General features: G+C 45.7%; 1 protein-coding gene across 3 annotated transcripts; it reads left to right on the top strand.

Annotated features, from left to right (window-relative positions):
- The first annotated feature begins 35,019 nt into the window (after positions 1-35,019).
- On the top strand, positions 35,020-133,221 carry LOC123054570 (ubiquitin). 3 transcript variants are annotated; one of them, XM_044478364.1, is made up of 3 exons: positions 35,020-35,210; positions 35,484-35,697; positions 132,868-133,180. In XM_044478364.1, the coding sequence occupies exons 1-3, from the start codon at positions 35,108-35,110 to the stop codon at positions 132,965-132,967; spliced, it is 417 nt and encodes a 138-aa protein (XP_044334299.1). In that variant the 5' UTR covers positions 35,020-35,107; the 3' UTR covers positions 132,968-133,180. The 3 variants fall into 3 exon arrangements, with proteins under 3 accessions (XP_044334299.1, XP_044334298.1, XP_044334300.1); XM_044478363.1 differs by lacking the exon at positions 132,868-133,180 and adding an exon at positions 37,130-37,477; XM_044478365.1 differs by lacking the exons at positions 35,020-35,210; positions 35,484-35,697 and adding exons at positions 130,534-130,731; positions 131,104-131,317 and having other exon boundaries at positions 132,868-133,221.
- The last annotated feature ends 10,958 nt before the right edge of the window (positions 133,222-144,179 follow it).

Here is a 144,179-nt window from a genome sequence, read left to right as displayed (position 1 = left end):
ACTTAGATGACTAGAGGGATGCCTATCTAAGTGGGACTTCATTAAATAATCAGATGAACTTAATTATCATGAACATAGTCAACAGGTCTTTGCAAATAATGTCGTAGCTTACGCTTTAGTTCTACTAAGATATATTCCTAGAGAAAATTTAGTTGAAAGTTGATAGTAGCAATTATGCGGACTGGGTCCGTAAACTGAGGATTGTCCTCATTGCTGCACAGAAGGCTTATGTCCTTAATGCACCGCTCGGTGTGCTGAACCTCGAGCGTCATCTGTAGATGTTACGAAACATCTGACATACACGTTTTGATGACTACGTGATAGTTCAGTGTGTGATGTTAACGGTTTAAAATTGTGGCACCAAAGACGGTTTTCAAACGTCGCAGAACATATGAGATGTTCCAAAGACTGAAGTTGGGATTTCAGACTAATGCCCACGTCAAGAGGTATGAGACCTCTGACAAGTTTCTTAAGCCTGCAAACTAAGGGAGAAAGCTCAATCGTTGAGCATGTGCTCAGATTGTCTGAGTACTACAATCACTTGAATCGAGTGGGAGTTAATCTTCCAGATGTGATAGTGATGGTTCTCCATAGTCACTGCCACCAAGCTATTAGAGCTTCGTGATGAACTATAACATATCAGGGATAGACATGATGATCCTTGAGCAACTCGCGATGTTTGACACCGCGAAAGTAGAAATCAAGAAGGAGCATCAATTGTTGATGGTTAGTAAAACCACTAGTTTCTAGAAGGGCAAGGGCAAGAAGGGATACTTCATGAAACGGCAAATCAGTTGCTGCTCTAGTGAAGAAACCCAAGGTTGAACCCAAACCCGAGACTAAGTGCTTCTGAAATGAGGGGAACTGTCACTGAAGCAGAACTACCCTAGATACTTCATAGATGAGAAGGCTAGCAAGGTCGACAGAAGTATATTGGATATACATTATATTAATGTGTACTTTACTAGTACTCCTAGTAGCACCAGGGTATTAGATACCGGTTCGGTTGCTAAGTGTTAGTAACTCGAAATAAAAGTTGCGGAATAAATGGAGACTAGCTAAAGGTGAGATGACGATATGTGTTGGAAGTGTTTCCAAGGTTGATGTGATCAAGCATCGCATACTCCCTCTACCATCGAGATTGGGGTTAAACCTGAATAATTATTATTTGGTGTTTGCATTGAGCATAGACATGATTGGATTATGTTTATCGCAATACGGTTATTCATTAAATAAGAATAATGGTTACTCTGTCTATTTGAATAATACCTTCAATGGTCTTGCACCTAAAATGAATGGTTCATTGAATCTCGATCGTAGTGATACACATGTTCATGCCAAAAGATATAAGATAGTAATGATAGTACCACATACTTGTGGCACTGCCACTTGAGTCATATTGGTATAAAACGCATGAAGAAGCTACATGTTGATGGATCTTTGGACTCACTCGTTTTTGAAAAGATTGAGACATGCGAACCATGTCTATTAGTATATATGCATGAAGAAAGTCCATACAGATGGATCATTTGGACTCACTTGATTTTGAATCACTTGAGACATGCAAATCATACCACATGGGCAAGATGACTGAAAGGCCTCGTTTTCAGTAAGATGGAACAAGAGAGCAACTTGTTGGAAGTAATACATTTGATGTGTGCAGTCCAATGAGTGCTGAGGCACGCAGTGGATATCGTTATGTTCTTACTTCACAGATGATTTGAGTAGATGCTGAGAATATTTACTTGATGAAACACAAGTCTGAATTATTGAAAGGTTCAAGTAATTTCAGAGTGAAGTTGAAGATCGTCGTGACAAGAGGATAAAATGTCTGTGATATGATCATAGAGATGAATATCTGAGTTATGAGTTTGGCACACAATTAAGAAATTGTGGAAATTGTTTCACGACTAATACCGCCTGGAACACCATATTGTGATGGTGTGTCCGAACATCATAATTGCACCCTATTGGATATGGTGCATACCATGATGTCTCTTATCGAATTACAACTATCGTTTATGGGTTAGGCATTAGAGACAACCGCATTCACTTTAAATAGGGCACCACGCAATTCCGTTGAGACGACACCGTATGAACTATGGTTTAGAGAAACCTAAGCTGTCGTTTCTTAAAAGTTTGGGGCTGCGACGCTTATGTGAAAAAGTTTTAGGCTGATAAGCTCGAACCCAAAGCGGATAAATGCATCTTCATAGAATACCCAAAACAGTTGGGTATACCTCCTATTTCAGATCTGTAAGCAAAAGTGGTTGTTTCGAGAAACGGGTCCTTTCTCGAGGAAAAGTTTCTCTCAAAAAAATTGAGTGGGAGGATGGTGGAGACTTGATGAGATCATTGAACCGTCACTTCAACTAATGTGTAGCAGGGCACAGGAAGTTGTTCCTGTGGCACCTACACCAATTGAAGTGGAAGCTTATGATAGTGATCATGAAACTTCAGATCAAGTCACTACCAAACCTCATAGGACGACAAGGATGCGTACTACTTTAGAGTGGTACGTAATCTTGTCTTGGAAGTCATGTTGCTAGACAACAATGAACCTACGAGCTATGGAGAATCGATGGTGGGCCCGGATTCCGACGAATGGCTCGAGGCCATAAAATCCGAGAGGATCCATGTATGAAAACAAAGTATAGACTTTGAAAGAACTACTTGATGGTCGTAAGGCTGTTGGGTACAGATGGATTTTAAAGGGAAGACAGACAATGATGGTAAGTGTCACCATTAAGAAAGCTCGACTTGTCGTTAAGATGTTTTCAGCAAGTTCAAGGAGTTGACTGCGATGAGACTTTCTCACTCGTAGCGATGCTAAGAGTCTGTTAGAATTATATTAGCAGTTACTGCATTATTTATGAAATCTTGCAGATAGGATGTCAAAACATTGTTTCCTCGACGATTTTCTTGAGGAAAGGTTGTATGTGATACAACCAGAAGGTTTTGTCAATCCTGAAAGATGCTAACAAGTATGCAAAGCTCCAGCAATCCTTCTAAGGATTGGAGTAAGCATCTCGGAGTTGGAATGAATGCTTTGATGAGATGATCAAAGATTTTGGGTTTATACAAAGTTCATGAGAAACTTGTATTTCCAAAGAAGTGAGTGGGAGCACTATAATTTTTGATGAGTATATGTTGTTAACATATTGTTGATCAGAAATGATGTAGAATTTCTGGAAAGCATCCAGGGTTATTTGAAAAGTGTTTTTAATGGAAAACCTGGATTAAGCTACTTGAACATTGAGCATCAAGATCTATAAGGATAGATCAAAAACGCTTAATAGTACTTTCAAATGAATACATACCGTGACAAGATTTTGAAGGAGTTCAAAATAGATCAGCAAAGAAGGAGTTCTTGGCTGTGTTACAAGGTGTGAGTATTGAGTAAGACTCAAGACCTGACCACGGGAGAAAAAAGAGAAAGGACGAAGGTCGTCCCCTATGCTTTAGACGTAGGCTCTACAATATGCTATGCTATGTACCGCACCTGAAGTGTGCCTTGCCATGAGTTAGTCAAGGGGTACAATAGTGATCCAGGAAGGGATCACATGATAGCGGTCGAACTTATCCTTAGTATTTAGTGGACTAAGGAATTTTCTCGATTATGGAGGTGGAAAGGGGGTTCGTTGTAAAGGGTTACGTCGATGCAAACTTTGACACTAATCCGGATGACTCTGAGTAGTGAACCGAATTCATATAGTAGAGCAGTAATTTGGAATAGCTCCAAGTAGCGCGTGGTAGCTGCATCTACAAGATGACATAGAGATTTGTAAAGCACACACGGATCTGAATGCAGACCCATTGACTAAAACCTCTCTCGTAAGCATAACATGATCAAACCCTAGAACTCATTGAGTGTTAATCACATGGTGATGTGAACTAGATTATTGACTCTAGCAAACTCTTGGGTATTTGTCACATGGCGATGTGAACTTTGAGTGTTAATCACATGGTGATGTGAACTAGATTATTGACTCTAGTGCAAGTGGGAGACTGCTGGAAATATGCCCTAGAGGCAATAATAAAATGGTTATTATTGTATTTCCTTGTTCATGATAATTGTCTGTTGTTCATGCTATAATTGTATTAACTGGAAACCGTAATACATGTGTGAATACATAGACCACAACATGTCCCTAGTAAGCCTCTAGTTGACTAGCTCATTAATCAATAGATGGTTATGGTTTCCTGACCATGGACATTGGATGTCATTGATAACGGGATCACATCATTAGGAGAATGATTTGATGGACAAGACCCAATCCTAAGCATAGCACAAGATCGTGTAGTTCGTTTGCTAGAGCTTTTCTAATGTCAAGTATCATTTCCTTAGACCATGAGATTGTGCAACTCCCGGATACCGTATGAATGCTTTGGGTGTACCAAACGTCACAACGTAACTGGGTGGCTATAAAGGTGCACTACAGGTATCTCCGAAAGTGTCTGTTGGGTTGGCACTAATCGAGACTAGGATTTGTCACTCCGTATGACGGAGAGGTATCTCTGGGCCCACTCGGTAATGCATCATCATAATGAGCTCAATGTGACTAAGGAGTTAGCCACGGGATCATGCGTTATGGTACGAGTAAAGTGACTTGCCGGTAACGAGATTGAACAAGGTATTGGGATACCGATGATTGAATCTCGGGCAAGTAACGTACCGATTGACAAAGGGAATTGTATACGGGATTGATTGAATCCTCGACATCGTGGTTCATCCAATGAGATCATCATGGAACATGTGGGAGCCAACATGGGTATCCATATCCCGCTGTTGGTTATTGACCGGAGATTCGTCTCGCTCATGTCTGCATGTCTCCCGAACCCGTAGGGTCTACACACTTAAGGTTCGGTGACGCTAGAGTTGTAGAGATATTAGTATGCGGTTAACCGAAAGTTGTTCGGAGTCCCAGATGAGATCCTGGACATCATGAGGAGTTCCGAAATGGTCCGGAGGTAAAGATTTATATATGGGAAGTCCTATTTTGGCCACCGGAAAATGTTCGGGATTTTTCGGTATTGTACCGGGAAGGTTCTAGAAGGTTCCGAAGTGGGGCCCACCTTCATGGGGGACCCACATGAATGTGGGTAGTGGGGGCAAGGCCCCACACCCCTGGTCAAGGCGCACCAAGATCCCAGCTTAGAAGGAATAAGATCATATCCCGAAGGGATAAGATCAAGATCCCTAAAAAAGGGGGAAAACAATCGGTGGGGAAGGGAAATGATGGGATTTCTTTCCCCCACCTTTGCCAACGACCCAATGGACTTGGAGGGCAAGAAACCAGCCCCCTCCACCCCTATATATAGTGGGGAGGCGCATGGGAGCAGCACCCCAAGCCCTGGTGCCTCCCTCCCTCCCGTGACACCTCTTCCTCCCCGCTTGCGCTTGGCGAAGCCATGCCGGGATCCCGCTACTTCCACCACCACGCCGTCGTGCTGCTGGATCTCCATCAACTTCTCCTCCCCCCTTGCTGGATCAAGAAGGAGGAGACGTCCCCGCTCCGTACGTGTGTTGAACGCGGAGGTGCCGTCCGTTCGGCGTTAGGATCATCGGTGATTTGGATCACGACGAGTACGACTCCATCAACCCCGTTCTCTTGAACGCTTCCGCGCGCGATCTACAAGGGTATGTAGATGCACTCCCCTCTCTCTCGTTGCTAGATGACTCCATAGATTGATCTTGGTGATACGTAGAAAATTTTAAATTTCTGCTACGTTCCCCAACAGCAATATCAATACTAGGTGGTATTCCTCATGTAAACACATTTATGGGACCGTGAGGTGCACAAAGCACACCACTCCCTCAAAATGGGATGTTCCATTAATCTCTCACAAGATCCAACTAACATACAAACAAGATGCGCAAAGGCTCAATGCACTACACACACGTACATGATGTGCAAACCAACACACACATACTTGATTACTCAAGATAAGCAAATTGGAGGCACAACCTATACAACCACATGCAAGGAACAAAACCAAAACATGCAAAGGGGCAAGTAACTTTCCATGTAAACAATTTAAGTACAAGTTACCGGAAGGAGGCACATTGGATCTAGAATAGAAACTTGATAACCCAATTGACTTGGCTTGAGACAATAAGAATGATGAAGTCCCCTTAAATCTTCATAATGTAGCCAAGTCTCCAATGCCCTCCAACAACACCTATTGATCAAGTTTGAGCTAGTTGGTCCCCAACCAAGTTGGGTCCTAAGAGTTTAGTCATAATAGGCTTGGCTACCTAAATGGTTCTTTTCTTGACACCACTTTGAGCACCAACAAATTTGGCAAACACATGGCCAACATTATCCTTCCCAAGAGAATAGATATCATCAATAATAATTGGGTTGGATAAGTTACCACTAGTGCATGAAGAGGCGAGGTGACCTTTCTCACGACATAAGTAGCAACGTCTACTCTTCACTTTCTTCTCACTTGATTTCTCAACTTGAGAAGCATTAGCTTGAGGATTCTTGGGAAGAGGACTTTCTTCAACTTGTGGTTGAGCATGAGATCGAACTTGTGGCCGCTTCCCTTGTTGCTTGTCACTAATGGCCTTCTTCTTCAATGGGCAAGATCTAACATGATGCCCTTCTACTTTGCAGTTGAAGCAAACAATCTTGGCCGAATTCTTGACTTGTTCTTGGCCCTTCTTTTTGTTCATCTTGGACTTCTTCTTCTTGTTGGAGTTGAATCCAAGTCCACCTTTGTCATTGGGGGATTTTTGCACTCTCAAGATGTTGTTGAGTGTAAATTTCCCTTCATGACTCTTTTCCAAGTCTTTCTTAAAAGAAGTGACTTGGGCCTTGAGCTCTTTGATTTCCTCTACATGGTTAGTCTCAACACAAGCACTAGAGGAAGTATAAGCTTCATCATTAGAGCAACAAGGCAAGGAAAGCAATTCATCACAAGATGTACCAACGTTATGCATGGATGAACAGACTAGCACAAGGCAATATTGCATTTTGACTAAAAGTAGTGCTAGTGTCCACATGAGGCTCACTAGATGTTACCTTAGCAATCATGGCCTCATGAGCTATCTTTCGCACATTATGGGATACTAGAAGATCATCATGAGAGCTTGAGAGCTTTTCATGGCTTTCTTCCAATTTCCCATAATTGCTAGATAGCAACTCAAGTTGAGCCCGTAGCTCAACGTTCTCCTTTAAAATGGATGCTTCACAAGAAATAGAGTTAGTAGCACAAGCATCATCATTAACAACAAGAGGAGAAGGCAACTTGGCAAGCTCTTTTAAATAAGAAGCTTCAAGTTGAGCATGAGACTCGGTGAGTTTGATGAGCTCACCCTTGATGACCCTTGAGCCATTTTCGAGGTGCTCAAAATCCTCAAGGAGTCTAGCATGAGCAACTTCAAGCTTAGCATTTTTAGTTTCAAAAACATTGGCCACCTCAAGAGCTCTCTCATGAGATTCCTTCACTCTAGATAACTCTAGAGCAAAAGTCTCCTCAAGAGATTCCTTGGTGGTTTGTTCAAGTTCAAGAGCTTGAGAGAGGTCCGCAATCTCATTAGCGTAATCACGCTCATGACCTTCCATTTTATCAATGGTGACCTCATGCTCCTCAAGACGAGATTCCAACTCATCAATATATTTCTTGCCCTCAATAGCAATAGACATGATTTCCATGAAGTTGGAACGAGCAATTTTATTCTTAAGAAGAGCTTTAAAAATTATTTCTCCCTTAACTTTTAAGGAGGCAACATCATCATTCTCTTCATCATAATCGACATCATCATCACTCTTGCCATCATCAATATTATCACAAGATATATTGGGATTCAAAGTGGGAGATACCTTTGAAGCCTTGGCCATAAGGCAAAAATCAATAGATGATGATGTGGGATCCCTTGAAGCACCATTCAAGACCACATCTTGTTCCATGGAGTGTTGGGTTTCCTCTACATTGTTAGCACAACAACTCGAGGAAATACATGCATTTTTATCATGCCAACAAGACATAGCAAGCATATCATCATGAGATTTAGTCAAGCAATTTGTACATGATATGCAAGGACTATCAACACAAGCATGTGAAACATTTGGAGTGCTCGAAGTGCTAGAGTCCAAAGATGAAGCATCGCAACAAGAAAGTGATGAAGGATTATCAAAACTAAGCCCACTATCATAATTGCAATGAACACCACTACTCACCATGTCATTACCTTGTGGCAAACCACATGTAGGTGAAGTAGAAGAAGTTGAGAACACAACACGACCGGAGGTGGAGGGAGAATAATCATCCCCACAAAACTTGGACACGCCATATTTATCTTGAAGCTTTGTCCACAACTCATGAGCATCCCGGAAAGGCATGAGTTGAAATATAACTACATTGCTCAAAGCATCGAAAAACATATTAGAAGCTTGAGCATTGAGATAAGAGTTTTTCTCATCCTCTAAAGATAATCTTTGGGGATCTTTTGGAGGAGAAAAACCCATATCTACAATTCGCTCTAAATTTGGGTCCATGACCCTAAAGAGATTAAGCATGCGAATTACCCAAACATCAAAATTTGTGCCATCGAAACTAACTGTGTCACAGAATCCTAATCCCCTAGTCGACATCTTTACTCTCTAGGCGGTTAAGCCTAACAAAGATAGACGAGGCTCTGGTACCAATTGAAAGATCGTGGATGTCGCCTAGAGGGGGGAGGGGTGAATAGGCGCTTTAAAATAATTACGGTTTAGGCTTGAACAAATGCGGAACAAACCTAGCGGTTAATTGTCAAGCACAAAACCTACAACAACTAGGCTCACCTATGTGCACCAACAACTTATGCTAAGCAAGATAAACTACTAGGTGATAGCAAGATATATGACAAGAAACAATATGGCTATCACAAAGTAAAGTGCATAAGTAAAGAGCTCAGGTAAGAGATAACCGAGGCACGCGGAGACGACGATGTATCCCGAAGTTCACACCCTTGCGGATGCTAATCTCCGTTTGGAGCGGTGTGGAGGCACAATGCTCCCCAAGAAGCCACTAGGGCCACCGTAATCTCCTCACGCCCCCGCATAATGCAAGACGCCGTGATTCCACTAAGGGACCCTTGAGGGCAGTCACCGAACCTGTACAAATGGCAACCCTTGGGGGCGGTCACCGAACCCGTAGATGTTGGCGACCCTTGGGGGCGGTCACCGAACCCGTAGATGTTGGCGACCCTTGGGGGCGGTCATTGGAACACGTCAAATTGCTCGAGGCGATCTCCACAACCTAATTGGAGACCCCGACGCTTTCCCGGAGCTTTACACCACAATGATTAAGCTCCGAACACCACCAACCGTCTAGGGCGCCAAGGCACCCAAGAGGAACAAGCTCTAGGGTGCCCAAACACCCAAGAGTAATAAGCTTCTCAAACTTCACTTCCACGTATCACCGTGGAGAACTCAAACCGATGCACCAAATGCAATGGCAAGGGCACACAGAGTGCCCAAGTCCGTCTCTCCCAAATCCCACCAAAGCAACTAATGCTAGGGAGGAAAATGAGAGGAAGAACGAAAGAAGAACACGAAGAACTCCAAGATCTAGATCCAAGGGGTTCCCCTCACTTAGAGGAGAAAGTGATTGGTGGAAACGTGGATCTAGATCTCCTCTCTCTTTTCCCTCAAGAACTAGCAAGAATCATTGGAGGGATTGAGAATTAGCAAGCTCGAAGAAGGTCAACAATGGGGGAAGAACACGAGCTCAAAGGATAAGGTTCATTGGGGAAGAAGACCCCCTTTTATAGGTGGGAAAAAATCCAACCGTTATGGTCACAGTCCGCACCGAGCGGTACTACCGCTCCAAGGAGCGGTAGTACCGCTAGGGCGGTAGTTGCCCTTTGAAACACAATAGCGAGGAGGCAAAAAAGCCAGAAGAACTGTCGGAGCGGTAGTACCGCTTGACCTCATGGTACTACCGCTAGGGGTAGCGGTACTACTGCTAAGGGTAGCGGTACTACTGCTTGCGAGCGGTACTAAAAAATTACATCCGTGCCTACCACCGCTGGACTTGTGACGAGTTTTTGGTCCCGGGCGGAAGTAGCCATGGAAGTAGCCGCGGTAGTACTGCTCCAAGCGGTAGTACCGCTCCCAAGAGCGGTAGTAAAAAATTACATCCGCTCCTGTCCGTGGTAGTGCCGTTGCAGCCTTTTCAGAACACCAAAACTGACACAACTTCTGCAAACGGACTCCGAATTCGACGAAACCAAGTTTGTTGGAAAGCTAGCAACAAGGGCTAACACAATCTTGATAGAAATACCAATAAGAAGCAAATGAGAAAAGTCCCAAAATAAAATGGTGAGAACCCTTCCTCGGATAAGACCGGTAAAACCTCCAACATCGAAAACATCATAGAAGACGCATGCAAACTCCGTTTTCGATGAACTCAAGCTTGTCATCAAGATGACCATAAGCTCTAAGACTCACAAAGAGAACCAAACAAGAACCAAGAAACATGATGCAAGGATGCAATGGTTTGAGCTCTCGACGAATTATACGATCAAGCTACTCACTTGAGAGCCCCCCTTGATAGTACGGCTATCGATCCTATAACCCGGTCTCCCAACTACCACCATGAGACCGGTAAAATAGAAAACCTATGAAGGGAAAACCTTTGCCTTGCACATGGTCCACTTGAGCTAGATGATGACGATCTTGACTCCCTCAAGTTGGACCACCTTTCTTGATTGCGTTGGCTCGATGAAGACTAGATGATTACTCCCCCATAGTCCACTATGGGTGAGCCACTCTTCGGCACATCTTCACAACTCCATTGTCACCACAATGGACGGCAAGCTTCAAGCACTTGATCTCTTCGTGATGCTCCACTTGAACTTGCACACGGCAATCTTGATGACGATCACCACTTGATGTCATCCTCTCCATGGGTTGAGTGATATCTTCCTCTTGACGCAAGCGCATGAACACGTACCTAACCCCACATAGAACTCTCACATAGACCATGGGTTAGTACACAAAGCACAATGGACAATGCTTACCATACCATGGGATCACTTGATCCCTCTCGGTACATCTTCTACGCTTTGTGAGTTGATCAACTTGATTCACTCTTGACTTAGTCTTGATCAACCTAGAATCTTTCCAACTCTCTTCATTTGGATGATGTCTTGAAGGTAAACATGAATGATCACACAATCTTCTTCTTCAAGACATGCTTGCAATAAGCTCAACTCTCACATGACCAATCTTTGGATAATTCCTTAATAGCACCTTGGTCAACACAAACTCTCCTTGAAACCAACACATGTACTCCAAGAAAAGCCTATGGACAAAACCTTCAAATATAACTCAAGGCAACCATTAGTCCATAGAGATTGTCGTCAATTACCAAAACCAAACATGGGGGCACCACATGTTCTTTCAACTATCTTGCACCCGTTGTATGCGAACGTAGAGCCTATCACACCCGATCATCACGTGGTGTCTCAGCACGAAGAACTTTCGCAATGGTGCATACTCAGGGAGAACACTTATACCATGAAATTTTAGTAGGGGATTGTTGGGAATCGTAGCATAATTTAAAATTTTCCTACGCTCACCAAGATGCATCTATGGAGTCTACTAGCAACGAGGGGAAAGGAGTGCATCTACATACCCTTGTAGATCGTGAGCGGAAGCGTTCCAATGAACGTGGATGACGGAGTCGTACTCACCGTGATCCAAATCACCGATGACCGAGTGCCGAACGGACGGCACCTCCGCGTTCAACACACGTACGGTGCAGCGACGTCTCCTCCTTCTTGATCCAGAAAGGGGAGAGGAGAGGTTGATGGAGATCCAACAGCACGACGGCGTGGTGGTGGATGTAGCGGGTCTCCGGCAGGGCTTCGCCGAGCTTCTGCGAGAGAGAGAGAGGTGTTGCAGGGGAGGAGGGAGGCGCCCAAAGCTGTAGGTTGCTGCCCTCCCTCCCCCCCACTATTTATAGGACCCCTGGGGGGGCGCCAGCCCTTGGGAGATCAGATCTCCAAGGGGGGCGGCGGCCAAGTGGGGGGGAAGGGGTGCCTTGCCCCCCAAGGCAAGGGGGAAGCTCCCCCCCTAGGGTTACCAACCCTAGGCGCATGGGGGGAGGCCCAAGGGGGCGCCCCAGCCCACTAAGGGCTGGTTCCCTTCCACTTTCAGCCCACGGGGCCCTCCGGGATAGGTGGCCCCACCCGGTGGACCCCCGGGACCCTTCCGGTGGTCCCGGTACAATACCGGTAACCCCCGAAACTTTCCCGGTGGCCGAAACTTGACTTCCTATATATAATTCTTCACCTCCGGACCATTCCGGAACCTCTCGTGATGTCCGGGATCTCATCCGGGACTCCGAACAACTTTCGGGTTTCCGCATACATATATCTCTACAACCCTAGCGTCACCGGACCTTAAGTGTGTAGACCCTACGGGTTCGGGAGACATGCAGACATGACCGAGACGCCTCTCCGGTCAATAACCAACAGCGGGATCTGGATACCCATGTTGGCTCCCACATGTTCCACGATGATCTCATCGGATGAACCACGGTGTCGAGGATTCAATCAATCCGTATGCAATTCCCTTTGTCAAACGGTATGTTACTTGCCCGAGATTCGATCGTCGGTATCCCAATACCTTGTTCAATCTCGTTACCGGCAAGTCTCTTTACTCGTACCGCAATGCATGATCCCGTGACTAACGCCTTAGTCACATTGAGCTCATTATGATGATGCATTACCGAGTGGGCCCAGAGATACCTCTCCGTCACACGGAGTGACAAATCCCAGTCTCGATCCGTGCCAACCCAACAGACACTTTCGGAGATACCCGTAGTGCACCTTTATAGTCACCCAGTTACGTTGTGACGTTTGGCACACCCAAAGCACTCCTACGGTATCTGGGAGTTGCACGATCTCATGGTCTAAGGAAAAGATACTTGACATTGGAAAAGCTCTAGCAAACGAAACTACACGATCTTTTATGCTATGCTTAGGATTGGGTCTTGTCCATCACATCATTCTCCTAATGATGTGATCCCGTTATCAATGACATCCAATGTCCATAGTCAGGAAACCATGACTATCTGTTGATCAACGAGCTAGTCAACTAGAGGCTTACTAGGGACAGGTTGTGGTCTATGTATTCACACATGTATTACGATTTCCGGACAATACAATTATAGCATGAATAATAGACAATTACCATGAACAAAGAAATATAATAATAACCATTTATTATTGCCTCTAGGGCATATTTCCAACAGTCTCCCACTTGCACTAGAGTCAATAATCTAGTTCACATCACCATGTGATTAACACTCACTGGTCACATCACCATGTGACCAACATCTAAAGAGTTTACTAGAGTCAACAATCTAGTTCACATCACTATGTGATTATCACTCAATGTGTTCTGGTTTGGTCATGTTATGCTTGTGAGAGAGGTTATTAGTCAACGGGTCTGAACCTTTCAGACCGTGTGCTTTACGAATATCTATGTCATCTTGTGGATGCTACCACGCGCTATTTGGAGCCATTTCAAATAATTGCTCTACTATACGAATCCGGTTTACTACTCAGAGTCATCCGGATTAGTGTCAAAGTTCGCATCGACGTAACCCTTTACGATGAACTCCTTTCCACCTCCATAATCGAGAAAATTCCTTAATCCACTAGGTACTAAGGATAAGTTCGACCGCTGTCATGAGATCCTTTCCCGGATCACCATTGTACCCTCTTGACCAACTCATGGCAAGGCACACTACAGGTGCGGTACACAGCATAGCATACTATAGAGCCTATGTCTAAAGCATAGGGGACGACCTTCGTCCTTTCTCTATCTTCTGTTGTGGTCAGGTCTTGAGTCTCACTCAATACTCACACCTTGTAACACAGCCAAGAACTCCTTCTTTGCTGATCTATTTTGAACTCTTTCAAAATCATGTCAAGGTGTGCTGTCTTTTGAAAGTATCATCAGGCGTCTTGATCTATCTCTATGGATCTTGATGCCCAATATGTAAGTAGCTTTATCCAGGTCTTCCTTTGAAAAACTCCTTTCAAACAACCCTTTATGCTTTCCAGAAATTTTACATCATTTCGGATCAACAATATGTCATTCACATATACTTATCAGAAATGTTGTAGCGCTCCCACTCACTTTATTGTAAATACAAGTTTCTAACAAACTTTGTATAAACCCAAAAAACTTTGATCACTCCATCAAAGCGTATATTCTGACTCCGAGATGCTTGCTCTAATCCATGGAAGGATCGCTGGAGCTAGCATACCTTTTAGCATCCTTAGGATCGACAAAACCTTTCTGATTGTATCACATACAACCTTTCCTTACGAAAACTGGTAAGGAAACTTGTTTTGACATCCATCTGCCAGATTTCATAAATGTAGCTAATGCTAACATGATTCCGACGGACCTAAGCATCGCTACGGATGAGAAAAACTCATCGTAGTCAACTCCTTGAACTTGTGAAAATACTCTTTGCCACAAGTCGAGCTTCATAGACGGTAACATTACCGTCCATGTCCGTCTTCTTCTTAAAGATCCATTTATCTCAATGGCTTGCCGATCATCGGGCAAGTTCACCAAAGTCCATGCTTTGTTCTGATACATGGATTCTATCTCGGATTTCATGGCCTCGAGCCATTCGTCAGAATATGGGCCCACCATCGCTTCTCCATAGCTCGTAGGTTCATAGTTGTCTAGCAACATGACTTCCAAGGCAGGATCACGCATTACTCTGAAGTAGTGTGCATCCTCGTCGTCCTACGAGGTTTGGTAATGACTTGATCCGAAGTTTCATGATCACCATCATAAGCTTCCACTTCAATTGGTGTAGGTGCCACAGGAACAACTTCCTGTGCCCTGCTACATACTAGTTGAAGCGACGGTTCAATAACCTTATCAAGTCTCCACCATCCTCCCACTCAATTCTTTCGAGTGAAACTTTTCCTCGAGAAAGGACTCGTTTCTAGAAGCAATTACTTTTGCTTCCAGATCTGAAATAGGAGGTATACCCAACTGTTTTTGGGTATGAAGATGCATTTATCCACTTTGGGTTCGAGCTTATCAGCCTGAAACTTTTTCACATAAGCATCGCAGCCCCAAACTTTTAAGAAACGACAACTTAGGTTTCTATAAATGGTGTCGTCTCAACGGAATTGCGTGGTGCCCCTTTTAAAGTGAATGCGGTTGTCTCTAATGCCTAACCCATAAATGATAGTGGTAATTTGATAAGAAACATCATGGTATGCACCATATCCAATAGGGTGCAGTTATGATGTTCGGACACACCATCACACTATGGTGTTCCAGGCGGTATTAATTGTGGAACACTTTCCACAATGTCTCAATTGTGTGCCAAACTCGTATCTCAGATACTCATCTCTATGATCATATCACAGACATTTTATCCTCTTGTCACGACGATCTTCAACTTCACTCTAAAATTACTTGAACCTTTCAATAATTCAGACTGGTGTTTCATCAAGTAAATACACTCAGCATCTACTCAAATCATCTGTGAAGTAAGAACATAACGATATCCACTTCATGCCTCAGCACTCATTGGACTGCGTACATCAAAATGTATTACTTCCAACAAGTTGCTCTCTTGTTCCATCTCAATGAAAATGAGGACTTTCAGTCATTTTGCCCATGTGGTATGATTTGCATGTCTCAAGTGATTCATAATCAAGTGAGTCCAAACGATCCATCTGAATGGAGTTTCTTCATGCATATATACCAATAGACATGGTTCGCATGTCTCAATCTTTTCAAAAACGAGTGAGTCCAAAGATCCACCTACATGGAGCTTCTTCATGCGTTCTACACCAATATGACTCAAGTGGCAGTGCCACAAGTATGTGGTACTATCATTACTATCTTATATCTTTTGGCATGAACATGTGTATCACTACGATCGAGATTCATTTTAGGTGCAAGACCATTGAAGGTATTATTCAAATAAACAGAGTAACCATTATTCTCCTTAAATGAATAACCGTTTTGCGGTAAACATAATCCAATCATGTTCAACGCAAACACCAAATCTTGATGGTAGAGGGAGCATGCGATGCTTGATCACATCAACCTTGGAAACACTTCCAACACATATCGTCATCTCACCTTTAGCTAGTCTCCGTTTATTCCGCATCTTTTATTTCGAGTTACTAACACTTAGCAACCGAACCGGTATCTAATACCCTGGTGCTGCTAGGAGTACTAGTAAAGTACACATTCATATAACGTATATCCAATATACTTCTGTCGACCTTGCCTGCCTTCTCATCTACCAAGTATCTAGGGTAGTACTGCTTCAGTGACCGTTCCTCTCATTACAGAAGCACTTAGTCTCGGGTTTGGGTTCAACCTTGGGATTCTTCACTAGAGCGGCAAATGATTTGCTGTTTCATGAAGTACCCCTTTTGCCCTTGCCCTTCTTAAACTAGTGGTTTTACCAACCATCAACAATTGATGCTCCTTCTTGATTTCTACTCTCGCGGTGTCAAACATCGCGAATAGCTCAAGGATCATCATAACTATCCTTGATATGTTATAGTTCATCACGAAGCTTTACTAGCTTGGTGGCAGTGACTATGGAGAACTATCACTATCTCATCTGGGAGATTAACTCCCACTCGATTCAAGCGATTGTGGCACTCAGACAATATGACGATTGAGCTTTTCTCCCTTAGTTTGCAGGCTTAAGAAACTTGTCAGAGGTCTCATACCTCTTGACGTGGGCACTAGTCTGAAATCCCAATTTCAGTCTTCGGAACATCTCACATGTTCTGCAATGTTTCAAAAACGTCTTTGGTGCCACAATTCTAAACCGCACTGAACTATCACGTACTCATCAAAACGTGTATGTCAGATGTTTCGTAACATCTACAAACGACGCTGAGGTTCAGCACACCGAGCGGTGCATTAAGGACATAAGCCTTCTGTGCAGCAATGAGGACAATCCTCAGTTTACGGACCCAGTCCGCATAATTGCTACTACAAACTTTCAACTAAATTTTCTCTAGGAACATATCTTAACCAGTAGAACTAAAGCGCAAGCTATGACATAATTTGCAAATACCTATTTGACTATGTTCATGATAATTAAGTTCATCTGATTATGAACTCCCACTGAGATAGACATCCCTCTAGTCATCTAAGTGAAACATGATCCGAGTTTAACTAGGCCGTGTCCGATCATCACGTGAGATGGACTAGTCAAGATCGGTGAACATCTCCATGTTGATCGTATCTTCTATACGACTCATGCTCGACCTTTCGGTCCTCCGTGTTCCGAGGCCATGTCTGTACATGCTAGGCTCGTCAAGTCAACCTAAGTGTATTGCGTGTGTTCCGAGGCCATGTCTGTACATGCTAGGCTCGTCAACACCCGTTGTATTCGAACGTTAGAATCTATCACACCCGATCATCACGTGGTGCTTCGAAACAACGAACCTTCGCAACGGTGCATAGTTAGGGTGAACACTTTCTTGAAATTATTATAAGGGATCATCTTACTTACTATCGTCGTTCTAAGCAAATAAGATGCAAAAACATGATAAACATCACATGCAATCAAATAGTGACATGATATGGCCAATATCATCATGCTCCTTTGATCTCCATCTTCGGGGCACCATGATCATCTTTGTCACCGGCATGACACCATGATCTCCATCATCATGATCTCCATCATTGTGTCTTCATGAAGTCGTCACGCCAACGATTACTTCTACTTCTATGGCTAACGCGTTTAGCAACAAAGTAAAGTAATTTACATGGCGTTATTCAATGACACGCAGGTCATGCAAAATAATAAAGACAACTCCTATGGCTCCTGCCGGTTGTCATACTCATCGACATGCAAGTCGTGATTCCTATTACAAGAATATGATCAATCTCATACATCACATATATCATTCATCACATCTTCTGGCCATATCACATCACATAGCACTTGCTGCAAAAACAAGTTAGACGTCCTCTAATTGTTGTTGCAAGTTTTTACGTGGTTTGTAGGTTTATAGCAAGAACGTTTCTTACCTACGTATGACCACAACGCGATTTGTCAATTTCTATTTACCCTTCATAAGGACCCTTTTCATCGAATCCGTTCCGACTAAAGTAGGAGAGACAGACACCCGCTAGCCACCTTATGCAACTAGTGCATGTCAGTCGGTGGAACCTGTCTCACGTAAGAGTACGTGTAAGGTCGGTCCGGGCCGCTTCATCCTACAATGCCGCCGAAACAAGAAAAGACTAGTAGCGGCAAGAAGAATTGGAAAACTCAACGCCCACAACTGCTTTGTGTTCTACTCGTGCATAGAAACTACGCATAGACCTGGCTCATGATGCCACTGTTGGGAATCGTAGCATAATTTAAAATTTTCCTACGCTCACCAAGATGCATCTATGGAGTCTACTAGCAACGAGGGGAAAGGAGTGCATCTACATACCCTTGTAGATCGCGAGCGGAAGCGTTCCAATGAACGTGGATGACGGAGTCGTACTCGCCGTGATCCAAATCACCGATGACCGAGTGCCGAACGGACGGCACCTCCGCGTTCAACACACGTACGGTGCAGCGACGTCTCCTCCTTCTTGATCCAGCAAGGGGAGAGGAGAGGTTGATGGAGATCCAACAGCACGACGGCGTGGTGGTGGATGTAGCGGGTCTCCGGCAGGGCTTCGCCGAGCTTCTGCGAGAGAGAGAGAGAGGTGTTGCAGGGGAGGAGGGAGGCGCCCAAAGCTGTAGGTTGCTGCCCTCCCTCCCCCCACTATTTATAGGACCCCTGGGGGGGCGCGCCAGCCCTTGGGAGATCAGATCTCCAAGGGGGGCGGCGGCCAAGTGGGGGGGAAGGGGTGCCTTGCCCCCCAAGGCAAGGGGGAAGCTCCCCCCCTAGGGTTCCCAACCCTAGGCGCATGGGGGGAGGCCCAAGGGGGGCGCCCCAGCCCACTAAGGGCTGGTTCCCTACCACTTTCAGCCCACGGGGCCCTCCGGGATAGGTGGCCCCACCCGGTGGACCCCCGGGACCCTTCCGGTGGTCCCGGTACAATACCGGTAACCCCCGAAACTTTCCCGGTGGCCGAAACTTGACTTCCTATATATAATTCTTCACCTCCGGACCATTCCGGAACCTCTCGTGACGTCCGGGATCTCATCCGGGACTCCGAACAACTTTCGGGTTTCTGCATACATATATCTCTACAACCCTAGCGTCACCGGACCTTAAGTGTGTAGACCCTACGGGTTCGGGAGACATGCAGACATGACCGAGACGCCTCTCCGGTCAATAACCAACAGCGGGATCTGGATACCCATGTTGGCTCCCACATGTTCCACGATGATCTCATCGGATGAACCACGGTGTCGAGGATTCAATCAATCCGTATACAATTCCCTTTGTCAAACGGTATGTTACTTGCCCGAGATTCGATCGTCGGTATCCCAATACCTTGTTCAATCTCGTTACCGGCAAGTCTCTTTACTCGTACCGCAATGCATGATCCCGTGACTAACGCCTTAGTCACATTGAGCTCATTATGATGATGCATTACCGAGTGGGCCCAGAGATACCTCTCCGTTACACGGAGTGACAAATCCCAGTCTCGATCCGTGCCAACCCAACAGACACTTTTGGAGATACCCGTAGTGCACCTTTATAGTCACCCAGTTACGTTGTGACGTTTGGCACACCCAAAGCACTCCTACGGTATCCGGGAGTTGCACGATCTCATGGTCTAAGGAAAAGATACTTGACATTGGAAAAGCTCTAGCAAACGAAACTACACGATCTTTTATGCTATGCTTAGGATTGGGCCTTGTCCATCACATCATTCTCGTAATGATGTGATCCCGTTATCAATGACATCCAATGTCCATAGTCAGGAAACCATTACTATCTGTTGATCAACGAGCTAGTCAACTAGAGGCTTACTAGGGACAGGTTGTGGTCTATGTATTCACACATGTATTACGATTTCCGGACAATACAATTATAGCATGAATAATAGACAATTACCATGAACAAAGAAATATAATAATAACCATTTATTATTGCCTCTAGGGCATATTTTCAACAGGGATCATCTTATAATACCGCCATACTAAGCAAAATAAGATGCATAAAAGATAAACATAACATGCAATTAAAATATGTGACATGATATGGCCATCATCATCTTGTGCCTTTGATCTTCATCTCCAAAGCACCGTCATGATCTCCATCGTCACCGACTTGACACCTTGATCTCCATCGTAGCGTCGTGGTCGTCTCGCCAACTATTGCTTCTATCACTATCGCTAACGCATAGTGATAAAGTAAAGCTATTACATGGCATTTGCATTTCATACAATAAAGCGACAACCATAAGGCTCCTGCCAGTTGCTGATAACTTTTACAAAATTTGATCATCTCATACAATAATGTATATCACATCATGTCTTGACCATATCACATCAGAACATGCCCTGCAAAAACAAGTTAGACATCCTCTACTTTGTTGTTGCAAGTTTTACGTGGCTGCTACGGGCTTCTAGCAAGAACCGTTCTTACCTACGCATCAAAACCACAACGGTGATTTATCAAGTTTGCTGTTTTAACCTTTAACAAGGACCAGCCATAGTCAAATTCGATTCAACTAAAGTTGGAGAAACAGACACCCGCCAGCCACCTTTATGCAAAACTAGTTGCATGTCTGTCGGGGGAACCAGTCTCATCAACGTGGTCATGTAAGGTTGGTCCGGGCCGCTTCATCCAACAATACCGCCGAATCAAAATAAGACGTTGGTGGTAAGCAGTATGAGTATCACCGCCCACAACTCTTTGTGTTCTACTCGTGCATATCATCTACGCATAGACCTAGCTCGGATGCCACTGTTGGGAAACGTAGCATGCAATTTCAAAAAATTTCCTATGCTCACGCAAGATCTATCTAGGAGATGCATAGCAACGAGAGGGGGAGAGTGTGTCCACGTACCCTCGTAGACCGAAAGCGGAAGCATTTGTTAACGCGGTTGATGTAGTCGAACTTCTTCTCGTTCCGACCGATCAAGCACCGAACGTACGGCACCTCCGAGTTCTGCACACGTTCATCTCGAGGACGTCCCTCAAAATTTTGATCCAGTAGAGGGTTGAGGGAGAGTTCCGTCAGCACGACGGCGTGGTGACGGTGATGGTGAAGTGATCCGCGCAGGGCTTCGCCTAAGCACTACGTGAATATGACCGGAGGGGTGAACTGTGGAGGGGGGCGCCACACACGGCTAACAATGTTTGTTCTGTGTTCTAGCGGTGCCCCCCTCATATATATAGGTTGGAGGGGAGGAGAGGCAGCCAAGGGGGTGCCCCAAGTAGGAGGAATCCTACTTGGGCACCTCCCAATTCAGCCTCCCCCTTTCCTATTCCTATTCGGAGTAGGAAGGGAAGAGGGGGAAGGGGGAATCCTATTTTGCCAGCCCATATGGGGGGAGGGGGGCGCACCAGCCCCTTTGTGGCTGGTGTGTTCCCCCTCTTGGCCCATAAGGCCCATATCTTTTGCCGGGGGGGGGGGTGCCCAGAACCCCTTCCGGTGACCCGATAAGTACCCGGTGCTTCCTGGAACACTTCCGGTGTCCGAATACTATCGTCCTATATATCAATATTTACCTCTCGACCATTCTGAGACTCCTTGTCATGTTCATGATCTCATCTGAGACTCCGAACAACATTCGGTCATCAAATCACATAACTCATATAATAACAAATCGACACAGAATGTTAAGCGTGCGGACCCTACGGGTTTGAGAACTATGTAGACATGACCGAGAGACCTCTCCGGTCAATAACCAACAGCGGAACCTGGATGCTCATATTGGTTCCCACATATTCTACGAAGATCTTTATCGGTCGTACCGCAATGACAACATACGTTATTCCCTTTGTCATCGGTATGTTACTTGCCCGAGATTCGGTCGTCGGTATCTTCATACCTAGTCCAATCTCGTTACCGGCAAGTCTCTTTACTCGTTCCGTAATATATCATCCCACAACTAACTCATTAGTCACATTGCTTGCAAGGCTTATTATGATGTGCATTATCGAAAGGGCCCAGAGATACCTCTCCGATACTCGGAGTGAAAAATCCTAATATTGATCTATGCCAACCCAACAAACACCTTCGGAGATACCTGTAGAGCATGTTTATAATCACCCAGTTACGTTGTGACGTTTGATAGCACACAAGGCATTCCTACGGTATCCGGGAGTTGCATAATCTCATAGTCGAAGGAATATGTATTTGACATGAAGAAAGCAATAGCAATAAAACTAAATGATCAATATGCTATGCTAACGGATGGGTCTTGTCCATCACATCATTCTCCTAATGATGTGATCCTGTTCATCAAATGAAAGCACATGTCTATGGTTAGGAAACTTAACCATCTTTGATTAACGAGCTAGTCTAGTAGAGGCTTACTACGGACACAGTGTTTTGTCTATGTATCCACACATGTATCAAAGTTTCCGGTTAATACAATTCTAGCATGAATAATAAACATTTATCATGATATAAGTTTATACAAATAACAACTTTATTATTGCCTCTAGGGCATATTTCCTTGACGAAACACCTTTTGTTCAATAATCAATAGTCGAACCGTGGACATCCATATTGACGCCTATATCCATATTGAGTGAATATCTACCGTATGCTATTCCTTTTTCTTTGCAATACTTTACAAAACCCAAGGTGAGATATATAGGCATCCTCGGCCCGTGAGTCAAACACATGATCACTACGTAAGTCTCCTCGTTACCTATTTCTTCTCTTTTCTCAGCCTCATGTTCCAGCATCCCCATGACCAAGTCACATTTTGTCTGACCAAATGATGATGGATGCCATCACACCGAGAGGGCCCTCAGAATATAGAATATAGAAATTAATCATAAACTTGGAAATAAATAATACGTTTATTATTGCCTCTAGTGCATATTCCAACAATCAGTTATCTTATTCTGATGAACTTGTCCATCCTTCCCTTTACGTTACATTGAGCATAATGACGCCCTACATAAGGAATGTCCGCCCATGACCCATCCCCAAACTTAATTTCCAAAAGATCCATGATATTGGGAGGGTGCCATCACATATCTCTTAATTAAACTCTATTGGGAGGGACTAGAGCGGAAGCATATATATGTGAGGCAGAGAGGTGTCATGGCTCGATTCTCAGTTTCGTTTACGCTCAAGGCCGTAAGCTCGACTGTGGAGACGATGGCGACTGCTGCGACATGAACGCGGGAGGCGGCTGGAAGCCTCAGGGGAGGGTTGGAGGCTTTGGAGGTGGCAGTGTCCAGTGCCACGACGTCATCCATGATCCCTGGCTTGTGGAGGTGACAACAGTAGGATGAGGCTCAGAAGGCGGTGATAGGGGCTGTGTGGGGTGGGGGAGTGGGGGCGGTTGCAGTGATATGTGGTTCTAGAGGTGGAGATAGGTACCATAGTAATATATATATTTGTAATATTCAAGCCACCAAGATGAATGACAAACCAAAATTTTCTTTTTGCGAGAGAAATTTGCAATCTATTCATCAATCATGGTGGTACAGAGAACACTAGAGGTAATAAAAATTACAACCAGGTGCATGTACCACCTAGCAACGACTACAAAGCAGTGGAGCGATCCGAAGGCGCGCCGCCGTCATCGCCCCACCCTCACTGGAGTTGAGCAAAACGTATTGTAGTAGAGATTCAGGAAGTCACCGTGTTATGGCTCCAAAGAACCAATGCACCAGAGCAGCAACCATCGCAGATGAAAAGAATTGTACATTCGAAAGATCAGACCCGTAACCAAACGAAAAAAGGCAAACAAAAACTGGATCTAAATAGATCCACCAAAGACCAGCACCGACTAAATCCCACGAGATCTGACGGAGATACAACTCCACACATCCTTCGATGACGCTATTGGCACCATGGGGACGGGGCTAGGACGTGGGAGACATTATTTTTACTTAGGGACATTGCCACCGCCACACAGCGCCAACCAAGACGTTGAACCTAACAAAACGAAAACAGGATACCTCCCGCCGGTGGGGGTCCGAGATCCTCTGCACCTCGGCGGCCCAAAGGCCATTGGTGGTGGTGTAGATCGGCGGCAGCGCCGGCGAAATGACGAACCAATTGACGTTCAAATTGTCAAAAATATAATTGGAACTCAACTATATTATGTTCAACTTTGTGAATATAAAGAGTTAATGCTATTTACCATCATAAAATGTTTCTTTTTACACGACTTACCAGATTTACGAAATTTTGCGGCAAGTTACCCTATTTTGACAAAACTATGGCACCAATGGTCAGTTTTTCATTTTTTTGTGCCACTAGTTATCATTTTTAATTCTTGTGTGATTCTAATTAGCATTTTTTTCGACAATAAATAGGATGACTGCTGCGAATGTAGGAGCCCTGTTTGGAATGCATAAATGTGAAATAATTTCCGCAAGAGTTAGACGACCTTGTTTTTAAGACTTCATTAGTTGCTCAGGTTTGGAAAAAGTAAATGAAAGCGGCCTTGGGCCTTCAATGGGCTACGTCTGCAGAGAGTGACCGCGCTGCTCCTCCGACCGAGCCCCGGCCTTCGCGGACCTCACTCGCTAGGGCTTCGGTCGGCGGTTCCTTGGTGACTCCGTTTCCTCCTCCCACCTACTCGGCCGCTCCCTATATAACCGCACCCACGTCCGCGGCGCTTCCATTCTCACCAGTCCACCATCATCCGGCGAGAGAGCAGAGGAAAGGCGAGAGCGAGCAGCCTGCAACCGGCGGCAAGGATGCGGATCTTCATGAAGACGCTGACGAGGAAGACCATCACGGTGGAGGTGGAGGTGGAGTGCCGCCGGACCATTCACTTTGAACGATTTTGTTCATCGCAAACGATTCTTCTGCTTTACGCGCATGGGATGAGCTTGATAATTCAAATTTTGGTGGAAATTTCCCCGGGTACGTCATTGCATAATTTAACATCGCTTGCTAATTTGGGCACACAAAAGAGCATACAGCAGACAGACCACACTTACTAAATCGAGAAATTTTAGTAATTAAACAGAGCCAGTTGACCTAAACATTGCTCTAACAAAAGACCAGCATTAAAAAAAAGCCTAAGTACGCATAATTTTAACAAATCCGCCGCTGCGCCGGCCTATGCATCACCGGTGTGAGATGAGACGTCGATGACTTGTCCCGGCGACATGCTACCGTTGGTGGACTCCGTGTCCCCCCTGCTGAAGTCGACCGTGTCCTCATCCTCGTCCTCGTCCTCGGTGCCGCCCTCAAGGTTGTAGTACTCGTAGTAGTGGCTGCGCCAGAGCTCGCGTTGGTACTCCACCGCCGATTCCTCGACGGACAGACTTTTCTCTACCTCGACCTCGACCACGCGCAACTCCTCCTCCCGACGCTCCTCGATCTCCGCCGCCTCCTGCATATCCAGCTCCCGCTCGGCGACCTCATGAGGAAGCAGGTGCTCCATGGCCACCGCCCCCTTTTCAGACGTGGGTTGCATGCTAGAGTCCGAGGTGGCCTGGAATATCTTGGCGTGTGCATCCTCGATCTTTGCGTGGATGGCCTCGACCCGAGCCAGGGCGATATCGGCGGCACAGATGGCAGCTCGAGCGCTCTCGGCGTTTGCAGCCGCCGTCGCAGCAGCAGCTGGAGCCGTCTCGGCTGCTACAGCCGCCCTGTCGGATGCCGCAGACGCCCTCTCGGCGGAAGCGACCGCGCTCAATGCGGATGCGGCGGCACTCTCGGCGTAGGCGGCCGCGCTCTCGGCGCAGGCGGCAGAGCTCGGGGGGGGGGGGGGACGCGGCCATCGTACGGGCCTTCACGAAGCGTTTCCACGACGTCATCTTTGCAAGAAGGGGTGCGAGAATGGGGATCGGGATTCGTGGATTCGGGGGTTGCCGGCACTAGAGCAGACGAGCCGGTGAAGCTTAAGGAGGGAGACTTAAATAGACCCAGATATTTTCATTGCAAACGGTTACTAGAAAACAACTGTGTGTGATGTTGTAGATATTTTTATTAGCTGTGAAAGACGAATTTAGAGTAAAGTGGCAATGGATGGTGTTTTAAATGAAAGATAAATTTTGTAGTACTAATACAATTGTCACGTCAAATTTTGGAAAAATTCAAGGAGCATTTGACCTTTTAAGACATTTAAGTGATTTTCTAGCCATTTAATGACCGTAATTGAAATTTGAACTACATGTACATGTAACAGCTAACCATAACGGTTTGAAAACTCATATTTCGTGTACTTGTGTGCGATTTAATTCCATGTGTAGTAAATTGGAAGGAATTTTCAAACATATTGGTCTAACGGCTATGACACAATTAAGCATGGAGGGACATGGCATTTTAGAAACACATGAAACCTTGGTTGATATAATGTCATGCCACCAAGATGATGTGGTAAAAAAATTGGCACGTTTGACGAAAGTTTGGACACACACCCCTCACAAACCGGAGCAACTCACTAGAAGGCTCGTGGTTCCGAGAGGGAACAATGCATGTTTGATGACGAACGGGAGATAGCTTCCTCTTACGGCCTTCAATATTTTTTCTACATCTAACGTGCACTACTACAATTGTAATGTGAAATTTTTAAAAATTCTAGGGATCATTTGACATTTTAAAGACATTTAATTGATTTTCTAGCCATTTAATGACCGTAGTTCAAATTTGAACTACATCTACATGCAACGCCTAACCAAAACAGTTTGAAAAATCATATTTGCGTACTTGTGTGCGAGTTAATTCCATGTGCAGTAAATTAGAAGGAATTTTCAAACATATTGGTCTCACGACATGGACACATGCATACGTATGCATGGAGTGACATGACAATTTAATTCCCAAAAAATCAAAAAAAAAATCAGAAACACATGAAACCTTGGTTGATGTAATGTCATGCCACCAAGAGATATGGTAAAGAAATTGGCATGTTTGACGAAAGTTTGGACACACACACCCCTCACAAACCGGAGCAATTCACTAGAAGGCTCGTGGTTCCGAGAGGGAACAATGCATGTTTGATAACGAACGGGAGATAGCTTCCTCTTACGGCCTTCAATTTTTTTCTACGTCTAACGTGCACTACTACAACTGTAATGTGAAATTTTGGAAAAAATTTGGGGTCATTCGACCTTTTAAAGACATTTAAGTGATTTTCTAACCATTTAATGACCAAAAAGTAAAAAAAATGATAAGAAAAACATGAAACATTGGTTGATGTAATGTCATGCCACCAAGATGATGTGGTAAAGAAATTGGAATGTTTGATGAAAGTTTGGACACACACCCGTCACAAACCAGAGCAACTCACTAGAAGGTTCGTGGTTCCGAGAGGGAACAATGCATGTTTGATGACGAACGGGAGATAGCTTCCTCTTACGGCCTTCAATTTTTTTTCTGTGTTTGACGTGCACTAATACAACTGTCATGTGAAAATTTGGAAAATTCCAGGGGTCATTTGACCTTTTAAAGACAATTAAGTGATTTTCTAACCATTTAATGACCGTAATTCAAATTTGAACTACATCTACATGCAACGCCTAATCAAAACGGTTTAAAAAATCATATTTTTGTGTACTTGTGTGCGAGTTAATTCCATGTGCAGTAAATTAGAAGGAATTTTCAAACATATTGGTCTCATGGCATGGGCACATGCATGGAGTGCCATGGCATTTTAATTCCAAAAAAAATTAAAAATGATCAGAAAAACATGAAACCTTGCTTGATTTAATGTCATGCCACCAAGATGATATGGTAAAAAATTGGCCTGTTTGACAAAAGTTTGGACACACACCCCTCACAAACCGGAGCAACTCACTAGAAGGTTCGTGGTTCCGAGAGGGAACAATGCATGTTTGATGATGAACGGAGATAGCTTCCTCTTACGGCCTTCAATTTTTTTTCTATGTTTAACGTGCACTAATACAACTGTCATGTCAAAATTTGGAAAATTTTAGGGGTCATTTGACCTTTTAAAGACATTTAAGTGTTTTAACCATTTAATGACCATAATTTAAATTTGAACTACATCTATATGCAATGCCTAACCATAATGGTTTGAAAAATCATATTTTTGTGTACTTGTGTGCGAGTTAAAAAATCATCAGACAATGTAAATATCTGGTGTTCAAAAAAATGTAAAGATCTGGCAAGACAACCGGCCCCCACACGATTGGCACTCTATCTCGCGGCTCGAGGTTTGGTAGGTGAGTGGCGGGGATCATTAATCAAACATGGTTCTGTATTGGAAAACGTCAGCTATTATGTTCACACACGGATTTTGCTGCGGGAATCGTGTGTAATTCAAACTACAGTACTCGTAAATTCCGGCGACCGGCGTGTGTACTGTCTCCATCGATCTAGATTCCGTCCGCCAATAAATACTACCTTGCTCATGTCGTCCCACCTGCATTCTCATCTACATCCTCCCCTCGCTCGCCCTCTCTTTCTCTCTCTCTCTCTCTCTCTCTCTCTCTCTCTCTCAAATCTCTGCCATGGCGCCGCCGGTCTGCCTACGCACCGACGAGGAGTCGCCCCCGAGGACGCTCACTCGATTAGCAGCGATGAGGACCCCTACGCGCCGCCTGACGAGGTTGCGCCGGACCCCCCAACTTTGGATTGGTTTTGGGGCCAGTACAATCTTTGTCTGTGGAAGTCGCTGCCGCCGGCTGAGAAAGCCAGGCAAGTGGCGTTCAAGAAGGAGATGGCGGAGGAGGAAGCCAGGTACCCGGCGGCATGTGAAGCCCGTGATGCCGCCTGGAAAAAGGAGGCGGCGGAGCTTTGGGGGCGGGCGCGTCGTCGTGCCGAGGAGGTGTACGAAGACAGGTACTTCGCAAGGAAGGTCATAGGCGCTGGGCGCCTCGTCGCTGCGTAGAGGTGGGCCGATAAGCTCCAGCGTGCCACCGACGAGGAGCTTCGGTGGGTTCCCAACGAAATGGCAAGATCGGCCGCGCGCGTCCGCCAGCAAGAGGCAGATCGGTACGTCAAGCGCTGCGAGGCGGAGGAGGCGGAGTACTGCCTCCTCACTGGGAAGACGCCACGCACCAGGGAGCTGCTGGCGAGGGGCTGCCGGAATACTGGCCCCAGGAGGGATTATTAGTTTTAGTATTCTTCGTTTTCAATTTTATGCATTGTACCTAGTAGTTAAGTATCATCAAGTATATGTGATGATTATATATATATATATATATATATATTCTATGATGAACTAATGAACAATTAATATATATATATATATTATGAATTCCATTTTCTATCTGTTTTTTGTATACTAATTTGAATCTAGTTGTTATCATCCACATATACAAAGTGGAAAGCGTATATACACACATTAAAACAGAACATATAAGAATGAAAAAAAAGAGTACACACATTGAAACAGAGTAATAAACAGAGCAATACTATGATTGATGTGAATACATAGCTATCCACGTCGAAACGACTTTTCAAAATAAAACGTGTCCATGAGACCATGACCAGCAGCCCTTGCCTACGGTAGCTCTTGGCTCTGCTGAACTCGTCCAGGCGTTCGTCTAAGCGGTGGACACGCTCGCGGTACATCTGGAGTGCGATCTCGAGTTCCAAGTTGGCTATTTCATCGGAGATCACCAGCTCGAGGATGTGACGGCTATGTTCCTCTACTGCGCCTAGGTGGACACCTGGGCCAAGGAGGAGGTCGAGCCTACGGACCAGCGCGTTGGCATCCAGCGGGCCGCGGACAAGGCGAACAGCGGCACCCATGCGAATGGCACGGCGGGCGTCCAGTGCAAGTACGACACGGCTGGCCTCTGGTGCAAGTACGGCGCTGAGGGCCTCTGCCCACTCCTGGCGAGGAATGGGGGTACTGACGGGACATGTACCCAGTTGTGACGCTGTGTCGACAGCAGGAAAGCGTCGATGGATCCGCTCTTGCTGTGCGGCGCGCCGCGCCTCTCGCTCTGTGGCGAGCCGCAGCCTATCGGCGCGGACGCGCCTAGCTTGCTCTGCGGCGCGCCATCGATCATGTTGTGCGGCGAGCTGCAGCCTGTCGACGCTAACATGCCTATCTTGATCCGCGGCGCTCAAGCGCCATGCGCCTAAGGTCTGCTCAACCCTGGCGATGACGCGCATCACGGCGTCGTCCATCGCGTTGCCGGGGAGCGCCTCGGCCTCGACGGGCCGTGGCGCCTGCTCGTTTTCCTCGTAGACGAGGTTGATGGCAGAGGGGACACTTTGGTGGGTTGGCATGCTTGGAAAAGGTGGATGTTCTACAGGCTGCGCTTGTCGCCTCCGTGCGTCGTGCGCCGCCTATGCGCAATATCACTGGGTGGCGGGAAACAAGTGAGGAAATGGCGGGAAACGATGGCGTGTTCAATAAACGCCATCAATTAATGGAAACTTAGCATGGAAGGAACATCGAGCTAGCACAAGAAGTAGATGATGATTAGATGAACACGAACCACACTAGGGAAACCGTCGGTGATGAATTCATCAATCTCAAATGGTTGAATACTAGCAAGCGTTTACCCACAACACACACGGCCTATTCCATCACAAACAGGTCGGATGGATCTACTGTATGCCACGTATCGCACATTGTCAAAAAGTAATGCGGTAGACCTTCTTTAACATGTGTTAAAAATTAAAAAAATTAAAAAAACAAGGACCTCGAGGTTAAATTAAATCATGGGATGGGTCATATCAGTCATTTAATTTGACAGATATGACCCATCCTATCAGTTAATTTAACATCAACATAACTTCACATCCAGTCACCCATCTGATGGCTGCTCCGGCTTGAGCACACTTAACTTGAAAGTTTTCTTACATGAGCTACTGGTGGAACAACTAGTCCTTGCTGATAGGATGCCTCTTCGCATCCTTATGGCGTATCCGGATGACCGCCCGTCCCCCAATGGCCAATAGATATTGTGTAGACAGAGCATATCACATACATCTTATTACAAGCAATCGTGTTTATTATCGATCTTCGCGCACATTTCTGATTACATACCTGTTTGCCGCGTATCACACACATCTTGTTATATTGAACCGTTTATGTTCTCTTGTCTCAATGCAAACAGTTCATCCGAGTGAACCGCATGCTGTATATCGCACACACCTTCATCTGGCTGCCCGTTTCTTTTGTGTTGCCTAATCACAAATAGTTCATCCGAGTGAACCGGCTGTATATCGCGCACACCTTCATCTGGCTGCCCGTTTCTTTTGTTCCTCCTCATCGCAAACAGTTAATTGAGCTGAACCGTATGTCCTGCATCGCACACGGAACTAAAATCTGAACCGTGTTTGATGCATCCTCCATCGCAAACATTTTGCACCTTTTGACGATTATTTTACACCACCATTTGCGATTATGCATCGCACACAGTTTGGTCGAAGGGTCTCTGATTGTAGTGTCGCGTTAGCAGCAACCTGCAGTAGTGACCCTTCGTCATATTCTTCGGAGTTTTTCCTTCACGTGTAATAAGATCGACGATCACACTTGTCATGCTTGTCGCCTCGGCAAACATGTTCATCTTCCTTTTAGTACTTCATCGCATGTTGCATCATACCCGTTTGAGTTAATTCATAGTGATGTTTGGACCTCTTCTGTTGCAAGTAACACGGGCTATCTCTATTATCTTGTTATACTTGATGATTTTTTGCACTTTGTGTGGACCTTCCCGATGCGGCGAAAGTCGGATGCTGTTGCCACTCTCACCGCTTTACTCTTATGTCTCCACGCAGTTTGGGCGTCCCATCCATGCGTTGCAAACAGAAAACAGGAAGGAGTTTGATAATCTTGCAATCCGCAACCTTCTCGCCACACACGGCACGATTTTTCGTCTCACTTGCCCGTACACTTCGCACTCTTGATGACTACGTCCACACGCTTCTCTTTCACGCCAACGTGCCACCACGTTTTTTGCCCGATGCGCTTGCCACCGCATCACTACTTATCAACATTCGTCCCTGTCGCACTCGCGGGAATTTTGCACCTCATCATCTTTTGTTCGGCACACTACCCTCCTACGTTGAACTCCGCATATTCGGTTGCTTGTGCTACCCTAGCATCGCCTCCACTACTCTGCATAAGCTCGCACCTAGGTCCTTGGCCTGCATCTTTCTCGACTATCCCCCAACACCAAAGGCTACCGCTGCTATGATCCTATCTCACATTGGGTGATCACTTCCCGACAAGTTTACTTTGATGAGATGGTTTTCCCATTTCATCAGGTACCTTCGGATGTTGCGGCCTTACCCGCTCCCGGTGACGGCCGCCCGCGTGCTTCTCTTGGGCCGCCTCCCGGATTTGAGGGTGCCTCCCGCCCCACGGGTCGAGTTTCTCCCTGTTCGGCTGCCTCAGGGGCCGCACCCCTCCCGGCACCCGCCCCGCCCTCGGCATAGCCGGTGCCCGCGACGCCCTCGGCATCCCCGACGCCCGCCATGCCATCGGCGTCTCTGGTGCCCGCGACGCCTCAGGCGTTCCCGACGCCCCTCTCGGCGTCCCCCGTGGCGTCCCCCGCGGCCTCGCCCGCGACCTCGGAGGCGGCGGGTTTTTCTTCATCATCACCCGCCGCCGCCCCGGACCCGCTGCCCCGCCCGATGACTCGCTCTCGGGCTGGCACTCTTCGCCTGTGTACGCGGTATACCAGCGATGAGTACCTACTCGCTGCTTCCGTCTCTGAGCCGTCCCCTCTCCCATCGTCAGCTCGAGCCACCCTCCGGGATCCTCATTGGCTCGCTGCGATGCAGGAAGAGTTCGACGCTCTCTAGCGGAACCACACCTCACAGCTCGTCCCTCGGTCGCCTCGTGCCAACATCATCACGGGCAAGTGGGTCTTTCGGCACAAGACTCATCCGGATGGCACTCTCGAGCCCTACACAGCTCGCTGGGTGGTTCGGGGCTTTCGGCAACGTGCGAGCGTGGACTTCACCGACACTTTTGCCCCGGTTGTTAAACCGGGCACGATCCGCACCGTGCTTCAGTTAGCCGTCTCCCGAGCTTGGCCTGTGCATCAATTGGACATTTCCAACGCCTTCTTGCACGGCCACCTCGCTGAGTAGGTGTTCTGTGAGCAGCCCACCGGCTTCGTCGACGCCACGCATCCAGACCATGTGTGCTTGATCTCCTATTCCCTTTACGGGTTGAAGCAGGCGCCTCGGGCCTGGTACCAGCGCATCGCTGCGTTCCTGCAGACGCTCGGATTTACATCCACTCGCTCCGATGCGTCCCTCTTCGTGTACCATCACGGAGTTGACACGGCCTACTTTCTGCTCTATGTCGACGACATCATCCTGACAGCATCCACTTCCGAGCTCCTTCAGCGGCTCACTGCTCGTCTTCGCAATGAGTTTGCCCTCAAGGACTTGGGGCCCTTGCACTACTTCCTTGGCATCGAGGTGGTCCGACGGCCAGATGGGTTCTTCCTGCATCAGCAGCGGTATGCTCATGAGCTTCTTGATCGCGCTGGCATGCTTAACTGCAAGCCCGCTCCCACGCCCATCGACACCAAGGCCAAGGTTTCCGCTCTGGAGGGTTCTCCCGCATCCAATGCGGCCTTCTATCGCTCCATCGTGGGCGCGCTACAGTACCTGACTCTAACGCGCCCCGATTTGCAGTATGCTGTTCAGCAGGTCTGTCTTCACATGCATGCTCCGCGCAACTCTCATTGGACCCTGGTGAAGCGTATCCTCCGTTACATACGCGGCACCCCGTCCATGGGACTCACGCTGACGGCCTCCGCCTCCACCGACCTCGTCGCCTACTTTGATGCGGACTGGGCTGGCTGCCCGGACACACGACGCTCCACCTCGGGGTACCGTGTCTACCTTGGGCCGTCGCTGATCTCGTGCTCATCCAAGCGACAGCCCACCGTCTCCCGCTCGAGTGCCGAGGCAGAGTATCGGGCAGTGGCTAACGCCGTTGCCGAATGCTCGTGGCTTCGTCAGCTGCTCCAGGAGTTGCATTGTGATGTTCACAAGGCCACGCTCGTCTACTGCGACAACGTCTCCGCCGTGTACCTCTCCGCCAACCCGATCCACCATCGTCGAACGAAGCACATTGAGCTCGACATACACTTTGTTCGTGAGCAGGTGGCTCTTGGGCGCATCCAGGTCCTCCACGTCCCGACGGCGCAACAGTTCACCGATGTCATGACGAAAGGACTGCCTACTTCTGTTTTTGAGGAGTCCAGGTCCAGTCTTTGCGTCTCCGGCGACACTTCGACTGCGGGGGGTGTTGAACATATGGTTTGTGCATGTATATTGTATACCTCGGCCACCTCCTAGTCATTGTATAGTTGAGGTTGTGGCCCACTTTGTACTTCATATATACGTGCGCTATGCACCGATCAATACATCGTATAGCATTGCCAAAACTCTCGTTTCCAACAGAGCAGATCGGCGGAATGACAAACCAATTGACATTCAAATTGTCAAAAAATATTTGGAACTCAACTATATTATCTTCAATTTTGTGCATACAAAGAGTTAATGGGATTACCATCATAAAATGTTTCTTTGACACAACTTACCAGATTTACGAAAATTTGTCGCAAGTTACCCTATTTTGACAGAACTATGGCGCCATTTGTCAGTTTTCATTTTTTGTTGTGCCACTAGTTATCATTTTTATTTTTTCTGTGATTCTAATTAGCAGGTTTTCGACAATAAAAAGGATGCTGCGAATGTAGGAGCCCTGTTTGGAATGCATAAATGTGAAATAATGTCCACAAGAGTTAGACGACCTTGCTTTTAAGACTTCATCAATTGCTCAGGTTCGGAAAAAAATAAATGAAAGCGGCCTTAGACCTTGGGCCTTCAATGGGCTACGTCTGCACAGAGTGATCGCGCTGCTCCTCCGACCGAGCCCCGGCCTTCGCGGCCCTCACTCGCTAGGGCTTCGGTCGGCGGTTCCTTGGCGGCTCCGTTTCCTCCTCCCACCCACTCGGCCGCTCCCTATATAAACACACCCACGTCCGCGGCGCTTCCATCCTCACCAGTCCACCACCATCCGGCGAGAGAGGAGAGCAAAGGCGAGAGCGAGCAGCCTCCAACCGGCGGCAAGGATGCAGATCTTCGTGAAGACGCCGACGGGGAAGACCATCACGGTGGAGGTGGAGAGCGGCGGCGCCGTCGACAGCCTCAAGGCCAAGATCCACGAGAAGGAAGGTACGCGCCTCCGCCTCCGGCCGCCTTCACCGGCGTCGGTCGCGCCTTTACTCGCATCCGCGCGCTGCGCCGTTGCTCGAAATGCCCGCCTTGCTGCGCCTTCTTGCTTGATTTTACCACACGCGCTTCCTTGATCTACAATTCTACATACGGTTTGATTCGCTCTAGGCAACGGCGGTGCGAAAAAGTGCCCAATTTTATCCTGAATCTGTGGGCGCCTTGTGGTGCGAGGCTAACCGTGGACGCTGTGTTTGTTGGCTTCGATAATCGCAGGTATCCAGCCGGACCAGCAGCGCCTCATCTTCGCGGGGAAGCAGCTCGGCGACGGCCGCACCCTGGCCGACTACAACGTCAAGAAGGAGTCCACGCTTCACCTCGTGCTGGGCCTCGCCGGCGGGGACAAGGGCTCCTGCTACCCGCCCAAGATGGAGCCTAACCTGCTCGCGCTCGCGCTCAAGTACAGGCAGCACAGGCTTGTGTGCCGCAAGTATGTGCTATTCCTTAGGCTATTTCTTTCACTGTACATCGATTTGCCATGGTCTGGATGCCTGTGAATGATTGAAGCTTGTGAATTGCGATGTTTCTATTGTGGTCTGGATGCTGCCTATGAATGATAGAGGCTTGTGATGCAATGTTTCTATTGTTGTCTGTTCAATGGAGATCGATGCATATGTGGATCACGTCTCTGTGGTTTGGAACTAGCTAGGCTAGCTTATTGGCAGGAAAAGCATGCTTTTTATCAATTACTACTAGGTTAGGTGTAGAGTAGATAGACTTTCTTTCACGATTCGTTGATATATGCTGCTGTTACATGCATGACATAAGTTTGTGAAATGCAATGTTTTTGTTGTGGTCTGTTTGATGGGGATTGATGCACATGTAGGCCATATCTCTGTGTGTTTGGACCGAGGGAACTACATTAGCTTACTTTTCATCAAGTACTAGTTGAGGTGTAGAAGGACTGTTTCTTTCACGATTTTGTCGATATGCAGTTGTTTACATGTTTTTATCTGGATGTCCTATACATGACAGAAGTTTGTGAATTGAAATGTTTCTTTTGTGGTCTGTCTGATGGGGATCGATGCATATGTAGATCATATCCCTGTGTGGTTTGTATCCAAGAACTAGCTTATTAGCATACCTTCTATCAAGTACGACTAGTTGAGGTGTAGATGGACTATTTCTTTCATGATTCATTGATATATGCAGATATTCTGCTGTTACATGCATGCTTGCATATGGATGTCTATGCCTGTATGTATACACATTAGATGAACTATTTCTTTCAAGATTCATCAATATGCAGTTGTTTACATGTTTGTATCTGGATTTCTATGCATGGCAGAAGTTTGTGAAATGCAATGTTTCTTTTGTGATCTGTTCGATCAGTATCGATGCATATGCATGTAGTTCATATCTCTGTGTGGTTTGGATCCAGGAACTAGCTTATTCACACACTTTTGATCTACTATTTCCGTCACGATTCTTCCATTTATGGTGCTTTCACATGCATGCATGTTTATATATGGATGTCTACGCATGATAGAAGCTTGGGAATTGTGATGCTTTCTGTTGTGGTCTATTTGATGGGGATCGATGCATATGTAGATCATGTCTCTGTGTTGTTTAATTTGGATCCAGGGAATTAGCTTATTAGCATACTTTTCATAAAGTACTAGTTGATGTGTAGATGGACTATTTCTTTCATGATTCATCAATATGCAGTTGTTTACATGTTTGTATCTAGATGTCTATGCATGACACAAGCTTGTGAAATGCAATGTTTCTTTTGTGGTCTGTTCGATGGGTACCTATGCAGATGTAGATCATATCTCTTTTTGGTTTGGATCCACAGGAAACTAGGTAGTTTTTATCAAGTAGAAGAGTATATCCTAACTTGTCCATGATTTGTGTTGCAGGTGCTATGCACGCCTGCCCCTCAGGTCTGCCAACTGCCGCAAGAAGAAGTGCGGCCACAGCAATGAGATCAGGCCCAAGGAGAAGCTGCGCTACCACTGAAGCATTGGAAACTTGACCCTGGGAGACATGCCATAGCTGGATTAACTGGGAGTTCAAAGTTTGGTTGGAGTCTTATTAGTTTCTTGGATATGAAGTTTCATCCTAGTTAAATGTTGCTTCTGTAATCTAGAACCCTGAAAGATGCTGCTAGTACGTTGCTCTTGTATTAGTTTCTGCCCTGGCACTGTGCAATCTGCTCTTGCATGAATTAATGGTGAAATAAAGTATTCGAGGTCTACTTGCATGAATGATCAAGTCAAGTAGTGCTCTTGCTTTCCTATATTTCTGTCATGCATGTACTATGGTTGAATCTAATTACTGTACTTGTAAACACAGGCTTTCGTCGTGCAAATCAAAATGTGAGGCTCTGTATTTGTTGCCACATCTGGAACATCATAGACGAAATTTTGTTGGGAAACCGAATGCCATCTGCATGCAAAACAGAGTTGCAGCACTGAAATCGCTGAATCCATGCTTGTTGTCACATATATACTGCCAGCCCTTGTCGATCAGATCACACGGTGTAGATGGAATTCCAGGGACCGTATATACTAAGAGAGCTGTTCATAGTTGCAGCCCCCTTGTGTCACGGCCTGAGAGAAGTTGAGAATTACTGTAGGAAACACCGAAACAGTAGAGTTACAAGACATACAAAGCATGGACAGCTGAGCCTGAATGTAAATTGGGCAAGGCCTGAACCTGAAACAAAGCATGGACACCTGAACCTGAACCTGATTCAGAGGTCCATGCATCGTTGCAGTAGGGAGACGGATTTCTCTACTGCAGCTTCAGTCATGTTCAGCACTTTTGATATGTGCACTTTGGATCCTTGGGCTTTGATTGAGAATCCGAAGGATGCCACACAGGCACTTTCTTCAGATAAAGGCCTCGTTGCAATTGCGACCCGGATCTTCAATGGAAAACCAACAAACTTACCTACCCCCCCCCCCCAAAAAAAAAAACTTACCAAACTTGGTGGGACGAGACTTGGAGCAAGGACTGGGACGCCAGGGTGAGGGCGTCCTTCAGGCTCAGTCTGGTGGACGTGACGGGATCCTCGCCGCCGCATACCTTGACGAAGACACACGACTTCTGCGCCGGCGGCGGCGGCGGCAAGAGCCGCTCCGGCAGCAACGACCGCCGTACCTCCGCCACGACCGCCTCACCATTGAGTGCGTCATCGCCATCGTCGAGGATGCGAAGCCGTTCGTGGAGGTGCCGCCGTCCGACATCACGGAGCATCTCGGGAAGCTCTTGCAGGGGAAAGAGGGCGCCGACGTGGTCCAAGGAGAGGATTTCCCTGCCCACAAGGCGGTGCTCGCGATGCGGTCGCCCGTGTTCAAGGCGGAGCTGTATGGCGCCATGAGAGAACAAGGAGATCGACAGCATGGGCCGTATCAGCATCGGTGACATGCAGCCGGCTGTCTTTGACGCCCTGCTCCATTTCATCTACACCGATTCGCTGCCCACCATGGTTGATCTTGGGCGTGATGACTACACGGAGATTGTCAGGCATTTGCTTGTCGCGGCGGATCGGTATGCCATGGAGAGGTTGAAGATCATATGTGAAGGCATCCTCTGTAGTCTGTACCAACATTGATGCAAAGACCGTGGTGACTACGCTGGCTTTGGCTGATCAGCATCGTTGCGATAAGTCGAATGATGCTTGCATTCAATTCATTGCCTCTTTGAGTACAACGGAAATGGATGATGTGATCGCAAGTCAAGAGTATGTTGAGCTCAAATCAACATCTCCGCTGGTTTTAGTTGAGCTGTTGGAGAAGACAAATAGGCTCGGCAAATCAAAGTCTTCAGTTCATATTGCTAGTTTTTAGTGCATAAACAGTAACTTGGTGTACTTCTCTAATTAGTGTCTTGCTCAGAAAAATATATTGGGATGTAAATTAGTTTTACTTAGTACATTGGCTCGGCAGTCAAGGTCTTCATTTCATACTGGTAATTTAGTCGCATAAACAGCAACTTGGTATACTTCTATAATGAGTGTCCTGCTCAGGAAAAAAAGTTTGTTAGTTTTGTTTTGCCAACGATTTCATTTTCTCAAGGACGTTGCTTAGCATTTTGGCACGGGCATATAAATGCTAGTATCTTATTGAACAATCAGCTTGCCTTTGCTATATATCACGATGAACAACACCAACCAAGCCATGGAATAGGTGAGCGTCAAAAGAACCATGCAAGTAGCGATTGTAGACAAAAGTGCTATGCAACAAAACAAAAATATATCCACGCACGATCACACCCAGAAACACTATGTAGGTGCAAGTAACGATCATTTCACCCACGATCCACGCAGCGAAAGTATAGGTGATTCCCGCAGTTGGGTTATAGTACATCCTAGTGCCGAGAATGTTTTGGAACGATCGGCCAACCATTTAAGGAATTTGAAGTACTTGTACCTATAAATTAAAGCAGATGATTGCAGCAAACCCCAGATTATATCCTACAGATTGCTCTTAGCTGGGCACATGCCTGTTGGTGAAGATTGCATGATGATTGAACCTAACAAACCATGTTATTACATCTCCAATACAGTCAGCGACCATGCATCATATGCCGTTAACAGTTACAGAAAAAGAGACGTACGAAAGATGAGAAAGGAAAGAGACGCGGTCACCTATACTTGAGCTCCAGACGGGTCGTCTCTCTCCGTCACCGTGGACGAGGACAACGGCGGCGACACCACAGACTGCTCGGCCTCCTGGTCCGTCTCTCTAGCGCCGCGTGGCTTGGGTGTTGATCGGGCCATCAGGGGTGAGAGGATTACGCGTAGGAGACGAGCTTGGACTGGGCGTCGGCCTGGCCGGGCCTCTCGACTTGGATGACGCCCTTGAGGGTCATGCCGTTGTCGCTGACGCCGAGGAGGACAGGGTCCTCAGTGGCGAGGGGTTCGGAGGGGCCCGCAGCCGCGTGGGACGGAGGGGAGGCGCGGTGGAGCGCGTCCCGCAAGACGGTGGCTTCCCAAATCTGGTGATGCTGAGAAATGAGCAGAGGAGGCGGCGACTGGGTTGGCGTGCAGAACGAGAGGAGGTCGCGTGCGTGGGGGAAAATTGCGAGAGACCAGCATGGCCGGCATGGCGAGGGGACGAGACGGCGCGGGAGCTCCGGGCGTGAGATGGAGAGGGCGCAAGCGCGGGGCTGTGTTTTGATTTTCGGTTTGCCTTTTTTTTCGCCCCTGAACGAGATGGCCGAATTTCGGTCATTTCAAAAATTTCGGCAAAATCTCAGACGAAATTACAAAAACAAAATTTGAATTTTTGAATAAAATTTGACCGAAATTTGGCCGAAATTCGGCCGAAATTGGACAGAACTTCGAATCAAGCAGTGGAGAAGTGCAATCCAATGACCCTCAGGAGTAAGATCTTGAATAAGCAACGAAGAAGCAAAAAAACAACAGAGAAGGAAGTGCCATGTGCATCAGTCGAACATAACCCTCACTGCCACAGCGATCAAGCACTATGTCGTGGCCTTGAAGAAGCAAGGAAGAAGGACCTGGATGGGGTAGTGGAGGCGCGAGGCGGCCCACGACGCTGGCTGCGTGTCCACGCGCTCGGACGGAATCAAGCAGACGGGAGGTGCGGCGGCTTGATGCGGCAGCGACGGCGTGCGGATTCCTCGCCGGAGGGGCTCGGGACGGGCGTGGGAAGGCGCCAGGTGAGCGCCATAGCCGCCGGAGGAGCTCGTCTCCCTGTGTTGCGCACCGGCGGCGCCGCACGCAGAAACATCGGGAGGAATTGATAAGTTTAGGGTTAGGGCGTACAGGTCGTGGTTTTGTCTTCAGCCCATTGATAGTGAAACCTTCCCGTTGTTGGGCCAGGCTAGAAATTCAAATTGGGCCGAATTTTTTGACCGATAGCTACATATTCCGGGCCCAGCCGAGATGGCCGAAATTCGGCCGAAATTTGTTTTTTCCGGCCGAAAATCAAAACACAGGCGCGGGGAGGGCGGCGGCTATAATCATAGTTGTGGGAGTGGGAGGAGAGGGGCACTGAGCTCGAGGGGGGACGACTCTTTGCCGTTTTGTTTCTCGCTTCGTTCGTATGGTAAAACCTGGCACAGTAAAAGTGAACAAGTGGACAGCGCGAGGAGTCGCCCTTTCTACCGAGGCTTATTGTGTTTGATTGTTCTACACTTTTGCAATAACTGTCAAGCAGCCAAACAACTCTATGCACTACCATGTCAATCCTGTAGGCATGCGCAGGGAAAAAAATATGCTCTACCATGTTACCTGTTCCTCAGTGTTTGTAGCTGATCTTGCACGATCTGCTCACATACCCAGATGAAGCAAGAACATGTCTCTGTGTTTTGCCTGTCTGGCCATTTCAATTCGAAATATTAAGTAATGGGATGAACATGCCTCTGTTTTTGCACGAAATATTAGTAGAGAGAGAGAGAGAGAGCGCACATGGCAGGGGCCTCCTTGGGCTTTGGTGTGTACTCTTGGGGCACCTCTGGCTACCTATATATAGGAGGACCGGGAGTTCGTACGACTCCAAATGGATCCCTTCACTAGTAGAAAAAGGGCTATTTGTCCCGGTTCGGGAACCGGGACTAAAGGGTCGGTATTAAAGCCCTACACCTTTAGTCCCGGTTCTTATACCAATCGGGACAGATGGGGCTCCACGTGGCCGTTGCGGCTTGCCCTGGCAGGGGGGCCTTTTGTCCTGGTTGGTAGCACCAACCGGGACTAACAGGCATCCACGCGTCAGCTGTTCAGGCGCTGGGGTTTTTTTTTGAAAGGGGAGGGGGGTGGGGGTTTGGGGGTTTTGGGGGTTTTGTAGGGTTAATCTAGGGGTTTCATATATTGTGTTAGCTAGCTAATAGAGAGAAGTGTCATGTCTTATCTCCGTGCTTAGTCGACGCTACGTGCTATACGTATAGAGAGGACACGACACGCTAGCTAGTAAGCAAATGAAGGGAACCATTAAGTACAGAAGATCGTCATGAACATATACAGAGAGAAGTGATCGACCTCTCCTCCGAGAGATTGGTCGAACAACAAGTTTTCGTATATCTATTCGACGCTACGGCTACATATGTATACAATATAAGATCTCTTACAATATAATCCCCTAACATATGACTCAAGTTCCACATGGTATTCTCCGTCTTTATTGATGACGTGGTCAAGAAAGAATCCCGCTAATTCCTCTTGAATTGCTCATATGCGATCTTGTGCTAGGAGTTCATCCCGCATCTGAAACATCTAATTTGAAGAAGGGGGTTAATACATATATATGAATGAATCTCAACACAAATGATGGTAATAAAATAAAATTGTGAATATTATTGCTTACGCACTTCATATTGTTTTTTAGAGTAGCCCCGCTCACAGGTCGTGTGGCGGATGGACTCGCAAACGTAGTATCCACAGTAATTATTCCCGGCTTCCTGCCACAACCACTTTACAAGAAATAGAGGCCAATCAAACTGATAAGCAAGCATGCTAAATGGTATTGATGAAACTAGCGCTAGAATCACTCGGAGATGCGCGGAACTAGCTAGTAGTAATTACTTTCGGGTGTATAAATCACAGCTCCCCCGGCAGTCCCGGAGCTTGTGCGGTGAACTTTTTCCAAACCCCGCCAGACAAAGAAAACAATTACTTGATATCAGGAAATGAACAAAGTTGCCGATATGGTGCGATATCGATTGAACTTACTTCTCGAGCATTTCAGTCATGGCCGCATACTCCTTGGGATCTTTTCGTCTTGAGTCTAAGACGGTTACTAGTCCCTGCTCAAGCTTAATCTCTAGGAGAATATAGTGGAAGCTGCGCAGGCGGAGAAGGAGGCGGAGTGCCGCCACGCGCCTGAGAAGCCGGAGAAGGAGGCAGAGTACCCTGATCACTCGCCGGAGGAGGAGGCGGAGGAGGAGGCGGAGTGCCCTGACTCGCCGGAGGATGAGGAGGAGGCGGAGGCGTCCAATTAGGAAGGTTGGTGAACTCCTTCTGCCATAGGCATGGAGTGTTCAGAGCAGAACCCAGCCGAGTCTCCCCTTCACCGATAGGGTGGTCAAGCTCGAGCTCCTAAAATCCCTCCCTTATTTCATCCACCATCACCCTAGCATATCCTTCTGGAATCGGCCGGCAGTGAAAAGTTGCGCCGGGTTCAGGAGGTGCAACAGGGCCGACAGCCGCCTTGACTTTGAATTGCTGCCATTGCGTCATAAGGTGGCAATGTTGAGACTTCATGATAGCATCCATGGGGTAGCTAGCAGGAGCCGTGAAGACAGGCTCCTAAAGCAGCTCGGTGGAAGCCACGCTGGTTCTCCGCTGAGATGGCGGGGTAGCTTCGAGGGTAGCTTCGGCAGGTCGCTTGCTGTGAACTGTGTCTCGTTCCTCTAGCGCTTGTACCCTTGCGTGCAGCGCCTGCAGTTCGGTCAGCTCCGCTTTCCTCTTCCTCTCCCGGCCTTTGTAACCGCCTGCGTCGGGAAACCCGGCCTTCCACGAAACGGAGCCTGGCATGCCTCGTGTCCGTCCAGGGTGCTCAGGATTCCCGAGGGCCCGTGTGAGCTTGTCGTTCTCTCTGTCGGGAACGAACGTCCGTTCCTGCGCTGCGGCGATATACTCCTGAAGCCCCGTGACGGGTATTCTCAGTTGCTCGTTCGTCCAAATGCACTTCCCTGTTTCAGGGTCCAACGATCCCCCAACCTCAAAAAACCAAACGGTCTGACCAGTGCAATGTCTCTGGTTCGACCCCTTTATCAAGCAGGTCATTCTCAGCCTTGTCCCTCAACGGCCAGGCTCTAAGGTAGCCACCTGACACCGTGCGATGGTGATGCTCTTTCTTCGAAGCATTTTTCTTGTTTGTCGCTGACATCTTCTTACTCTTGTCCGATGTCTTGTGGGCCATAAATGCGTCCCAGTGATCTCTGATCTTCTCAAACCGGCCGGTGAATTCTGGAGTCTTTTCTTTGTCGACAAACGTTGTTTTCAGCTCATTCTTCCACCTCCTGAATAGATCTGCCATCTTCTTAAGAGCATGAGCCTTGACCAATGGCTCTATAATAGTTGGCTTCTCCGGATCCTCCTCTGGCGGTAGGGTGAAATTTGCCTTCAGTGCGTCCCAAAGATCATCTTTTTGCCTATCGTTGACATAAGGCACCTCAGGGTCTTCCTTCTTAGGCTTATACCATTGGTGGATGCTGATCGGGATCATGTCCCTAACAAGAACCCCGCACTGATCAGAAAATGCTTCCTTGGTCTGGATGGGTGCAATCGGTTGGCCATCGCGCGCGATTTCTGTGATAGTGAACTTTTCATCCGAGCGCAACTTTTTCTTTGGGCCTCGTCTCGTTACCAAAGTTCGGCTCGATCCGGAGGGCTAGAAAAGAAGAAAGAAGAGAGTTAATACGTGTACATACCAAAACAATTAATGCATCAATTAGCTATAGTCAGCACATGCTTAATTAATATATATACCTGGCCGGACTCCGTTCGGTCACCGGAGCCGTCATCACGGTGTCCTTCTTCCACCGGCATTCGGTCACCGGAGCCATCATAATCATGTCCTTCCTCCTCCATTGTTCGATCACTGTAGCTTGCTTCTTCACCCTGTCCTTCCAGACCATCGGTGTCATTGAGATACGACATGACATCAGCTCCGGCTGCGTTTATGTCCCCCAACACCTGTTCTGCTTCCTCGTCTCGGCCGTGCTCCATAGTTTCTGCAAATATTACAACATGGCAATTATTATACAAAACATGACAGATGGATATATTAGTGGCAAACGTAGACCTAGCTAGCTAATCACAACAAGGAATCATATTAGTGGCCTCGACGCTTCTCTAGGGTTTGGGGTGGCCTCGGAAACGCTTCTAGGGTTCGGGGTGGCCTCGACGACAATGCTCTTTTAACTTGGTAAATTTGGGTGGCCTCGGCAGCGCTTCTAGCGTTTGGGCCGGACCGCCTCTCTCTCATGATTGTCCGACGTCCGGACCGACAAGGGATTTAACAAAATGGCGTCATTCTGGATGTGCAGAAAATGGTCCATGTTTTTCCTGATCGCATCTACCCTTCTATATGTCACATTGTCTAGTGTCAAAGAATTCAAGAAAACCATGACTTCATCATTAGCCAGAAATGACAGGCGCATAATGGTACGAAGCTCTTCAAAGTTGTTTTGGAACGGAGTTCCCGATAGAATAATTCACTTTTTTTGTAAAGTTCAGCAAGAGCCAAAAGGCGAATTATTCTATCAGGAACTCCGTTCCAAAACAACTTTGAAGAGCTTCGTAGCATCATACGCCTGTTACTTCTAGTTAATGATGAAGCTATGGATTTTTTCAATACTTTGACAGACAACGTCACATATAGAAGAATATGGATGAGACCAGAAAAAAATTGGATCAGCTTGTGCACATCCCTAATGGGGGCATTCTTGATAAATCTGGACCCTCGACCCCTGGACGACCCTCGACCCTCGACCCCTCGGCGACCCTCGACCCCTCGACAACCCTCGACCCTCGACCCTCGACCCCTCGGTGACCCTTGACCCTCTACACTAGTTCACGACCCTTGACCGCTCGGAAATCCACGACCCTCTACCCTAGTTCCCGACCCTCGACCCCCTCATGTCATGTTTGTCTAGTGTCAAAGGATTCAACAAAACCATGTCTTCATCATTAGGCGAAAGTAACAGGCGCATGATGGTACGAAGTTCTGCAAAGTTGTTCTGGAACGGAGTCACAGATAGGATAATTCGCTTTTTGGTACAAAGTTCAGCAAGAGCCTTCCGAATATCGCTATTTGGAAGGCCTTTTCTGAAATTCGTACCAAAAGGCGAATTATCCTATCCGGGACTCCGTTCCAGAATAACTTTGCAAAACTTTGTACCATCATGCTGTTGGAAATATGCCCTAGAGGCAATAATAAATGGTTATTATTATATTTCTTTGTTCATGGTAATTGTCTATTGTTCATGCTATAATTGTATTATCCAGAAATCGTAATACATGTGTGAATACATAGACCGCAACATGTCCCTAGTAAGCCTCTAGTTGACTAGCTCGTTGATCAACAGATAGTCACGGTTTCCTGACTATGGACATTGGATGTCATTGATAACGGGATCACATCATTAGGAGAATGATGTGATGGACAAGACCCAATCCTAAGCATAGCATAAAAGATCGTGTAGTTTCGTTTGCTAGAGCTTTTCCAATGTCAAGTATCTTTTCCTTAGACCATGAGATCGTGCAACTCCCGGATACCGTAGGAGTGCTTTGGGTGTGCCAAACGTCACAACGTAACTGGGTGACTATAAAGGTGCACTACGGGTATCTCCGAAAGTGTCTGTTGGGTTGGCACGGATCGAGACTGGGATTTGTCACTCCGTGTGACGGAGAGGTATCTCTGGGCCCACTCGGTAATGCATCATCATAATGAGCTCAATGTGACTAAGGCGTTAGTCATGGGATCATGCATTGCGGTACGAGTAAAGAGACTTGCCGGTTAACGAGATTGAACAAGGTATTGGGATACCGACGATCGAATCTCGGGCAAGTAACATACCGATTGACAAAGGGAATTGTATACGGGATTGATTGAATCCTCGACATCGTGGTTCATCCGAGGAGATCATCGTGGAACATGTGGGAGCCAACATGGGTATCCAGATCTCGCTGTTGGTTATTGACCGGAGAGGCGTCTCGGTCATGTCTGCATGTCTCCCGAACCCGTAGGGTCTACACACTTAAGGTTCGGTGACGCTAGGGTTGTAGAGATATGAGTATGCGGAAACCCGAAAGTTCTGCGGAGTCCCGGATGAGATCCCGGATGTCACGAGGAGTTCCGAAATGGTCCGGAGGTGAAGAATTATATATAGGAAGTCAAGTTTTGGCCACCGGGAAAGTTTCGGGGGTCACCGGTATTGTACCGGGACCACCGGAAGGGTCCCGGGGGTCCACCGGGTGGGGCCACCTATCCCGGAGGGCCCCATGGGCTGAAGTGGGAGGGCAACCAGCCCTTAGTGGGCTGGGGCGCCCCCCATGGGCCTCCCCCTGCGCCTAGGGTTAGAAACCCTAGGGTGGGGGGGGCGCCCCACTTGCCTTGGGGGGCAAGTATCCCCCCTGGCCGCCGCCCCCCCATCCAGATGGGCTCCTGGCCGGTGCCCCCCTCCCAGGGGGCCTATATAAAGGGGGGAGGGAGGGCAGTAGTACAACAGCCTTGGGCGCCTCCCTCCTCCCCTGCTACACCTCTCCCTCTCGCAGAAGCTCGGCGAAGCCCTGCCGAGACCCGCTACATCCACCACCACACCGTCGTGCTGCTGGATCTCCATCAACCTCTCCTTCCCCCTTGCTGGATCAAGAAGGAGGAGACGTCGCGGCACCGTACGTGTGTTGAACGCGGAGGTGCCGTCCGTTCAGCACTCGGTCATCGGTGAATTGAATCACGGCGAGTATGACTCCGTCATCCACGTTCATTGGAACGCTTCCGCTCGCGATCTACAAGGGTATGTAGATGCACTCCTTTCCCCTCGTTGCTAGTATACTCCATAGATGGATCTTGGTGAGCGTAGGAAAATTTTAAAATTATGCTACGATTCCCAACAGTGGCATCATGAGCCATGCCTATGTGTAGTTACTATGCACGAGTAGAACACAAAGCAGTTGTGGGCGTTGATGTTGCCAATTCTTCTTGCCGCTACTAGTCGTATCTTGTTTCGGCGGTATTGTAGGATGAAGCGGCCCGGACCGACCTTACACGTACGCTTACGTGAGACAGGTTCCACCGACTGACATGCACTAGTTGCATAAGGTGGCTAGCGGGTGTCTGTCTCTCCTACTTTAGTCGGAACGGATTCGATGAAAAGGGTCCTTATGAAGGGTAAATAGAAATTGGCAAATCACGTTGTGGTTTTACGTAGGTAAGAAACGTTCTTGCTAGAAACCTATCAAGCCACGTAAAAACTTGCAACAACAATTAGAGGACGTCTAACTTGTTTTTGCAGCAAGTGCTATGTGATGTGATATGGCCAGAAGATGTGATGAATGATATATGTGATGTATGAGATTGATCATATTCTTGTAATAGGAATCACGACTTGCATGTCGATGAGTATGACAACCGGCAGGAGCCATAGGAGTTGTCTTTATTATTTTGTATGACCTGCGTGTCATTGAATAACGCCATGTAAATTACTTTACTTTGTTGCTAAACGTGTTAGCCATAGAAGTAGAAGTAATCGTTGGCGTGACGACTTCATGAAGACACAATGATGGAGATCATGGATGGATCATGGTCATGCCGGTGACGAAGATGATCATGGTGCCCCGAAGATGGAGATCAAAGGAGCATAATGATATTGGCCATATCATGTCACTATTTGATTGCATGTGATGTTTATCATGTTTTGCATCTTATTTGCTTAGAACGACGGTAGTAAGTAAGATGATCCCTTATGATAATTTCAAGAAAAGTGTTCCCCCTAACTGTGCACCGTTGCGAAGGTTCGTTGTTTCGAAGCACCACGTGATGATCGGGTGTGATAGATTCTAACGTTCGAATACAACGGGTGTTGACGAGCCTAGCATGTACAGACATGGCCTCGGAACACACGCAATACACTTAGGTTGACTTGACGAGCCTAGCATGTACAGACATGGCCTCGGAACACGGAGGACCGAAAGGTCGAGCATGAGTCGTATAGAAGATACGATCAACATGGAGATGTTCACCGATCTTGACTAGTCCGTCTCACGTGATGATCGGACACGGCCTAGTTAACTCGGATCATGTTTCACTTAGATGACTAGAGGGATGTCTATCTGAGTGGGAGTTCATTGAGTAATTTGATTAGATGAACTTAATTATCATGAACTTAGTCTAAAATCTTTACACTATGTCTTGTAGATCAAATGGCCCACGTTGTCCTCAATTTCAACGCGTTCCTAGAGAAAACCAAGCTGAAAGATGATGGCAGCAACTATACGGACTGGGTCCGGAACCTGAGGATCATCCTCATAGCAGCCAAGAAAGATTATGTCCTAGAAGCACCGCTAGGTGAAGCACCAATCCCAGAGAACCAAGATGTTATGAACGCTTGGCAGCAGCGTGCTGATGATTACTCCCTCGTTCAGTGCGGCTTGCTTTACAGCTTAGAACCGGGTCTCCAAAAGCGTTTTGAGAAACATGGAGCATATGAGATGTTCGAGGAGGTTAAAATGGTTTTCCAAGCTCATGCCCAGGTCGAGAGATATGAAGTCTCCGACAAGTTCTTCAGCTGTAAAATGGAGGAGAATAGTTCTGTTAGTGAACACATACTCAAAATGTCTGGGTTGCACAACCGCTTATCCCAGCTGGGAGTTAATCTCCCGGATGACGCGGTCATTGACAGAATCCTCCAGTCGCTTCCACCAAGCTACAAGAGCTTTGTGATGAACTTCAATATGCAGGGAATGGAAAAGACCATTCCTGAGGTATATTCAATGCTGAAATCAGCGGAGGTGGAGATCAGAAAAGAACATCAAGTGTTGATGGTGAATAAAACCACTAAGTTCAAGAAGGGCAAGGGTAAGAATAACTTCAAGAAGGACGGCAAGGGAGTTGCCGCGCCCGGTAAGCCAGTTACTGGGAAGAAGTCGAAGAATGGACCCAAGCTTGAGACTGAGTGCTTTTATTGTAAGGGAAGTGGTCACTGGAAGCGGAACTGCCCCAAATACTTAGCGGACAAGAAGGCCGGCAACACCAAAGGTATATGTGATATACATGTAATTGATGTGTACCTTACCAGTACTCATAGTAGCTCCTGGGTATTTGATACCGGTGCGGTTGCTCACATTTGTAACTCAAAACAGGAACTACGGAATAAACGGAGACCGGCGAAGGATGAGGTGACGATGCGCGTCGGGAATGGTTCCAAGGTCGATGTGATCGCCGTCGGCACGCTACCTCTGCATCTACCTACGGGATTAGTTTTAAACCTCAATAATTGTTATTTAGTGCCATCTTTGAGCATGAACATTGTATCTGGCTCTCGTTTAATTCGAGATGGCTACTCATTTAAATCCGAGAATAATGGTTGTTCTATTTATATGAGAGATATGTTTTATGGTCATGCCCCGCTGGTTAATGGTTTATTCTTGATGAATCTCGAACGTGATGTTACACATATTCATAGTGTGAATACCAAAAGATGTAAAGTTGATAACGATAGTCCCACATACTTGTGGCACTGCCGCCTTGGTCACATTGGTGTCAAGCGCATGAAGAAGCTCCATGCAGATGGAATTTTGGAGTCTCTTGATTACGAATCATTTGACACGTGCGAACCATGCCTCATGGGTAAGATGACCAAGACTCCGTTCTCCGGAACAATGGAGCGAGCAACCAACTTATTGGAAATCATACATACCGATGTGTGCGGTCCAATGAGTGTTGAGGCTCGCGGAGGATATCGTTATGTTCTCACTCTCACTGATGACTTAAGTAGATATGGGTATGTCTACCTAATGAAACACAAGTCTGAAACCTTTGAAAAGTTCAGGAATTTCAGAGTGAGGTTGAGAATCAACGTGACAGGAAAATAAAATTCTTACGATCAGATCGTGGTGGAGAATATTTAAGTCACGAGTTTGGTACACACTTAAGGAAATGTCGAATAGTTTCACAACTCACGCCACCTGGAACACCTCAGAGAAACGGTGTGTCCGAACGTCGTAATTGCACGCTATTGGATATGGTGCGATCTATGATGTCTCTTACCGATTTACCGCTCTCATTTTGGGGCTATGCTTTAGAGACGGCCGCATTCACTTTAAATAGGGCTCCGTCGAAATCCGTTGAGACGACACCGTATGAATTATGGTTTGGGAAGAAACCTAAGCTGTCGTTTCTAAAAGTTTGGGGATGCGATGCTTATGTCAAGAAACTTCAACCTGAAAAGCTCGAAACCAAGTCGGAGAAATGCGTCTTCATAGGATACCCTAAGGAAACTATTGGGTATACCTTCTACCTAAGATCCGAAGGCAAGATCTTCGTTGCCAAGAACGGGTCCTTTCTAGAGAAGGAGTTTCTCTCGAAAGAATTGAGTGGGAGGAAAGTGGAACTTGATGAGGTGATAGTCACCCTTTCCGTACCGGAAAGTAGCACAGCGCGGGAAAATGTTCCTGTGGTGCCTACACCGACTGGGGAGGAAGTTAATGATGATGATCATGAAGCTTCGGATCAAGTTACTACTGAACTTCGTAGGTCCACAAGGACACGTTCCGCACCAGAGTGGTACGGCAACCCTGTCCTGGAAATCATGTTGTTAAACAACGGTGAACCTTCGAACTATGAAGAAGCGATGGCGGGCCCGGATTCCGACAAATGGCTAGAAGCCATGAAATCCGAGATAGGATCCATGTATGAAAACGAAGTATGGACTTTGACTGACTTGCCCGATGATCGGCGAGCCATAGAAAATAAATGGATCTTTAAGAAGAAGACAGACGCGGATGGTACTGTGACCATCTACAAAGCTCGACTTGTCGCTAAGGGTTATCGACAAGTTCAAGGGGTTGACTATGATGAGACTTTCTCACCCGTAGCGAAGCTGAAGTCCGTCCGAATCATGTTAGCAATTGCCGCATACTATGATTATGAGATGTGGCAGATGGACGTCAAAACGGCATTCCTTAACGGCTTCCTTAAGGAAGAGTTGTATATGATGCAGCCGGAAGGTTTTGTCGATCCTGAGAATGCTAACAAAGTATGCAAGCTCCAGCGCTCAATCTATGGGCTGGTGCAAGCATCTCGGAGTTGGAACATTCGCTTTGATGAGATGATCAAAGCGTTTGGGTTTACACAGACTTATGGAGAAGCCTGTGTTTACAAGAAAGTGAGTGGGAGCTCTGTAGCATTTCTCATATTATATGTGGATGACATACTATTGATGGGAAATGATATAGAATTCTTGGAAAGTATAAAGGCCTATTTGAATAAGTGTTTTTCAATGAAGGACCTTGGAGAAGCTGCTTATATATTAGGCATCAAGATCTATAGAGATAGATCAAGACGCCTCATTGGTCTTTCACAGAGTACATACCTTGACAAGATATTGAAGAAGTTCAATATGGATCAGTCCAAGAAGGGGTTCTTGCCTGTATTGCAAGGTGTGCAATTGAGCACGGCTCAATGCCCGACCACGGCAGAAGATAGAGAAAAGATGAGTGTCATCCCCTATGCCTCGGACATAGGGTCTATTATGTATGCCATGCTGTGTACCAGACCTGATGTAAACCTTGCCGTAAGTTTGGTAGGAAGGTACCAAAGTAATCCCGGCATGGAACACTGGACAGCGGTCAAGAATACCCTGAAGTACCTGAAGAGGACTAAGGATATGTTTCTCGTTTATGGAGGTGACGAAGAGCTCGTCGTAAAGGGTTACGTCGACGCTAGCTTCGACATAGATCTGGATGACTCGAAGTCACAAACCGGATACGTGTATATTTTGAATGGAGGAGCAGTAAGCTGGTGCAGTTGCAAGCAAAGCGTCGTGGCGGGATCTACATGTGAAGTGGAGTACATGGCGGCCTCGGAGGCAGCACAGGAAGCAGTCTGGATGAAGGAGTTCATTACCGACCTAGGGGTGATTCCCAATGTGTCGGGCCCGATGACTCTCTTTTGTGACAACACTGGAGCTATTGCCCTTGCGAAGGAGCCCAGGTTTCACAGGAAGACCAGGCATATCAAGCGTCGCTTCAACTCCATTCGTGAAAGTGTTCAAAATGGAGACATAGATATTTGTAAAGTACATACGGACCTGAATGTAGCAGATCCATTGACTAAACCTCTCCCTAGGGCAAAACATGATCAACACCAGGACGCAATGGGTGTTCGATTCATCACAATGTAACTAGATTATTGACTCTAGTGCAAGTGGGAGACTGTTGGAAATATGCCCTAGAGGCAATAATAAATGGTTATTATTATATTTCTTTGTTCATGGTAATTGTCTATTGTTCATGCTATAATTGTATTATCCGGAAATCGTAATACATGTGTGAATACATAGACCGCAACATGTCCCTAGTAAGCCTCTAGTTGACTAGCTCGTTGATCAACAGATAGTCACGGTTTCCTGACTATGGACATTGGATGTCATTGATAACGGGATCACATCATTAGGAGAATGATGTGATGGACAAGACCCAATCCTAAGCATAGCATAAAAGATCGTGTAGTTTCGTTTGCTAGAGCTTTTCCAATGTCAAGTATCTTTTCCTTAGACCATGAGATCGTGCAACTCCCGGATACCGTATGAGTGCTTTGGGTGTGCCAAACGTCACAACGTAACTGGGTGACTATAAAGGTGCACTACGGGTATCTCCGAAAGTGTCTGTTGGGTTGGCACGGATCGAGACTGGGATTTATCACTCCGTGTGACGGAGAGGTATCTCTGGGCCCACTCGGTAATGCATCATCATAATGAGCTCAATGTGACTAAGGCGTTAGTCACGGGATCATGCATTGCGGTACGAGTAAAGAGACTTGCCGGTAACGAGATTGAACAAGGTATTGGGATACCGACGATCGAATCTCGGGCAAGTAACATACCGATTGACAAAGGGAATTGTATACGGGATTGATTGAATCCTCGACATCGTGGTTCATCCGATGAGATCATCGTGGAACATGTGGGAGCCAACATGGGTATCCAGATCCTGCTGTTGGTTATTGACTGGAGAGGCGTCTCGGCCATGTCTGCATGTCTCCCGAACCCGTAGGGTCTACACACTTAAGGTTCGGTGACGCTAGGGTTGTAGAGTGTAGCGACCCGACCCGAATGGATCAAGTCTCTGTGCTTAAGTGTCATCCCTGGATCGGTATGCTGACACACACACTACTCGAGGATTTATAACAGAGGTAAATCACATGCATAAAGTAACGTAAATACCATTACCTCAATCCAAAATAGCGGAAGTAACAAGGTTGTGGATTCCCATCAACACCAACGGCAAAGTTGAGTGTAGAAATCGTAACCCTAACGTATCACTTACTCGTCGTAAGATATCCTGCAACATGAAACGTTGCAGCCCGAAAACGGGTCAGCACATGGAATGTACTGGCAAATTCACACCATAGAGAAATGATGAACAAAGACTATCACTACATGCATATATGGCTGGTGGAAAAGCTCTATGGTTATAATGTTTTTGCGAAAAGCCAATTTTTCCTTACTGCAAAGGAATAAATTTTATTTAACTATCATGGTGGTTGTGAAACATTGAGAAGGTACCTCGAACTCAATCCCAATTAAGTATCATCATTAACCCAACAAATTTAATTAAAGTAACATGGTGATGAGATCAACGGGATAATCCAAGAACTAGATACATAAGATGTCCATAACCGGGGACACGACTAATCATGATTAGTTTGTACACTCTGCAGAGGTTTGCACACTTTTCCCCACAAGACTCGATCGCCTCCGCTTTTTTCTCGCACTGCATGATGTTTGAGAAACGGATGACCGAGACACAGTCTTTCAGAAACAATCACTCTTTACTCCGGGTGGACCGGTACACCTACTTTCCCCTACATCTGCTAGCCCACCTCTTCAAGAGATCATGTAACCTACTCAACTATGCTAGAGCCCATAATAGCTTGTGGCTGCACACGGAAGTTTCTAGCATGAATAATCTTATGATCCCTTTGAGCCTGGGTGGCGGTCCTTATACAAACAGACAACACTGGGTTCTCCAGGTGCCTCAATCCACCCAGATGTGAGTTTTAGTTGCCACCTTAAGTTGAACCATTAATTAACAATCTCACATTTGTCATGGAAAATTCACTCAAACCCAATCCACGTCTACGAACATAGCATAGCAATATAAGAAAACGTAGAAGTAACTCCCAAGGGTTTGATAGTAAACAGGGCAATAGGTACTACCTCATCTACTACTTCCCAATACCCACATGTTATCAATCCTACTCATGCAATGTTTGAGGGTTGAATCTAATGCATAAAAACTGGGTATGAAAGGGGTATGATCAAAGTGTGAACTTGCCTGCAATGTTGATGAAGATGATTCGCACTCAAAACTCTTGATAGATCTACTCGTCACACTCCGGTCAATCTATCGTAAGCAAGCAATAGTAACCACACATAAGCAATCACTCAAAAGATCGAGAAGAACGAAGAAGACGATTCGGGAAACATCAAAACCAAGCAAATAACTCTTGCAACATAAAACAATTTCTAACAGTACCAAAATTATATGAATTTGGCCTTATCAGAAAGTTTAGTTCAAGAGCTTCGATTTGCAAAAAGAATCAACTAAATCGGAGCTACGAAACTTAAGTTATGAACAAAAGAAGTTTGAATATGAATTTGAACAAATTTCGAAATTTGAAAATTTCAAAAAGTTGACGTGACAGGTTAACTGGATAGGTAAAACAAGACAAAACTATAGGCTCTGGTTTCATCTAATTTGGATGAACGAGTAAAAAGTTATGGCTATTTGAAAAATCAAGGCCAAGCTGTTTTGCAGAAGAAAAATAGCCACGACTAAAAAAAATAGGTCTAACGCATAATTACAGAGAACGAATAAATATACCTAAAAAACAACTTCGGAGTGAGGAGACAACTTCCAAAGTCCCGCCAGAGAGAAGAAATATATTTTTAGCTAGTCAAACCAAAATATTGATTTAACTTACAATGGATAATTTCTGGAGGCTCTATGGGTCTATATTTATAGGTGGAAAAGAGGTTTAGGGGTTAAAGGCTAGGCAATGTGGGACTAAACATAGACGAACAAATAAAATAAACGGGGAACGCATGGGCTAAAAGCACCACGGGCCGGCCGCACGAGTACACTGCAGTTTTTTTTTAACAAAATCGGCCGAAGTAAAAAAATAAAAAGGATGGCTGGGCCTGGCCCATTTAGGAGAGGGAAAAACAAATGAGGCGCCCGCTGCCACTATGATACGCGTGTGGGCAGTAAATAACTATGGGCCGCATGTACAGTTTCTTTTTTAAAATTGAAACAGAAGGAAAACCGGATAAAGAAAATAAATTAAAATTTTATATAGGCATATTATATATCAAAATTTTCAGAAAAAGATTTTCTACAATATGAACATTTTTGTAAAGTCAAATAAAGACCACAAAAATTCAAATAAATCAAACAGTGCTACTGCCTTAACAAAATCCAATAAAAATCATTTTAAAATACCAAAATGATTTCAAATTTATTTCTCTCCAATTTTCTGTTGTAGGGAATCATGTTACCCTAATTTCTTTATATTTTATTTTTGGAGAAAAATAATTTGAATAAAACCCAAATAACTCCAAATTAAAATAATTTCCAAAAGGACTTGAATTTGATCCTTTGAAACTCCCAACTCATATTTCATATGTTTTGAAGAAGTCATTTTATCTTCGCTCGTGAAAATCATTGAGTTGCATAAAGTTTCAGGATTGGAAATATTCTCAGATGAAATTCAATTATTTTCAACACCCCTTGTCATTTAAATAAATGGAAGAAGTCATGTCATCTTCTCTCCAGGGTTTTGTGGTGAAAAGAATTTGAATTCATGGAGATCATAACAGCAAAAATGAAAGTTTGGGAAACTCCTTTTATTCCCTCTCATTTAACTTTCAAAAAGTTTCGAATTCCACTCAATTTCACTCAATCAATCAAACAATCAATCCAATCTATCTGTTTATCATAACATTCCAAAATTTAGAATTTTGGGATGTTACATAGAGATATGAGTATGCGGAAACCCAAAAGTTGTTCGGAGTCCCGGATGAGATCCCGGATGTCACGAGGAGTTCCGGAATGGTCCGGAGGTGAAGAATTATATATAGGAAGTCAAGTTTCGGCCACCGGGAAAGTTTCGGGGGTCACCGGTATTGTACCGGGACCACCGGAAGGGTCCCGGGGGTCCACCGGGTGGGGCCACCTATCCCGGAGGGCCCCATGGGCTGAAGTGGGAGGGCAACCAGCCCTTAGTGGGCTGGGGCGCCCCCCATGGGCCTCCCCCTGCGCCTAGGGTTAGAAACCCTAGGGTGGGGGGGGCGCCCCACTTGCCTTGGGGGGCAAGTATCCCCCCTGGCCGCCGCCCCCCCATCCAGATGGGCTCCTGGCCGGCGGCCCCCTCCCAGCGGGCCTATATAAAGGGGGGGAGGGAGGGCAGTAGTACAACAGCCTTGGGCGCCTCCCTCCTCCCCTGCTACACCTCTCCCTCTCGCAGAAGCTCGGCGAAGCCCTGCCGAGACCCGCTACATCCACCACCACGCCGTCGTGCTGCTGGATCTCCATCAACCTCTCCTTCCCCCTTGCTGGATCAAGAAGGAGGAGACGTCGCTGCACCGTACGTGTGTTGAACGCGGAGGTGCCGTCCGTTCGGCACTCGGTCATCGGTGATTTGAATCATGGCGAGTACGACTCCGTCATCCACATTCATTGGAACGCTTCCGCTCGCGATCTACAAGGGTATGTAGATGCACTCCTTTCTCCTCGTTGCTAGTATACTCCATAGATGGATCTTGGTGAGCGTAGGAAAATTTTAAAATTATGCTACGATTCCCAACACATGCCCCGATTACTTCCGGCTAATGATGAAGCCATGGATTTCTTCAATACTTTGACACAAGGCAACCTGTCGACCCCTCGGCGATCCTCGACCCCTCGGCGACCCTCGACCCTCGACCGCTCGGGGATCCACGACCCTCTACCCTAGTTCCCGTCCCTCGACCCCCTCATGTCACGTTTGTCTAGTGTCAAAGGATTTAACAAAACCATGTCTTCATCATTAGGCGAAAGTAACAGGGGCATGTTGGTACGAAGCTCTCCAAAGTTGTCTTGGAACGGAGTCCCAGATAGGAAAATTCGCTTTTTGGTACAAAGTTCAGAAAGAGCCTTCTGAATATCGCTATTTGGAAGGCCTTTGCTGAAATTCGTACCAAAAGGCGAATTATCCTATCCAGGACTCCGTTCCAGAACAACTTTGCAGAACTTCGTACCATCATGCCCCGGTTACTTTCGACTAATGATGAAGCCATGGATTTCTTCAATACTTTGACACTAGGCTACCTCTCGGCCCCTCGACGACCCTCGAACCCTCGACCCTCGACCCTAGACCCTCGACCCTAGACCCTCGACCCTAGACCCTCGACCCTAGACCGCTCGACGATCCTCGACCTTCGACCCTTCGACGACCCTCGAACCCTCGGCCCCTCGACGACCCTCGAACCCTCGACCCCTCGCCCCTCGAACCCTCGGTGACCTCTACCCTAGTTCCCGACCCTCTCCCCTCGAACCCTCGGCGACCCTCGACCCCCGTCATGTCGAATTTATCGGGGAGGGGGTATATCGCCCCCCCTCATGTCGAAGTTATCGGGGAGGGGGTATGTCGACAACGACATACCCGATAAAAAATAAGAAGAGGAAGAAGAAGAAAAAAAAGAGGAGAAGAAGAAAGGAATAGAGGAGGAGATCGAAGAAAAAAAAGAGGAGAAGAATTTTTTCTTCTTCTCCTCTATTCCTTTCTTCTTCTCCTCTTTTTTCTTCTTCTTTTTTCCTCTTCTTATTTATTTCTCCTCTTCTTCTCCTTCTTCTTCTCCTTCTTCCTCTTCTTATTTTCCTTTTTCCTCTCCTTCTTCTTCTTCTTCTTCTTCTTCTTCTTCCTTCTTCTTTCTTCCTCTTTTCTTCCTTTTCCTTGTTTTACTTATTCCTCTACACTGACCTAAAATGCACTAAACTAAAATCGATATCTACTAATAACCTAAATAAAAAATTAATACATATATGAAAAAAAACTTCATATAAAAAACATCATATGCACAAACAAACATCATATGATCATATCAACAAAAAAACATCATATGAACATCATATATGAAAAAAACAACAAAGAAAGCTGCCGGACTGTAGCGCGGGGCGGCGCGGGGCGGTGACAGCGACGGTGTCGGGGGACGGCGCGCGGCGATGGCGTCGGGCTGCGCGGCGACGACGTCGGGGCAGGGGCGGCGCACGGCGGACGGCGTCGATCGGGGCAGCCTGGCGGCGTGGATGAGGTCGGCGTCGTCAGGCAGGGGGGCAACTGGCGATGAAAACTGAAAAGTTTCACAAGTGTTTCTTATAGAGTCGAAGCATTGTCCCGGTTCGTGGCACCAACCGGGACCAATGCCACCCTTTAGTCCCGGTTGGTGGCACCAACCAGGACCAAAGGTCTCTTTTCAGCAGCCCAAAGGGCGGGAAGCAGAGGCCTTTGGTCCCGGTTGGGGGCACCAACCGGGACTAAAGGTGGGAATTGGTCCCGGTTGGTGCCACGAACCGGGACCAAAGGGTGGCATTGGTCCCGGTTCGTGCCACCAACCGGGACCAATGTCGTTCGCTTGCCAAAGCCGCGGTGCGGTGGGATGTTTAGTCCCACCTCGCTAGCCGAGGAGCGACCACACATGTTTATAAGCCCTGCCCCGCCATCTCCATTGAACTCCTCTGAACTGCAGGCCTATGGGGCTAATCTCACACTGCTATGCATGTGGGCAAGCTGGGCCTTCTGCGGGCCTGAATACTGGCCCATGGATGGGTTTCTAGCCATATTCAGGCCGTGGTGGCCCAGTAGGTGGCATTTTTTTTTATTTTTTCCCAGTTTTTTTTATTTATTTTTTGCTTTATTTATTTTATTTTGTTTCTACTTACAACAAAATACTTACTGTTGCTATTTTATTTATTTCATGAAAATTATTTTTGCTTATAATGATTTGAACAGAAAATACTTTGATAATTTTAGGTCGATAAATTCTATTTATGTTATTAAAGTTTATTTTATTTTATTTTGTTTTTACTTATATATTTTATTAAAGTTTATTTTATTTTATTTTGTTTCTACTTATTTATTAAAGTTTATTTTGTTTCTACTTATTTATCTTATTTTGTTTCTACTTATTTATTTTATTTTATGATAATTCTTTTTGCTATTAAAGTTTCTAACAAAAAAAGTTCTTTATGAATATTCTTTTTGCTTTTAATGTTTTGAACAGAAAATACTTTGATAAATTATTTTATGATAATGAACTCTGAAAAGGTTGAAAGTTGGCATGGTATCATCATTTCACCCACATAGCATGTGCAAAAAAGTAGATAGGGTTACGACAAAAACTGGATGCACTTCGTCTACGAAACGGACAACCTCTTTCAAAGTATCAGGGTTTCATACGGAAACTCATCTGTTACAAAGGGATTTCATTTTTTTGAACTTATTTGAACTCCAGACTTTTTCTGTGTTCAAAATGCACCATTCAAAGCCACATCATCAATTTTCAACCCTTTCTAACTTCATTTGTTATTTTTCATGCATTTACTGATTTTTTGAGCTATAAGACCCTGAAATTGAAAAGCATTTCAAATGAACTCTGAAAAGGTTGATAGTTGGCATGGTATCATCATTTCACCCACATAGCATGTGCTAAAAATTTGAGAGGGTTACGACAAAAACTGGATGCACTTCGTGTACAAAACGGACAATCTGTTTCGAGGTATCAGGGTTTCATACGGAAACTCGTCTGTTACAACAGGCATTTCATTTCTTCACATGTAACTGCAGTGATATTCTAGATCAAAGGCATCATCATAATAGTTGTGGAGAGAAAGTCTTCACTTTTTCTTCGCTTGTGTCCTTTGCTTATTGCGCTGTAACCATGGATATTCTTCATCACTTAACGGGTGCTTGGGTCAGCCTTGACTTTGAAGGGAGGAATTTCATGAAACTTTTCATAATCTTCAGACATGTCTGTCTTGCCCTCCACTCCCACGATGTCTCTTTTTCCTGAAAGAACTATGTGGCGCTTTGGCTCATCGTATGATGTGTTCGCTTCCTTATCTTTTCTTTTTCTCGGTTTGGTAGACATGTACTTCACATAGAAAACCTGCGCCATATCATTGGCTAGGACGAACGGTTCGTCTGTGTACCCAAGATTGTTCAGATCCACTGTTGTCATTCCGTACTGTGGGTCTACTTACCCCGTCTCCTGACAGATTGACCCATTTTCACTTAAACAAAGGGACCTTAAAATCATGCCCGTAGTCAAGTTCCCATATGTCCACTATGTAACCATAATATGTGTCCTTTCCCCTCTTGGTTGCTGCATGAAAGTGGACACCGCTGTTTTGGTTGATGTCGTGGTTCTATGTCTGACAGTAGAATGGGGGGTAGGGATGTAAAGGCAAGGTCCTAGCTATGGAGAAGCTGTACGCACGAGTTTTACGAGTTCAGGCCCTTCTCGGAGGAAGTAACAGCCCTACGTCTCGGAGCCCGGAGGCGGTCGACTGGATTATATGCGTGTGTGTTACAGGGGGTGCGAACCCTTGTGCCAGTGGAGGGGGGTGGCTTATATAGAGTGCGCCAGGACCCCAGCCAGCCCACGTTACAAGGAGTTCAATGTTCATAAAGAAGGAGTGTTACAGGTAACGTCTGTAGTAAAGTAATATAAATGACTATTAAGTCTAAGAGTAAATGCCCGACCGTTGCTGCGCGGAGTGGCTTTAGGCCTTCTGCACGTCGAGTGGTTTAGTGGTCGAGTGACATAAACATGGGGGGTCGTCGAGTGAATGGTAGGTCGAGTGGATTGCATTCGACACCTTTGTTGGGTCCCCTCTGTTTACTCCTGAACCTCTTTGCTTCTAGGACAAGGACCTTAGGTAGGAGGTATAGGTCAGGCCTATTACCCTATCCCAGGTCTATGTCCTCATCAGTTGGTGCTCTTTTCATCTTGGGCGATCGTGTAAAATGTATTCCCATTTATCTCGTATCCTTTGTAAGTCAATACAGTCGAAGATGGTCCCCTAGACAACGAGTACAGCTCATCACAAACAGTGTTGTCACCTCTGAGACGTGTTTCCCACCAACTGCTGAAAGTCCTGATGTGTTCACATGTAATCCAGTCTTCACACTGCTCCGGGTGTTTGGAGCGTAGACTGTTCTTGTGTTCATCGACATACGGGGTCACCAAGGTAGAGTTCATTAGAATTGTGTAGTGTGCTTGAGACCAAGAATGCCCGTCCCTGCATATTATTGAGTCCCCTCCAAGCGTGCCTTTTCCAGTCAGTCTCCCCTCATACCGTGATTTAGGGAGACCAATCTTCTTAAGGCCAGGAATGAAGTCAACACAAAACCCAATGACATCCTCTGTTTGATGGCCCATGGAGATGCTTCCTTCTGGCCTAGCGCGGTTACGGACATATTTCTTTAGGACTCCCATGAACCTCTCAAAGGGGAACATATTGTGTAGAAATACGGGGCCCAGAATGACAACTCATCGACTAGATGAACTAGGATGTGCGTCATGATATTGAAGAAGGATGGTGGGAACACCAGCTCGAAACTGACAAGACATTGCACCACATCACTCATTAGCCTTGGTATGATTTCTGGATCGATCACCTTCTGAGAGATTGCATTGAGAAATGCACATAGCTTCACAATGGCTAATCGGACGTTTTCCGGTAGAAGCCCCCTCAATGCAACCGGAAGCAGTTGTGTCATAATCACGTGGCAGTCATGAGACTTTAGGTTCTGGAACTTTTTCTCTGGCATATTTATTATTCCCTTTATATTCGATGAGAAGCCAGACAGGACCTTCATACTGAGCAGGCATGCAAAGAAGATTTCCTGCACTTCTTTGGTAAGAGCGTAGCTGGCAGGACATTCATACTGCTTTGGAGGCATGCCATCTTTTTCGTGCAAACGTTGCAGGTCCTCCCGTGCCTCCGGTGTATCTTTTGTCTTCCCATACACGCCCAAGAAGCCTAGCAGGTTCACGCAAAGGTTCTTCATCACGTGCATCATGTCGATTGAAGAGCGGACCTCTAGGTCTTTCCAATAGGGTAGGTCCCAAAATATAGATTTCTTCTTCCACATGGGTGCGCGTCCCTAAGCGTCATTCGGAACAGATAGTCTGCCGGGACCCTTTTCAAAGATTACGTGTAAATCATTGACCATAGCAAGTACGTGATCACCGGTATGCATGTCGGGCTTCTTCCGGTGATCTGCCTCGCCTTTGAAATGCTTGCCTTTCTTTCGACATTGATGGTTGGTCGGAAGAAATCGACGATGCCCCAGGTACACATTCTTCCTGCATTTGTCCAGGTATATACTTTCGGTGTCAGCTAAACAGTGCGTGCATGCGTGGTATCCCTTGTTTGTCTATCCTGAAAGGTTACTGAGAGCAGGCCAATCATTGATGGTTACAAACAACAACGCATGCAGGTTAAATTCCTCCTGTTTGTGCTCATCCCACACACGTACACCGTTTCCATTCCACAGCTGTAAAAGTTCTTCATCTAATGGCCTTAGGTACACATCAATGTCGTTGCCGGGTTGCTTAGGGCCTTGGATGAGAACTGGCATCATAATGAACTTCCGCTTCATGCACATCCAAGGAGGAAGGTTATACATACAATGAGTCATGGGCCAGGTGCTGTGATTGCTGCTCTGCTCCCCGAAAGGATTAATGCCATCCGCGCTTAAACCAAACATATGTTCCTTGGGTCACCTGCACACTCAGCCCCGTACTTTCTCTCGATTTTTCTCCACCGCGACCCGTCAGCGGGTGCTCTCAACTTCCCGTCTTGCTTACAGTCCTCTCTGTGCCATCGCATCAACTTGTCATGCTCTTCGTTTCTGAACAGACGTTTCAACCGTGGTATTATAGGAGCATACCACATCACCTTGGCAGGAACCCTCTTCCTGGGGGGGGGGGGGGGCTCGCCGTCAACATCACCTGGGTCATCTCGTCTAATCTTATACCGCAATGCACCGCATATCGAGCATGCGTTCAAATCCTCGTACGCACCGCTATAGAGGATGCAGTCATTAGGGCATGCATGTATCTTCTGCACCTCCAATCCTAGAGGGCATATGACCTTCTTTGTTGCGTACGTACTATCGAACAATTCGTTATCCTTTGGAAGCTTCTTCTTCAATATTTTTAGTAGCTTCTCAAATCCTTTGTCAGGCACAACATTCTCTGCCTTCCACTGTAGCAATTCCAGTATGATACCGAGCTTTGTGTTGCCATCTTCGCAATTGGGGTACAACCCTTTTTTGTGATCCTCTAACATGCGATCGAACTTCAGCTTCTCCTTTTGACTTCCGCACTGTCTCCTTGCATCAACAATGACCCGACGAAGATCATCATCGGGCACAATATCGTCTGGTTCCTCTTGATCTTCAACAACTTCCCCCGTTGCAGCATCACCGTATTCCGGGGGCACATAGTTTTCATCGTCCTCTTCTTCTTCGCTGTCTTCCATCATAACCCCTATTCTCTGTGCCTGGTCCAAACATTATAGTGTGGCATGAAACCCTTATAAAGCAGGTGGGTGTGAAGGATTTTCCGATCAGAGTAAGACTTCGTATTCCCACATATAGGGCATGGACAACACATAAAACCATTCTGCTTGTTTGCCTCAGCCACTTCGATAAAATTATGCACGCCCTTAATGTACTCGGAGGTGTGTCTGTCACCGTACATCCATTGCCGGTTCATCTGCGTGCATTATATATAATTAAGTGTGTCAAAAACCATTACAAAACAGCATGTATGGATAAGTGACCAAATTAATAGAAGTTCATCATCACATATTAAAACCAAAGTACATACATAGTTCTCATTGAACCAAATAGTTATAGAAGATAATATATACCACATCCGAATCATAGACAGGACGAGGGCCGAAGGGGGCGGATACCAAAACCATCGCACTATATAATAACAAGCAATAATAAAAGTAAGAAAATTAGACAAGTATCTATCTAAAGTAAGATTTTTTTCCAGAAAGAAGATAAGAACAAGAGGCTCACCACGGTGGTGCCGACTACGAGATCGGCGCGGGCGATCGATGGCGGTGAAGACGGGGACGGGACGTGACGGACCGCTAAACCTAGACAAATCTCGGGGAAAATGGAGCTTGGAGGTTGAGCTTCGAGAGGAGAAAGCTTAACTAGTGTGGCTCGGGCATTTCATCGAGCACCTCATGTGCATAGGAGGTGAGCTAGAGCACCACAAAGCTCTCCCCTCGCCGACCAGAAAAAACAGAGCACTGTGGAGTGCTCTACTGCGGTGATGGGGTATATATAGGCAACTCATTGGTCCCGGTTCATGGCTGGAACCGGGACTAAAGGCCCCCCTTCTCTCCCGGTTCTAGGCACGAACCGCGAGCAATGGCTGTGGGCCAGGAGCGAGGACCATTGGTCCCGGTTCGTGCCTAGAACCGGGACAAATGGGTCCACACGAACCGGGACAAATGCCTCGCGAGGCCCGGCAGGTCCCGTGGGCGCACAAACCGGGACGTATGCCCCCTTGGGTCCCGGTTCGTGACAGAACCGGGACTAATGGGATGGCCAGGCCCCAACCAAAGGCCTGTTTTCTACTAGTGCCTTCCCCGTGCACAAGGGAGTCATCCTAGCCAGTAGGACTAGAACTCCTCCCTGTGGACCCCTTTTTCTCCTTTGAACTCTATGTCCAGCTGACTTGGAGCATTGGTGGCACCCGCGGGAGGGGGGGGGCTTCAAGAATATTATGGAACCTTCTAGACCCTTCTATAGGTTTCGGTCACCTTTGAGGACATTCCGTGTACTTTCAGGACACTTGTGGGCATCACTGGGGCACTCGCGGAACTACCCATAACACTTCCAGGACCATCCAGAACACTTCTGGAAACCCTTCTCTCATTCTTCATTGTCTCTAGTTCTCCTACATACCGCTAGTTGTTAAGCATGTGACCCTATAGGCTGAGTAATATGCAAACATGACCGAAACACCTTCCAGTCAATAATTATTAGCAGGGTATGGACACCCATGATAATTCTTGCATACCAACGAATAATATTGAGTGAACCATTATATTATCGTATACAAATCCCTTTACTTCACAATACTTTACAAAACTAGAGGTGATTTTATAGTATACCTTTGGTCAACACTTTGATCAAAATACCTAGTCATTCTCGTTACACATTTATACTCTTTTCTCGTTATTGTAATCTGATATCCCCGTGACTAACATCTTAGTCACTATGCTTGGTCAAGCGACAAGCGATGATGGACATCATAATACTAAGTGTTCCCAGAGTGTATCTCTCCATCGGCAGAGGAGCAAATCCAAGTCTTGACATATTGAACAACACATCATACTTTTCTGGTAACTCGAAAGTCACCTTTATAATCACCTAGTTATGGAGGCACATTTGGTAACCCCAAACTATTCATCCGGCATATTGGTTTATGATATTCTCATGGTCTAAGAACATAAGTAAACACTAGGAAATATGCCCGTGCGTTGCAACGGGAGCAAAAGTCACACGCTCATATGGCAATAAGCATGCATCAACCCCTCTCCCCACCCCCGAATAGGTCCACGATGTCTATTTCAACACGAAGCTCTCAAGGGCTTGAATCTTCTCTCCTTTGCTTAGATTCTCCTGTGTACCTCCTCCCCTTGGAGCGAATAAAACCGAAGCACAAATCAATCTTCCATCTTAACTGAGACTTCTCAAGGCATCAACCCACTGGCAACGTAGGTTAATAGCTCATATTTCTACAACCCAGGAAAAGACTACAATGTGCGCTTGTGGTTCCTTACAGAACAAACATCATTTACCAAGAAAAAGAATTAGTCGGGTGAAAAAATAGGGTCATCATTTCTATTTGACGAGATCAACACCACCTGGTTAGAACTTCTAATAAAGAGTTTTTCGATCTGATCCGCCATCTTCGCTCGATTTGATTCCGATTCTGACTCACCATGCAGAAGACGCACACCCACCATGGCCACATCTGTGTAGCATCTGGAAGACTTTGGCTGGCGTAGATTATCACCTCACCAGACCTAACCAAAATTGCATGAGAGAAAATAAAACTACAGCAGACCAATTCACCAAAGGTTTTGATCTACGGTTGATGTTAGCCAACGATATGAACCCACGTGCTTTCAATTATTAACGAGAAAAAGGTGTCGTAGCTCCCAGGTAACCCTACACCCCCATGAACAGTAATGAAATATAGAAAACAAATAAGAAAACTGAAATTTTGTGACATCAAATATGCTCAAATGTTTTTGGTGCTTGCAATTTTTTGTCGAGAAATCATCCGATGAGCTCTATACATGACAAATAAAACAGTGCTTAAAACTTTGGGCATATTTGATGTCATGAATTCCTTTTTTTAATTTGTTTTGTATTTTTTATAAGTTATTACTGTTCATGAGGTTGTAGGGACACCCAGAGATTAAAAATCAATCTCTTTCCAGTCGTATGCAGCTGTAGACAAAAATCAGTATAACTTCTTTTTAAAAAGAAGATATAAAGCGTACTCAGAGTGATAATTGAACATTAATTTTTTAGGATGGGTGTAGATCAAACCTGCATGATTCATGCCACTGCATGCACCAAGAGATACGTACCGTACATGTACAGAGACCAAATCAAACATAAGCAGACGATGAAGCTGCTGCCTGCCGGTGCTCGCCGTCAACTCATTGCATTGCATACATGTGTAGAGAACAAACCAATGTAGGATGGAAGATTAATATTAGCAGATGATGAGTAGTTGTCCACTCTTTGCTTGCACCAGAACATACTCGATCAGGATTTGCAAGTACCTGATGCCTTCTCCCCCGTTCGGCCCCGTGACCAATGCTAATGACCTCCTGCTCGTCATGCCATCGTCATCATCATCATGCTAGACGTCAATGATCCTGGGCTTAGTGTTCCTTCTCCACGTCCAGCCCTACCAACATACTTTTGTTTCGCCCCTTATTATTCCTTTCCTTATTTCCAGCCCCACCAGCATAGGATGCGATGAATCCACGAAGGCTCCTTTCCTTATTTCTGAATCCATGAAGCGCTCCTTTCCTTACTTATTTCTTCCTTATTATTCCTTTCCTTAGTTCCAGCCCCACCAGCATGGGATGTGATGAATCCACGAAGGCTCCTTACGAAAAAGGCTTTCGCCCCGCTATATTGATATAGCAACTGCCCGATACAACAAAGAGTCCAATGCTGGGGCAAACAGCACACGCATGTCCAAAAGAAACAAAAGAGAAAGAAGAGAGAAAATAATGTCCACAGCGTCGGATCGACGAAAACGATGATAACCCAAAACCGTTGCGCCCACCGGAGATGTACCACCTCGCTCCAGGCACCTCGAACCTCCGCATACCAAGCAGCACCTTCAGGAAGGAACACGACGACGACGACGCTGCTGCCCGGACGGGTCCTAGGGTTTCCCCCAGTACGCGGAGGGGCGTGGGGAAGGGGAAGACCCGACGCCCTTCAGGAAGGATGTTAGAGTTGTGTCGAATGTTGTGTACACGATAGGTTACAGTTGGACTCTGAGTAGTATTGTGTTTATATAGGATATGGAGTCGTGTCCTAATAGGACACTTGTATCCTAGGCCTCTCATATATAGTGGGGGTAGACACACAATGTAACCTATGCCAACATAATAGCACCGGAACGCAGGGGAAGCCGGCGGCATGTGCCGGTGTCCAGGGCGACCGGTGCGGTATTGTAGCGGTGTCATGGGGAGGAGCGCCCATAGTCAGGCCTCGGGGATGTAGCCATATCGGTGAACCTCGTTAACAAATCTCGGCGTCGTGCTTGTGTGATTGCTTGGTCCTCGGTTCTCGGTTGATCGACGGAGTGCCTCGGTTTATTTTAACAAGTGATATCAAAGCTAGGTTGATCGGAGGTTGCTGGATTGTTGATCTAGAGGAGGAGCGAAAGAATTCGTGAAAGCAGTCGAGTTGGTCACGTGTAGCGACGGAAAGTTTCGACTTGCGGCGAAGATAGTTTTGCTTGTGCTAGCGATTGGAAGCGGCGACGGCTTAACAGGCAGACAGCAGGTCGGTCGGATAGATCGATGGGCGCTGGCTGCGGAAGCCCAAGGGAAATCAAGACGCGTACGGCAAGAGCAATCCGGACCGGAGATTTGTTTGGTAAAAAGAAAAAAGAAGGACGTCGTTCGTTGCGGTCAAGGGCGTTGCTCGGTGTTGTCTTGTCACTGGGGCATTGACTTGATGGCTATCACATTGGATCGATCAAGTATGTTTGCTCAAGAAGAAGAGAAAAGGCTTGGAAAGTCACGTGTGGTGTAGCTGCTGTTGTACGCACACAAGAAGGCTTATGTGCTTTTTCCTTTTGAGTTCTTGGCTTTGTACGTAGATCGTGTATGAAGATGGTCAGCGACGGCGTTAGTTCGGCATGATGGTCGAAGGGAAATCAAGACAGATGATGTGCGTACGAGGCTCGTGGAGTCTGGAGCATGTCATGTGACCGGACAAGTTCGGCTGAGTCGGGCTAGTTAGTCTGACGGATCGACGTGAGTCGGTTGGTACAGAAGACGATGGTGGGATCGGCGATGACGACGTAGGAGCGTGATGCTGATGGTGACCGACTTCTGGGACGTGGAAACACGTGGCACAGGCCCCGAGGGCTTGTTTGGCTTCAACAAGACTATGGCGCGGGGTTGATTCAAGGTGATGTACACACGGAGCTTGAAGTCGATGAGGCGCGAGGGTGGACTGATCATCTACCTGTTGGGAATCGTAGCATAATTTAAAATTTTCCTACGCTCACCAAGATGCATCTATGGAGTCTACTAGCAACGAGGGGAAAGGAGTGGATCTACATACCCTTGTAGATCGCGAGCGGAAGCGTTCCAATGAACGTGGATGACGGAGTCGTACTCGCCGTGATCCAAATCACCGATGACCGAGTGCCGAACGGACGGCACCTCCGCGTTCAACACACGTACGGTGCAGCGACGTCTCCTCCTTTCTTGATCCAGCAAGGGGGGAGGAGAGGTTGATGGAGATCCAACAGCACGACGGCGTGGTGGTGGATGTAGCGGCTCTCCGGCAGGCCTTCGCCGAGCTTCTGCGCGCGAGAGAGAGGTGTTGCAGGGGAGGAGGGAGGCGCCAAAGGCTGTAGTATGCTGCCCTCCCTCCCCCCTTTATATAGGCCCCCAAGGGGGGTGCGCAGCCCTTGGAGATGGGATCTCCAAGGGGGGGGGCGGCGGCCAAGGGGGAAGGGGTTGCCTTGCCCCCCAAGGCAAGGGGAAACTCCCCCCCTAGGGTTCCCAACCCTAGGCGCATGGGGGGAGGCCCAAAGTGGCGCCCCAGCCCATTAGGGCTGGTTCCCCTCCACTTTCAGCCCACGGGGCCCTCCGGGACAGGTGGCCCCACCCGGTGGACCCCCGGGACCCTTCCGGTGGTCCCGGTACAATACCGATTAACCCCCGAAACTTTCCCGGTGGCCAAAACTGGACTTCCTATATATAATTCTTCACCTCCGGACCATTCCGGAACCTCTCGTGACGTCCGGGATCTCATCCGGGACTCCGAACAACTTTCGGGTTTCCGCATACATATATCTCTACAACCCTAGCGTCACCGGACCTTAAGTGTGTAGACCCTACGGGTTCGGGAGACATGCAGACATGACCGAGACGCCTCTCCGGTCAATAACCAACAGCGGGATCTGGATACCCATGTTGGCTCCCACATGTTCCACGATGATATCATCGGGTGAACCACGGTGTCGAGGATTCAATCAATCCGTATGCAATTCCCTTTGTCAATCGGTATGTTACTTGCCCGAGATTCGATCGTCGGTATCCCAATACCTAGTTCAATCTCGTTACCGGCAAGTCTCTTTACTCGTACCGCAATGCATGATCCCGTGACTAACGCCTTAGTCACATTGAGCTCATTATGATGATGCATTACCGAGTGGGCCCAGAGATACCTCTCCGTTTACACGGAGTGACAAATCCCAGTCTCGATCCGTGCCAACCCAACAGACACTTTCGGAGATACCCGTAATGCACCTTTATAGTCACCCAGTTACGTTGTGACGTTTGGCACACCCAAAGCACTCCTACGGTATCCGGGAGTTGCACGATCTCATGGTCTAAGGAAAAGATACTTGACATTGGAAAAGCTCTAGCAAACGAAACTACACGATCTTTTATGCTATGCTTAAGTTGGGTCTTGTCCATCACATCATTCTCCTAATGATGTGATCCCGTTATCAATGACATCCAATGTCCATAGTCAGGAAACCATGACTATCTGTTGATCAACGAGCTAGTCAACTAGAGGCTTACTAGGGACAGGTTGTGGTCTATGTATTCACACATGTATTATGATTTCCGGACAATACAATTATAGCACGAATAATAGACTATTATCATGAACACAGAAATATAATAATAACCATTTATTATTGCCTCTAGGGCATATTTCCAACAGTCTCCCACTTGCACTAGAGTCAATAATCTAGTTACATTGTGATGAATCGAACACCCATTGCGTCCTGGTGTTGATCATGTTTTGCCCTAGGGAGAGGTTTAGTCAACGGATCTGCTACATTCAGGTCCGTGTGCACTTTACAAATATCTATGTCTCCATTTTGAACACTTTCACGAATGGAGTTGAAGCGACGCTTGATATGTCTGGTCTTCCTGTGAAACCTGGGCTCCTTCGCAAGGGCAATAGCTCCTGTGTTGTCACAAAAGAGAGTCATTGGGCCCGACGCATTGGGAATCACCCCTAGGTCGGTAATGAACTCCTTCATCCAGACTGCTTCCTGTGCTGCCTCCGAGGCTGCCATGTACTCCGCTTCACATGTAGATCCCGCCACGACGCTTTGCTTGCAACTGCACCAGCTTACTGCTCCTCTATTCAATATATACACATATCCGGTCTGTGACTTCGAGTCATCCAGATCTGTGTCGAAGCTAGCGTCGACGTAACCCTTTACGACGAGCTCTTCGTCAACTCCATAAACGAGAAACATATCCTTAGTCCTTTTCAGGTACTTCAGGATATTCTTGACCGCTGTCCAGTGTTCCTTGCCGGGATTACTTTGGTACCTTCCTACCAAACTTACGGCAAGGTTTACATCAGGTCTGGTACACAGCATGGCATACATAATAGACCCTATGGCCGAGGCATAGGGGATGACACTCATCTCTTCTATATCTTCTGCCGTGGTCGGGCATTGAGCCGTGCTCAATTGCACACCTTGCAATACAGGCAAGAACCCCTTCTTGGACTGATCCATACTGAACTTCTTCAATATCTTGTCAAGGTATGTACTCTGTGAAAGACCAATGAGGCGTCTTGATCTATCTCTATAGATCTTGATGCCTAATATATAAGCAGCTTCTCCAAGGTCCTTCATTGAAAAACATTTATTCAAATAGGCTTTTATACTTTCCAAGAATTCTATATCATTTCCCATCAATAATATGTCATCCACATATAATATGAGAAATGCTACAGAGCTCCCACTCACTTTCTTGTAAACACAGGCTTCTCCATAAGTCTGTGTAAACCCAAACGCTTTGATCATCTCATCAAAGCGAATGTTCCAACTCCGAGATGCTTGCACCAGCCCATAGATTGAGCGCTGGAGCTTGCATACTTTGTTAGCATTCTTAGGATCGACAAAACCTTCCGGCTGCATCATATACAACTCTTCCTTAAGGAAGCCGTTAAGGAATGCCGTTTTGACGTCCATCTGCCATATCTCATAATCATAGTATGCGGCAATTGCTAACATGATTCGGACGGACTTCAGCTTCGCTACGGGTGAGAAAGTCTCATCGTAGTCAACCCCTTGAACTTGTCGATAACCCTTAGCGACAAGTCGAGCTTTGTAGATGGTCACATTACCATCTGCGTCCGTCTTCTTCTTAAAGATCCATTTGTTTTCTATGGCTCGCCGCTCATCGGGCAAGTCAGTCAAAGTCCATACTTTGTTTTCATACATGGATTCTATCTCGGATTTCATGGCTTCTAGCCATTTGTCGGAATCCGGGCCCGCCATCGCTTCTTCATAGTTCGAAGGTTCACCGTTGTCTAACAACATGATTTCCAGGACAGGGTTGCCGTACCACTCTGGTGCGGAACGTGTCCTTGTGGACCTACGAAGTTCAGTGGCAACTTGATCCGAAGCTTCATGATCATCATCATTAACTTCCTCCCCCGTCGGTGTAGGCACCACAGGAACATTTTCCCGCGCTGCGCTATTTTCCGACTCGGAAGGGGTGACTATCACCTCATCAAGTTCCACTTTCCTCCCACTCAATTCTTTCGAGAGAAACTCCTTCTCTAGAAAGGACCCGTTCTTGGCAACGAAGATCTTGCCTTCGGATCTGAGGTAGAAGGTGTACCCAATAGTTTCCTTAGGGTATCCTATGAAGACGCATTTTTCCGATTTGGGTTCGAGCTTTTCAGGTTGAAGTTTCTTGACATAAGCATCGCATCCCCAAACTTTTAGAAACGACAGCTTAGGTTTCTTCCCAAACCATAATTCATACGGTGTCGTCTCAACGGATTTAGATGGTGCCCTATTTAAAGTGAATGCGGCAGTCTCTAAAGCATAACCCCAAAATGAGAGCGGTAAATCGGTAAGAGACATCATAGATCGCACCATATCCAATAGAGTGCGATTACGACGTTCGGACACACCATTTCTCTGAGGTGTTCCAGGCGGCGTGAGTTGTGAAACTATTCCACATTTCCTTAAGTGTGTACCAAATTCGTGACTTAAATATTCTCCACCACGATCTGATCGTAAGAATTTTATTTTCCTGTCACGTTGATTCTCAACCTCACTCTGAAATTCCTTGAACTTTTCAAAGGTTTCAGACTTGTGTTTCATTAGGTAGACGTACCCATATCTACTTAAATCATCAGTGAGAGTGAGAACATAACGATATCCTCCGCGAGCCTCAACACTCATTGGACCGCACACATCGGTATGTATGATTTCCAATAAGTTGGTTGCTCGCTCCATTGTTCCGGAGAACGGAGTCTTGGTCATCTTACCCATGAGGCATGGTTCGCACGTGTCAAATGATTCGTAATCAAGAGACTCCAAAAGTCCATCTGCATGGAGCTTCTTCATGCGCTTGACACCAATGTGACCAAGGCGGCAGTGCCACAAGTATGTGGGACTATCGTTATCAACTTTACATCTTTTGGTATTCACACTATGAACATGTGTAGCATCACGTTTGAGATTCATCAAGAATAAACCATTGACCAGCGGGGCATGACCATAAAACATATCTCTCAAATAAATAGAACAACCATTATTCTCAGATTTAAATGAGTAGCCATCTCGAATTAAACGAGACCCAGATACAATGTTCATGCTCAAAGCTGGCACTAAATAACAATTATTGAGGTTTATAACTAATCCCGTGGGTAGAGCAGAGGTAGCGTGCCGACGGCGATCACATCGACCTTGGAACCATTCCCGACGCGCATCGTCACCTCGTCTTTTGCCAGTCTCCGTTTATTCCGTAGTTCCTGATTTGAGTTACAAATATGAGCAACCGCACCGGTATCAAATACCCAGGAGCTACTACGAGTACTGGTAAGGTACACATCAATTACTTGTATATCACATATACCTTGGGTGTTGCCGGCCTTCTTCTTGTCCGCTAAATATTTGGGGCAGTTCCGCTTCCAGTGACCACTTCCCTTGCAATAAAAGCACTCAGTCTCGGGCTTGGGTCCATTCTTTGACTTCTTCCCGGTAACCGGCTTACCGGGCGCGGCAATTCCCTTGCCGTCCTTCTTGAAGTTCTTCTTACCCTTGCCCTTCTTGAACTTAGTGGTTTTATTCACCATCAACACTTGATGTTCCTTTTTGATCTCCCCTTCCGCTAATTTTAGCATTGAATATACCTCGGGAATGGTCTTTTCCATCCCCTGCATATTGTAGTTCATCACAAAGCTCTTGTAGCTTGGTGGAAGCGACTGGAGGATTCTGTCAATGACCGCGTCATCTGGGAGATTAACTCCCAGCTGAGACAAGCGGTTGTGCAACCCAGACATTCTGAGTATGTGCTCACTAACAGAACTGTTCTCCTCCATTTTACAGCTGAAGAACTTGTCGAAGACATCATATCTCTCGACCCGGGCATGAGCTTGAAAAACCAGTTTCAGCTCCTCGAACATCTCGTATGCTCCATGTTTCTCAAAACGCTTTTGGAGACCCGGTTCTAAGCTGTAAAGCATGCCGCACTGAACGAGGGAGTAATCATCAGCACGCTGCTGCCAAGCGTTCATAACGTCTTGGTTCTCAGGGATTGGTGCTTCACCTAGCGGTGCTTCTAAGACATAATCTTTCTTGGCAACTATGAGGATGAGCCTCAGGTTCCGGACCCAGTCCGTATAGTTGCTGCCATCATCTTTCAGCTTGGTTTTCTCTAGGAACGCGTTGAAATTGAGGACAACGTGGGCCATTTGATCTACAATACATAGTGTAAAGATTTTTAGACTAAGTTCATGATAATTAAGTTCATATAATCAAATTATTTAATGAACTCCCACTCAGATAGACATCCCTCTAGTTATCTAAGTGAAACATGATCCGAACTCAACTAGGCCGTGTCCGATCATCACGTGAGACGGACTAGTCAAGATCGGTGAACATCTCCATGTTGATCGCATCTTCTATACGACTCATGCTCGACCTTTCGGTCCTCCGTGTTCCGAGGCCATGTCTGTACATGCTAGGCTCGTCAAGTCAACCTAAGTGTATTGCGTGTGTTCCGAGGCCATGTCTGTACATGCTAGGCTCGTCAACACCCGTTGTATGCGAACGTAAGAATCTATCACACCCGATCATCACGTGGTGCTTCGAAACGACGAACCTTCGCAACGGTGCACAGTTAGGGTGAACACTTTCTTGAAATTATTATAAGGGATCATCCTACTTGCTACCGTCGTACTAAGCAAATAAGATGCAAAAACATGATAAACATCACATGCAATCAAATAGTGACATGATATGGCCAATATCATCATGCTCCTTTGATCTCCATCTTCGGGGCACCATGATCATCTTCGTCACCGGCATGACACCATGATCTCCATCATCATGATCTCCATCATTGTGTCTTCATGAAGTTGTCACGCCAACGATTACTTCTACTTCTATGGCTAACCGTTTAGCAACAAAGTAAAGTAAATTACATGGCGTTATTCAATGACACGCAGGTCATGCAAAATAATAAAGACAACTCCTATGGCTCCTGCCGGTTGTCATACTCATCGACATGCAAGTCGTGATTCCTATTACAAGAATATGATCAATCTCATACATCACATATATCATTCATCACATCTTCTGGCCATATCATATCACATATATCACTTGCTGCAAAAACAAGTTAGACGTCCTCTAATTGTTGTTGCAAGTTTTTACGTGGTTTGTAGGTTTCTAGCAAGAACGATTTCTTACCTACGTATGACCACAACGTGATTTGCCAATTTCTATTTACCCTTCATAAGGACCCTTTTCATCGAATCCGTTCCGACTAAAGTAGGAGAGACAGACACCCGCTAGCCACCTTATGCAACTAGTGCATGTCAGTCGGTGGAACCTGTCTCACGTAAGCGTACGTGTAAGGTCGGTCCGGGCCGCTTCATCCTACAATGCCGCCGAAACAAGAAACGACTAGTAGCGGCAAGAAGAATTGGCAACATCAACGCCCACAACTTCTTTGTGTTCTACTCGTGCATAGTAACTACGCATAGGCCTGGCTCATGATGCCACTGTTGGGAATCGTAGCATAATTTAAAATTTTCCTACGCTCACCAAGATGCATCTATGGAGTCTACTAGCAACGAGGGGAAAGGAGTGGATCTACATACCCTTGTAGATCGCGAGCGGAAGCGTTCCAATGAACGTGGATGACGGAGTCGTACTCGCCGTGATCCAAATCACCGATGACCGAGTGCCGAACGGACGGCACCTCCGCGTTCAACACACGTACGGTGCAGCGACGTCTCCTCCTTTCTTGATCCAGCAAGGGGGGAGGAGAGGTTGATGGAGATCCAACAGCACGACGGCGTGGTGGTGGATGTAACGGCTCTCCGGCAGGCCTTCGCCGAGCTTCTGCGCGCGAGAGAGAGGTGTTGCAGGGGAGGAGGGAGGCGCCAAAGGCTGTAGTATGCTGCCCTCCCTCCCCCCCTTTATATAGGCCCCCAAGGGGGGTGCGCAGCCCTTGGAGATGGGATCTCCAAGGGGGGGGCGGCGGCCAAGGGGGAAGGGGTTGCCTTGCCCCCCAAGGCAAGGGGAAACTCCCCCCCTAGGGTTCCCAACCCTAGGCGCATGGGGGGGAGGCCCAAAGTGGCGCCCCAGCCCATTAGGGCTGGTTCCCCTCCACTTTCAGCCCACGGGGCCCTCCGGGACAGGTGGCCCCACCCGGTGGACCCCCGGGACCCTTCCGGTGGTCCCGGTACAATACCGATTAACCCCCGAAACTTTCCCGGTGGCCAAAACTGGACTTCCTATATATAATTCTTCACCTCCGGACCATTCCGGAACCTCTCGTGACGTCCGGGATCTCATCCGGGACTCCGAACAACTTTCGGGTTTCCGCATACATATATCTCTACAACCCTAGCGTCACCGGACCTTAAGTGTGTAGACCCTACGGGTTCGGGAGACATGCAGACATGACCGAGACGCCTCTCCGGTCAATAACCAACAGCGGGATCTGGATACCCATGTTGGCTCCCACATGTTCCACGATGATATCATCGGGTGAACCACGGTGTCGAGGATTCAATCAATCCGTATGCAATTCCCTTTGTCAATCGGTATGTTACTTGCCCGAGATTCGATCGTCGGTATCCCAATACCTAGTTCAATCTCGTTACCGGCAAGTCTCTTTACTCGTACCGCAATGCATGATCCCGTGACTAACGCCTTAGTCACATTGAGCTCATTATGATGATGCATTACCGAGTGGGCCCAGAGATACCTCTCCGTTTACACGGAGTGACAAATCCCAGTCTCGATCCGTGCCAACCCAACAGACACTTTCGGAGATACCCGTAATGCACCTTTATAGTCACCCAGTTACGTTGTGACGTTTGGCACACCCAAAGCACTCCTACGGTATCCGGGAGTTGCACGATCTCATGGTCTAAGGAAAAGATACTTGACATTGGAAAAGCTCTAGCAAACGAAACTACACGATCTTTTATGCTATGCTTAAGTTGGGTCTTGTCCATCACATCATTCTCCTAATGATGTGATCCCGTTATCAATGACATCCAATGTCCATAGTCAGGAAACCATGACTATCTGTTGATCAACGAGCTAGTCAACTAGAGGCTTACTAGGGACAGGTTGTGGTCTATGTATTCACACATGTATTATGATTTCCGGACAATACAATTATAGCACGAATAATAGACTATTATCATGAACACAGAAATATAATAATAACCATTTATTATTGCCTCTAGGGCATATTTCCAACACTACCACGGAGTCATGTTGAAGGTGGAGCTGGATTGAGGGGCTACGGTGTAAGGATACAGAGAATTGAAGCCTATTCAGCAAGGAAAAAAAGCGAGTGACACGTAATTTGGATTGGAGCCCAGTGGTCTGATGGAAGCGTGAAACTCGTCATCGGTCGGTGATGATCGGTGGTACTCTGCAGTGGGGGCTGAGTGGTGTGGTTTCGCGACCCTTGAGACTCGACCGGGACAACAAAGGCTCGACGCGGTAATAGCGGCAAGGCGTGCGGTTCGCACGGGACATGGAGACGGGCCAGGGCTCTGGTGGTCATACATGTGGTGAGACAACTGCGAATTTGACTCGGGATGACTACAAGCAACGGTGAAATTCCTTCATGTTTCAGACAGGCGGTCAAGAAAGGAGCGGTGATGTTGAGTTCAGGTAACTCTTATTTTTGACACCCAATATGTGAGTTGTTCACTTTCACGTAGGTCAGTGATCAGTGTGTGATGGCATTGGTCGGATACTCTGAAAGTTGGGAGCACAAGCTAGAGTAACAAGCAACTTAATTGTGCTCAAGTGTTGACCCTGGTCAAGAAAAGAAGGGACTACAAGTTGCAGGTGGAGTCATATGGAGTCTTTGGAGTAGCAGCGGTGCGGGAAAAGCTCAAGTCCAATGTACATGGAAGTTTGACGCACGGACAAATTCAAGGTGCCGGAGAATATTCGCCAAGGTGGAGTTTGTTAGAGTTGTGTCGAATATTGTGTACACGATAGGTTACAGTTGGACTCTGAGTAGTATTGTGTTTATATAGGATATGGAGTCGTGTCCTAATAGGACACTTGTATCCTAGGCCTCTCATATATAGTGGGGGTAGACACACAATGTAACCTATGCCAACATAATAGCACCGGAACGCAGGGGAAGCCGGCGGCATGTGCTGGTGTCCAGGGCGACCGGTGCGGTATTGTAGCGGTGTCATGGGGAGGAGCGCCCATAGTCAGGCCCCGGGGATGTAGCCATATCGGTGAACCTCGTTAACAAATCTCGGTGTCGTGCTTGTGTGATTGCTTGGTCCTCGGTTGATCGACGGAGTGCCTCGGTTTATTCTAACAAAGGAACGATGGCGCCGGATTTCTCCCATCCGCCAAACACCCACAACCCCGAACGGTCCGACGCGCACCACCAGACAAGCCACCCACGAACGTGCGCCACCATGGACTTGCCATCATCACCGCCGCCTCACCGTGGTCATCGAAGCGAGACCGACGAGGACGAGAGGGAGCAGCCAGGAACGAGGAACGGCAGCGACGGCAGCCACGCCGGAGGAGACAACCTCCACCGCCATCGGCGGTCACCGACCGGACGCGGCAAGGGGAGCGTACCAGGCCCTTGAGGCCCGGCCGAGCCCAAAAGGGGCTCATGAAGCAACCGTCGCCGAGCTGCAGTAGACGTGTCGCCGTCTCCACCCCCCCCCCGCACGAGCCGCACCACCACCGCCCCCGCCGGAGCCGCCGCAGGCGAGACCGAGTCAGGACCGCCCAGACCCAGATGGGGCCCAAAAGGGCCCTGATCTGGGCCGGGAGGGCGCCGCCACCATCCACCACGCCAGCGCGCCGCCGCCTCTAGGCCACCCGGAGCTGCGCCGCCAGGAGCAGCCGCCGCTGCCGGAATCACCGTTAACCGAGGAGCACCGCCGCGGGACGCCACCACCCGAGCCGTGGCACCGCGCGCGGGGAAGGGACGGCCGCCGCCGCCGCCAACACCACGCGGGCAGGGCCCGGTGACGCAGGCCGGCAGCGGCGGGAGGAGGGGAACGGGAGGAGGAGGTGCTGGAGGGCGGGGAGATGGGCCCCCGGTCGCCTCGCTCGGGGAGGCGACGCGGGGGCCGGGCCGGGAGGGAGGAGGGAGGCGGGGCGCGGCGCGGCGCGCGCGGCCGGAGGCGCGGGAGGGTGGGAGGAGGGGGCCGGCGGCGGCGGCGGAGCGGGGGGAACCCTAGGAGCGGAGGGTGGACACCTGGTTCTCGACTCCGGATTATCCAATGCTTCCCCTCCCTAGGAGCGAAGGCTCCTTTCCTTACTTATTTCTTTCCTTCCTTATTCCCGAATCCACGAAGCGCTCCTTTCCTTCCTTATTCCTTTCCTTATTTCTGGCAAGTCTTCCTTATTTCTTTGTCTGAATCCTTTCCTTCCTTCCTTTGCTTATTAATACCTACGATGACTCCTTCATACCAGGGAGGTTAAAAACATATACAAATTAAAAGGATTCTATTTAAGGAGGCGAGGTGAGATTTTGTATAACGTCGGAGCCGTGCAATGCTGATGGACCGGCCCATAGTCTCCATCCATCCAGTAGGTACACATAGATTTTATCTCTGTAGAAGAATAACAGTGCTATCTTGTTAGATGGTTATTATATGTGTTATCAATAGGGTTGTCCTAAGTTCGAATCACAAACCTGCTAGTTAATTTTTTTTACGAAAACAGATGTAAAGTTTGTCTTTAAGGGGTGACGGAAGTAGAAAAAAGACCTACCTCCTTTTAAATCTTAGCCGTCAATATTTATGGTTAACACAAAATCAACGGATATAAAAGGATGACTTATGAAGAACTATGAAAGTTTCCGTCCTTTATTATTAGGTATATAGATTAACACTGTATGCAAAAGTACCAACAACATAGACGACGTGATCTCGCAGTGTTTCATAAGTTACTCTAACAATGTCTCTCATTATTCTTGTCAGTATCCTTTTTACATAAACAATGCTCATGCTTAGGAAAATAGAACCATAAACAGTGCATGAACTAGTGTACATGCCCGACTAAGGATCTTATTGGTGTTTATCTTTCCACAAATGAAAATAGGTTTTCCTCAAAATCTCATACTCAGGAACCATATCTACTATAGCATAACACAATATAAACTTAATTATGAACATGTAAATAGAATAATAAGAACTTTATTATTGCCTCTAGGGCATATTTCCAACAGACTCCCACTTGCACTGGAGTCAGTGACCTAGTCAATACATAAGCACCTAACACCTATTGCATTCCAGTATTGCTCATGCTCTACTTGTGGTACATGCTTCTTCAACGAATCTGACGCATTCAAACATATACGTATCTTGCATATCTTTAAGTCTCCATGTTTCACCAATTCTCGAAGTAGGTGATATCTGCATAGTATATGTTTTGATTTTTGGTGGGACCGTGGGGACGGTGTCCTAGATTGGGGGGGGGGTGCACACCACATCGGCCGACCATTCAAGGGTTGTGCCGAGGACCCACCGACAACTGAAGAATGGGCCACACATAATCTGGCCCTCGGCGTACTCAAGATGAAATCCTCCAAAGATTTGGCATACACAAGGCATTTTCAAATGTTATCCCTAGTTGTAGTCAGACATACTTGTAACCGTAAATACCCCAAGTGCCTAGATAAGCCGAGGGGTTTAGTCTATAGAGGCAAGGGTTTTAGAGGTTAGAACTGCTCATACAATCTCGGGGTAGATAATCATGTACTTTGTACCCCATCTACAATGCATGACATGACAGGGATTATATGCAATAATATAATGCATTCTAGCAACTATTAAGTGAAGTGGAATGCCAACTAAGTTGCATTCCAGAAATACATGACATTTAACTTAGATGTTAACTTGCATTAGTGAAACAATTTTAAATGTAGTTAGTGGCAATGTGAAGATGTTGCACCAGTGGAAAAGTGCTAGCCACAACTTTCGTTGGTGGCGTGCCATTCTTAACAAACGCGAGCACTATTTTTTTAAATAGTGCTGGCATCGGACAATTTGTTACGACATTGCTACTACCATACCGCTGGCGTACATTGTTTCTTGCACGACACAGATATTTTCTGAGTTTTTTATGCGTGCTACCTTTTCTATGGCATGGCCCATTAGGCCTACGCCAGCACTACCCATTGGGCCAACGCCAGCAAAAAGTGCCCTGTCCAGTAAAAAACCAGTAAGTCAGATTCACTACGAACTCACATCGAACACCCTTTTCTTCTTCGTCCCCCCTTCTTGACCAGCACTGCCGCCGCCGCCGCCCGACCACGCCACTCTTCGCCGCCGGAAATGCGCGGCCGCCGCCAAGTTTGGCAAAGGAGGTGAGATCTCCCCTCTTCCCCAGGCGAATCTTCTTCCCCTCCCCAAGCGCGTCTCCCTCTAGTGGCGAATCTGATCTAAAAAATTTCTTTTGATAGATGGAGTAGATGATTGGTTTATATATGAATGGATATGGTAACTGCGCGTCTCCCTCCGATGGCGGATCTGAGCTAGTTTTAGTAGAAGTTGATATATTTAGTAGAAATGGATAGAATGTGTTATGTGTAGAATGGGAGTTTTGGTACGTAGTTTCCTTAGAAATGTGCACTGAAGAAATCAGGGCAAGTCCTCATGTACAATTTTTTTAGGCTGATAATTTGTTATAACTATCATCCGATTCGAGAAGAAAGAGAAAATAGTATTGGAAGTTAAAAGTCTGGCACTTGTCGAGCTTTTCTATCAATTGATCCTCTATAACTAACATATCTTGTTTGCTATGCACTTTGCTGTTGTAGGTCACCACATGCTATCTAGTTTAATTAGTTCTTTACATTGCAATATTTGAACTACTTTACATTGGTGTCAATATTAAGTTATATGAAATTGCATATTATCTTGATCGTATACGCGATGTGTTTGTAGGTCATGGCCAATTCTGGAGGCAACAACGAGTCGGTGTGCGGTGTGAACATGGCCAACAATGAATTCTTAGGCACTTATGAGTATGTCATCAAGAGCGTGCAAGGGGCAAATGACGAGCTAAAGATGGAGATTAAAGAGCTATGCAAGGAGACTATTCGGCTCGTTAAGGAGACTAATCGGCTTATGGATGACAGGGATAAACTGGTCGAGGATCGGGATAAACTGAAGGAGGAGAGGAGACTCCACAGGGCTGAGAGGATTGACCTAAAGATGGACATAGATCATTTCAGAAGAGAAGGAGATGGGGATAGAAAGAAGCTTCGCCAGCTGGGCATACTCCTTGATGAAGATTAGGTTTTTAAGTAGCTAGCTAGTTCATCTTATTAGTTGATGATGATCAAGTAACTAGAGTACTGAAGGAAATATGCCCTAGAGGCAATAGTAAAGTTGTTATTTTATATTTCCTTATTCATGATAAATGTTTATTATTCATGCTACAATTGTATTGATCGGAAACCATAATACATGTGTGAATACATAAACAAACTCGGTGTCCCTAGTAAGCCTCTACTAGACTAGCTCGTTGATCAAAGATGGTTAAGGTTTCCTGACCATGGACATGAGTTGTCATTTGATAACGGGATCACATCATTAGGAGAATGATGTGATGGAAAAGACCCACCCGTTAGCTTAGCATAAAGATCGTTCAGTTTTATTGCTATTGTTTTCTCCATGCCAAATACATATTCTTTTGACTATGAGATTATGCAACTCCCGGATACCAGAGGAATGCCTTGCGTGCTATCAAACGTCACAGCGTAATTGGTGTTGGGGAACGCAGTAATTTCAAAAAAATTCCTACGAACACGCAAGATCTATCTACGTACACTCATAGACCGAAAGCGGAAGCGTTAAGTAACGCGGTTGATGGAGTCGAACGTCTTCGTGATCCAACCGATCAAGTACCGAACGCACGGCACCTCCGCGATCTGCACACGTTCAGCTCGGTGACGTCCCTCGAACTCTAGATCCAGCTGAGGCCGAGGGAGAGTTCTGTCAGCACGACGGTGTGCTGACGGTGATGATGAAGTTACCGGCGCAGGGCTTCGCCTAAGCACTACAATGATATGACCGAGGTGTAAAACTGTGGAGGGGGCACCGCACACGCCTAAAGATCAACTTGTGTGTCTTTGGGGTGCCCCCTCCCACGTATATAAAGGAGGGGGAAGAGGAGTACTGCCCAAGGGGGGGGGGGCGCCAAAGGGGGGAGTCCTACTTGGACTCCCGGGCCACGTAGGATTCGCCCCCCCCCCTTTCCTATTCCAACTAGGAGAAGGAAGGGAAGGAGGAAGATGGGAGAAGGAAGGAGGGGGGCGCCACCCTCTCCTAGTCCAATTCGGACCAGCCCATGGGGGGCGCACGACCACCCCTTGAGGCCCTTCTCTCCTTTCCCGTATGGCCCATTAAGGCCCACTACTTCCCCCGGCGAATTCCCGTAACTCTCCGGTACTCCGAAAAATACCTGAATCACTCGGAACCTTTTCGATGTCCGAATATAGCCTTCCAATGTATCGATCTTTACGTCTCGACCATTTTGAGACTCCTCGTCATATCCGTGATCTCATTCGGGACACCGAACAACCTTCGGTACATCAAATCACATAAACTCATAATACCAATCGTCATTGAACGTTAAGCGTGCAGACCCTACGGGTTCGAGAACTATGTAGACATGACCGAGACACCTCTCCGGTCAAAAACCAATAGCGGAACCTGGATGCACATATTGGCTCCTACATATTCTATGAAGATCTTTATCGGTCAAACCGCATAACAACATAAGTTGTTCCCTTTGTCATCGGTATGTTACTTTCCCGAGATTCGATCATCAATATCACCATACCTAGTTCAATCTCGTTACCAGAAAGTCTCTTTACTCGTTCCGTAATGCATGATCCCGCAACTAACTCATTAGTCACATTGCTTGCAAGGCTTATTGTGATGTGCATTACCGAGAGGGCCTAGAGATACCTCTCCGAGAATCAGAGTGACAAATCCTAATCTCGATCTATGCCAACTCAAGAAACAGCATCGGAGACACCCGTAGAGCATCTTTATAATCACCCAGTTACATTGTGACGTTTGATAGCACACTAAGTGTTCCTCCGGTATTCTGGAGTTGCATAATCTCATAGTCAGAGGAACATGTATAAATCATGAAGAAAGCAATAGCAATAAACTAAACGATCATATTGCTAAGATAACGGATGGGTCTTGTCCATCACATCATTCTCTAATGATGTGATCCCGTTCATCAAATGACAACACATGTCTATGGCTAGGAAACATAACCATCTTTGATAAACAAGCTAGTCAAGTAGAGGCATACTAGGGACACTCCGTTTGTCTATGTATTCACACATGTACTAAGTTTCCAGTTAATACAATTCTAGCATGAATAATAAACATTTATCATGATATAAGGAAATATAAATAACAACTTTATTATTGCCTCTAGGGCACATTTCCTTCAGTCTCCCACTTGCACTAGAGTCAATAATCTAGTTCACATTGCCATGTGATTTAACACCAATAGTTCACATCGTCATGTGATTTAACACTCTATAGTTCACATCGCCATGTGACCAATACCCAAAGGGTTTACTAGAGTCAATAATCTAGTTCACATCGCCATGTGATTAACACCCAAAGAGTACTAAGGTGTGATCATGTTTTGCTTTTGAGAGAAGCTTAGTCAATGGGTCTGTCACATTCAAATCCGTATGTATTTTGCAAATTTCTATATCTACAACACTCTGCAGGAGCTACTCTAGCTAATTGCTCCCACTTTCAATATGTATCTAGATCGAGACTTAGAGTCATCCAGATCGGTGTGAAAGCTTGCATCGACGTAACTCTTTACGACGAACTCTTTGTCACCTCCATAACCGAGAAACATTTCCTTATTCCACTAAGGATAATTTTAACCGCTGTCCAGTGATCCACTCATGGATCACTATTGTACCTTCTTGCCAAACTCATGGTGAGGTACACAATAGGTCTGGTACACGACATAGCATACTTTATAGAACCTATGACTGAGACATGGGAATGACTTTCATTCTCTTTCTATTTTCTGTCGTGGCCGGGTTTTGAGTCTTACTCAACTTCACACCTTGCAACATAGGCAAGAACTCCTTCTTTGACTGTTCTATTTCTATTTTGAACTACTTCAAAATCTTGTCAAGGTATGTACTTATTGAAAAATCCTATGAAGCGTCTTGATCTATCTCTATAGATGTTGATGCTCAATATGTAAGCAGCTTCACCAAGGTCTTTCTTTGAAAAACTCCTTTCAAACACTCCTTTATGCTTTCCAGAAAATTCTACATCATTTCCAATCAACAATATATCATTCACATATACTTATCAGAAAGGCTATAGTGCTCCCACTCACTTTCTTGTAAATACAGACTTCACCGCAAGTCTGTATAAAACTATATGCTTTGATCAACTCATCAAAGCGTATATTCCAACTCCGAGATGCTTGCACCAATCCATAGATGGATCGCTGGAGCTTGCACACTTTGTTAGCACCTTCGTATCATATACAACTCTTCTTTAGGAAATCCATTAAGGAATGTAGTTTTGACATCCATTTGCCAGATTTCATAAAATGTGGTAATTGCTAACATGATTCAGACAGACTTAAAGCATCGCTACGAGTGAGAAAATCTCATCGTAGTCAACACCTTGAACTAGTCAAAAACTTTTGCGACAATTCAAGCTTTGTAGATAGTAACACTACTATCAGCGTCCATCTTCCTCTTGAAGATCCATTTATTCTCAATGGCTCACCGATCATCGGGCAAGTCAATCAAAGTCCATACTTTGTTCTCATACATGGATCCCATCTCAGATTTCATGGCCTCAAGCCATTTCGCGAAATCTGGGCTCATCATCGCTTCCTCATAGTTCGTAGGTTCATCATGGTCTAGTAACATGACTTCCAGAACAGGATTACCGTACCACTCTGGTGCAGACCGTACTCTAGTTGACCTACGAGGTTCGGTAGTAACTTGATCGGAAGTTTCATGATCATCATCATTAGCTTCCTCACTAATTGGTGTAGGAATCACTGGAACTGATTTCTGTGATGAACTACTTTCCAATTCGGGAGAAGGTACAATTACCTCATCAAGTTATACTTTCCTTCCACTCACTTCTTTCGAGAGAAACTCCTTCTCTAGAAAGGATCCATTCTTAGCAAAAAAATATCTTGCCTTCGGATCTGTGATAGAAGGTGTATGATAACCCACAAGTATAGGGCAACAATTGTAGCCTCTTTCGATAAGTAAGAGTGTCGAACCCAACGAGGAGCTAAAGGTAGAACAAATATTCCCTCAAGTTCTATCGACCACCGATAGAACTCTACGCACACTCGACGTTCGCTTTACCGGAAACAAGTATGAAACAAGAAGTACTTTGTAGGTGTTTTTGGATAGGCTTGCAAGAATAGTAAAGAGCGAGTAAATAAAAGCTAGGGGCTGTTTAGATAAAGACACAACTAAATTAGTAAAGAGCTTTTTGTTACGAGAAAGTTATTTGTCCCTAGGCAATCGATAACTAGACCGGTAATCACTATTGTAATTTTATTTGAGGGAGAGGCATAAGCTAACATACTTTCTCTACTTGGATCATATGCACTTATGATTGGAACTCTAGCAAGCATCCGCAACTACTAAAGATCATTAAGGTAAAACCCAACCATAGCATTAAAGTATCAAGTCCTCTTTATCCCATACGCAAACAACCTACTTACTCGGGTCTGTGCTTCTGTCACTCACGCCACCCACCATAAGCAAATCATGAACATATTGCAAACCCTACAGCGGGGATCCCTCACGCTTGCGCGACACGGAGAGCACCATAGGACAGCACCAATAATAAAACATGCAACTCAAACCAATCTTGATCATCAAATAACCCATAGGACAAAACGGATCTACTCAAACATCATAGGATAGCCATACATCATTGGGAAATAATATATAGCGTTGAGCACCATGTTTAAGTAGAGATTACAGCGGGTAAGAGAGAGGTTACACCGCTGCATAGAGGGGGGAAGAGTTGGTGACGATGGCGGTGAAGTTGTTGGTGAAGATTGCGGTGATGATGATGGCCACGACAGCGTTCCGGCGCCACCGGAAGAGAAGGGGAGAGGGGGACCCTTCGTATTCTTCTTCCTTGACCTCCTCCCTAGATGGGAGAAGGGTTTCCCCTCTGGTCCTTGGCCTCCATGGCGTGGGAGGGGCGAGAGCCCCTCTGAGATTGGATCTATCTCCTTGTCTCTCTCTATTTCTGCGTTCTCTTCTGCTGCCTTTCACCGTTTCATATATATGGAGATCCGTAACTCCGATTGGAATGAAACCTTCGCCGTGATTTTTTACCAAAAATTAGCTTTCTTGCGGCCGAAGAAGGGCATCAACCGCCTTACGGGTGGCCCATGAGGGTCAGGGGCGCGCCCAGGAGGCAGGGGCGCCCCCCTGCCTCGTGGCCACCTCGGGCACCGTCTCGCGTGGAGTTTTCTTCCGGAATTTTCCAAATATTCCAAAAATAAGCTTCATCCGTTTTTATCACATTTGGATTCCGTTTGATATGTATATTCTGCGAAACATAAAACATGCAACAAACAGGAACTGGCACTGGGCACTGGATCAATATGTTAGTCCCAAAAATAGTATAAAAAGTTGCCAAAAAGTATATGAAAGTTGAATAATATTGGCATGGAACAATAATAAATTATAGATACGACGGAGACGTTTCAGCATCCCCAAGCTTAATTCCTACTCGTCCTCGAGTAGGTAGATGATAAAAAAGATAATTTTTGATGTGGAATGCTACCTAGCATAATCTTGATCATATGTCTAATCATGGCATGAATATTAAGACACAAGTGATTCAAAGCAATAGTCTATCATTTGACATAAAAACAATAATACTTCAAGCCTACTAATAAAGCAATCATGTCTTTTCAAAATAACATGGCCAAAGAAAGTTATCCCTACAAAATCATATAGTCTGGCTATGCTCCATCTTCACCACACAAAATATTCGCATCATGCACAACCCCGATGACAAGCCAAACAATTGTTTCATACTTTGATGTTCTCAAACCTTTTCAACTTTCACGCAATACATGAGCGTGAGCCATGGACATAGCACTATAGGTGGAATAGATATGATGGTGGGGGTTATGTGGAGAAGACAAAAAAAAGAGAAAGTCTCACATCAACTAGGCGTATCAACGGGCTATTGAGATGCCCATTAATAGATATCAATGTGAGTGAGTAGGGATTGCCATGCAACGGATGCACTAGGAGCTATAAGTGTATGAAAGCTCAAACTGGAAACTAAGTAGGTGTGCATCCAACTTGCTTGCTCATGAAGACCTCGGGCGTTTGAGGAAGCCCATCATCGGAATATACAAGCCAAGTTCTATAATGAAAATTCCCACTAGCATATGAAAGTGAAAGCATAGGATACTCTCTCTATGAAGAACATGGTGCTACTCTGAAGCACAAGTGTGGTAAAAGGATAGTAACATTGCCCCTTCTCTCTTTTTCTCTATTTTTTTATTTTTTGGTGGGCTTCTTTGGCCTTTTTTTTATTTGGGCTTCTTTGGCCTCTTTTATTTATTTTTAAAGTCCGGAGTCTCATCCCGACTTGTGGGGGAATCATAGTCTCCATCATCCTTTCCTCACTGGGGCAATGCTCTAATAATGATGATCATCACACTTTTATTTACTTACAACTCAATATTACAACTCGATATCTAGAACAAAGATATGACTCTATATGAATGCCTCCGGCGGTGTACCGGGATGTGCAATAATCTAGCGTAGCAATGACATCAAAAAACGGACAAGCCATGAAAACATCATGCTAGCTATCTTACGATCATGCAAAGCAATATGACAATGAATGCTCAAGTCATGTATATGATGATGATGGAAGTTGCATGGCAATATATCTCGGAATGGTTATGGAAATGCCATGATAGGTAGGTATGGTGGCTGTTTTGAGGAAGGTATATGGTGGGTTTATGGTACCTGCGAAAGTTGCGCGGTACCGAAGAGGCTAGCAATGATGGAAGGGTGAGAGTGTGTATAATCCATGGACTCAACATTAGTCATAAAGAACTCACATACTTATTGCAAAAATCTATTAGTCACCGAAACAAAGTACTACGCGCATGCTCCTAGGGGGATAGATTGGTAGGAAAAGACCATCGCTCGTCCCCGACTGCCACTCATAAGGAAGACAATCAATAAACACCTCATGCTCCAACTTCGTTACATAACGGTTCACCATACGTGCATGCTACGGGACTTGCAAACCTCAACACAAGTATTTCTCAATTTCACAATTACTCAACTAGCACGACTCTAATATCACCACCTTTATATCGCAAAACTATTGCAAGGAATCAAACATATCATATTCAGTGATCTACAAGTTTATGTAGGATTTTATGACTAACCATGTGAATGACTAGTACCTGTCGTCTCTCTAAATAGATATAAGTGAAGCACGAGAGTTTAATTCTTTCTACAAAAGATATGCCCATGCTCAAACAAATATAAGTGAAGCAAAAGAGCATTGTACAAATGGCGGTTGTCTAAGTGAAGAGAAACAGGCAATCCAAACTTCAAATGATATAAGTAAAGCACATGAAGCATTCTATAAAGCCATACTCAAAAGATTTAAGTGAAGTGCATAGAGCATTCTATAAAGCCATAATCAAAAGATATAAGTGAAGTGCAAAGAGCATTCTATAAATCAACCAAGGACCATCTCATACCAGCATGGTGCATAAAAGAAAAATGAAAACTAAATGCAAAAGACGCTCCAAGATTGCACATATCGCATGAACGAAACGAATCCAAAAACATACCGATACTTGTTGAAGAAAGAGGGGATGCCTTCCGGGGCATCACCAAGCTTAGACACTTGAGTCTCCTTGAATATTTACTTGGGGTGTCTTGGGCATCCCCAAGCTTGAGCTCTTGCATCTCCTTCTTCTCCTCATATCGAGACCTTCTCGATCATCGAACACTTCATCCACACAAAACTTCAACAGAAAACTCGGTAAGATCCGTTAGTATAATAAAGCAAATCACTACTCTAAGTACTGTTGCAGACCAATTCATATTTTTTTTGCATTGTGTCTACTGTAATATAACTTTTTCATGGCTTAATCCACTGATATAAATCGATAGTTTCATCAAAACAAGCAAACTATGCATCAAAAACAGAATCTGTCTAAAACAGAACAGTCTGTAATAATCTCAACATTCACCATACTTCTGTTACTTGAATTTTTTTGCCAAAATTAGGAAAACTAAACAATTTGTATAGAAAGACAGTGCAAAAAGAATCAGAACCATTTGACGTTCCAATAAAAAATTAAAAATCATGCACTACAGCCAAAGTTTCTGTCCTGCACCGTACAAACCAACAAGTATTGTAAACATCCTAAAGGCAAACCTTGGCACATTATTTTTATAATACAATGGACTTGTACAAGGGGATAATTATTTTTGTTGAAAAGTTTCTGTAATCAAGATTCACAAAGTTGCCGTGAGCATGAACAAAGTTCAAGGAGCTCTCCCACTTCAACAATGCTTGTCTTTCTCACTTTCACTTTCCTTTTTGAAAAGTTTTGGGTTACCCTCTTTATTTTTGTTGTTTTTAAACTATATGAAAGCACTCAACAGAAATAAATGACTCTCTAAAACTTCCGGGTTGTCTCCCTGGCAGAGCTTTCTTTAAAGCCATTAAGCTAGGCCTATAGTGCTCAAGTAGTGAATCCACCCGGATCCCAAGGTATATCAAAGCCAATTTTAATTAGCAATGATTTGTAATTTAGTAGTGAGCACAAGGTAACATATATCAAGCAACAACGAAGTCTAACTCTCTTCCTATGCATCGGCATGTCATAAAAGAATAATTCGTGCACACATAGTAAAGGCCAATGCATAGTATAAGCAGTTTCTTGCAATTTTATCGTGTTGGAAACATAGAGAGGTGGAGATATAGTTCCTCTCTCATAATAATTGCAAGTAGGAGCAGCAAGCACATGCAGATTATATCTATTAAAATCATCATGTGCAACGGTAAAAGGCAACCCATCAATGTAATCCTTAATAAGGGTAAACTTCTCCGATATAGTGTAGTCGGGAGAATTCAAAAAGATAATAGGACTATCATGCGTGGGTGCAATAGCAACAATTTCATGTTTAACATAAGGAACTATAGCAAGTTCATCTCCATAAGCATAATTTATATTGGCATCTTGGCCACAAGCATAGCAAGCATCATCAAAAAGGAATATTTCAAGAGAATCAACGGGATCATAATAGTCGTCATAGCAATCATCCTTCGGTAAGCACGAAGGGGAATTAAACAATGTATGAGTTGAAGAGTTACTCTCATTAGAAGGTGGGCACGGGTAGCTAATCCGCTCTTCCTCCTTTTGTTCTTCGCTCTCCTCCTCATCTTTTTCATCCAATGAGCTCACAGTTTCATCAATTTCTTCTTCCATAGACTCCTGCAAAATATTAGTCTCTTCTTGGACAGCGGATACTTTCTCAATAAGTGCATTAATATCGTAATTGTATTCATAATTCTCATAACAATATTTAAGGATAGCTAATTTTTCAGGTCTATAAACCGAATCATCAAAATCTTCAAACTCTATAAACATAGATTCAATTTCATAAGCACCCATAAAAGCAACAAATTCTTCTATTTGTTCCACATCATAGTAATCATAGATACCATTAGCATAAGAAGCTAAGGTTTTATTATCATTAAATTTGCATAAAAAGGGAAGGTGTGGAGCCTTCATCCCAGAGCAACAAGTATAATCATATCTCAAGCATAGTTGCCTAGCATACCAATGCAACATATGAATTTGATCCCATAATAGTTTCCCTTTCTGTGTCAAGCGGTAATCCCTAAAGTATTCACGTTGATCCAACGTTACTCTCATTACATAATTGAATGGGGTTTTCTCAGGATTATTAAAGTAGTACATAATATCTTTCACATAACCAGCATCGAGGGTTTTAGGAGGTTCCCCATCTCCATGAGCAGCAAGTACACCTAATTTTTTTTGGTATTTCGTGTTCCATATCCATAACTAAAGATAGAGAACAACTAAGAACAGCAAATAAGAATTACTTAGTGATAAAGCAAACAAGCACACACGAGAATATTCACCCCACCCTATTGCTCCCCGGCAATGGCGCCAGAAAAAGGTCTTGATAACCCACAAGTATAGGGGATCAATTGTAGCCTCTTTCGATAAGTAAGAGTGTCGAACCCAATGAGGAGCTAAAGGTAGAACAAATATTCCCTCAAGTTCTATCGACCACTGATACAACTCTACGCACACTCGAAGTTCGCTTTACCGGAAACAAGTATGAAACTAGAAGTACTTCGTAGGTGTTTTTGGATAGGCTTGCAAGAATAGTACAGAGCGAGCAAATAAAAGCTAGGGGCTGTTTAGATAAAGACACAACTAAATTAGTAAAGTGCTTTTTGTTACGAGAAAGTTATTTGTCCCTAGGCAATCGATAACTAGACCGGTAATCACTATTGCAATTTTATTTGAGGGAGAGGCATAAGCTAACATACTTTCTCTACTTGGATCATATGCACTTATGATCGGAACTCTAGCAAGCATCCGCAACTACTAAAGATCATTAAGGTAAAACCCAACCATAGCATTAAAGTATCAAGTCCCCTTTATCCCATACGCAAACAACCTACTTACTCGGGTCTGTGCTTCTGTCACTCACGCCACCCACCATAAGCAAATCATGAACATATTGCAAACCCTACAGCGGGGATCCCTCACGCTTGCGCGACACGGAGAGCACCATAGGACAGCACCAATAATAAAACATGCAACTCAAACCAATCTTGATCATCAAATAACCCATAGGACAAAACGAATCTACTCAAACATCATTGGATAGCCATACATCATTGGGAAATAATATATAGCGTTGAGCACCATGTTTAAGTAGAGATTACAGCGGGTAAGAGAGAGGTTACACTGCTGCATAGAGGGGGGAAGAGTTGGTGATGATGGCGGTGAATTTGTTGGTGAAGATTGCGGTGATGATGATGGCCACGGCAGCGTTCCGGCGCCACCGGAAGAGAAGGGGAGAGGGGGCCCCTTTGTCTTCTTCTTGCTTGACCTCCTCCCTAGATGGGGGAAGGGTTTCCCCTCTGGTCCTTGGCCTCCATGGTGTGAGAGGGGCGAGAGCCCCCCCGAGATTGGATCTATCTCTCTGTCTCTCTCTGTTTCTGCGTTCTCTTCTGCTGCCCTTTCACCGTTTCGTATATATATGGAGATCCGTAACTCCGATTGGACTGAAACCTTCGCCGTGATTTTTTACCAAAAATTAGCTTTCTTGCGGCAGAAGAAGGGCATCAACCGCCTTACAGGTGCCCACGAGGGTCAGGGGCGCGCCCAGGGGGCAGGGGCGCCCCCTTGCCTCGTGGCCACCTCGGGCACCGTCTCGCGTGGATTTTTCTTCCGGAATTTTCCAAATATTCCAAAAATAAGCTCCATCCATTTTTATCCCGTTTGGATTCCGTTTGATATGGATATTCTGCGAAACATAAAACATGCAACAAACAGGAACTGGCACTGGGCACTGGATCAATATGTTAGTCCCAAAAATAGTATAAAAAGTTGCCAAAAAGTATATGAAAGTTGAATAATATTGGCATGGAACAATCAAAAATTATAGATACGACGGAGACGTATCAGTGTACCCAATAGTTTCTTTTGGGTATCCTATGAAGACGCACTTCTCCGACTGGGTTCGAGCTTATGAGTTTAAAACTTTTTCACATAAGCATCGCAACCCCAAACTTTAAGAAATGACAACTTTGGTTTCTTGCTAAACCATAGTTCATACGGTGTCGTCTCAACTGATTTAGATGGTGCCCTATTCAACGTGAATGCAGTTGTCTCTAATGCATAACCCCAAAACAATAGTGGTAAATCTGTAAGAGACATCATAGATCGCACCATATCGAAATAACGTACGATTACGACATTCAGACACACCATTATGCTATGGTGTTCCAGGTGGCGTGAGTTGCGAAACTATTCCACATTGTTTCAAATGAAGACCAAACTCGTAACTCAAATATTCGTCTCCGTGATCAGATCGTAGAAACTTTATTTGCTTGTTACGATGATTTTCCACTTCACTCTAAAATTCTTTGAACTTTTCAAATGTTTCAGACTTATGTTTCATCAAGTAGATATACCCATATCTGCTCAAATCATCTGTGAAGGTCAGAAAATAACGATACCCGCCGCGAGCCTCAACACTCATCGGACCGCATACATCAGTATGTATTATTTCCAATAAGTCAGTTGCTCGCTCCATTGTTCCGGAGAACGGAGTCTTAGTCATCTTGCCCATGAGGCATGGTTCGCAAGAATCAAGTGATTCCAAAAGCCCATCAGCATGGAGTTTCTTCATGCGCTTTACACCAATATGACCTAAACGGCAGTGCCACAAATAAGTTGCACTATCATTATTAACTTTGCATCTTTTGGCATCAATATTATGAATATGTGTATCATTACGATCGAGATTCAATAAACCATTCACCTTGGGTGTATGACCACAGAAGGTTTTATTCATGTAAACAGAATAACAATTATTCTTTGACTTAAATGAATAACCGTATTGCAATAAACATGATCCAATCATATTATGCTCAACGCAAACACCAAATAACATTTATTTTAGGTTCAACACTAATCCCAAAGGTAAAGGGAATGTGCGATGGTGATCTTATCAACCTTGGAATCACTTCCAACATACATTCACCTTGCCCTCAACTAGTCTTTGTTCATTTTGTAACTCCTGTTTCGAGTTACTAATCATAGCAACTGAACCAGTATCAAATACCCAGGGGCTACTATGAACACTAGTAAAGTACACATCAATAACATGTATATCATATATACTTTTGTTCACTTTGCCATCCTTCTTATCCGCCAAGTATTTGGGGCAGTTCCGCTTCCAGTGACCATTTCCTTCGCAGTAGAAGCACTCAGTTTCAGGCTTGGGTCTAGCTTTGGGCTTCTTCACGGGAGTGGCAACTTGCTTGCCATTCTTCTTGAAGTTCCCTTTCTTTCCCTTGCCCTTTTACTTGAAACTAGTGGTCTTGTCAACCATCAACATTTGATGCTTTTCTTGATTTCTACCTTCGTCGATTTCAGCATCACGAAGAGCTCGGGAATCATTTTCGTCATCCCTTGCATATTATAGTTCATCACGAAGTTCCAGTAACTTGGTGATGGTGACTAGAGAACTCTGTCAATCACTATTTTATCTGGAAGATTAACTCCCACTTGATTCAAGCGATTGTAGTACTCAGACAATCTAAGCACATGCTCACTGGTTGAGCTATTCTCCTCCATCTTGTAGGCAATGTACTTGTTAGAGGTCTCATACCTCTTGACTCGGGCATGAGTCTGAAATACCAATTTCAACTCTTGGAACATCTCATATGCTCCATGGCGTTTCAAAACATTTTTGTAGTCCCGGTTCTAAGTCATAAAGCATGGTGCACTAAACTATCAAGTAGTCATCATACCAAGCTTGTCAAACATTCATAATGTCTGCATTTGGTCCTGCAATAGTTCTGTCACCTAGCAGTGCATCAAGGACATAATTCTTCTGTGCAGCAATGAGGATTAACGCTCAGATCATGGACCTAGTCCGCATCATTGCTACTATCAACTTTCAACTTAGTTTTCTCTAGGAACATATCATAAATAAAACGGGGAAGCTATACGCGAGCAATTGATCTAAAACATAGATATGCAAATACTACCAGGACTAAGTTCATGATAAATTTAAGTTCAATTAATCATATTACTTAAGAACTCCCACTTAGATAGATATCCCTCTAATCATCTAAGTGATCACGTGATCCATATCAACTAAACCATGTCCGATCATCACGTGAGATGGAGTAGTTTTCAATGGTGAACATCACTATGCTGATCATATCTACTATATGATTCACGCTCAACCTTTCGGTCTCAGTGTTCCGAGGCAATATCTGCATATGCTAGGCTCGTCAAGTTTAACCCGAGTATTCTGCGTGTGCAAAACTGGCTTGCACCCATTGTATGTGAACGTAGAGCTTATCACACCCGATCATCACATGGTGTCTCGGCACGAAGAACTGTCGCAACGGTGCATACTCAGGGAGAACACTTATACCTTGAAATTTTAGTAAGGGATCATCATATAATGCTACCCCCGTACTAAGCAAAATAAGATGCATAAAAGATAAACATCACATGCAATCCAAATAAGTGATATGATATGGCCATCATCATCTTGTGCCTTTGATCTCCATCTCCAAAGCACTGTCATGATCACCATCGTCACCGGCTTGACACCTTGATCTCCATCGAAGCATCGTTCTCGTCTCGCCAACTATTGCTTCTACGACTATCGCTACCGCTTAGTGATAAAGTAAAGCAATTACATGGCGATTGGATTTCATACAATAAAGCGACAACAATATGGCTCCTGCCAGTTGCCGACAACTGTTACAAAACATGATCATCTCATACAACAATTTATATATCATCACGTCTTGACCATATCACATCATAGCAAGCTCTGCAAAAACAAGTTAGACGTCCTCTACTTTGTTGTTGCAAGTTTTACATGGCTGCTACGGTCTTAGCAAGAACCGTTCTTACCTACGCATCAAAACCACAACGATTTTTCGTCAAGTGTGCTATTTTAACCTTCAATAAGGACCGAGCGTAGTCACACTCGATTCAACTAAAGTTGGAGAAACAGACACCCACTAGCCATCTGTGTGCGAAGCATGGCAGTAGAACCAGTCCCATGAACGCGGTCATGTAATGTCGGTCTGGGCCGCTTCATCCAACAATATCGCCGAATCAAAGTATGACATGCTGGTAAGCAGTATGACTATTATCGCCCATAACTCTTTGTGTTCTACTCGTGCATATAACATCTACACATAGACCTGGCTCTGATGCCACTGTTGGGGAACGCAGTAATTTCAAAAAAATTCTTATGAACACGCAAGATCTATCTAGGTGATGCATAGCAACAAGCGGGGAGAGTGTGTCCATGTACCCTCGTAGACCGAAAGTGGAAGTGTTAAGTAACGCGGTTGGTGTAGTCGAACGTCTTCGCGATCCAACCGATCAAGTACCGAACGCACGACACCTCCGTGATCTGCACACGTTCAGCTCGGTGACGTCCCTCGAACTCTAGATACAGCTGAGGCCGAGGGAGAGTTCCGTCAGCACGACGGCGTGGTGACGGTGATGATGAAGTTACCGGCGCAGGGCTTCGCCTAAGCACTACGATGATATGACCGAGGTGTAAAACTGTGGAGGGGGGCACCGCACACGGCTAAAGATCAACTTGTGTGTCTTTGGGGTGCCCCCCTCCCACGTATATAAAGGAGGGGGGAAGAGAGGCCTGCCCAAGGGGGGCGCGCCAAAGGGGGGAGTCCTACTTGGACTCCCAGTCCAAGTAGGATTCGCGCCCCCCCCCCCCTTCCTATTCCAACTAGGAGAAGGAACACTACAAAAAAATACACTTCCGTGATGATACGTGTTTGTCACAGTAGGTCGCGTTTTTTGTCATGCATGTACATCCATGACAATTTTATGACAGAATCAAGATAGTCATACATGTGCTGTCGTAGAAGTGTTCCATGACATTACCAAAATTATCATCACGGAAGTGTCCATTTCCATGACGATAAATCGCGCGTCACAGAAGTGCTTTCGTCAAGGGTGACCGACACGTGGCATCCACCGTAACGGAACGCCTTTAAGCTATCGGGTCCAGTTTTGGATCCGATAACCCGCTAACATCCCCGACCAATGGGGATTTTCCACGTGTAAAATAATCATTGGCTGGAGGAAACACGTGTCGGCTCACTGTTGGGACAGATGTCATCCACTCATTGGACCGAAGGCGCTTATGATACGTCGACACGTGGCACGACCAAACAGAGGCCCATTCCTGTGAAAAGGCCGGCCCGTTTGACTTGGTCAAAAGGTGGCGGACCGGCCCACGGAAAGCCTGTTAACGGCCTGTTCGCATATAGCCCATTTACAGCCTGCTAACCCAGAGCCCGGTACGACCTATCCGAATTAGGCCCAGTAGCGTCATCTGGGCTGTCCAATATGATTCCAGCCCATTTTAAGTTCCGGCCCATGACGTCTTTCGGCCCATATGAGGCCCTTTGTAAGTCTTGACCCATTAACGGCCCGTGGTGAAACTGGCCCGTAATGAACAATGTATCACTTTATACCCATTAACGGCCCATTAATCCATTGGGCCGATTGCAGCCCATGTCATCTTTCGGCCTTCTAACGGCCCATTTATTCTTGGGCTCATTTCCAGCATTCGGCTACTTATGGCCCGTTACTGCCATTTTCTGCTTGTGGGCCAAATTCAGCCCGTGGTTACAGTCGGTCCGTTTGTGGCCCGTTAATACGTTGGGTCGTTTTCATAGCGTCATCAAATACGGCCCATTATGGTTGGCCCATGAACGGACGACTCCAACTCTAGCCCATTTACGGCCATAATGCGGTCTGTTTTTGGCCCATGTTTGGCCAATCGATCATACGGCCCGTCTAAGGCCCATTGGTGATACGGCCCGTAGAAGGCGCATTGTTTCTACGGCCCGTAGAAGGCCCATTGTTTCTACGGACCGTAGAAAGCCCATTGTTCCTATGGCCCGTAGGAAGCCCAGTGTCACTATAGTAAATATGTAGCCCATGGCCTGTTAAAGGCGGGAAATTACTATAGGTTTAGACCTGCTAATAGCCCAAGATGATTATAGGCCCACGTTTTGGCCCATATGAGTAACGGGCCGGCCTGAAGACCGACAACACTGAGATCCACTGAACCTTCCGGCCTAAATTACAGCATACCGACCAAAGAATAAACCTAGACTATACAATAAAGAAATTACGGCATATTACATCCACTGGGAATCAAAGTTCGCTACCGGTGATAATAAAGCGCAACTTGAGCGCGGATTACATATACTGGGCATCAAAGGTCGCCACCAGTGCATATAAACGCGCTGACAAAAGAATATACAAAACTGAGAGCACTTCAGAAGGCACTAGACCTGGCAAGCTCGGGACCCGCAAGCAGCCGAACAAGCTGATGAGACCTCTGTTGTGTCAATGATAGGTGCTTCATCCCTAGCTGTATGGAACCATAGTGCGCAAGGCAGTCCCCTGACATGTTCATTACATCTTTGACTTCAAGTCGGAGCTGAGCTGAAGCAAGCCTTTCCGCTTTAAGTTGAGACTGAAGAAGTCGAACTGATTGAGGCAGCGACTGCACAGAGGTTGTCTCACACCTGCTGGTGAGTAGCTTCAACTCACTGTCTTCATTAAGACAGGACCTTGGGGTCATCTCGCTGTCCTCAAGATGGTTTGGCTCACTATCTTTCCTAAAGTTCTGCCTGGCATAAGAGATACGACTCTGAAAGAGAAACAAGGAGACACGTAACAGGTTTCACAATTATATAAGCAAATAAATGGATCTGTTCTGCATAAGGAACATGTTTTTACAACTACAATTTAAAACTGGTAGTTGTTGCAAACATCCAATCAGATGTAAACAGCAGTGGAGGAAATGATGCCTATCCAAATCTATACTAGAACAAAGTTTGAAGGCTTGAGAAGGATGAACTTACATTACATGTTAACACGGGCTGGACAAAGCCCTTCTCCATGTTGATGGAAAGATAATTCAATAAATTCCCCAAAGAAAATTCTTTATAAGCGTTGCCATTATTCTACATTTTGCAAAGAGTAAATATAGATCAAATAATATTGGAAGAAATAGAGGATAATGAAGCTCAGGTGCAGACTGATGATACATAATCAAATAGCAATTAATTAAGTACAGCGTTACAAGGCAAAAGGTACTGACAAGAGGAATGCAGACATCAACGTGTGCAGTGGCATTGGCTTTATTCAACATTTTGGTAAGAGTAAATGTAGATATGATAATTTGGAGAAAGTGGAGGGCAGGGCAGATAAGATGCAGAGTAATGCTAGACAATCAACTATCTCGCGATGCATGTACAGTAATACCACCACCGTCCGTTATTAGTTGTCGCTCAAATGGATGTATCTAGCACTATTAAGTTCTAAATACATCCAATTGATCAACAATTAATTCGATACAGAGGGAGTACATGACAACAGGTACTTACATGAGCAATCCAAAACTTCATAACCATTGTGTTAATTCTACATTTATCTAAGAGTAAATATAGATCTTATAATTTCAAGCAAAGGAGGATAAAGAAGCGAACATTTACAGTGATGCTACATAATCAAACAGCAATGAGTGTAAGTATGCTGACAAAGGGCAAGAGGTACTGACAAGAGCAATGCAGAGCCCAGTATTGTCGTGAGATCCTATGATCCTTTGAGCAAGGAGATTCATCTGAAATTAGTTTTCATACAAGAGAGAAGGTAAGGCACATGCAGAAATTTAGGAGTTCAAATTTTGAATTGATATCATAGACAGTACCTGACGCTGGGCTGTCAGCAGTTCTAATAGGGGTTTGGCCACTGGAGTAGGGGTAAAGTCTGTTACAGTTGGGCCTGTGTTTTCTGTGGCTGCTGATCTATCTGATTTAACAGGTATCACTACCTTTTCCAAATACCTAGTTTGTACTCCTTGAGGATCTGCAATCACCCTCTTCCTTTTGGACATCTATTACGAAAGAACAACATTTGACTGGAAAAACATAGTATGACGACACATGGAATAGGTACAGAAAATGGATAGGTATGGCATATACTCATATATGATGCTTAAACTAAGCAGATGGTGTAACAAAGTAGAAGTAATGCAAGAGGTCAGATGCAAAATATGTGCGACCAATACAACCTTGCCAAGTTAGAGCATGCACCTTGATGGGTGAATAAGATAGGCCATCCTCCACCATGCCAAGTTTGTTAGCCAGTGGATTGTTCCGCAATATTCCTCTCGTGCGCCCATTCTCATATTCATTTTGATAATGTTCAATACCTGACATGCATGAAAACATAAAAACAAGTGAGATTATCTTTGTAATGCAGAAGTGATTCTAATCCAATACTTCCTCCCTGTAAACCCCTTTGTGCTATCTCTGCAATTCTTCTAAGAGGTGCCATGCATGCTGTAATTTGGTGTGTGCATTAATATAATGTGGCCTACTACTCAAAATATGAGAGCTCCAGAAGTGATGATACTTCGCAGATGACAGCTTCAACATATAGTAAAGAAGAACAAGTCGACCTGACCTGACAGATTCAAAATATACTAAGGGAGAATAACTCGACCTGACCAGTCGACCGCAAGAGAAGAGGATCATCTTAAAGAAGAGCAGAAGAGCAAGCAGATTGAAGATATTACAAGTCTTTCTATACAATGTCGGTTGGCCACCCATGATGAACCAGAGCGCACAGAGAAATACTATTCCTTCCGGTCTCTCCATATGTGGCTCACATGCATTTCGAAACTAAAGTAGGAACATTTAGCTGACCAATTAAACATCTCTCAGTTTTACTAATATCAGCATAATATCATATTTGAATTTGTACAACTAAGCTTGTTTAGCTCGATGGGTGGAGCAGTGCTATTACGACACGAACCACGTAGGCTGATCGTGGTCATCATAAAATGGGGAAACCGTAAGCATGATGAGTATAGTGTTGACCGTGGCAGTGGGATGGCAGATCTGAAGCTGCAAACCGCGCAAAGGGTAGTTAGCAACCGATATTTGCTTTGAAATAACAACTAAGATTTGGTATGGACAAGAAAGTACAGTCAACAAGTGACAAAGAAATGCAATTCTGCTGTCTCTCTATATGTCGCGACATGCATTTGGAAACTCAAGTGGGACCTTTAGCTAACCAATTAAATGTGTCTGTTAACTAATATCAGTATCATATCACAATCATATTTGAACAACTAAGCTTTGGAATTTTGAGTGTTGTGTTGTTTAGCTTGAAGGGTGGAGTAATGCTAGTATGACAGAAAGCACCTACGCAGATCATAGTAGAGTAGATAAAAGGGGAAAACCCTAAGCATCAAGAGTAAAATCAGGAAAGTGGAACTAGCTGGACCAGTGGGTGGCGCACATGCTTTTCGAAACGAATATAGGAACATTAGGTGACCAATTAAACGTTCTCTGTTTTAGTAATATGAGCATCATATCAGATTCGTATTTCAACACGTAAGCTTTGGAATTATGAGTGGCATGTTGTTTCGCTTGATGGGTTGAGGTCTTGAGGAGCAGTGCTAGCACGACACGAAGCAGTGAAGCACCTACGATGATGGTAGTGAATATAAAGGGGGGAAACCATAAGCTTTACGAGTATAGTGACCGTGACATGGCGGATCTGAAGGTGCAAACCGGACAAAGCTACTTCGCAACCAATGTTTGCATTCAACTAGCCACTACGATTTGGTACGGACAAGAAAAGTACAGTAAACAATTTAAGATCTATTTTCCGGGTGAGATCAATAACTTAAGCACATATGGAAGAGTACCACCTCTCTTGCGACGCCGTGTAGGCCCCTGCTGATACGTTGAGGGTGCTGCGGGTGCGATGGCTGTCGGCGGCGGGGAAGAAGACTTTAGATGGCAGACGGCCGGGTTGGGGGATAAATCCTGTTGCCGTGGACGAGGCGGTCGTAGGAGCGGCAACGGCAAAGTGGACGACGGCGCCGATGAAGCGAGACGACGCGATGAAAGGATCCTGGTCCGGCGCCGTGGATGAGAGACGTCCATCTCTTGCAGTGGACGACGGGGTAGGGGTAGCGGCTCCGGCAAGGTGGAGGATGGGGTGGCGGACGGAGGAGGCTGGCCGCAGTGGGGAGGTTGTCGTGGCGCCGAAGGTATGAACGGGGAAATGGAGGGGGAGGGGGATCTCAAACTTTGGGACGCGCTTGTCTGAAATGTGGGAAAGTTACGAACTTATCCCCCGTTTAAAATTTCGGACATCACGTCGGTTGGGGATAGGACGGTAATCTCGCATCTCCCAAATATTTGCCGGTAACGATTTCGGGCGAGGAGAGGGTGTTTTGCCGCCCACGGTTGGCGCCCACGGTGTATGAACGGGGCTGACAGGTAGGGCGGTTGTGTCACGTCTGAGGGAAGTTACACATCTGCCCCTATTTAAAATATTAGCCTACATCGATTTCGGACGAGGAGAGTTTGTTTTGCCGCCCACCGTGGATGAATGGGGAAATGGAGGGAGAGACACATGTCTTTCGGACGATCTTGAACCAAATGTGTTTTGCCGCCCACGTTTGGCGCCCACCGTGTCTGAATGGGCTCAGAGGCCGTCGTGTCACGTCTGATTGAAGTTACTAGTCTACCCCTATCGACAGCAGTGTAAATCCGGTCGATAAGGATGTCAAGTGTTAGGGGTAGGCAGTAATTTCCATCTCGCAAACACTTGCTTCGGGCAGCCCACAAATGATAGTGGGTGTTTAGCCGCTTCGTTCAAAACTTGGGAGAATTAGCATTCACGTTTGCCCTGGGCCCTGGCAACTAAATCCAAATCCAATTTTTATTCGATTACGAATATCCACAGATAATTCTACGTTTTGTTATTTATTTCTTCAAAACCACAACAAAGATTTATTCCACCTTTATATATGATTATGATTTAGAAATGCCGTGATCTTCGAATTCAGTAGGTTGGATACACTTTGAGTCAAACAGTTATTTCATCCAATACAATATGCTCACACGAAAAACAGTTCACCTTATGTCAATCATACAAGTACTGAGGATTACCTCGCCTAAAAAATTCGGATCATTACAACACATGGACAACATAGGGGGTCTTACAACATAATCCATTCAGAGACATGACACAACATGCAAGTACAATAATCTAATGACAATTTCAACTGCTATCTAAAGAAGAACTGGGATTACCCTGGGCTTCAGATAGCAGAAGCAGCAGGACCTCCTCCGTCTTCAAATGCAACATTCTTACTTCCTCCAATTCTTGGGTTGCTTGCATAATGCGTGCAGCTAATTGCATAATTTCCAGCTTCAAGATCGAGATTACCTCATTCATGGCAGCCACACCATCTCTTTCTGCCTCTAGTAGAGCCTCAAGAACTATAATATCTGTGCTCAGACTGCTCTCCGGCGGTGTTGCCTCTGAACTGCTACCATCTGGTAACATGGATGGCGCACTGCTTCCACAAATAGATTCTGGGGTTGTACATTGTGTCCTAGTGTGAACGGCATCCTGAAAGGTTTCCGCTGGACATAAGTAAGAGATAGTTATCGCATGATCCAGGCAGTAAGCTTACATGGTAAACGACATACGAATTATTGCCGAGCATGGCAAGCTATATTTAAATGGTTCGAAGCAGCATCAGCCGAAAAGAAATTAAAATGGTAAGATGAAACTAGGGATGTAAGTGGCAAATAAACGACATCCGCCAGTCCCATCTAGTTAGTTTTTGCTAGCTCCCTGGTTCATTTTCCTCAAAAAACAAAAACTCTTTTGAACTATCATACCACTAGTGGACTTTAATCGGGATTAAACGGGACCCAGTTGACATCCCTAGTTGAAAGGGAGTGTACCACCGCTATATTTAAGTTGCCAAGGCATCTAAGCAGTTGAAATAATCTGAGAAAGCACTTAACAGTGTGGCCTCATATAAACTACGAAGACAGTCTTGTGATGAAGTTCAGAGGAAAAGTTAAGGACTCAAATGAACTAGGCATGCATTTCTTTACGATAGTACAGCAGGCACTGCTGACATATTGGCCAACTCAGGTATAGCGTAACAAGTAACAAACAAGCATTCGAATCAAGCAATACAGCAAAGCAGACAACTGAACTATTTGTTATTCTGTAGGATTACAGGTTGAGGGCACAAGCCAAGAAAGCAGCCCACACGCATTACATTTCACATGTACTAAAACACACTGGCTTACCATATGTTGCTGTGAAGCCTCGCTGCTGTTGCAATGTTCTTTGAAGATATCGTCAGCATCCCGTGGTTGCAAATCTACTTGTTGTAGTTTATTCTGCACCCTCTATTTAGGTAAAATTAATTTTAATCGCATGCACTGGTTCGAATTGATCATCAATGGTTCATCTAAACTAATGAAAGAAGGGTGTGTGCATACACGACAATATATCTGCTTCCCTCTATTTTTATGCTTGTTCGAGGTGCCAGCCCCAAAAGAACAAATATTTTGCTTGATGGGGTTGGCAGCTCCATAATTAATAGAAGCATCAAATTAGTCATGCAACTTGGGAAGATCAAGAACACACAAAAAAGTAATGAACAGAGGCTCGTAGCAGTGATGTAATAGCTAGCATCAGAAAATGTAGGGTAAAACGAACAAAAACCAGCGGAACCACATGCTAGTTTGCTGATGTGTAATTAAGCATAGAGAACATGAAGCAGTCTGATGGAACCAACAGGTGGCATCAGAACAACACCATTATCATAAATATAGCATGCAAGAAGTAAAATAGTAGGCAGTGATATCTAGGAAGTACAGTAATACTTAGGACAAAACTAAAGCATATTAACTATATGTGCACTGGTATGTAATTTAGCACATGTAACATGTTCACTGCCAGAAGTATGGCCCTACAGGTGCAAGCAGAATAACGCGTCTCATGAAAAACTGAATGATGCCCTGAAGAAATTCAAAGGTGCGGTGCTTATGCTAAGAAAGTGAACGTAGGCGCCGGCCGTTGGATAATAGTACCTGATTCTCGGCGGCGTATGGGTATCGTTGGCATACTTGATAGCTAAGGATCGTCGATGGTGCTCGTGTTGCGGTTGAGTTTGGGCCGGCTGTCGCCGTCGCTGAAGCGGCTCCGGTGCTACGGTTGCGGCGCCTGTCGACATACAAGAAAGCTCATCTGTGGTAAGTGAACAGTTGCACGATAAAGAGAAAAACCGAAGGAGTACAGATCGAAATAACCTGATGAGGCTGCGGCGTCGGTAAAGCAGGGCCGGTGGAGTTGAATATGGCGTCCGTGGAGCGGGTCCGGTGCAGTGGACGAAGGCTTCGGCGGGCGCGTTGTACAGTGCTTTCGGTGAGGCGGATCTGTTGCGGCGGACGAGGGCTTGTATGAAGGGCCAGCGAAGGGACGGACGAGGGAGTCAGTGAAGGGCCTACACTGTGGTGGACGAGGGCGCCGGTTAAGCAGATCCGGTGCGGTGGACCATGATGGCGGTCAAGGAGATCTGGAGCGGTGTACAAGCCAGTCGCTGAAGCGGCTCCGGTGAAGTGGTGAGTTGGCAGTTGGGGGTTCCAAGGTGCGGAAGGTAGATCCGTCGGGGTGTGAGGTCCACCGCTGCGGCGGAGGACTAGATTCGGCGGCTTGCCGTGGTTGGGGGGGTCGGGAGGGGAAGGGGAGGGGCTCTGGGGAAGAATGTTGGGGGCAAAGAGGGGAAAACAATGGAGTTACCAAAGCAGCCCTTTTCCGTTCATGTGGCAGGGGTAAAACAGGAATATCGCAGGGCTAAACTTTCGGGCGCGAGATATTTCGATGTGAGCGGGAAGTTTGAAAGCTTTTGGCGCCTGAAATTATATTCTGCTCTTGTACGGCCGACTATGATATCATGGCCGAGAATTTGTTTGTTTTGCACGCAAAAAAAGTGCAAGTTTTGAAAATCAATGTCTCCAACTCGAAACTTAGATTGTCCATTCAATTCAAATATGGATCATTGAGCTACTACAAGCAAATACCATCATATGGTCCAATTCAAATGAAATTCCAAATGTGTTTATCCTAAATATGATGACAAAAGCAAAAATGTGTATGTGTATGAATAAAGTGGATGATTATAAAGTTTGAACATGCCCGTATGTGTATATCTCTAGGTTTGATATATGAATTTGAAATCACGAAATCCCGGCTTAAAAATGTACCTCCGTTTAAATGAATTACAAAAGCTAATGATGGAGTCGAATTCCAAAATTCCAATCTTAGGTTTGTAATTCTGGTACATCAAAGTATATCACGCATGTTCAAAAGTATCGTTATCTCATAGTCCAAACTGTGAAACAAATTGATCAACCTTGAGTGCACACACTATTGACCATGTATATCTCAATTACGCTAAAGTCCCTCAAATATAGACACCTCACTCTTTATCTGAAGCCAACCCCCCCTCGTCGCCCCCCCACACACAGAGAAGTCGTTCTCTCCCCCAAACACCAACACACGAGCACATTAACACCCCTCTCTCTTCTAAAGTCGGGACCCCAATATAGGTCTCTATCACTTTGTCTCTTGGGCATGCACACATCTCTTCCCCCACTCTCTAGCTAGGTCTCCCGGCATCTCTCTTTCCCAAGCACACGCACTATGTAGAGTGTATCTTTCCCATACACACAAAACGTCGCCCCCAAACGTCTATCTCCCTAGTTATGTGGTTCTCGCACACTCACCTCACACACCACCCCCACTGCAAAACAAGCACACTTTGTCTCCTTGTGCACCACTCTCCTCTTTCTATCTCTCCCACATGCGGACCCGCCCCAGCTCCTCCCTGTATACATATATGTCGTGACTCTTTCCATAGCTCCCTAATGTATCATCGTTCTCGATCTCGCACATTGTTCTCTACACCATCTATTCTAGATCTCTCATGAAGTCCCTATCACACACACGATGACTCGCTTCCCTTGCGTCTCCGTACATAGGCCAATTTCAAACAACATCAACATTGTCTCCCTATCTATACGCCATTTATGGACACAAACGCCCCCTCTCTCGCCCCCTCTCTTCCTCTCTCTCTCCGTCGCTAGCTCTCTCTCTCTCTCTCGCTCTCACACCCCTCTCCCACACACAATCGATGTCTCTTCCAAATAGTCTGCTCCCCCCGCCCGCACCCATGCTATCCCGCTACTACACATGTCACACCATTCCCCCTTCCCTTATACTAGGTTTACATCATTAGTGGTCTCTCTACTCCACATACACACACTCCCTCTCACACACAAACGCGCGCACAAACACACACAGACACGCACAAACACCCATTAATCTGGATCCTCATCTCTCCCCATGTCCGCATGTGTATCTCGCACACTCACTCTCTAATTATGTATATGTGTCTCCACGTTACACAACACAAAGCCCCATGTACATGTCTCTCTCTATCCTCCACACACATAGACACAAAGAATTTGTTATCATTGCCTCAGTCTCTAGACATATCACACACGCACACTGTCTCTCTCTCTCTCTCTCTCTCGCAAACACGCTCAACAAGGGTTTCCCCGTGAATAACTTACCGTCTATTCATCAACAGTCGTGGCAGTACGGCGAACACGAGACGTGAAAAAGAATAAATCTACACGTGCTTAGACCACCTAGTATGACTACTAGGACTAGAGCAAGCCAAAAAGCGCGCCGCCGTCACCCCCTCCTTATCGGCGACGGGAAAACCTTTGTTTTACACAGTCGAGAAGTCATTGTGCTAAGGCCTCACATGCTGAGGCGTTGAATAGAATGTAGATGCTAGTTTACGGAAACAAGTATCGATAATACGTTTGTATCTCCATACTTATATTTCTTCTCTTATAAAAAACCGAGTTGGTGATGATGGTACGCGTGCCATCTTGCAATATAGACCGTCCGATCTATATCTGACTGATGGAAATTAAACTAAAAGATACCCGCACCCCTCTCCACATTTGCAGACAAGGCCTTCCCTCGTTCATCCTTATCTCCAACAACCTCATTGTTGAGCAATTAAGAAAGGAAGCCTCTGGAACAAACTGGCCTGGTGGCCGCTGCCGGCGTCGTCAATCCCCATGCCTCCGCTCAGTCCGACCACCAATCACCACCACGCCCCACTCCTCTTCACCTTATCTCCTATTTCTCGAGATATCATTAGTTTTTACACATGGGATTACTCCCGCATGGGTCAATCACAACGAGTGTTTTTATAAAAAAATGCATCTTGATGTTCCGTGCAATGCACGGATCTTGCTAGTACTCCTACAGAAGACTAAGTTGGTGATGATGGTGTGTCTGCCATCCGTCGTTTGTGACCATTAGATCTACATCTAACGACTGTGAGGTAAGTTGTTGCCTTTTCTCACAAACATCCCACTTGTCTACCAATTTGCAGAAAAACCCATAATTAGTATCTTAAAACCAACCACATCCCTCCCTGACCTCACCAAAACAGCCCAAGGAATATATTCTAATTGAAACATAATATATCTCTAGTGATATATGTATATCAAAATTAGAGTGTTTTGTATCAAGTTTGTGAATAAGTATTATTCTAATTATGATTCGTTGCAACGCACATGAACATTGCTAGTATTTCCAACCATGCAATTTTTCCCTAGTATTCCATAGTTTCGAGTTTTCCATCAAGATATTAGTCACTCATGGTTGATATTTACTTTCAATCATGTACACATATGCACTATGTAACTAGCCTTGCTTATTGGGTTCCAAAGCTTAACTTTCACTCCTACTTACAATATGTAGAGTATTTAACAAAAAACTACCACTTTCAACCAGCCCTAGGAAGAATCTATTGTACAAAAAATAGCAAAAACATACCCAAAATTTCTTAATCCACGCCAAAAACTACTACCTACCGATTAGGTTAGTTTAAACCCATTTATGACAGGGTTGGCCCACACGTCCGTGCTGACGAGGCAGCTTAAACCAACACATTTTGTTTGACCGTTGACACGAGGGACCCACATCTGACCTTCTATCCTGTTATTCCCCCTCAAATCATTATTTTTCCTGAACATTACTTCAAACAGTACTGATGCGTGTTCGTCGGTGGCGCCGGTGATGAGCGAGTTGGCCGCCGCTCCGCCGGACGGGCCGGACGCCGCGCTGGCCTCCGCACGGGTTGGCAGGCTGGCCCGAGCGTGACTCACGAGCGAGCAAGCCGCCGCGCTGGCCTTCGCTCGAGCCAGATGGCTGGCCTTAGCGCGGCGCGCGCGAGCAAGCCGCCGCGCCGCCGTGCCAATCTAGCTAGCAAACCTTGCAGACAAGCAGCTGGACGGAGCTATCTTGGCTAGCTAGCGGCCGCGAGCGCCGGACGGAGCTGGCATCCGGGCTGCCGCAAGATGGGCTCCGCACCGCCGGCGGTTTTTGACCTCGCCTTCTGCCGGCGGCGGTAGCTGCGTCCCATGGCCGAGGATGACTAGGTGGACGGGCCGGAGGTAGGAGGTCACTCGGGGATTTTTGTGCAGACTGACATGTAGGTCCCACAAGTCATAACGCCCGGTCGAATAGAAGGCGTTGACTTAATGGGCGACATGGGCCCTGTTTGGATACTCTAAGTCAGAGGTTAGATTCTAACCCTGAACTAACTCTAACCAAAGTGGTGTTTGGATGGCAGGGTTAGATTGACAACAAATGTATCCAAACAGGGCCATGGGTTGAAACGTGCCTATAACGGCACTTTGTAGAGTAGTCGTTTCTTGGTAGGGCTGGTTGGCAAGAGCATGTACAATGGTTGATAAGGTAGTCTTATCTTAAGTCTGCCACATATGCAAGTGGTAGTAGTTTCTTGGCATTATTAGTGGTTTCTTGCATTATTAGGGGTTTCTTGTAAGGAACAATGTACTACTAGCGACAAAAGGCGATTCTAGGTTGCGTTGTACTCCAACGAATACTACTAGTGGTCGCGGGAGTGTATACCTCGTTTTGTGGGTTCGATCTTGGCCGAACGCACGGCAGCCTTTTTTTAAATAGTAACTTTGCTGCGAGCCAAAATTTTACACGGGTAGTTTGAGTTTTGAAGTCAAACGGACATGCGGCACCACAATCTGGGTGCACTGGATAGCCTAGCCACGTGCACGGGTTTTCCTTCCCAGCATCTCGTGGCTCGCATGCTCGCCCTAGCCACACCTCGCTTGCAGCTTCCTCATCAGCTAGTAGCATATTTAAACTAGCGCCTCCCAATTAAGCCCGAGGAGCCGGAAAAGCTTGGCGAGGCATTGGGAACTGTGCAATATGGCTCTGTACGTAAAGTGCTCTACTACTACTCTGTAGCTTGTGGCGTTGCACGCCTGGACTTCACTCCATTATCGGCTCTACTATAAAAGAAATTCCTCTTGACGTGTTCTTTTTGAAACGGAGGCAAAAGCTTTGCTTCATCTCATTCATAAAGAAGGAACTACTAACAAAGTTCGACGAGATCCATTACACCTCCACAAATGGAAGCGAAAAGCCTAGTCTTGCTGTATCAAATAACTCAAATGTTCTACCCCCGCAGTAACCGTCGCTGATAAACAGGCTGCTAGTGTGTGCGTGAGAGGAGCGGCTGAGTAGGCCAGCTACGTGAGAGGAGCGGCTAAATAGAGCACCGAGAGTACCCACTAGGCCTCTATGCAGGTGTACTTTCCCGCATTGATAGTACAACGATGGTTCTAGAGAACAGTAGTACCCTCCACATCCAACTGTAGCTCCTTGGCCCTGAGATTCAAGAGTTCAAAACTGGTGCACTATACTAGAAGTACAGTACATCGCACTACTAGTTGAGAAAGTAGTACTAGTACTGCTACAGTACGAGTACGTACTCCCGCGTCACATAATGTAAGACGTTTTTTGACACTAGTTCGCGTGTACAAAAAATAGCAAAAACATACCCAAAATTTCTTAATCCACGCCAAAAACTACTAGCTAGTGCCAAAAATTTCTTACTACTGCTATTATTTACAGTATAATGCAATCCCATAACATCCCATAATGCTAGTACTAGTAGTAAATAATAGCCTCACCCCTTCGCTAAGGAACGATCTACAGTTGGAAGGGACGAGGCCCTGCGGTTACACGCTCTTATCTCCTCCTCGCCAGTTCCCCTCCCCCGATGAGAAGGAAGTTCGTCGCTGCTCCCATGGATTCGCCAGGCGGTTATCCTCCTCGTCGGGGCTGGGAGACCTTGGACAATGATCCTCTGGGAGAAATCACACGCCGCTCCAACGTCCTCACTGCCGCAAGACTCGGTGCTTCCTCCACCAACTTTTTCAAGACGGTGCTTAAAATGGCTTGGGAAAAGGCCATGCTTGTTGGTCTTCCATGCATCCTCGAGGAGAAGGTTCTTCTATGGGACAATCCTTCAAACAGTCCACCGCTCCCTGGCCATGGTTGCACGTTGACTCCGCTAGAGTTGCCGACGTTGAGAGGTAGTCGGATTTTGTCCGATGAGCAGGTCAGTAATGGAGTTTGATCATGTAGTACTTAGTTATTCCATTTCCATCCCGTATTTTCTACACTGCCCACCGTCTTATATATAGGTCTGGTCGGTGCCAACGAAGATTGGCTTACATACCTCCGGCCGGATACCACCATCATTTTGCACAACATCCACAGCAGTGCAGCTGTTCCGGTAAACCCCTTCTCCACCATTTGGATCGGCCTTCCGGACTGGCTGGGCTTGAATACGTATGATGATGCCTACATGAGATTGAAAAAGATAGCAATTGCGGACCCGCCGACAAAGCGACGCGGCTACGACGATTACTATCTCATCGCAGTGTTCGACATAAGGATTGCCATCAATGCAAGAGGCAGTAACGGCAGAGGCTGGCGCATGTTGGCGGCGGCAGATTTGTACCCCTACACGTTCGAAGACGACGTGCGCCATCTAGGATGCATCTTCGCGGTGACAAGCCAGGGGACTTGTTTAATCTGGTTGCCATCCTACGGTACGAGAGACTACAAACGGAATGCACAAACCATCATTTGCATCCCTAACGGTACTCCATTATTTTTCAGGGACCAGTCATCCCGCGATCAAAATAAGATAGCCGATTCTGGATGTGCATTTGCATCCGCGATTCGGTCTAACATGGAACCTTGTAGCTGACTTTGGCATATTGGGATCAACTATCTTAGCAGTCGTTAACCATGGTACCACTGATGTGCAACATGGTCACACAATCTACCACGATCGGACCGTCACCATCTACCCAGGTATTCCATTTTTTAACCCTCTCGCCTTCTTTTTCATTGTTGTACTAGTACTCTACTTACGTACTAGTAGGAGTACCTTTTACCTTGGAGGACGCGTATAGCTAGCTAGGCCCTTGAAGACTTGAACCCACTAGCTGCCACCATTTTTGTTTTTCCATGTCTTACTATCTCATCCATGTAGCCAAGAGTGGCTATATATAATAAGCCGGTTATTTTACTTCCTCTATACCGGAGTAGTACTATTTGCTGCACAGTATTACTGACCGCCATATTTGAGCACAACATTATTATGCATGGACCTTGACTATGTACGTCACCATGTGTCCAGATCTGAGATGTCGCGTGTACCAGATGAACGGCGCCGAGTTCGACCCCCGTGATGCTACGTGGGTGCCGAGGAACACTCTTGGAGAGTACTCGCTTTTCATTGGGGACAACTACCCCATTGTGAAGCGGATGCCACCTTCCGTGCACGACACGGAGGGCCTGCCGTTCATGAAGCATGGTTGTGTCTTTAGTGCGCACCGCCGGATGAACGACATGCTGGGACACGCTATCCCTGATTTATGCCGCTTCAGCTTGGATGAGTCTTCATCATGTGGAACCGGACTAGAAAGCTGCGACAATGATTCCCGTTGCCCACCGCTATGGATCGTGCCATCCATGAAGAACACCTGGGACTGGAACCTGGAGGAGGACATGTAGCCCATCTATAACGTGTAAGTGGAGTACGGTAAATTGTGAACGGCAGCGCTGTGAATATATGTAGACTAGTCGTGCACAAATTTATCACATGAATTGGAGATGAACTTGTGTGGCATACTGGCATTTGTCCTTTAGAATTTATTACTAGTAGATGTGTTATGTGTACGTGCAACTTGTGTGGTTGTTGCACGGGCTCCAACATGCTCTTTGAGAAAAAAAAGGTGGCACAACTTTGGATATACGTGACGTGGCGGCATCATACAGTAGCATCGTTCGCTATAGTTGTAGTATGCTCCTACTAGGACGACAACTCCTATAAAACCTTGCGTTTGGATCTTTGCCTCTTCGGGAGGTTCAACAGTTCGTACTCGTGTGAACCTTGCACTTGGCTCTTCGCCTCTTCGGAAGGTCCAACAATGATGATACTACAATACACATTATGCTTCTGGCAATCTGACACCGATTGAACTGTTGCACGTCCACCGCGAGGGCGAGGGAAAGGGAGAGGGAGAGGGAGAGGGCGCTGTAGTCAAAACCCTCTCCTCGTCCTGCGAACCACCACGCGTGTGGGCGAGGGAGAGGCGTAGTAAGCAAGCTTCTCCTCGTTCGGCGAGTTGACGGGACACATCAAAGCAGTACTAGTACTAGTCCATAATGTGTCCTTTCCGGTTAATATGGCATAATTTGAAACGAGAAAATACACTGGCGGTCAACGTATGTAACAGTACGCTCTTTACGGTCACTATATATAGTTTTGCGGTGATTATACGATCACTAGCTCATCGTAGAGCACCGTATTGCACCCTACTGACCGGCCACATAGTCGGCGTGGCACTTTGTTGACTGGTTAAATTGTCACCTGGTTTCTGGGTCCCACCTGTCAGTTGGCAGAGCAAAGAAATCAGCTAAAAAACAAAGAGTGTAGTACATCTACACTTCCAATGCATTTAGCCTTTAATCTAAATCGATATTGATTGACTAATGCACCAACTTGTGCTCTAGGTATAGGCTACATGTCTATCCTTAATACAGCATGCAACGACCTTCATTTAATCTTCTTTTCTCAATGGTTGCATGCACACATAAGTCTGCTACTTTTCGGCGTTAATTATGCCCTAGTCAATGTGTAAATCTCTAAATGTACAGTCTTTCACGGACGTAGGGAGTAGGTTGAGCACTTGAGCGTGAGCGTGTATGTTGCATCGTGTGCTGTGTGCCGCATGGGTGCGTGAGTGTTGCGTGTGTCCATGTGTACGTGTGAGTGTTGCATGTTGCATGCATGCATGGGGCTTACTCCCTCCCATTGACATGTTCATATTTCAAGCTTCCTCTATTCCCTCCATATGGTGATACTCCCTCTGTTCCCAAATACGGAGTAAAATCCTCCCTCCATTCCTAAATATGGAGTAAAATCCTCTCTCTGTTCCCAAATACGGAGTATTTGTCTTTCTAGAGATTTCAACAAGTGACTACGTACGGAGCAAAATGAGTGAAGTAAGCGTAGAGGCATAGGGATAATGTAGAAAGGAAGTCTTCATGATCCATTATTCTGCATCTCAGTCAGAGAGAACTATTCAACTAGTCTTCGCAGCGAAGTGACAATACACGCTGCAGCAGATGGGACACTTAATTAATAAGCTGAACCAGTGTGTTGGTGTTACTAAATCAGCCTTACCCAGTACTGCCATCATGTTTGCTAGTAGAGCACGCTTCCGTCCTCCATTAACTGACATATGGGCCCTCTTGTCATAGACCCACATGTCATCGGTGTAACTATTTACACTCCGAAGGACAGTATATCCTCGTAGTAGTAGTAGAATTGAGATTTAATGCACTTTCTTCCCCGTCTTCCACTCTTCTTCCTCCTCTCTTCTTCTTCCACCTCTCTTCCCCATCGTCGGCCGCACACCATTTCCCCCCGCTCACTACTCGCCCGCCTGCGCTATCTTCTTTGGTAGCTCGCGCGTACCATATCCCCCCGCTCACTACTCGGCCACATGAGGAGAAGCTTCTTCGCTCGCCCGCCCGAATCCACTTCCCCGCTGGATCGTAGGCACCGAAAACCCCAATGGTAGAACCGACTGACACGCAGAGCCACGATTGGAATTCCCTCCCCGATGTTCTCTTGGAGCAGATCTGTAATCGTATGGACCTACTCAGCACCGTCCGTCTGGCCGCATGCTCGGTGTCTTTGTACCGTCTACTCGTCTGCAACCGGCCGGCTCTTTTCAAGACACCCTGCTTGCTGATGCCCGATCCTCGCAGGTGGCCCAGACACCGACTTGACGATCCTACGGAGGTTGTCGTGGTGCCCCTCGACATGCTACCACTACCCGTCCACCTGTCCTTCATGCGCGGCCACTACTGGGCGGGCATGAAGGCCAACTGGATCGTCCTCATCCACCAATCCGGTAGTCCGTGGTGTCTCATGGATATCTACACCCAGCGAGAGATCACCCATCCATCTTTGGATACCGCCGCCATCGAGCCTCGCGGCCTGCCGGACACTCCTGCCTACTATGCACGAGATGCGTCGAGCTTTTGGCTCGACCTCTATTTGCCGAAGGTTGTAATCTGCGAAGTGCCCACACCATCAGAAGACTGCATGGATTACAAGCTCATTGCCGTGTTCAACATGGGATTAGTCTATCTGGAATCCGGTCGCCATACATGGTTATGGCTCATTGTCGATTCTCTTTACCCAACACTTCTGTCTAATGCTATAGTGCATGATGGCATCGTTTATGCGGTCGACGCACAGATTGGCTGCCTATACTGGTGGAATCTATCATCGTGTAACTGTTATATCTCATCTCATCTTTACCTTAAGAATACGGCTGCCTGTTCATTGTTACAAATTTAGAATATATAGTATGTCTATAACCACATCATTGCTATATGTTCCTCTCATTTCCTAGATTTTTATGACCACACATGTTATTGTTAGAGTTGATATGAGAACAGTTGGTATCTAATAATTGTTAGAATAGATATTATTAGTATAACCTCATGATTGCTATATGTTACTCTCATTTCCAGGATTTTTATAACAACGCATGTTATTGCTTAGAGTTGATATGATAACTGTAGAAAGTGCTATGGTAGAATATGAGTAGGCCCTGTCATATCTGTTTTCCTCTCATTGTTACATGATGTTTGAACCATGATATATTTCTAGAATATTAAAGCCATTGGCTTATTTTTTTAACTTGGGGTATGATTATGACCACGGCATTGCAATTCTCTGTCTATGATATGTGTCACTGTTATAGTAATCTTAATTCCACACATACTCTGAACATGATTGTTTATTTTTGTCCCTTTGGTCTCTAATTTGAATTGTTGCAGCAGACGCAAATGCGATGGCCTTCATGATTCCAGGACCTGGAATCATACCAGCCCATGGGTGGTGGTTTATCGCTCGTTCAGCTGACGGTGGTCATTTGATGCTCATTTGCACGTGCCAAATTGACCAAACCATTTCATCAAACCACATGCAATGCAATGCCTGGGGCGTTCGTGACATTGATGGCTATGGCATCTTCGTGTTCGAGAAAGATCCCAGCTCCGTTGGGCCAGGCGTATTCAACTGGAGACGGGTTTACAGCCTCGGCAACCACTCCATGTTCCTCGGGCTCAATTATCCGATCATCCAACCAATCATCGATCATATCACCGGCGATGATTACCGTGCTATGCAACTTCCATTCGCCAAGGGAGAGTGTGTTTATCATGTCCACACATTGAATTGACATGACAACACGCTGCGCGTGAGGTGACACAAGAATCCCGGCGGCGTGTTCGGGTATTCTGGACTTCAGATTTGGAGTACCAATTATCTGTCGAAATCTTTCATCATTCACTTAAAACAGTCGATTAATCATAAATTGAGTACCATATAACTGGAATTAACCCATGCAAGTCGAAGAAGGATTGGCCGGTGCTGCCGGCTGGCGTCAAGTTCGATCCCACGGATCAGGAGCTGATCAAGCACCTTGAGTCCAAAGTGAGTGCTGACAGCGCAAGATCTCACCCTCTCATCAATTTGTTCATACCAACCATCGACAGCGAGCACGGCATATGCTACACCCATCCTGAGAAACTTCCAGGTAAGACACCGATCGGCCGTCTACTTGCACAAACATATTCCTTTGTTCATAGCTCTATTTTTCTCTTTAGACGCAGGCCTGGTGAAGCAATTACAATTTGACAGTTAATAAAAAGTGAAACAAGTGACAACAACATGCCAAAGATGTTATGAAAATGCCAACTACGTACACTAAAACCTGTATTCGACAATAGTGCACGTATCACACTGAGTGGCCTAAGCAAGAATTTCTTCCAGCGCGGCGTCAAAAGGGGCACGTGGACGCGTCGCAAGATACAGTCGGAGTGCGGTATGCACGCGATGTGGCACAACACCGGCAATACCTTGCCGGTGATGGTCAATGGCCGGCAGACGGGCAGCAAAAAGGTCCTGGTGCTGCACACCAACAAGAACTTCGACCAGCAGAGGACCAACTGAGTGATGCACCAGTACCACCTCGGGGACCTGGAGCAAGAGAAGGAGCGGGAGCTGGTCCTCTGCAAGATTTTCTACCAGATGAACACTAGGGCTAGGAGTAAAAAGATTATAAGTTAGTTTGGTATTGGTACTTGTACTACCTTGTCGTCTGCAAGTTGGTATTGTTGTTAACGATCTTTTGGTATGAACTTGGCATTTGCTTCCAACCATCATGCCGAGGGTCGACGTGGATATAAAGCTAAATCATTTGTTTCGAAACGAATTTTCAGGCACCTGATTTTTATTTGATGGGTAGCATAAGCACCTGCCGTTCGAATTCCCAGTTCTCCAAATTTTTCGAAACAAGTGCATGCTCTTATTATCATGATGTAAAAAACAATATCCCTGCTGCATCCCAGTTATCAGTCTGTACTTGCAGAATTCTCTCGTTTATTGAGCACGTATATTGTTTTTTCAGGTCGAGCAAGTTTCAACTAGGCTGTAGACTGCCCAGGCTTGGTTTTGTTTTTAACAGGCCCAGCCCATGACGACAACGGGGCACAAAGATCTAGCAGGTATCTACCGGCCTCTGGCCCGCCAGCGTTAGTTATATTTTGTCTTACAACATCCGCAGACAGTTTTTTTTACTGAATCAAACACATAGCCCAGTTCTATTTTCCTCTTGAAACGCATGTCCTACATCCGTTTTCTAATCTCTACCTATAGTTTTACTAGTTCATATACACATATCATTATATTGAAAATACATATAATTCCTTTTCATATTTACATCCTTATTTTTGTTGTTGTTTTCCCTCCCAGCGCTGTTTTTTTTACCATTGGTTTTCCCTTAAACCAACTCAATTGTCCCACGTCTTATTTGCTTACAAAAACAAAACGATTTTTTGGCAAATCAATAAGTTCTTAAAAATGTTTATCATTTCGGGATTACAAAAGTTCGGACTCCACCGAAATATGCAAAATAAGGTTGAACTTTTTGACCGTGGTCCTGGGCAGAAAATGGGCTCTAATAAATTACTTAAAAATTAGCAAATGGGCTGCAAATTATTAAAAATTAGCAAATGGGCTCTATGTTGTCTGCCACAGATTTCGAGGCTGACTTGTGGGCCTACTAAGTTCATGCGTACACAAGGTTTATCAAAAAAGAAACTTAGTCAACAATCGACTCTACCAGCGTCAGACCGTTAGATGTCAATCTAACGGCAATCGTGCTTCTTCAGTCTCTGATCTTCCTGCCCTAGCCACCCAAACCAGCGCCGTCGGAACCACCTGCTCCCACCTCCCTTGGTCGGATGTGCTGCCGGGCAGGCCTCACGGCCCCATCATATACTCGCATCCCTGGCCTGTCTATCCCTCTACTCACCCACACCTCCTGTTATTTTCCGGCGACGGCAGCCGAACCAGTCAACCCTCGTACTCTCCACCGCGTGGGCAGCCACTGCCGTGTCTTCCCCGGCTCCGTGTCGTTCCCTTCGTAGGCCTCGCCGTCGTCCACTGCCCTGGTACTCTCGGCGCAGCGTGGTCAACGTGGTCAACGAACGACATCCATCGAAAGTGGACTGTACGTGGAGAGGCTGACAGCTGGGTCCACGACCGCACACAAGGAAATGCCTCCTTATTACGCGTAAAATAATAATTCCTCCACCTGACATCTGGGACCCGCCGGAAGGGCCTCTGTATTTCGCCAAAAAAATGTTCCCTCCGCTGACAGGTCGGACCCACCAACTATATCTTCGCACGCAAGGAAGTGCCTCCTTATTGCGCACAAAAAAATGAATACCCCCTGCCAGCTGGGACCCATCATAGTGGGAGCCTGACTTGTGGGCCTACTAAGTTGACGGGGACGGAGGGCTTTGTCAACTTAGTCAATATGAATGATTCTAGCTCTAGTGACCATACGATGTCCATCCAACGGCCTTAGTGCTTCTTCAACCTCTGGTCTTCTTGCTCCAGCCGCCCAAAGCAGCGTCGGTCGTGCCGCCTGCTCCTGCCTCCCGTGGCCGGCTGTGCTACCGCGGAGGCCTCACCGCCCCCATACTACTCCCACCGCTGGCCAGGCCATCCCTCCACTCACCCACACCCCCTGTTATTCTGCGGCGACGGCAGCCTCACACCGCAGCCGAGCCAGTGAACCCTCGTACTCCTCTCCGCGTGGGCATCCACTGCCGCATCTTCCCCGGCTCTGCGTCGTCCCCTTCCTAGGCCTGGCTGTCGTCCACCGCCTTGGTGCTCTCGGCGCGGCGTGGTCAATGTGGTCAACGGCCGACTTCCATCGGAAGAGTACTGTACGTGGAGAGGCTGACAGCTGGGTCCACGGCCGCAGCTGGGTCCACGGCCAGAGGCCAGTTTTTTGTGATTTGCCAAGTAAGTCGCTTTGTCAGGCCTGGTGGGCTGCAAATCTTTCAAGACGAGGAGAGTTTCATTCGGCTGGCCGAGAAAATGGCCTATCAGTAATGAGAAATGGGTTGTACATTTTTAAAACACATCAAACCGGCAATTAGTTTCAAATTTCTTTTTTTCATTTCGAGATCTTAAATTGCATTGATTTTTATGCGTGGACAATTTGTTGGATTTTATATTGATATACATTTATTTTTAAAATCAGTTTGAATCTGACTCAAAATTTCGGGATTAAAAACAGTTCACACCGCACTGAAATATGCAAAATTTCATATAATTTTTTAACCGTGGCCACAATATGGGCTGTAATGCTAACAAAAAGAATATGGGCTCCAAAAAAAACCTTAAGAATTAGCAAATGGGCTGTTATTAGAAATAATGGCAGATGGGTTGTATGATGTTTTCCACAGATTTGAGGCTTTCCTAAAAAAAGGTTGACGCACAAGCAGTGACTCTTGGATGTCCATCCAACGGCTGTCGTGCTTCTTCAATCTCTGCTCTTCCTGCTCCAGCCGCTCAAACAAGCGCCCGCGGGACTGCCTGCTCTCTCCTCCCCGCCCCACCATACTCCCATGGCCTAGCCATCCCTCTACTCACCCGCACCTACTGTTATTCTCTGGCGACGGAAGACGAACCAATAAACCCTCGTACAGTCGTACTCCCCTCCGCGTGGGAAACAACTGCCGAGTCTTCCCTGCCTCCATGTCGTTCCCTTCCTAGGCCTCGCCGTCGTCCACCGCCCTAGTGCTCTCGGTGCGGCCTGGTCAACGTGGTCAACGACCGACATGCATTTGAAGTGGACTGTACGTGGAGAGGCTGATAGCTGGGTCCACGGCCGCACGCAAGGAAATGCCTCCTTATTACGCGCAAAATAATGATTCCTCCACCTGACATCTGGGACCCACCGAAAGGGCCTCTGTATTTTGCGAAAAAAACGTTACCGCCGCTGACAGCTTGGACCCACCAGCTATATCTTCGCACGCAAGGAAGTGCCTCCTTATTACGCATAAAAAATGAATACTCCCCCTGCTAGCTGGGACCCAGTATAGTGGCAGGCTGACTTGTGGGCCTACTAAGTTGACAGGGATGGAGGGCTTTGTCAACTTAGTCAATATGCACGATTCTAGCTCCAGTGACCGTACGATGTCCATCCAACGGCCGTAGTGCTTCTTCAACCTCTGGTCTTCTTGCTCCAGCCGCCCAAACCAGCGGCGGTCGTGCCTCGTGCTCCTGCCTCCCGTGGCCGGCTGCGATGCGGCGAAGGCATCACCGCGCCCTACTACTCCCACCGCTGGCCAGGCCATCCCTCTACTCACCCACACCCCCTGTTATTCTGCGGCGACGGCAGCCTCACACCGTAGCGAACCAGTGAACCCTCATACTCCTCTACGCGTGGGCATCCACTGCCGCGTCTTCCCGGCTCCGCGTCGTCCCCTTCCTAGGCCTCGCCGTCGTCCACCGCCCTGGTGCTCTCGGCGCGGCGTGGTCAATGTGGTCAAGGAACGGCTTCCATCGGACGTGGACTGTACGTGGAGAGGCTGACAGTTGGGTCCACGGCCGCATCAAGGAAGTGTCTGCTTATTACGCGCAACATAATTATTCCTCCACCTGACAGCGGGGACCCACCAGAAGGGCCACCGTATTTCGCAAAAAAATACGTTTCCCCCTGACTGCTGGGACCCACCAGCTACATCTTCGCACGCAAGGAAGTGCGTCCGGGCAAAAAAAAATGATTCACCCCCTGACTGCTGGGACCCACCAGCTACATCTTCGCAGGCAAGGAAATGCCTAACAGTCGAGACCCACCTGGTCGAAGTGTACGTAGCGTTATCATTCTGGTCGGGAACATGTACGTACATACTGGTCGATGTAGAGGCGCGCACGTAGCATGTACACGTACGTACAGCGGCCAGTGTGCAAGAAAGAAAATACGGCCACGTACGTACATACGGGCAAGGTCTCGAACGCCTACTCGCGCATACGTACGGCCAGGGCTCGTGTACATGGCAGGGTCGGAACGGAGAAACAACGTCGTCGTCGTGTTCATGGGGAGCCAACCGGCTGGGTCGGAACGGAATGCGTCGTCGTGTTCATCGGGAGGGCTTGGACGGAACAGCCGATGGAAACGAGGCCTGGCGTACCGCAGAAAGGAGGAAACGACCTTGTGTTCGACCGGCCATGTTCGAAACGGGATCCTGTTCATCGGGAGGGGTCTGGCGTACCGAAAAACGGAGGAAACGGACCTCGTACAGTCGAAATGGGGGTCCTGTTGATCGGGAGGGGTGTGGCGTACCGCAAAACAGAGGAAACGAACTTGTGTTGGAGCGCTACGGTCGAAACGGGGGTCCTTTTCATCGGGAGGGGTGTGGCCTACTGCAAAACGGGACTCCACGGGATACTGTTCATCTCCACCGTCGACCCCCTCCAGCCTCCACGGGCTACTGTTCATCCACCGTCGACCTCCTCCAGCCTCCACCTGCGACTGTTCATCCACGGGCTCCTGTTCATCCAGCCTCCACCGCGCGCTACTCCACCAACAACTGTTCAACCAGCCCTCTCCATGGGCTCCTGTTCAACCACCCCTCCACGGGCTACTGTTCATCCAACCCTCCACCGTCTACTATTCATCCAGCCCTCCACGGGGTGGTCCTGTTCATCCAGCCCTCCACGGGGTCCTGTTCATCCAGCCCCAACCGGCTTGATTGATCGGGGTCCTGTTCATCCAGAGGCAACACCACGGGGTCCTGTTCATCCACCCCCACCGGGAACTGTTCATCCCAACCCCCTAGCAACGCTCACTGTTCATCCAGAGGCAGCATCGATCAGCTTCAGTTAGCAGCAGTGGCGAAGGAATCACTCGATCGGGTTCAGTTAACAGCCATCGATCGATCGCTCGGGTTCAGTAACGCATAGCGTGCAGTGCAATCGCTCGGGTTCAGTTAGAGCCCAACGCCTCGCTCAGGTTCAGTTAGAGCCCAACGCCTCGCACCCACGCACGTGCGTGTACGAGAGAAACGCGCATCGCTCGGCCCCGACCACCCACCGTAACCGGGAACACCCCGATATTTTCCTCGCCCTCGCTTCTACCACGGTTTTTTCCATCATGGACGGCCCAAAGAATGTCATGCAGCTGCGTCTCCGACCCGCCCAGGACGAAAAGCCCATTTTCTGTCATGATTTTTTGTCATAGAAGTAGGACCCCACCACATCTATGATGATACCGGGTTTTGTCACAATTATCGTCATAGAAGTGTCATAAGTATGACAAAAAAATCATTCGACCCAAAATGTCACGGATGTGTCTTTTTTGTAGTGGAAGGGAAGGAGGAAGAGGGGAGAAGGAAGGAGGGGGGCGCCGCCCCCTCCTAGTCCAATTCGGACCAGCCCATGGGGGGCGCACGGCCACCCCTTGAGGCCCTTCTCTCCTTTTCTGTATGGCCCATTAAGGCCCACTACTTCCCCCGGCGAATTCCCGTAACTCTCTGGTATTCCGAAAAATACCCGAATCACTCGGAACCTTTCCGATGTCTGAATATAGCCTACCAATATAGCGATATTTACCTATCGACCATTTCGAGACTCCTCGTCATGTCCGTGATCTCATCCGGGACTCCGAACAACCTTCGGTACATCAAATCACATAAACTCATAATATGAATCGTCATCGAATGTTAAGCGTGCGGACCCTACGGGTTCGAGAACTATGTAGACATGACCGAGACACCTCTCCGGTCAATAACCAATAGCGGAACCTGGATGCTCATATTGGCTCCTACATATTCTACGAAGATCATTATCGGTCAAACCGCATAACAACATACGTTGTTCCTTTGACATTGGTATGTTACTTGCCCGAGATTCGATCGTCGGTATCACCATACCTAGTTCAATCTCGTTACTGGCAAGTCTCTTTACTCGTTCCATAATGCATCATCCCGCAACTAACTCATTAGTCACATTGCTTGCAAGGCTTATTGTGATGTGCATTACCGAGAGGGCCCAGAGATACCTCTCCGACAGTCGGAGTGACAAATCCTAATCTCGATATATGCCAACTCAACAAACACCATCGGAGACACCTGTAGAGCATCTTTATAATCACCCAGTTACGTTGTGACGTTTGATAGCACACTAAGTGTTCCTCCGGTATTCGGGAGTTGCATAATCTCATAGTCAGAGGAACATGTATAAGTCATGAAGAAAGCAATAGCAATAAACTAAACGATCATAGTGCTAAGCTAACGGATGGGTCTTGTCGATCACATCATTCTCTAATGATGTGATCCCGTTCATCAAATGACAACACATGTCTATGGCTAGGAAACATAACCATATTTGATAAACAAGCTAGTCAAGTAGAGGCATACTAGGGACACTCTGTTTGTCTATGTATTCACACATGTAATAAGTTTCCGGTTAATACAATTCTAGCATGAATAATAAAAAATTATCATGATATAAGGAAATATAAATAACAACTTTATTATTGCCTCCAGGGCACATTTCCTTCAATTGGGTGATTATAAAGATGTTCTACAGGTATCTCAAGGTGTTTGTTGAGTTGGCATAGATCGAGATTAGGATTTGTCACTCAGAGTATCAGAGAGGTATCTCTGGGCCCTCTCGGTAATACACATCATAAGCTTGCAAACAAACAACTAAGGAGTTAGTCACGAGGTGATGTATTAAGAAACGAGTAAAGAGACTTGCCGGTAACGAGATTGAACTAGGTATGAAGATACCGACGATTGAATCTCGGGCAAGTAACATACCGATGGACAAAGGGAATTACGTATGTTGTCATAACGGTTCGACCGATAAAGATCTTCGTAGAGTATGTAGGAGCCAATATGAGCATCCAGGTTCAGCTATTGGTTATTGACCAGAGAGGTGTCTCGGTCATGTCTACATATTTCTCGAACCCATAGGGTCCACACGCTTAATGTTCGATGACGATATAGTATTATATGAGTTATGTGATTTGGTGACCGAATGTTGTTCGAAGTCCCGCGTGAGATCATAGACACGATGAGGAGTCTCGAAATGGTCGAGAGGTGAAGATTGATATATAGGACGATAGTATTCGGACACTGGAAGTGTTTCTGGGGGTACCAGGTACTTATCGGGTCACCAGAACGGGTTCTGGGCACCCCCGGCAAAAGATATGGGCCTTATGGGCCAAGAGGGGAAACACACCAGCCACAAGGGGCTGATGCGCCCCCATATTCACCGGCCAAGGTGGAGAAGGAAAGGGGAAGGAGAAAAGGTAAGTGTGAATTAGGATTCCCACTTCGTTCCCTCTTCCCCCCTCTTTCCTTCCCCCACCGACATATATGGCAGGGGGGCGCGGCCAAGGGCGGGAGCCCAAGTAGGATTCGGTCCTACTTGGGGCGCCCCTAGGCCTCTCCCCTCCCCCTCCCACCTATATATATGTGCGGGTGCCCTAGCACACAACAGATCAACTGCTAGCCGTGTGCGGCGCTCCCTCCACCGTTTACACCCCGGTCATGTTTTCGTAGTGCTTAGGTGAAGCCCTGCGGAGATCACTTCACCATCACCATCACCATGCCGTCGTGCTGACGGAACTCATCTACTACTTTGACGTCTTGCTGGATCAAGAAGGCGAGGGACGTCACCGAGCTGAATGTGTGCAGAACGCGGAGGTGTCGTGCGTTCGATACTTGATCGGTTGAAGCGCGAAGAAGTTCGACTACATCAACCACGTTGTGAAACGCTTCCGCTTACGGTCTACGAGGGTACGTAGACACACTCTCCCCCTCGTTGCTATGCATCTCCATGGATAGATCATTGCGTGTGCGTAGATTTTTTTTGTTTTTCATGCAACGTTCCCCAACAAGTACTTGGGTGAGCAACTTTTGAGAAGTTTAATATCAACTTGTTGAGTTCATGAACCTCTTCTGTAACGATTATCTATTAAGTAAGTATCTAGTGTTGATGAGTATATTGTGTTCATTAGTATCTATTAAGTAAGTAGCTAGTGCTGATGATCAATTTTTTTAATTACCAAAAAATCATTTGCTAGCATTGGACAAGTAGGCACGCCAGAATTAAGATGAACTTGGTGCTGGCGTTGCACTGGTGATACGCCAACACGATGTAGGATACTGCTGATGTGTCCTCCAACTCCACCACTATTTTTTAGCAATGACGCAATATTAGTGGCGTCGTGTGTCTACGCCAGCAAGGCAATTTTTGGCACGCCATAGCTAGGCTTTTCTCCACTAGTGTTGAAGTGATATTAAAGCTAGGGCTAGTCATATTAAATGAAGTGCAAGCAATTATATATAGCATTTTCAACCATCTCCATATCAAAAGATAGGCATTTATTATGATTGAATCATAAAACATGATTTTAGAGGTGGTTAACATGCATGCATGGTAATATCATATTCAGATTCTACACATTTTTGGTCAGACTAGACATATGTTACACTTAATTTTCTAAGTAGGGATTAATTAATTAGAATTATTGTAATTAAATAAAGCCATTTAATCCTATTAATTAAAACACACATTTGAATGGATGCAAACATGAATGCAAATGACATGAACGTGAATAATGCATTTTTTCATCATTTCGACCTATCATATGCATTTTTAGGATTTTTGGACAATTTAATATATATTTTTAATAAATCTCTACTATTAAAGATAATCCATTGTTGTTCGTATCGTTACTCCCACCCCTTGCACGATCGCCACAACTCTACCGACTTCCTTCAGCTCCGTCAATTCTCCTTCCTTTCTTTCTTATGATACAACATCTCTCTTTCTATTACCTACTAATAAAGGGAGGTGATACTCTTTGTTTTGTCCGTCAAATGTTTCCTGATCCGTCGCTAGTCCTGGTTGTTTGTCATTCGCCCGCTGCGTATTATAACTCTCCAAAATTTCATCTGTTAAACGTTTCCTGATCTATCTGTTTGTCCATTCGTCCATCGTGTATTACAACTCTAACTCGGGAACCAATCCCTTGCTATAAGAAGAACGTCATAGTACGCTAATCCCCTCAATTTCCTCCTTACAAATCCCCGCGATTTCCTCATCAAAATTGCACCACGAGAACAGAAAATAATTGTCGGGGGACACATCGTTGAGCCGTTGACCTGAGGCTCGCTACCTGCGAGTTAGACGACGAGGATGCAGAGCGGCTCCTGCTTGCTAAGCATTTCCTGCTATGGCGCCAATGTGGGACATATCCTCGATTTCCTTCTTACAAATACCCATGCTTTTCTCATAAAACTGCACCACTATAATAGAGCCTAATTGTCGAGGGACGCATCCTTGAACCGCCAACCTGAGGCTCGCCGCCTGCGCTTTTGGCGACGACGATGCGGAACGGCTCCAGTTGGCTAAGCCTCGCCTGCTATATGGTGCCGGTGAGGGATGCATCCTCGAGGCCGTTGACGGTCGACACGAGGCTAGCCTCCCGGCGATTGTGAGGAGGGTGACACTCCTGCTAGGCTAACGCCAGATGCGACGTGCAACCATTCATGGCCGCCACCTAAACCGATGGCGGTTCGTCACGCCGTTGGAAGCTGTTCCTCGGCTTGAGGCATATGTATGGCATGCAAGCACCACTGGGAGAAGAAGCCTCGAAGTGTACGTGCGCACTACCGGCAACGACGTCTTTGAGCTTGGGCCTGAATTGCGTCTCGAAATGTAGAAACGCTATAATCTTTGACACATAGAAATTATGCGATCTTGATGTTTGTGAAACTGATGTGTAATTAGATCAATGATTGGTCTGTTTTGCAAATAAAGGACCCAGAGGCAAAGTTGTTGACGCTAAGAACAAAGCGGTTTGCTATTCTATCTCCCGTTTGAATTTGTAGTCTAGCTGTTGAGCCCTAGAACTTAGTGATATATTTCGCTTTCGTCTAGCTTAGAGTGTGTGTGGTGTGAGTTGTACTTTCGAAAACCTATGGTTTCAGTAATTAAAATAGGAGAGGATGGCCTCTCTTTCGCTCATAAAATAAACTACTTAGCATTTAAAAAAAGGAGGAATTTGTTATTAAATCTGATAAACTGCGACAAAAATACTTAAATCTTAGGTAGTGTTTCAAACACATTTTCATATGATAAATAGCACCAGTAATATACTTATATTGTATCGAGAGGTTCAGATTGACACTTCACAAGGTTTGACCGTTCATATTAGTTACAAATTTATTTATTTTTGAGCTGGAGTTACCGGATATTAATCGTCCAAGAAATGCTCAAACGGAATACTGCGAATATAGGAACCATGTTCGGAATGCATAAATGCGAAATAAAATTTTCACAAGAGTTGGACGAGTTTGCTTTTAAGACATTGTGAGATCATTTCTTTTAGATGAATCAGATCATTTGGTTTGGAAAGGGGCTTAGACCTTGGGCCTTCAATGGGCCAAATCTGTAGAGTGTGGCAGCTCCGACCGAGCCCCGGGCTTCGCGGCGACGGGGCCTCACTCGCTCGCTAGGGCTTCCATAGATTACGTAGCGGCTGCGCCTCCTCCTCCACTCCGCTCTATAAAAGAGCACTACGTCCGCGGCGCCAGTCCACTTCCACCACCACCACCAGTCCACCACCACCGCCCGGCGAGAGGAGAGCAGAGGAGGAGCGAGCAACCGGCGGGGAGACGATGCAGATCTTCGTGAAGACGCTGACGGCGGAGACCATGACGCTGGAGGTGGAGAGCTTCGCGACCGTCCACAGCGTCAAGGCCAAGATCCACGACAAGGAAGGTACGCGCCCTCCGCCTTCGTCCGTGACTCCCTCCGGTCGCCTTCGCCGGGGATGGTTGTGTTACTTCTTTGTTCGATCGATGATCTTGCCCCGGTTCAGAGCAGATCGTCCTCCCTCTCCCTGACGACCTTTTCTTGGGTTAGAAAATATCATGGCTTTCTCCGCTAGCTTGTCCGGCGGGTTCCATATTGTTGGATTGCCTTGCAATTGGCCTCGCGGTAGGACAAATTAGCCACCTTTTCTACGCCATCGGTCTGGATCTGAGCGGATCCTCTGTTTCTTGCTCGATTTTACAGTTTGCGGTGCTAAACTGCGAGCACCTTGTGGCGCTAAGCTAACTGCGGACGCTGTGCTGGCTTCAATAATCGCAGGTATCGAGCCGGACCAGCAGCGCCTCATCTTCGCGGGGAAGCAGCTCGACGACGGCCGCACCCTGGCCGACTACAGCATCCACAAGGAGTCCACGCTTCACCTCACGCTGCGCCTCGTCGGCGGTGGCAAGGGCGGGTACTACCCCACCAGGATGGAGCCTAACCTGCGCATGCTTGCGCTCAAGTACAGGCAGCACAGGCTTGTGTGCCGCAAGTATGTTCTATTCCTTGGACCATTCCTTTCACTATACATGGATCACCATGAATGATACAAGCTTGTGAATTGAGATGTTTCTATTGTGGTCTGTTCAATGGGGATCACCGTATCTCTGTGTGGTCAGTTTGGATCCATGAGCTAGCTTATTGTCTCTTTTTTTTTTTGAAAAGGGTTAAACTAGCTTGTCCCAGCCTTGTTCCTCAAATGGATGTATCTAGCACTAACTTGGTGCTAGATACATCTATTTGAGGGACAAGCTTTTCCAGACGGAGGGAGTACTTCTTATCAAGTACTGCTAGTTGAGGGTGTATAGATGGAGTATTTCTTTCACTACAGATCGATATATGCTTCTGTTGCATGCATGCCCTGTTTGTATTTATGTGGATGTGTCTATGCATGATAAAAGCTTGTGAATTGTGATGTTTCTCTTGTACTCTGTTTGATGGGATGGATGCATATGTAGATCATATCTCCATGTGGTTTGGATCCAGGGAACTACTAGCTCATTAGCATACTCTCATCAAGTACTAGATCGATGGACCATTTCTTTCACGATTCATAGATATGCAGTTGTTTACATGTTTGTATCTGGATGTCTATGCATGATAGAACTTTGTGAAATGCGGTGTTTCTTTTGTGGTCTGTTCGATGGGGATGGATGCATATGTAGATCATATCTCTGTGTGGTTTGGACCGAGGGAACTAGCTTATTAATTAGCATACTTTTAATCAAGTACGCCCTCCGTCCAGAAAAGCTTGTCCCTCAAATGGCTCAAATGGATGTATCTAGCACTAACTTGGTGCTAGATACATCCATTTGAGGGACAAACTTTTTCGGACGGAGGGAGTGAGTACTACTTGGACGATTTCTTTCACTATACATCAATATACTGTTGTTGTTTACATGCATGTTTGTATCTGGATGTCTATTAAAGCTTGTGAATTGGGATCATCATATCTCTGTGTGGTTAATTTGGATCAAGGAACTAGCTTATTGGCATACTATTTGAGGTGTAGATGGTGTATTTCTTTCACTACACGTCGATATATCCTGCTGTTGCAAATTGTGATGTTAGGCTGGATACAAGTTTATGATGTTAGTTCTATGTGAATTGTGATGTTTCTGCTGTGGTATCTTTGATGGGGATCGATGCATATGTAGATCATATCTCTCTGCGGTTTAGATCCAGGGAACTAGCTTACTAGCATACTTCTCATCAAGTACTAGTTGAGGTGTAGATGGACTATTTCTTTCACGATTCATCAGTATGCAATTGTGTACATGTTTGATATTTGTATCTGGATGTCTATGCATGCATGATAGAAGTTTGTGAAATGCCATGTTTCTTTTGTGAGCCGTTCGATGGGGATGCATGGATGCGTATGTAGATCATATCTCAGTGTGGTTTGGATCAAGGGAACTAGTAGCTTATAGCATACTTTCATCAAGTATTAGTATTAGTTCATGCGTTACTCTATTTGCCTTATCACAAGTACTAGTCGTTCAGAAGATTATATCCTAACTTGTCCATGATTTTGCATTACAGGTGCTATGCACGCCTGCCCCTCAGGTCTGCCAACTGCCGCAAGAAGAAGTGCGGCCACAGCAATGACATCAGGCCCAAGGAGAAGCTGCGCCCCCACTGAAGCGTTGGAAACATAACAAAGTGACATGCGATAGCTGGATTAACTGGGAATTCAAAGTTTGGTTCGAGTCTTAGTTTCAGTTAAATGTTGCTTCTGGAATCTAGAACCCTATGCTCTTGTATCAGTTTCTCTCGTAGTACTGTCCAATTTGCTCTTGCATGAATGATGAAATCAATCAGGTATTTGAGGTCTACTAGCTTGAATGGATGATGAAGTCAAGTAATGCTCTTGCTTTCTATATATTTCTGTCATGTATGTACTATGGTTAAATCAAGTTTCTCCTGGCAGCATATTCTGCTAATTACTCCTACTTGGGAATTGCATGGTTTCGTGTTCGTCGTCCAAATAAAAATATGCAACTCTGCATTTGCTGCTGCATCTCTATCTGGTGTAGCATGAGCACTGTTAAAACTCTGAAGTACAAATTTGTTAGGAAACCAAATGCCACCTGACGAGCACTGTCAAAACTCTGAAGTACAAATTTGTTAGGAAACAAAATGCCACCTGCATGCAAAACAGAGTTGCAGTTGTGAAATCACATTGCATTGTCACCTTCACTGAATCCATCTATATAGTACTTTCATAGATGAAATTTCCACCGTCGTCCACCGGGTACATTTCATCCCAGGGAAGGGACCATACTCCGGTGCTATTCATAGTTGCAGCGCCCTTCTGTCCATGGAGGGAACTTGAGAATTAGGAAACTGCAGAGTTACAAGACATACAAAGCATTGACACCTGAACCTGAATGTAAATGTGGCAAGACTAGCTAGTTTGTGGCACTTATTCAGAGGTCCATCGTTAGCATAAACAGCATAGCTTATAACTCTATCTCTAGAGTAACACTGCAAGGACCATGTCATGTTCAGTACTAGTATCTCAGGAATTCACATTATATAACAGCTTCTATTATATGCACTCTGGAGCCTTGGACTTTGAGTAGAGGTTGGAGAATCTGAGCGATCAGGGGCGTGCACTTTTGAGTTTCAGGATAACCAACGCCAAAAGGATGCCAATGTGAGAACGAAGTAGACGCACACTTAAGGAAACAGAAAATAGGTCTTGCTTCGGTACACCACACTTAAGAATTTTGAAAAGGGTAAATTCATCAATAATATGTATTAAGAACATTTTCTAGACGATTACCATGTACATTGTCGAGTACAAGGCCTATATTCACCTGATATAGTCGCCAAATCGCCCACATGGCCGAGACCCATTTGCATTGCCTTCCCTTTTTTATGTTTATTTTTCATTTTTCTATTTATTATTATGATGATTCTTATCATTTTCCTTTTTTATAATAAATATAAATGTTTTAAAAAATTAAAAACATTTTTTAAACACATGAACACTTTATAAAAGTAAATAAACATTTTAAAAAGGTAAATAATTTTGTAGTTATACGAACATTTCATTAAAATATATTAACACTTTTAAAAGTTACATGAATATTTTTTAAAGGTGTCGTCATATTTTTAAGATAGATTTTTTTAATTGCATGAATATATGTTGAAATGCATGAACATTTTTTAAAGAACATAAAAAATAACTTACATGAATTATTTTTTGAAAATTTGTGAACACAACTTAAAAAATGCATTTTTTTAGAAGTACATGGATATTTATTTATTTATTAAATTAATTCTAATATATTATTTTAACCGAAATCAATAGTTAAGGGGATAAAGGATACTCTTTCAAAGGTTACTGTCAAACAACCCTGGTGGCAAGCGCCCCTTGTCGCCACCAGAGAGTTTTGATGTTTTTTCATGCCACAAAGAAGATGGGAAGATGTTGTGTCGCTTTGTTTTGTGAGATCTAAATTCAAAAAAAAAAGTGAATCGAGCGCTCAAATTACAAATGTTTTTCACGGTTGTATTACTTTCGTTGAGCTATTTAAAACTAGACCCCATGTTGAAAGTTTTTCTATAAAGTGATCTGTCTTGATGGTTTCAATGATATTTTTTTCAAACTCAATATGTACTCCGAAAAATAATAAACTTTTGCTCCCCGCAATATTATAGGTGTACTTGAAACTCCGACAAAAGTGTGTTACGTCGCCAAAACACACATGTGCTTTGGTGCGAAGCGTGCAACAAACCCATTGGAGTGTGAAGTACAACTTCACCACGCAGCATACCTTTACAACTCACACATCCATGATTCCCACACGAAGAACGTGTCGTCCACATGTAGCACAACCCATGCATTATACTTCGACGTATTAAAGTACATCAGAAAAAAACATGCAGTAAGAAACCAGAAAACAAAAAAAAAACATTGAAGCACTTCACTTGCCTCACTTTGTGCGCTCCGTGCCAAGCCACCACGCGGCACACCGCCCAAGCGCCCCACCCTCTGATAAGTCCACCGAGGGGCATCCCTAGTTAGAACCTGTTTGAGATTGCTCCGCTTCGTAAAATTCAGTTTCGTTTTAAAAAACACAACCCAAAAAGGGTGGCTTCACGATGTTCCACTATGCAAAAAAAAAAAAACTGAAATGTGGGGTACAACTCCCTATTTTTTGTGAAGCTCTTCAGGGGTTCGAAAAGAACTCTAGTTCATAGAGTCCTCATGGTGTTGAGAGAGAATTATCAGTGGATATCCCTTTGTTTCTTCCCATGTCACCCAATTAAATAGACTTTTCCCGTCAAAATTCTCCATTCTTAAATTGGAGCTAACAGGAAGACCAAACAAGATAAAATGCTCTTTGGTGGAGTTGGAACTCCTGGGTGGATTTACTCCAAAGTGGTTTTGTTGGAGTGAAGTTGATTTTGATGAAGTGGGGCAGTCCCAAAGAGGCTCTTAGTTATTGTCTAGTTTAACAAAATTCCAGAAAAATGCATTTATCTTAATGAGCCGCAATGAGTGCAACACGGGCAATTCTAGGCTATTGCTAAGTGACGCATAGCACAAAAAAGTTTATTTGATTTTTTTAGATAAAAGAAAACTTAGTTGATGCTCATAACGATGGGAAGTGCCATACGCCCAAGCATGCATCATGTGAGTAGGCCCATTTTCTGGGTATCCAGGCTGATTTTTTACGGTTTGGTTTCTTTGTATTACTTTACTTAGGCAAGGTTCTTATGTTTTGTGCTCGGATATTTTTTTATTTCAGGTTTTTTAATTGTTCTTCTCATTTTAATTTTTTCACTTTTTGTACATATGGATATTATTTAAATTATATGTCGAACATTTTTAAAAATATGTGACAAAACCTTTTCAATACACGGTGCACAAATTTTGAATACGCAATTAAATTTTTGAACACTTGATGGATATTTTTCATATACACGGCGGCCAATTCAAAATTCACAATGATCATTTTTTCAGACATTTTTTTAATAACAACATTTCCTTTTCAATTCTTAAACTTGCTTTTACCAAAAAAAGAAGGAATAAAGAAATATTGTACTAGTTATTAATAAAAGATGTACTATAAATATAAGATTGAATGGGTATACAGAATGTATGTACATACGATGCCATACAATATGAGTTTCCATAAATATTCAAAAGACTGTCATGCCCTTCTTAACAAAGAAGCTCTAATTCACACTGTTGATTGTTAAATGGGGTAAACTGAAACAGAACATGCAAGTAATATGTCACACTGGTCAGTTGCTTGAAAAAAAATGAGACTCTCTATTTGCTCTTTGCTGCCACATCTGGAAACAGTAGAACCATAGATGAAATTTTGTTAGGAGCATGCAAAACAGAGTCGCATCACTGAAATCGCTTTACCTTGTCAGCTTCGCAGAATCCATGCTTGTTGCCACATATATACTGCCAGCCCTTGTTGATCAGATCATACTAAGAGAACTTGTGTCCACAACTTGAGATCTAATAGGAAACTATGCAGTTACAAGACATACAAAGCATGGACACCTGATCCTGAATTTATATGTGGCAAGACACATCCATGCTTGTTTGTGGCACCTGATTCAGAGGTCCATCGTTACAACTGTATCTAGTCTAGAACCGCAAGCCACATAACCACCTTTTTTTATGTATCCAAAGGATTCAACACATGCACTTTCTTGAGATAAAGGCCTACTCAGTCGAGTTGCGACCCGTATCTTCGGTGAAAAGTGAAAACGAATAATCTTGCCAAACTTGGTGGTCAGCAGCGAGCCAGGTCGTACTTTGAGTCTCTTCTTGGAGCAGCTATCGTTATGTTCTGTTCTCTCGGGTAGGCGACTAGAAACCCTAGCCGCGGCCAGGGGGTCCCTCCGCCTCGTTGCTCCGGCGGCTCCCCTCCGCCGACGACCTCGGTCGTCGGTGGTGAGGGGAGTCGCCGGATCTACTCGTCTGGATTGTGTAGCTTTAGGTTAGGCCCTAATAGCTTAGGTTTTTCCACTCCTCATATGTTCGTTTCGGCGGCAGCGATGGCAGCGCTGAATAAAGAAGCTTTAGGTATGTCCCGAACGAGGCAATCGGTCCAATGGTTGGGGATAGATTTGGAAATCAGTCTGTTCAAGTGAGGATGGTGTGGCAGCTGCGTCATCCTCGTGGTGGACCTCACTGGTAGAAAAAAGCCCTTTAGTCCCGGTTCGCAACAGCCTTTAGTCCCGGCTGTGCAACCGGGACTAAATATGCACGACTAAAGACCCCCCCCCTTTAGTCGCGCCTCTTACGAACCGCGACTAAAGGCTTTAGTCCCGGTTCTCGTGGCTGACCGGGACTAAAGGCCCGTCCACGTGGCCGCCAGGGGTCCGTCGGGGCGGAGGACCTTTAGTCCCGGTTCTCGTGGCTAACCGGGACTAAAGGCCTCCTCCGCAGGTTTAGGGTTTTAGCCCCCCTAAACCTGGTTTCTTTTTAATTTGTAGTGTTTTATTTCTTTTATATTTTATTTTAATTTTGATGAAGTTTCAGTACACATATTCTACGCTACTATATATATGCATATGAAATTTCAAACAAGAAGAATTCAAGAGGAATATATAATATATATTCAATCTCGGGTGACCATATACAACTTCGAACAAGTTTCCATACACAATTAGGATGGATGACCATATACAACTTCGAACAAGTTTCAATCTCGGGTATGCATATAAATTTCTTCGTCCTCGATATAGTGTGCTCCTTTAGGATTTATGACTTCCCTCATGAAAAATCCTGCTAATTCTTCTTGAATTGGTCGGAAGCGAGCTTCTGGACTAAGCCTCCTCCGCAAGTTATCCGTCGCGTTCCGCACGCTATCCGATGCCTTCCGCTCAGAGGTGTGTCTCCGGATGTTCTCACAAACATAGTATCCACATGGATTGGTCCCCGGTGGCTGCTTATCCACATTAACTAACCTTCTGAAATCTAGCTCATGTTTGAATTCACCGACAATTTCTTCTGAGAACCGTCACCAAACCCTACAGGGCAAAGAAAATTAAATGAACAAGGGAGTTATTAGTTACTTGATATTAGGAAATGAACGAAAGAGACCGATCGATATAGAGCTCAAATGATTGAAAATAATTACTTTTGCAGCATTTTTCTCATGTTGGCCCAACGCTTTGGATCCGAATTCATAGAGTCCATGATTAGAACTCTGGAGGTGTGAAGTTCAATATTTAGCAGAATCCAGTGGAACCTGCGGACACGTTACATGCACAGTCATGCATAACTCATCGATTAGACATACCATGCATGGAGTAAACAAAAGAGAATGGGCACAAGAGAGAAACACTCACCCAAAATGGTAAGGAAATAGAATATGACTTTTGAGTTGATGCTTTCTAAGAAACTTGTACAAGTCTTTCTCCACGTCTTCGGGGTGATTTTGTAACACATGTCCATTAATGATATGTGGGTCAATGAACCCAACATCATGGATGTTTCTTATTTTGCATTCCCAAATCTTCAATCTGCATAATAGCGTACGCAACAATATAGTTAGGACAATATATATATATATATATATATATATATATATATATATATATATATATATATATATATATAAAATGCAGGCAATGAAGAACGAGATGAGGTAGAAATAAATCACTTACAGAACGTAGCAACTCAGCATAGATTTGTCGAGGTCGCGCAGATTGAACAGCTGGAACAATTCACTCATATGAACTTGTACAGAGTACCGTTTGGTGTGATGCTCCTCTGTAACATCCGCATAAACATATTCTTTGTCGGCCCATGTTATGAATTGCTTGTACCAACATAGCAGATTTCGCATTTGTGGTGGTAGACTCTTTTCCCGCGCAGGCTCGACGAGAGGCCCATTCCGCACATATTGTAATGCTATCTCACATACTGGCGCATCCTCAAGGCCTAAGAAGGCACGAAGAGTCAAACCCATCTCGGACGCTTGTTTCATGGCACTCGCTACAGTCAATCCAAGTGCTGCCGCAGCTGCTATGATCTCGGGGTCCTCTTCCGGACCGGCTTTCACTATGAGCGGGGGGATCGATTGTTTCTTCTGCATCCCGAGCTGGTCAACTTGTTTCCCGCTTTTTTTACTTTCTTCTTTCTCCTCCTTCAATATTTTTGCTTGCCTACGAAGTTCATGTCCATAGTCGTCAGGCATATTCAGCTCGGCTTGGGACGGTGTCGTCAAAAAATCCTTAGCCCACTTCTTTTGCTTCTCAGTGAATACTTGCTTGGGCTCAGGCTCTTTTATCGCCTTCATATCTGCCTTCCATTTCTCATAATCAGCAGACGCGGCCAATTTGGTTTCAGCTTCACTAAGTTCCCAAGGCCTTGGGAGGAGAGGCTTCAGTGATGGCTCCGGTACCCTTGTGGTCTTAGGTACATAAGGGTCCGGGTTAATAGTCCAGGAGCGGGTTTCCTTGCTGTCCGCCTGCTTCTGCTTCTTCGCCGGAGGTGGATTGGGGGGCGTCGTACCCGCCGGAGGTTGTGGATCGGGGGACGGCGTCGAATGGCGTGAAGGAGGTGTAGGTGAACCACCACCGCCACCACCGCCACCACCGCCACCACCACCACCACCACCACCATCGGAGGGGGGTGGACTTGCTAGCCTTGGCGCCTCGCCTGGAAACACTATGTACTTCTTTTTCCATAGAATGATCTGGCGCTTGACATCTCCAAGTCTTCTCTCCCCTTCGGGTGTAGCTTTGTCAATCTCCAGGTCCTCAAACCCTTGGACTATGTCTTCCACCGTGACACGAGCATAGCCATATGCAATGGGGTTGTTGTGGTGGAGTGCTCCAGGTGTACAGGGTAAAGCACTGCCGCTAGCTACCTTCGTGGAAACGTTCCCCACGGGATAATGCAGATCACATTCTTTCATCTCCTTTACATCATCCACGGGGTAGTGAGGCTCCGGTGCACGAATTTCGATCATCGATGCACTAGCACCAGGCGGGGCATCCGTGGAAGCCACGCTGCTTCTCCGCTGCTGGCTTCCGCGATCCGCTTCATGATCTTCATGCGGCCCTGCAGCCAATTTTTCTTTTACTAGTTCATGCACGGTCTGCTTCAACTCATGGAGTTCCGATGCAAACTTCGCCATAAGATCTGCATCCCGGTCCGTCTTTCTCTTACGGCTTCTATAACAGTACGGGTCATTGTCCTAGGAAAACCCTACTTTCCACGGAACTTTGCCTTTGCCTCGTACACGTCCTCCGTGTTCATCATTCCCGAGGGCTGTTGTCAGTGCGTCTTTCTCTCTGTTGAACTTGATCAAGCCCTCTTGAGCTTGGGTCATTGCGTCAATAAGGGCTTGGGTGGGAGCAAACTTTTTCTGCCGGTGAACACACACCCCCGACTCCGGGTCTAGCGATCCCCCATGCCCGTACCACCAGCTTTTGGCCCTTGGGTCCCATCCCTCTGTACCTAGAGGGATTCCTCGCACCCTCAGGTCCTCCTCCATCTTCTGCCACCTAGGCTCCGAAAGGCGGTATCCTCCTGGCCCCATAATATGATGGAACTTTTTCTTACTCGCATTATCCTTATTTTTTTCAGATATTTCCTTGAAATGCTCCGATTGCTTTTGCCTCACAAATTCTGGCCAATCATCTTTCAGTTTCTCATGTTGTCCATTGAAATCCGGAGTCTTGCCCTTGTTGACATAGTCACGGGTTAAATTTTTCTTGAAGTTCCGGAATGCTTCGCCCATCTTCTGAAGAGCGAACTCTTTAACTAGCCTCCTCCTCTCATGTCCACCCGGAACCTCGTTACCGAATTCATCGACTTTGTTGTATTTCGGAGGTAGAATGAAATGTTCCATAAGCTTTCTCCAGCAATCCTTTTTCGTTCTCTTGTCGGCAAAACTGAAACCAAGACGTGCCTTCTTTGGCTCCTTCCATTCCTGGACGGTGATCGGGACGTTGTCTCTAACAACGAATCCGCATTGGTTGATAAACTTTGAGGTGTGCTGTAGGGGCTTGCCGGTTTCACTGACAAACTCAATGGCATATGTTTCTCCTGTTTTCATCGCCTTGGATTTGCCACGCTTTGTCGTACTCGATCCGGCCGAGGGCTAAAAAAAGAAAGAGATCGCGCGCGTTAATACATATGTATTCACATTTCAGTAAGTTTGTATCACGAGAGGCTCAATGTATATATATACCTCGCCGGAGGTGGTTGCTACTTGCAATTCGAGATCGTCGTTTGTTGACGGTTGACCTCCGTCGACAATGTCCGTTCCTTCACCTTCTTGATCATCGACAATGTCTGTTCCTTCACCTTCTTGATCATCGACAATGTCTGTTCCACCGTCAAGGTTCAGAAAAGAAGAGACTACATCCTCTTCTTGCTCATATTCTGAGCCCGACACATAAGGAATCTCGTTGTTGATGATGCCCATTAAATAACGTTCAGCCTCCGGATCCCTAAGCGGCTCGGCTCTATCGTCCGCCATATGTCACTCCTACATGTAGTAAAAATTCTTTAAGTATAAAGGAATTAAAAAATAAGATTAAGGGAACATAGAGGAGGAGGAATTAAAAAATAAGATTATTGAGCACTAATTTGCATAGAAGTTTTTGTTTAGGGTTTAGGGTTTCCTTTTCTTCTTCTTCCTTTTCTTTTTCCTTTTCTTCTTCCTTTTCTTCTTCCTTTTCTTCTTCCTTTTCTTCCTCCTTTTCTTCTTCCTTTTCTTTTTCCTTTTCTTCTTCCTTTTCTTCTTCATTCTTCCTTTTCTTCTTCCTTTTCTTCTTCCTTTTCTTCCTCCTTTTCTTTTTCCTTTTCTTCTTCCTTTTCTTCTTCCTTCTTCCTTTTCTTGTTCCTTTTCTTCTTCCTTTTCTTCTTCCTTTTCTTGTTCCTTTTCTTCTTCCTTTTCTTCCTTTTCTTCTTCCTTTTCTTCCTCCTCTTCTTCTTCCTTTTCTTCTTCCTTTTCTTCTTCCTTTTCTTCTTCCTTTTCTTTTTCCTTTTCTTCTTCCTTTTCTTCTTCCTTTTCTTATTTTCTTTTTCCTTTCCTTATTCCGTTTTTCCTTTTCTTATTTTCTTTTTCTTTTTCTTATTTTCTTTTTCCTTTTCTTTTTCCTTTTCTTCTTCCTTTTCTTATTTTGTTTTTCCTTTTCTTCTTCCTTTTCTTATTCTGTTTTTCCTTTTCTTATTTTCTTTTTCCTTTTCTTATTTTCTTTTTCCTTTTCTTATTTTCTTTTCTTATTTTGTTTTTCCTTTTCTTCTTCCTTTTCTTTTTCCTTTTCTTATTCTGTTTTTCCTTTTCTTATTTTCTTTTTCCTTTTCTTATTTTCTTTTTCCTTTTCTTCTTCCTTTTCTTTTTCCTTTTCTTATTCTGTTTTTCCTTTTCTTATTTTCTTTTTTCCTTTTCTTATTCTGTTTTTCCTTTTCTTATTTTCTTTTTCCTTTTCTTACTTTCTTTTCTTTTTCCTTTTCTTCTTCCTTTTGTTCTTCCTTTTCTTTGTTTGAGGAGGACGGCGGCGGGCGGGCGGCGGGAGGCAGGGGCAGGGGCAGCGGCGGGAGGCAGGCGGCGGCGGCGGCAGGGGCAGCGGCGGGCGTTGGCGACGACGAGGAGGAGCGGGCGGCGACGGGGCAGGGCGGCGGAGCTCACTGGGGCAGGGCGTCGCCGCTCACTGGGGCAGGGCGAGGTCGGGGAGGCGTTGACGACGGCGAGGTCGGGGAGGCGTTGGCGACGGCGAGGAGGAGCGGGCGGCGACGGGGCAGGGCGCGGCAACGGCGACAGCGACGAGGAGCAGCCTGGCGGCGTCGAAGCGTCGGGGAAGAATGTGGAAAAATCCTAAGTGCCACACTTATATAGGAAAAGCTTTAGTCCCGGTTGGGGAGGCGGACACCAACCGCGACTAAAGGGTACCTTTAGTCGCGGTCCGCCTCCCCAACCGGGACTAAAGGGTTTTGGCGCCGCTTTCGTTCCCGCGCAGAAAGAGCCTTTAGTCGCGGTTGGGGACACCAACCGCGACTAAAGGTCCCTTTAGTCGCGGTCCGCCTCCCCAACCGCGACTAAAGGTCCTTTTTCATATAAAATAAAACTAATTCATTTTAAAATCTTAAAAATACAATTATATATCAAAAAAATCAGAAAAATAAAACTAATTCATTTTAAAATCTTGAAAATACAAATAATATATCAAAAAAATCAAAAAAATAAAACTAATTCATTTTAAAATCTTAAAAATACAATTATATATCAAAAAATCAGAAAAATAAAACTAATTCATTTTAAAATCTTGAAAATACAAATAATATATCAAAAAAATCAAAAAAATAAAACTAATTCATTTTAAAATCTTAAAAATACAATTATATATCAAAAAAATCAGAAAAATAAAACTAATTCATTTTAAAATCTTGAAAATACAAATAATATATCAAAAAAATCAGAAAAATAAAACTAATTCATTTTAAAATCTTGAAAATACAAATAATATATCAAAAAAATCACAAAAATAAAACTAATTCATTTTAAAATCTTAAAAATACAATTATATATCAAAAAAATCAGAAAAATAAAACTAATTCATTTTAAAATATTGAAAATACAAATAATATATCAAAAAAATCAGAAAAATAAAACTAATTCATTTTAAAATCTTGAAAATACAAATAATATATCAAAAAAATCAAAAAAATAAAACTAATTCATTTTAAAATCTTAAAAATACAATTATATATCAAAAAAATCAGAAAAATAAAACTAATTCATTTTAAAATCTTGAAAATACAAATAATATATCAAAAAAATCAGAAAAATAAAACTAATTCATTTTAAAATCCACACGCCCAAGAAGCTTAGCAGGTTCACGCAAATATTCTT

Source organism: Triticum aestivum, chromosome 2D (genome assembly GCF_018294505.1).
Source record: "Triticum aestivum cultivar Chinese Spring chromosome 2D, IWGSC CS RefSeq v2.1, whole genome shotgun sequence".
Taxonomy (NCBI): domain Eukaryota; kingdom Viridiplantae; phylum Streptophyta; class Magnoliopsida; order Poales; family Poaceae; genus Triticum; species Triticum aestivum.
Note: the sequence above shows the minus strand (reverse complement) of the source record. Positions and strands in the feature narration are given on the sequence as shown.

What these genes read in the sequence shown, in the direction of transcription:
- LOC123054570 (XM_044478365.1), top strand. Translation starts at nt 130,629, where the DNA reads ATGCAGATCTTCGTGAAGACGCTGACGGCGGAGACCATGACGCTGGAG. An exon ending in CAAGATCCACGACAAGGAAG is followed by an intron (nt 130,732 to 131,103) that starts GTACGCGCCCTC and finishes CAATAATCGCAG; the next exon opens with GTATCGAGCCGGACCAGCAG. An exon ending in CACAGGCTTGTGTGCCGCAA is followed by an intron (nt 131,318 to 132,867) that starts GTATGTTCTATT and finishes TTTGCATTACAG; the next exon opens with GTGCTATGCACGCCTGCCCC.